We start from the raw sequence: 143,090 nt of genomic DNA on the forward strand, positions 1-143,090 counted from the left end.
CTCACTCTGGTGGTACTCCATAGAGAACAGGGGCCCGGTGAGCTTCCCTGCACTAGCCTCTCCTCCCCTGCCACATGCCAAGCCCCTGAAGTTAAATCCACTCTCCCTTGCAAACAAGGGTTCGCTCAGTTGAAGGGAGCCCCCCTAGCTCAGTAAAAGGTGGTGAGCCTGGCAAGCCCAGTACCAGAAACCACGCTTTCAGAAGCATCAGCAAGACATCTCCCTCACGATCCTCCCGCATAAGTCATTGCTTGCTCCCCCCTGCCCACAACACTGAATGCAGATTTCTAAAATGAAACTCTCTGCCTCCTTGGACAGAAGGCGAGCCTGGCAAGCTCAGAAACCCAACCCAACAGGATCAGTATCAAGAATTCACCCTTCTCCTGCACAACTCTCACCCCTCCCATCTCCAGAATACTGACTTTCTGAGATAAAAAATCTTATCCCTTCAATAAGTCAAGATTCCTCTAAAGGAGGAACAAGAAGTTAGACTGAGTTGACCTGTAGGCTCTATTGTTTTACATTGTCTTATTTTTGAGTGTAAAACTGTAAAATAATAATAATTCTACATTTGTATGTTCAACTTTCATGATAAAGAGATTGCACTACAGTACTTGTATGAGGTGAATTGAAATACTCTTTCTTTTTATCTTTTTACAGTGCAAATATCTGTAATCAACAATAATAATATAAAGTGAGCACTGTACACTTTGTATTGTGTTGTAGTTGAAATCAATATATTTGAAAATGTAGAAAACATCCAAAATATTTAAATAAATGATATTCTATTATTAACAGTACAATTAAAACTGTGATTAATCATGATTAATTTTTGTAATCACTTCACAGCCCTAGTTCAAACCCTTTCAAGAGTATCACAAGCAAACCCAAATTAATGTAAATGATTCTTCTGCATCCTTGGGCTACTGAAGAAAACTTCTACTTGAAAAACCCTGTCTCAGGGCTTTGCCCTACAGTAGTGTGCTGCCCCTGTTATATGTCATCTGTTACCCTAGCGCTCAGCTTCTCTCTGCCAGAGAGATCTGCCCCCTCTGCAGTCTCTCCTGCAGGAGAGCTCCTTCAATCTACTTATGTCTTAGCTCCGCCCTATCTGGCCAGGAGACAATTAGCTGCTCACCACTGCAGGAGCAGAGCATGACTAGTTGGGTTCACTCTCTAGTCTTGCAGCCAGATGATAAACCCATCAAAGTCCCCTACTCCTCTTATTTACCAGTCTGCATCTTAACACAGTCCTTGGGTAGTATCAGTAGATACGCTCTGTTTAAATTAATTCAATATTTTGGCCTCCTCCTTAAATCGTTTCTTAAACAATTTTATATAACAGGTCATTGTAACAATTCATGAACTGTTACCCATTGCATCTGGTTAGGCTCACAGTTAAAGTAGACTTCTTAAGTTTCAATTATTACAACAGATCTTTCCTAGTGGTGCCACATAAACATTCGACTGGAGAGATGATAAGATTGCCTTAGAAATTATAAGGGGTGGACTGGATAAGACAGTCTGTTTGGGTCAAAATCACTTTGGAAAAGAAAGCTACTAGAGGTTCCTGTGGATAGTGCTTGGAGTATGCTATAGACCCCCAGCATCCAATCTGGGTATGGATAGAGACCTCTTTAATATTTTTAATTAAATAAATTCTACTGGGAATTGTGTGATTATAGGATACTTTAACTTCCCACATACAGATTGGAGGACAAGTGCTACTAATAATAGTAGGGCCCAGATTTTCCGGGATGTGATAGCTGACAGATTTCTTCACCAAATACTTGCTGAACCAACAACAGGTGATGCCATTTTAGATTTGGTATTGATGAGTAGTGAGTGTGATGTTGCACCCCATAATGTTTTATGGAAATATGCTTATTAAAGGTGCTTAGGAAATATGCTTATGAAATATGACATAACTAGAATATATTTTATGTTAGATATGCCATGTAACATATTGCTGCAAAGGTTATGATCTACTGGATATATTCATCCTATTTGTATGCATGTATAATTTTTGTATTCAAAGTTATGAATATGGGCTATGTACTAGTTCAATTTTAAGTAGCCTCACTGAAGCAGTTGGTCAGCTTCCTGAGAAAAGCAGTTGGTCAGCTTCTCAGTAAGTGCCCAATCAAGAAACACTTAAGCTAACAATGAACTTGGAGACGCCAATCCACATCTGAGCGTTCCCGGGAACGTGGCCTGGCTGGTAAGGAACTCAGTCAAGCATGGACATGTGACTTGCCCATGTGACTCCAAAAGTCCATCTTGGAGCTGGATTCTGCATAGGAGAGAGGAGGGGGTCTCCACCCACAAGAGGAAGTCTATTTAAGCCCCTGGGAGACCCCTCCATTTTGTTTTCAGCTGGCTCAAGAGGTAGCCTCTCCACCCCCAATGGATACCTGAAAGAAACTGGAACAAAGGACAGTAACCACAGGAGTGTGAATGATTGCTGGACCCAGACTAGAAGGAGACTAGTCTGTAAAAGAAGCTTACTAGAACATCTCTGAGGGTGAGATTTCATCTGTAATCATAGAATCATAGAATATCAGGGTTGGAAGGGACCTCAGGAGGTCATCTAGTCCAACCCCCTGCTCAAAGCAGGACCAATCCCCAATCAAATCATCCCAGCCAAGGCTTTGTCAAGCCTGACCTTAAAAACTTCCAAGGAAGGAGATTCAACCACCTCCCTAGGTAACGCATTCCAGTGTTTCACCACCCTCCTAGTGAAAAAGTTTTTCCTAATATCCAAACTAAACCTCCCCCACTGCAACTTGAGACCATTACTCCTTGTCCTGTCCTCTTCTACCACTGAGAATAGTCTAGAACCATCCTCTCTGGAACCACCTCTCAGGTAGTTGAAAGCAGCTATCAAATCCCCCCTCATTCTTCTCTTCTGCAGACTAAACAATCCCAGTTCCCTCAGCCTCTCCTCATAACTCATGTGTTCCAGACCCCTAATCATTTTTGTTGCCCTTCGCTGGACTCTCTCCAATTTATCCACATCCTTCTTGTAGTGTGGGGCCCAAAACTGGACACAGTACTCCAGATGAGGCCTCACCAATGTCGAATAGAGGGGAACGATCACGTCCCTCAATCTGCTCGCTATGCCCCTACTTATACATCCCAAAATGCCATTGGCCTTCTTGGCAACAAGGGCACACTGCTGACTCATATCCAGCTTCTCATCCACTGTAACCCCTAGGTCCTTTTCCGCAGAACTGCTGCCTCGCCATTCGGTCCCTAGTCTGTAGCTGTGCATTGGGTTCTTCCGTCCTAAGTGCAGGACCCTGCACTTATCCTTATTGAACCGCATCAGGTTTCTTTTGGCCCAATCCTCCAATTTGTCTAGGTCCCTCTGTATCCTATCCCTGCCCTCCAGCGTATCTACCACTCCTCCCAGTTTAGTATCATCATCGCTTTCTTACTGTATTAGACATGGACTTGCGTGTTTTATTTTATTTTGCTTGGTAATTCACTTTGTTCTGTCTGTCATTACTTGGAACCACTTAAGTCCTACTTTTTGTATTTAATAAAACCACTTTTTACTTATTAATTAACCCAGAGTATGTATTAACAACTGGGGTGGAGGGGGCAAACAGTTGTGCATACCTCTCTATCAGTGTTATAGAGGGCAAACAATTTATGAGTTTACCCTGTATAAGCTTTACACAGGGTAAAACGGATTTATTTGGGGTCTGGACCCCATTGGGAGCTGGGCATCTGAGTGTTGGAGACAGGCACACTTTTTAAGCTGTTTTCAGTTAAGCGTGCAGCTTGTGTGGAATGTGGTTCAGACCTGGGGTTGTGGTTGTAGCAGGCAAGCATGTCTGGCACAACCAAGCAGGGTTCTGAAGTCCCAAGCTGCCAAGGAAAATGGGCTCAGAGGTAGTCTTGGCACATCAGATGGCAGTTCCAAGTGGGTTTCTGTGATCCAACATGTCACAGTGAGGACCTCATAGAAGAACTGGTTGTAAAGGACAACCATGGTTTGAGTGATTATGAGCTAATTCAGTTTAAACTAAATGGAAGGATAAATAAAAACAGATCTGCATTCTTCCTGTTTATATTGGTATTTGATGCTTCCAGCTCTCATGCCCACACCTCTGAAAATCTCTGCCAATGTAAACCCAGTTTATTTGTTGGCAAAGGCCGTATTTGAATATCTTCCTTTTCCGAAGGCTGTAATGCCTGTCTCTTAGCCAGCAATATGAACCAAGTAAGACTCTCATGATTGCCTCTGATGGTGTAATTCAGTTGTCAGATGTGCATGTGCAACACCCCCTAGAGTTAATAGGAACTGCACCCATATCTCTGAAGGCAGAATGTGGCCCCCCAGGAAACAACTGTCTTCCTTGCTTCCAGAGGTCCCAAAATCTTATTCATTTCATTGGCAATGGGACTCATATGATGATTCCCTCCCTCCCCGCAAAAAGACTGAAGCATGAAGATGGACAAAAGAAAAACTTGGAACTATTCAATACAAGGAAATATATAAACATACTTTCACAATATTCATTAACTAAATAGGCCGAGTTTGTTCTACACTGAATATACCTTCCCAGTTAAGACACACATGTATTAAAAGGGGATACTAATTTACATTTGATGGCAAAAAGAAGTATCAGCTCTATTTCTGAGTGATCAGTGTTTACTATAATTCATACAAACAACTATAACGATGCTTAGGTTGAATGTTGTTAGAGCTCCCTCAATTGCTTTATAGAAGAACTACAAGAAAACATGTTCCATTATCTTTGCATCATCATCAAATGGGGAAATCTGAACCACTCCTTCCTGTGAGGTAAGGATCGAGAGGATTTCTTGAGACAATTTTTCATGCTTATTTTCTGCACATGTATCTGCGATCTTCTTCCAACCTTCCAAGGTACAGACTGTATCATTTAAAATAACTTGTTCCAGCGCATCTGATGAAGAAAAAAATATCATGTAGTGGCACAGTATTTGCCCTCAATCAGTTTCTGCTTTGCTCATATTAAAACAAAGAACAAAAAGAGGCATGATCTTAGGGGATAATATGACTACAGATCAATAATTCTTTTTCCAGTTGGATAAATTCTAAGGGTAAGGACCAAATAAAGAGATAACTGATCAAAAATCCAATAGAAAAGTAGTGTTTACTTTATTTATAAAGATTAAAAGCCACATCCTCCCACAGCACTCAAAATCATGTCTGAAACCCCATGAACTGCAGAAAAACTGGAGAATGTGTAGCCCAATTCTGCCTTTTATTTTTATATAAAGTTAATGGATGTTTTGCTATTGACTTCAGTGGGAGTAGGATAAGGCCATCATTTGGGGGTAATCATCACTGCAAGTGGAAAAACCAAATGCGCCAAGTTGCCAAATTACATGGCCAAGAAAGGTCCTTAACTCTAGAAGAAAGTACAGGAATTTGCAGCAGATGCTACCAAAAGTGCTAATTTGAACACAGGACTGAGCAAGGCAGGCTGTAGCAGATGGCAAAAGTAACTTTTTTGATCTCAAAGGGAGTACCATGAATACTGAGATTGCAGAATTGGTCCCATTGTAAACAGAAGGTGCTTAGTTATTTTAATCACCCTCCAGTATAGAGTAAGGATAATAGGAGCATCAACGACACAATAATTTATGGATTTGGGGTTTGTTTTTTGGAAAGTATCAATGGAAAGGGAAAAGGGAAAAGATTAACTATGTGTTTTTAAATTAGCTGAATTAAATTTGTTAACACAATTAAATGATTGTGACCTCAATAACTTTGTTTTTATTCATTTTATTGCCATTTACAATGGAATTGCTTTGTAACTTCCCAGATACTGCAATGAAAATAGAGAAATGTGACATTTACATAACTTCACTATAAATGTCTGTTAATTACATCTTATCGTACTTACTCTTCTCACCCATGTTTATTTCCTCTAACAGTTGTAAACCATGCTCTTTGTGATCAGTATCAATGAGTGAGAGGATCGTAGCCCCAATGGATAATAATGCTGGTTTCTCATTCCACTCTTGAGTTAGACAATGAATTAGCTCAATACTAGGACAGTTTTTCAGTAGGAATAAGTAATCATCTGAAAACAATCATCCAGGTCATTATACAGTTGTGGGTGTTCACACAAACACACAAGCATGATAACTCCAATTCTGATCTCACTGACCACGGTAAATCAGGTGAAAGTTCAAATAAGTTAGTGTAAAACTAGTTTATGTGAGATCAGAATTTGGTCTCATTTATCTGGAAGAAAAGATAAACAGCACAATAATTAAATTCACAGATGATACTAACTAGGAAAGTGTTGCAAATATCAAAGAGGATAGAAATAATAAGAGAGACCTTGAAGTTGTTAGAAATATGGGCAAGAAATAAATTCAGACTGGAAAATGCAACCTAACAGAAGAGAGGAATAATAATCTGAAGAAAGATATTAAATGAGAGAGAGATACTTGGAAAGCAGCACTGTTGAAAAGGGGCTTAGGGAATTGCAGAGTGCAAAAGTGATATGAACTTGCATTGCTATATGGCCACAGAGAGAAGCTAATGTGATTTTAGTTTGCTTACACAGAGGTGTCACATCCCAGAACAGTGAAGTGACAGCCCCTCTCTCTGTATAGCACTGGTGAGACAGCACCTATATTAGAATGCTGCAACAGTTATAGGCACCACAGCAGCAGATGCAGGTTGACATAACGGAGAGAAATCATTTAAAGAAAAGTGACTGAGTGGATGGAGGAAATGGCATGAAGAAAAAATAAGAACCAAGTAGCACAATCCTGCAGCATGCTAAACATCTTCAGTATCTACTGCCTTTCCTGCATGACTGGGCCCTAAATATGCATAGTTTGGCTAAATGACCGGACAGGATATGAATACTGTTGACAAGTATCTGAGGTTGTAAACACGGAGGGTGAAATTCTGGCCTCATTAAAGTCAATGATAAAATTTCCAGGACAAAGAAAAAATATTTACAGTGAGGCCTAATAGCCTAATTTTGATGGATCTATGATTCTGCTTAATCTGTGTATCTATTTTTTTGGAGAATTCACACTGACCAGTCCCGGGTACTATAAACATTAACTGCTGATGGTATGGTATCTGAGCAAATACATAATGTGTTCTGAAGTAAGAAGAGTTGACCAGATGGGATTTTTACATTTCTCTATACAAGGTCTTGGGACAAGCTCAAAAGAACAACCAAGAGAGTTTAAATAGATAATTTTGCTCTTTATTGAGGAACAGAATGTGCCCCAGATTCTTGTCTGTGTTAGGGCTGCTATTTTGCTGCTCTACTGTCTAAAGCAGTCCTAAAGCCACCTAGCCACCTGCAAGAGGATCACCGCAGTGCAATGGATGCTTTGTTGCTGTAGAACTGGCCTAACTCCTCATACACTATCCCCATTCATGACTGTCAGTGTAAGGGACATACCTGGGGAAAGGGGGCATGACCAGGTCTTCCCTGCAGTTCAGCAATCCTTGACTGCCATGATGGCAGCATGGGGCTATTGCCAGCTAGTGTAAATTAGAACAGCATATAGGCTGCTCTAACTCACTCCAGGGAACCAGCCCAGTACAACCAGTTTAGGAATGGGGGGAGCACAAAGGTGCCATAAAGCCACCTTTGCACCCCTTTCCCCCCCACAAGTTGTGTTGTATACCCCTTGTGTGCAGCTGAGAATCAGGATCTATGCATCCAGTATGTGATGTAGTCTTTATGCTGCCTACTTCTTCAGCTAACATAATTAGACTAATCAACAGGACAAGATAATTTGAGGGTGCATCTGCATCTTGTTTACAAGGTAATAACTCTGAAGCTGAACGATCCACACTTCCAATACAAAGAAAACCCAATTTTAACTTTCAAATGATGTAATCACTAATACAGAAAATAAATAGATGCCTTAATTTATTTTAGGCCAGTAGCTTAACTTTTTAATTCTGTGGAACAACTTACAAAAGAGATCACCTCTGCTGAACCACATCCCTTTCTATAACCCACTCCTTCACCTTTCCTGCAGCATTCACTATCTCTTCTGAATGTGCCCATAGAACATATTTTCAGGATCAGTGCTCTGCAATATTACACCCTCTTTAGGGACATAAATATGGAACAATATGCCACTGCCTATCAACATCCATGAATGATACTCAACTCAAAAATAAATAGTGAACAGCATTTTATCAGTATTAGCCACAATAAATTGGTTTGTTCAAGACAAAAAAAAAGAGGTGGACCAAATATACATGCATGCCTGATGCTGAAGGAAATCCTATTTTAATGTCATACGCTGACAAAATTATTGACAAGATTAGCATCATCTTGAGGTTTTGACAACTTTCAATTTGAATTTGTGCAACCAACATTTAAAAATCTATCAACATTTTCATTAGTTTGCATTCACAAATCAGCATTCTTTGATCTTTCAGAACATATCTTCACTTCTTCCATCGTCTTTGTTTTTCCCACCCATTTGCAATATACAGAGGATGAATGTTCCGCTATACAGCCATGTTGACAAAAAACAATTTTTGTGAAAGCTACACTGGAAAGTCACACTATAGGACTGTCCCATGTATTTTTCAAAAACATAATATCTGGATTACACACGGGCAAAGTGGTTTTTGAAAAAGTCTCTAGGCCAGATCCATAGCTGGTGTAAATCAACATAGTTTCATCTATAATCAGTGGAGCTATGCTGATTTACACTGGCTGAGAATCTGGAGTATAAACTTAAATATTTTGAGCTATCAGTTAGAAATAAAAGCATTAAATTAAGTGCTGCATAATCCATAGATGCATCTTTTTTGTAAAGGTAAAAAACAGCAAGTGTACATCTAAATAGGCATGCAACTCCATGCGCTTTCAATACAAAGCTATAAGGAAATGTGATTGCATGAGAGCAGAAACATATGGATCGAAATCCTGGCTCCCCTGGCAAAACCCTTATTGACTTCACTGGGGCAAGGATTTCACCCCAGTGGGTATTGGACATGATTGTCTAGTTGTGTGTTCAACTGTGCTTTCTATCATAACTGATCAAGTGTCTTCACTTCCAAATATAGGCCCTAATCCTGCTAAAATTTAGGCTCATGCTTAGTTTTACTCGTTCTGTGTGTCTAAGTGCCTGCAGAATCAGGACTTCAGTCAATATATTTGGATGCAGAATTAATCCAATTATGGTTTGACAAAAGAGAAAAGTACTTACTTCTAAAATGTAGTTATCTAAAATACAGAGCTGTAGTAATACCCATGTTCCTAGCATGAGAGCGGTGAGGGGGTTTTCTATAGTTTAACTGCTCAATATTGGCGCCAGTGCAGAGCTTCCAAATTGGAAATGTACATAATCTAGAAACATCAGATGCATATATTCTCATAGAGTCATAGACTATAAGGTCAGAAGGGACCATTATGATTGTCTAGTCTGACCTCCTGCACAACGCAGGCCACAGAATCTCACCCACCCACTCCTGTAATAAACCCCTAACCTATGTCTGAGCTACTGAAGTCCTCAATTCAAGGTGCAGAGAATCCTCCAGCAAGTGACCCATGCCCCACACTGCAGAGGAAGGCAAAAAACCCCCAGGGCCTCTGCCAATCTGCCCTGGAGAAAAATTCCTTCCCAACCCCAAATATGGCTATCAGCTAAAAACCCTGAGCATGTGGGCAAAACTCACCAGCCAGACACCCAGGAAAGAATTATCTGTAGTCACTCAGATCCCATCCCATCACAGGCCATTGGGCATATTTACCGCTAATAGTCAAAGATCAATTAATTGCCAAAATTAGGCTATTCCATCATACCATCCCCTCCATAAACTTATCAAGCTTAGTCCTGAAGCCAGATATGTCTTTTGCCCCCACTGCTTCCCTTGGAAGGCTATTCCAGAACTTCACTCCTCTAATGGTTAGAAAACTTTGTCTAATTTCAAGTCTAAACTTCCTGATGGCCAGTTTATATCCATTTGTTCTTGTGTCAACATTGGTACTGAGCTTAAATAATTCCTCTCCCTCCCTAGTATTTATCCCTCTGATATATTTATAGAGAGCAATCATATCTCCCCTCAGCCTTCTTTTGGTTAGGCTAAACAAGCCAAGCTCTTTGAGTCTCCTTTCATTAGACAGGTTTTCCGTTCCTCAGATCATTCTAGTAGCCCTTCTCTGTACCTGTTCCAGTTTGAACTCATCCTCCTCCACTAGAGGAGGTTTTGGAATTAATTGAGAAATTTAACAAGTCACCGGGACCAGATGGCATTCACCCAAGAGTTGCGAAAGAACTCAAATGTGAAATTGCGGAACTATTAACTATGGTTTGTAACCTGTCCTTTAAATCAGCTGTTGTACCCAATGACTGGAAGATAGCTAATGTAACACCAATATTTAAGAAGGGCTCTAGAGGTGATCCTGGCAATTACAGACCGGTAAGTCTAATGTCAGTACCAGGCAAATTAGTTGAAACAATAGAAAAGAATAAAATTGTCAGACACATAGAAGAACATAAATTGTTGCACAAAAGTCAACATGGTTTCTGTAAAGGGAGATCATGTCTTACTAATCCATTAGAGTTCTTTGAGGGGGTCAACAAACATGTGGACAAGGGGGATCCAGTGGACATAGTATACTTAGATTTCCAGAAAGCCTTTGACAAGGTCCCTCACTAAAGGCTCTTATGTAAATTAAGTTGTCATGGGATGAGAGGGAAGATCCTTTCATAGACTGAGAACTGGTTAAAAGAGAGGGAACAAAGGGTAGGAATAAATGGTAAATTTTCAGAATGGAGAGGGGTAACTAGTGGTGTTCCCCAAGGGTCAGTCCTAGGACCAATCCTATTCAACTTATTCATAAATGATCTGGAGAAAGGGGTAAACAGTGAGGTGGCAAAGTTTGCAGATGATACTAAACTGCTCAAGACAGTTAAGACCAAAACAGACTGTGAAGAACTTCAAAAAGATCTCACAAATCTAAGTGATTGGGCAACAAAATGGCAAATGAAATTTAATGTGGATAAATGTAAAGTAATGCACATTGGAAAAAATAACCCCAACTCTCCATACAATATGATGGGGGCTAATTTAGCTACAATTAATCAGGAGAAAGATCTTGGAGTCATCGTGGATAGTTCTCTGAAGATGTCCACGCAGCGTGCAGCGGCAGTCAAAAAAGCAAATGGGATGTTAAGAATAATTTTAAAAGGCACAGAGAATAAGATGGAGAATATCTTATTGCCCTTATATAAATCCATGGTATGCCCACATCTTGAATACTGCGTACAGATGTGGTCCCCTCATCTCAAAAAAGATATATTGGCATTAGAAAAGGTTCAGAAAAGGGCAACTAAAATGATTAGGGGTTTGGAACAGGTCCTGTATGAGGAGAGATTAAAGAGACTAGGACTTTTCAGCTTGGAAAAGAGGAGACTAAAGGGGGATATGATAGAGGTATATAAAATCATGAGTGGTGTGGAAAAAGTGAATAAGGAAAAGTTATTTACTTGTTCCCATAATATAAGAACTAGGGGCCACCAAATGAAATTAATGGGTAGCAGGTTTAAAACAAATAAAAGGAAGTTCTTCTTCATTCAGCGAACAGTCAACCTGTGGAACTCCTTGCCTGAGGAGGTTGTGAAAGCTAGGACTATAACAGGGTTTAAAAGAGAACTGGATAAATTCATGGAGGTTAAGTCCATTAATGGCTATTAGCCAGGATAGGTAAGGAATGGTGTCCCTAGCCTCTGTTTGTCAGAGGGTGGAGGTGGATGGCAGGAAAGAGGTCACTTGATCATTACCTGTTAGGTTCACCCCCTCTGGGGCACCTGGCATTGGCTACTGTCAGTAGACAGGATACTGGGCTAGATGGACCTTTGGTCTGACCCAGTGTGGTCATTGTTATGTTCTTAAATATGGGAGACCAGAACTGCACACAGTATTCCAGATTAGGTCTCACCAGTGCCTTGTATAATGGTACTACCACCTCCTTACTTTACTGGAAATACCTCGCCTGATGCACCCCAAGACCGCATTAGCTTTTTTCACGGCCATATCACATTGGCGGCTCACAGTCATCCTGTGATCAACCAATACTCCAAGGTCCTTCTCCTCCTCTGTTACTTCCAACTGATGAGTCCCCAGCTTATAACAAAAATTCTTGTTATTAATCCCTAAATGCATGAAGAAGCCTCGCCTCAGATGGGTAGTGGTTGTGGGTTGATCTATTATACCTAACTAAAACTTAAAAGAATAATTATTACAGCTAAATTATTTTCTCTTCTCCAAAGATACAAGCTGCAACAGACCCCCCTGCTCACAGGGGCTCTGACATCAGGGATGTTGCTATAAAAATATACACCATTATCTATTTATAAAAGATACTGAAATGCTACAAAATGTGTGTTCATAAATTATTAAATTAAATATTTATATACAAATAAATTAAACATATATACAAACATACATAAAAAGTTGGGAAGGATGGCAAGAGAACGCAAGAAATAAAATACTTTATGAGAAATGTGAATAATAACTAGCAGAGAAATCCAAAAATAAATTAAAGGGGTTAGTGAATTAAAACACTCCTAGTTTGGCCAATATTCCTTAGGCTTTAAAAGACCTTGAACTTGCAGGTCTGCTATACAATGACAATGCCATATGCAGTCAGACAGCTTTTAAACATGATTCTTTTGGAGACAACAGAATCTAATGTACTGGTGTCAAAAGAAATAAACGATGGATATTTTAAGGATTTTAGCCCATCAGATAAAAACCTGAGGACATTTTCATGTCAAACTAGACAGAGGAACTCACTCACGACATTCTATGTCAAGTTTGGAGAGAAGGGCTGTCAAGGTTCCTTCCCCACTCTGAATTCTCGGGTACAGATGTGGGGACCTGCATGAAAGACCCCCTAAGCTTATTCTTACCAGCTTAGGTTAAAAACTTCCCCAAGGTACAAACTTTGCCTTGTCCTCGAACAGTATGCTGCTACCACCAAGCGTTTTAAACAAAGAACAGGAAAAGAGACCACTTGGAGACATCTTCCCCCAAAATATCCCCCCAAGCCCTACACCCACTTTCCTGGGGAAGGCTTGATAATAATCATCACCAATTGGTACAGGTGAACACAGACCCAAATCCTTGGATCTTAAGAACAATGAAAAATCAATCAGGTTCTTAAAAGAAGAATTTTAACTAAAGAAAAGGTAAAAGAATCACCTCTGTAAAATCAGGATGGTAAATACCTTACAGGGTAATCAGATTCAAAACAGAGAGAATCCCTCTAGGCAAAGCCTTAAGTTACAAAAAGACACAAAAACAGGAAAACACATTCCCTCCAGCACAGCTTATTTTACAAGCCATTAAACAAAAGAAAATCTAACATATTTTCTAGCTAGATTACTTACTAACTTTACAGGAGTTGTAAGGCTTGCATTCCTGATCTGTTCCCAGCAAAATCATCACACAGACAGCCCAAATCCTTTGTCCCCCCCCTCCAGATTTGAAAGAATCTTGTCCCCTCACTGGCCATTTTAGGTCAGGTGCCAGCAGGGTTACCTTAGCTTCTTAACCCTTTACAGGTGAAAGGATTTTGCCTCTGGCCAGGAGGGATTTTATAGCACTGTATACAGAAAGGTGGTTACCCTTCCCTTTATATTTATGACAAGGGCTTTGCCAAGACAGAGGCTGGGAATGATTAACTATCAGAATCTGCTTTATAGACATATTCTCAGAGGGCCTGATTCTACACTTCAGTGCAGTTTATGTACCGAGTGTAAAATGGTGCCATTATGATTTGCCAGGGTTTTATAACCACTTTGCACAGGTGCAAATGATGCTAAGAACTCATTAGGCAATTACCTCAGTTTCCATTATCATATTTAAAGAATTTCTCTGCAGCCTCTAGTTATCAGATTAATGAATCTATGATTAAACTACAGATGGGCCAAACTAGCCTCTTAGATTTTGAAACTTTAGGCTATGGAGTCCTCTACCAATCTCACACTAGTCTCTACGGCAGATCAATCGGGAGCTACTGAAGCATGGTTCTCTGAAGAAATTCCCTATTTCCAACTGAACTAGTCACTTTAGTTGCTTTTAGGGTAACATATCTAGTTATTTATATTATTTACATATGCAGTGGCATCTTAAGAGCCAAATACTGCTTCCATTATACTCAATGAGAACAGAATTGGATTTTTACTGTGAATTTAAAATGTACAATTTAAAAATTTAGTCCAAAATGTTACCATGATAAGATTTAATTTTTAACCCTGAGATAAACATTTGGTAGAAAAATGATGAAAGACAATATAATAAATGCCCTGTTATTTACCGAAAGTGAGGTGTTTGAATTGCTGTATATAATCCATTGCTCCACAAATTTGGCCCTGTTTACACAAGCACAGAGCAGCTTTCTTGTGCACGCCACACTGACTGTAGGCAATCTGAGCCAAAGCCAAACACTTGGACTTGTTGAATGGTTCCACCTCCCCATAGTCATAAATCACATCCCCTGCTGCCTCACAAAACGTCAGCCTGAAGAAAACAAGGTAATAAAACAAACCAGATAGTCATTTGTGTGTTTTCATAACTCTGGAGCACTTCAGAATCAGTTACACTGGAAATGGATTGTGTGTGAAAATACCAGACTGACTGCTCCCCTTCAGCTCTTGTGCCCCTCTGCCCTTGTCCCCAACTCTGCTTTTGAGTTGGGTTGTTTCCTCCTTCCCCTTCCACGTGCTTGCGCCACAGCAGGCAGAGATCTAGGAGCACGGAACAGACAGCCTCTTCATCAGTGCCTGTGCCATGTTAGCCATTGGTGGTTGGAACGGGCAACTGCAGCCCTTGCAGCTCTCCTGTATATGTGTGATTCCAGTTGGGGTGCAAGGACGTGTATGGGGAAGGGAAATGTGTGTTCTGCCCACTTTGTGACACCTGGTAAGTCAGGCAAAGAGTCTGCTGCTGTTGAGTTGGGAACCTACTCAGTGCATTCGTGGGGTAGACACATAAGAACCTCAGAGGATAATCAGTGCAGCTGGCATAAAGGAACTGCGTGAGGCTATAGCAAGTTCAGTGCAGACAAAATGTCTGGAGATTTCAGATGCTTATAACTTGGCCAAATTTGGATGGACTGCCTCAGAGGCAGGAAAAAACACCTCCCTGACTCCAATGCTACTCTAACAAATTTCAAGTTCCTACTCCAATGCATGGAGTCTCCAGAACTCTTCAAAGAAAGAAACTTTTTTAACATTGGCAAAACAACCTACTTTTCTCTAATATCATTCTCAGAAATGGTTTTGTTTAAACTTTGCGAAGAAATTCAGACTGAGGAAGACATCTGGCATGGAAAATTTCAGCCTGAACAGGTAAAGCTTTGCAAAGTACAAGCAACTGAAAATGGGGGCTTATGATGGAAAGTGTTAGGCACCCTTAACTTTGGTATCACTACCAGCTCTACCTATAATTCAAGTAATTTTAGAATTTTTTAATATTTGTACTGTTCCATTCTAAAGTCATAATAAAGCACTTCAGAGTGTGCGTCAGGCTGAGACATCTTTACTAACCTTATAGTTATGACAAAAGGATGTAGACCTCCTGTCCTCCTCCACATACGAGGCCTGGCTTGATATTTCAACATAATTTCCAGTGTCCTATTGATTTAGCAATTACTATAATTCTAGTGATATAATATGCTCTAATGGCTCTTTTGGAAAGATTACTGCATGAGGTAGGAAAAGCCATAAAGAGAAATGCCCCATGTCAGAATTCTAATTAGATTAATGTCATGCTGAACAGTGGAAATCTCCCAAACTGTTCTTGTGGGATTTCCACTCTTTTAAAATGCATCTGAAATGGATCTGGAAAACAGGTTCCTTCCAGTTTAGGATTTGATCCAAAAGCAAAATTGCAGAGGCGCTATTAGTTCTGGAAATTCAAATTTGAATACTTCAGTCCCCACAAATGAAATACAGGGGGTGGAAGATAGTTTTGAGTTTCCAATTCAGGTCTGTCTCTTGAAGTAACTGTATTAAATACTCTATAGATACTGCTGTTATTATAGAAACAGTCACATATAAGAGTAAAAACAAAACTTCTAGCTTTTCCAATAACTGCAGGTTTTTAATTTTTAAAAAATGGTACCAGAACAAAAAACAGTCTCACGATCTGATTTTCATATAACTTTTTACTAGAGTATAGGAGAAAAGGGGCCTGAAACAAAATTTTGTTCTGCAGTGATCTAACAAAGGCTGATATCTTAAATGAAATGTTGCATTCTGCAAACATAGCTTTTCATGCTCTTCATTTTTCTTGGTTTATGCCACGGTGAATTTAATAAATAGCATTGAAGAACTGTATCTGCGAGATTGCCATTTTGTGATATTGTGTTTGCATGGTTCTAATTCACAAGAAAAGGAGAGTGATCTTTTTTAACAGGCAAGGCCTGATCACTTAGAAAAAGCATGAATGCAACTTTTACAGGGGAAGGGTACATACCCATATGAATCCAAGTACACTACAGGCCTACTTACCTTTGCTGTGTGACCCAGTGCATAACTAGATTTAACTGTTTTTCAAACAATGCACATTTGATTGCTTCCAGAGTCATGGCTGCACACAGAGGGTGTCTAACTGCAGCACTTGAGCTTATGAGGGCCTCAAAATATCTCAGCAAAGGGAGAATCCTCCCTTTAACAGCACCAAGAGCTAGAAGGAGGAAAAGGAAAGTCACTGAGCAAAATATTTTGGAAAATAGCATTTTCCAATAGTTGGGGTGGTTTTTTTTTTGCTTTGCTGATGTCCCCAGAATCTCCTGGACAAATCTGAACTAAAGGCTCAATCCTGCAAGATGCTGAGCCCCCTCTGCTGCCATGCTAGTCAATGAGAATTGAGGCTGCTCAGTACAGAAGATGGTGGGCACATCACATCACATGATTGGACATTATCTGTGGAAACCTAAAGGCAAATTTTCATAGCAAAATGTGTGGATTTAAACCACTGAGGCTACATAGAGTTGCCTAGTGAAATGCCTGCATATCACTTTGAAAATGCACCTCCTAGTGGTAAGGCTACAGACACTTCACTATAAAACTTTCTGCATAGGATGTCGGTTTTATAGTTAAGAGTAAAGGCAACTTTAACCCAGTTTCCTTGCTTTGATCCTTCTTTTATTATTGATATATTATTACTTATTATTTGTATTGCAATAGCACCAATCATAATTGTGCCCTGTTGTGCTGTGTACTGTAAAACCCATAGGAAGACTCAGTCTGTATTCCCAAAGATTTATATCTAAGGCCCCAATCCTGAAAACATGTATGCATACACTTATCTCTGCTCACATGAGGAGTGCCACTGAAGTCAATGGAACATAATTTTCAGCAAGTGAGTAAATTTTTGCCAGATCGGGCCCTAACATAAAGCTTACTGTCTAATTTGTAATTCAGATTCTGAATATTAATTTAACATAGTTCTTTTGTACTTCTTTACTTTTGGTCTTTAACAATTGCCTATAAAGTGAAAAGAGGAAGAAGAAGAAAAGATAGTAATAAAATAAAGTTCAGTGGTATTCTCAGCATTCCCTCCAGCACCTGCAGGGGAAAGACCAAGTTGCAACTGCCTCATCACTGACACCAGTGATGCTCACTGCATGTTGTGTCCTCAAATTCAAAGGAAGACAGAGTATGGAGGACTAAAAACAACCAAGGAACATGTCTGTATTTATCTCAGGCATGTAAACAGCATTACTGATCCTTACTGGACTGATAATGATCCATATTTCAGACCTTAATTATAAGCTGAATGGAACATTGTCAGGTGATTCAAGCAACTTTTCTAGCTAATGCACAGGGCATGAAGGGCCAGATTTTCAAAGTTATATGAGCACGGTTGTGCACACCTATTTGCATACACTTAATTTATAAGTGGAAATAAGACAGTTTAAGTACAAGTATAGACAACTTCAAACTGGACCTTAAGGTCCACCACAGCTGCACCACATAGGGAGGCAAAGTTGGTTTTATGCCTCCCCAGATTCTCAGCCTGACCAATGACTGAAATGGCCACCAGCGTAACTTAGAGAAGTCTAATGGCTTATCTACATTTTGCTAGCTGCGGTGGGCTGTGGCCAAGAATTGAATGGAACTCTTTGTGTTCCGAGCTGCCCCGTCACCCAGAGCCTGCCACACCCCTGACACACAGGAGGAAGAGCAGGTGGCAAAGTCAGCTATGCTGCCTTTATGCCACTCAAAGATTCCTTTGTGCAAGGAGAATCCAGTTGTCTGGCACCTTTGCATTGCCTGAGTGCAAAGTGACCAGACACGGCACCAAGAATCTGGACCCTTAGTCTACCCGACAATAAGAGACCTGTGGCACACCTGCAGCTGGCCCAGGTCAGCTGACTTGAGCTCATGCTGCAGGGTTATAAAATTGCAATGTAGATGTTCAGGCTCAGACTGGAGCCCAGGCTCTGAGACCTGTGAAGAGAGTGAGTCTGTGAAGAGAGTGAGTCTCAGAGGCTGGTCTCCAACCTGAGCATAAACATCTACACTACTATTATTAGCCATGCAGCCTGAGCCCCATGAGCCCAAGTCAGCTAACCTGGGCTCTGATACCTTGTGCCATGGGTTTTTTATCGCAGCACACCTTAGGTTATTTTTATATTTACTTTGAAGTGTTAAATTTAAAATCCAAACACACAAGTAATTCACTTTTGTCCCTTCAAGGCTCCTTTCAACATGAGTAATAGAGCCAGATTCTCAGCAGGCGTAAGTCAGTGTCGCACTATTTGAATCAACAGTGATGTCAATTTATACCAGCTTAGAATGTGACCAACAGTATTTCCATCTAAATTCCATACCCTTAAATTTCATCATGGTTTCTTCATTGCGGAGAATTCCTCTAGGACAGTTTGCAGCATAAACTGCTGCAGCCTCATACTGACCATATGAAAATAATTCATTGAATCTAGGACAGATGAAGGAAAAGACAATGTAATATAGCACTGACACAAAAACAAAAAAGAAATGATCGGTTGATGATGTGGTGAACTAGCCAAGGAAGGAATTCCAGAAAGCCTAGAATCAAATGTCAAAGACATGGGCAATACCACGGCTTTAATACAAAGAATATATTAAAATATCTAGTACTTCTGTATGAAAGCAAACCTGGTGACAGCAAGTGGCAGTCTTGAGTGGCTCTCAGTTCCCCAAATTACCTTTTTCCTCACCTTCATCTTTTAGTATTGTTTTGGTACACATCATCAGTATAGGCACTACACACTGGATCATAGAATGCTGACCACACTGACTACCAACTTATACAGTGTCCACAGTGGTGTTCAGGAACTGGATCATCAATGGAAAGCGGACCAAAAGAAAGGAGGCCTGACAAGGCATTTAAATGAGGAAATCATGTTGCAAAGCACACAATACCAGCTGCGCAAGAGGGTAACCCAGAAAGTTGTCTACATCTGCATTAACTATTCAATGGTGAGATTCTGCCCATATTATGTTCTGCATGGGCTCCTAAGGGAGGGAGGGTGCAAGAAGTTTCCCCTTTGTGCTAAGAATGGCTGTTGGATAGTGTCATCCCTGATCCCCCTCAGTGCTGCTAGCAGGCAGGGAGGACAGGAGAAGCTGGTGCCGTGGTTTCCACACTGGCTTTTATCGCCAGCTGGGCATGGAGGACAGAGTGCACTGCACTTGCTCAAAGGGTGGCCAAGTTGCTGCTAAGGCACGTGCTCCCAGCCAGAATTCCTCCTCAGGGCTCCATCAAAGACATGGTCTCTCTGCATCCCCTTCCAGTGTACCGGAGGGCAATAGGAGTGAAATCTTGTCCCAAATTACTCCATTAAGGGGAACCATATCTAGACTGGGAGTCCAGTTATCTGAACTCAGAGCCTATAATAATGATAGCCTATGATTAACCCCCTGAAATGTCCCTACTAAAACTGGCTATGCCTCTATTATCAGTCACCTCCTGACTGTGTCAATTAGATTTTCTCCTGAAAGACTGACTTGCTGCACTGCTGTTGGGTTAACAAATATTGATCTCCAGAAAGAAGCTGTTGCAGTTAGATTTCAATGAATGTTATATTTAAGATGCTGATTTGGGAGGCACTGGTATAGTGGAATATGGCCTTTCAGCTCACGGATCAAACTGAGGTCAAATCCAGTCTAGATTGGTAGTACCTGGAAGCTGTTACCATTTAATGGCTGTTCAGTGGACAGTGTAAAATGAGTTTATGATCTCACTCCAGTTCTTAGTTGCAAGAGTTTTAAAGATATTTAGGCACCTAAAGATGAAGACAGGCACTCAGTGGGATTTTTAAAAGCACCTAACTCTCAACAGGCACCTAGTGCTTTTGAAAATCGTACTTGGTACCTACTGGTATCTTTAGGAAAAAATCTAGACCAAAGTAATCTCCTCAGAGGTGTTCATATCACCAAAAAACAAACAAACCCACCTCCACTGCTGGTACCTTTGTTGGCAGTTTCAGCAAACAGGCCAAGGATGGAATGGACTGTAAAGTTAAAACTACCCTTTACTCCCCAAAAGTGATCTCCCAGGACAGGGCTGACTCACATGAGTAGAGCAGTGTGGAGAAGCTGCTTTTGCTGCATCTGGTCTGTGAATAACCAACTGTTGTTTAGATATTTTTTAGGTCAGGCTTGACAAAGCCCTGGCTGGAATGATTTAGTTGGGGATTGGTCCTGCTTTGAGCAGGGGGTTGGACTAGATGACCTCCTGAGGTCCCTTCCAACCCTGATATTCTATGTAGGTCCGCAGGGCTGTCAGGCTAGCAAGCACATTTTACAAACACCAGACATTCACAAAAAGAAGAAAAGAGTGCTCTTTTTACAAAATCCTAATTTGCCCTGGAGGGACTGCATTAAACATGATATGTTATCCAAACTCTGTAATGCTGTAAACTGCTTACACAGAGTAGAGTATAAGAGTTGCATTCTATTTACCTTTCAATATATTCAAGCAAATCTTCAGCCTCTTTACTCTTGCTGGGGTCATGTTCAAATATATGAGAGATGCTAAAGGCAGCGGCAGCTGAAAGTTAGACACATCGATGGGAGGTAAATGTGTTATTATTTCAATAGACAAAATCAGCCTTAACATTGCAAGAGTACAAGAAGAAAATAGATTTTGATCCATAGAAATGTGTCTTTCAAGAAAGATGGGTTTACAGTTTTAGCCAGGCTATTTTGCATTAGCAAGCAGGACAGGGACCTTCTATAAACTAATGCATGTTTCATGCGTTGAAAAGACGGAAGAAGTCTCCCACACGTGGAAATGTAATTAGGAAATGATTTCAATGAGGGCAGGTAAATTCTAGGACAAAGTTTCCCTGTCTATGTCCCCAGACACATACTCTAAGGCTGCCAGAGATTAGGAATGAGAGGTGACACCCTAACGACCAAATTCTACTCATTGAAACATCCTACAGTTCCACCTGAAACCAATGCAGCTGCACAGAATGTCACTCAGGGTAGAGTTTGGCCCTTAGCTCTGGGACAAGAGTGGAGACCACACTTTAAAGTCCAATTAGCAGCAAACAACATACATAGGGACAAATTCTGATTTCAGTTACACCCATGTAACGCCACTGAATTCAGTGCATAGATTTACAGGGATGTAAATGGGAGCAGAATTTGACCCACAATCTAAAAGCAGAGTGGAGGAACATAAGAGGTATCTCCCTTGATCTGTCTAACAATACAAGTTGAAAGCAACAAGTAAGATTCAATTTGATGCCAAGCGCATCACTGCACTCTACTCATGCAGCACCTGAGAGGATCTTGACAGTGTCTGGAGTGTGCTTAATGCTCATAAAAAGGCTGAACATGTCAGAAGGCCTATGGCAACCGGCTGGAAAACATTTTAAAGATCCTTCACCATCACTACATCACTTGCCTAAATAACCTGGATGATTTGAAGTACGAGTAGCAGGAGACCTCTGTGACTCTGGAAAAAAACCTGAGGGATTTGGGTAGCACATGAGAGGTGGAGACTGTATAAACCACCTCAGGACACCTCAACTTCATCTTAACTGTAGTAAAACATCATAGACCAAATTCACCCCTGTATAACTCTGGCGAATATTTTCTATACCTTTATCAGATTTCTGGGCAAAAATCTTATTTTCCTAAAAGCTAGACACATGCAGCATCATGCATAGGGGAAATGGATGACCCAAGATCATTAGGGATGGGACTTTCAAAGGGACCTAAAGGAATTAGGGGCCCAACTTCCACTGACTCTAAATGGAATTTGGACACCTAATTCTTTCAGGCACCTTTGAAAATCTCAACCCACATTTAAAAAAATAAAATAAAAATGTATAGGCCAGATTCTCAACTGGTATAAGATCGCATGGCTCCATTGATATCAATGGAAATAGACTAATTTACATGAGCTGAGAATCTGGTCCCATATTTTCCATGCTTCATAATATTGTCCGCCTATTTTTACTGGTTTTACCTTTTACAACTTCCTTCTTTTCCATGACTTGAGAGAGGAGTTCTTGCAAGGAGGTGCTCCTGTCAGATTTTGCCCAGGCAGAGACAGCATTTGCAACCAATGTAATTCTATTATAACTATAAACAGTTTAAGAGGGAATCGAACATTTCATTAGGATCAGTGTAACTTCTCAGTAGTTCCCTATGAAGGATCAAGTTCATGCTAACCCTTAACTTCAAGGTTCTATAAAGCTCGAACTCTGCCCACATCTCTTCTCATTCTAATCCCTCCTTCCCTCCCTTCCACCAAACCTTCCTCCCCAACTGCTTCCCTTTTATCCTTCTCCTACTCTCATCTTTGTGCTTTCCTCTTTGCTGCCCATCACAGATGGGAGTCTTTGTCTATCCTAATGTAAAAGGTACTGCCTCCTTTGAAACCCTTTGAAAATGCACTTCTTCCAAGCATCATTAATCCACCAAACATAGGAAGGCTGTCATATTTATGTCATTAAAAGCCTTATTCTGATTTGTACTGAAAGCATCTTCAAATCACCAGCATACTATGAGCTAGATTTCCAGATCGCAGCAAGCTGCACTCAATTTATCTAAGGCACCTTTCATCTCTCACAATCTAAGAACTGATGGAGAGGGAGGGAGAAGGGGACAAAATTGCCCCTAGCGTAACTTAAAGCAGTCTAAGGGCTACTCTAGATTATACCACTTAGAGTGGTCCCCTCAGTGCCACTTTGCCAACAGAGGATCTTCATCACCTGTCATCCAAGTATTCCCCCTACATCAGGGAAATCCCTGGCTGCACACTTGAGGCAGCTCTCTCTCTCTTTTGTGCTGCTGGAGCAATAGACAGAACAGGGGGCCAGGACCTAACCCTAAATGATCACACTGCATGCTTTGTCAGTTGACTATAAGCTCTTAGGGGCAAGGAATTTTGCAAAGTACTGAGCACAATTAATACTGATATTGTTAATACCTCTATAACAATTAATAACATACCAAAGCTAAATCCATGTGACAGACAGAACACTGTAGAGAACATCCCTAACATAAAAAAAATATGTTGTAGGACGAACACTTGTACCTCAGTCTCAGTTTCTCATTCACTGCCTCTGCCTTATCTCGTAGTTCCAATGAGTGCTTGAGTTCCTGCTCTAGGCCAGCCTTGTTCTCCAGAGGGATGTATTTTGATATCATGTCAGCTTTCAGTTCCCGCACTCTCCCTTCCAGCTGAGCAAGGTGTCTAGAAAGAGCATCTAAGCTGAGAGATTCTTTTACAGTCAGACCTGTTGAAGAAGGAAATGTGTTTAATGAGCTCTTAATTGTGACAAACACATGTGGATACAGAAACTGTGGGACATGTAATTTGCTAGGGTTCTCTAATCTGAAAATCAACACTGAACTTTGCAGCTCAGACATAATTCAAGTCTTCCTTTACTTTAGAGCCCATCTCTATTAATAAGTGAAAACGAATAATGTATAGAAGGTGATAAAAGTTTAGGGTTCAATAATATTCCAGAGCCGTAATTGAATCTGTTAGTTTTTGGTGTAATGTTCCAGCAGTGAGGACTTAGAAATAAATGTACAAATGCTGTGTTATATACTATACATGCACATCTAGTTATTTAGATTCCATTTCCTGAGTACTGACCAAACATTACTGGCCAGATTGTGACCATCTTCTGAGCAATGTGAGAGAAAGATACTATCTCCCCTGGCACTGCCACACACAAGCTGGTCACAATCAACCCTTGTTCGCAGTGGGGGAATTCATCTCTGCTCTACAAGCCCTTCATGCTGGCCAGGCTGCACTGACTCTGAATGGGATGTTCCCCATCCTAAGAAAACCCCCTGGTGCAAGAGGGTCTGTGCAGCAGCCCCAGAGATGGCTCTGCAACCCCTTGCAGAACGCCCTGCCATAACGAACATCCTAATGTAGGCCAGGGACAGACACAGGAATAGAAGGGGGGGCAGGGGAGGGGAGAGAAGAAGTGGTTGAGGCTTTCCTGTGCTCTAATGATTCTGCACTCCTGCAATTGCCAGTAGGGTCCATTGCAGCAGTAACAAGTTAGAACAGACCTCAGGGATGCCCCAGGTTGCACAAATGGGTTTAACTGGTCCCCAGCTGCTCCAGAATCAAGGAGACAAGTTCTGTAACAGTCAGCATGCTCCCCATGACTACCAAAGAGCTCTGGAAGGCATTATGCTCCCTGAAGCATGAATCCTTCCAGAGCTTCCCCTGGGCCAGCGAGGTTCCATACCAGCCAAACATGGGCTAGTGCCTTACAGGATCACTGCAGCCCTTTGAGTATGTGGCTTCTCTTTAGTTAAGAGTAAAGCTTTAATCCAAAAGAAATGCTCAGGCTGCCTAACAAAATATTGGTCTTTACCTGGTATAGGCTTAGCAGGGTTTCTCTTTTTTCTTGGAGTCAAAGCTTCTGTAGAGGGCACTTTATTAATATTTCTTATTTTCAATATCAGATTTTGAATTCTAGCAGAATTTCTCTCAATAACTTTTACCCTGCAAAAAAGAAAAGATTCTCCATTTTCTTTTCTACATTTTAGAATCCTAGATCATCAGGGCAAGCAGATGCTATACTAAGTTTGTCACGCCACTGTTCTGTCATTCTGTTACTTGTGTTCCCTAACATGCCATATTAATTGTATTTGATTCTGTTTGTGGCTAGGCAGCATTTCTCAAATGCAGCCACCAGGGGCTTTTCTTGCGACTACACCCTCCTGGGCTGTGATGGGATGGGGGTGAGTGGCAAAATAGCAGCCTGTCCCCGTCCTTGTTGCTCCTGGATGCCCCACCTTAGTGTTGATTGCTGGGGCTGTCAGCAGAAAGGCTCTGCCCCCCTCTGGAGACATCTGGGGCACAATGCTGGAGGATCAGGCAGCCAGTGAATTCCCCACCTTCCCAGGGCAGTGGGGCTCAGGCTTTGGGCTTCAGCCCTGGGGTGGCAGGGCAGAAGGTTCTGACTGAGGGACTTTGGACTCCAGCCCTGGGCTCTGGCTATGAGGCGGTAGACCCCAGGCTCCCGGGCTTCAGACTCCAGCCCCCTGCTGCCTCTCCCAGCTCCCCATCCAGGGCTTAATTTGTCCCCAGGCTTGGCAGGGCTGAGGACATCTGCTGTGAAAAGTGATACTCACATGTTTGTTAATAGTCTGTTCTGAAAAGTGATTTCTAGCTAGCAATCAATAAATAATGTTTTGGACATGTCTATGTGCATATTTATTTGTTTTTCCTAAAGCTAATTAAGTATTTTAGGGAAAAGTGTGAGAGTGGCTGCCAGCAAGAGTTGGTGGCCGTACTCTAGGGCCACCAAAAAAGTTGTCCTGAGAACCCCTGGACTAGAGGCATAGATTCATAGATATTTAGGTCAGAAGGGACCATTATGATCATCTAGTCTGACCTCCTGCACAACGCAGGCCACAGAATTTCACCCACCACACCTGCGAAAACCTCTCATCTATGTCTGAGCTACTGAAGTCCTCAAATCATGGTTTAAAGACTTCGAGGAGCAGAGAATCCTCCAGCAAGTGATCCGTGCCCCATGCTACAGAGGAAGGCGAAAAACCTCCAGGGCCTCTTCCAATCTGCCCTGGAGGAAAATCCTTCCCGACCCCAAATATGGCGATCAGCTAAACCCTGAGCATATGGGCATGTACCTTCTGATAATCTTATCACATACATACAACTATATGACACGAGTAAAGTATAGGACAGTAAAGAAAGCCACATAGCAGACTGAGGGAAAGTGAATAATTCTTCCTCTGTTTTATACTTCTCATATTAAACAAAGTATCCTAATATAATACATTTTGACAATGAACCTTCACTTTGAAGTTATACTGTCTTTATTTTACAAATGGGGAAACTGTATGTGTTTAACTCAAGTGCCTGATCCTGCAGTACTTATGGGGGCCAAATCTCCACAAGAATTGCAGAATCAGGCCTGGAAATACAAAAGTGAAACTATTCTTTTAACAATTACACAGCCATTTTGGAACTTCTACCTAATGAATAATAAAAGAATAAAACTAGTTTTTAAAAATCACAACTGTGATAAACTAGCTACATTTTAAATTATTTACACACCAGAGTTAGTATCACACATTTTGCTTTACACAATATATTAGAGGTGGCCTTACTTGTCTTCAAGTTGGATTGTTCTTTTTCTATAACATATTAGAGTTGTAGGCTCAAATGCCAGAACTTTCAATTTTCCATGAAGATAAAATGCATTCCTTTGGCCCTTTTTTATCGCTTCAATAAACGCATCATACTCCTGTTTGATTGAAGTCAGAATGTTCTTGTACACAGTAACATGCTCTATTATCTGTGAAGACATGTTTTTCCATCTGCAATGCGTTATACTGACGTGGTTAACAGAACACCCCTCCTGACTCCCAGCAAATCTCCAAACAACACAACAGTCAGAGTAAATAGAAACAACTGGACACAGTGCATACTTCAAACTGCAGCACTGTGCTAATGCATGAGAAGCAGAACATAAAACTGACAAAGTCTGTTTTCATTGCCCAAGCTGATGAAAGTGCACAAACTATAAATGGTGACAAATGAACTCCACACTTCTTTCAGTTTAAATAATCTCAGATATTATTAAAGTTAAGGGATAATTTTCAGGACATGTGAACACCATTCTTTATGCAGCTAGAAGAACCACTTTCCAGCAACATGAGATGCTTTCTTCAATAGGTACTAAGCCTGATGCCGTCAGAGCACTTATAGTTCTGGAAAGACTAAGGAGGAAGGGACCAGGCCACGCCAATGTTTTTTTAAATGGCATAAAGCATTAGCTCAAACTCACAATTTGTGGACGGGGGCTTAATCCTGCAGCCCTTACTCATGCATGCAAAGGATGCAAAAACTGATTTTACATGCATGTAAAATTAGGTATGCAGAAGTCCCAGTTTTGATTCCTGTACATTACATCTCTCTTGGCAGCTGAAAAAAGCAAAGCACAATACAGAGAGAATCCCTTAGGACACAGTGGAAGGCTTTCAGGATCCTCAACCTTATTAAAGAGCAGCATTGATGGGCTCCAAAAGGTGTTATATCCAGTCCTCCTCAGCTAGAAGAGTCCCCATAACTGTGAGCATGACATATGAGAGATATGAAAGTGGAGAAAAAATGGGAGAGCTCCTCACTGACAGAGCAGAGGACTCTTCAAGAAACAAGTTTCAGAGTGGTAGCCGTGTTAGCCTGTATCAGCAAAAACAAAGAGGAATCCTTATGGCACCTTAGAGACCAACAAATTTATTTGGGAATAAGCTTTTGTGCGCTAAAACCTACTTCATCAGATGCATGGAGTGAAAAATACAGTAAGCAGTGTGTATGTATATATACACTGCACATGGAACAGATGGGAGTGGCCTTACCAAGTGGGGGGTTAATGCTAACGAGGCCAATCTAATTAAGGTGGAAGATAGGAAACAAGTTAGTTCTGTTTACATGAGAAAATGGAATTAGGAGTCTAACACCAGACCTTTATTTCTCAGACATTTACTGTACGTTATTAAGATCTTGCAGTTTGAAAGTTTGCAAGAGGGGAAAAAATATCAACCCTTCTGAGACTTTACGTCTCAGGTTCTGTCTGCAATTAAAATGGCCAAGTTCAAGAAGGGAGTATATAATGGAACCAACAAACTAAATTTTCAGTGTAGCCAATCAGCTGGGTACCACTATAGATTTTGATTTATAAAATCAATATGGATATTGACAGGAACAAAGCAGAGCCCAAGATTTTTCCTGTGAATACTAAGTCAATTTATGCAGTATTAATGGACATCAGATCAACTGGTTTAATGCATTCTAAATACCTTTAAAATGGAATATAGCCATAGAATATCAGGGTTGGAAGGGACCTCAGGAGGTCATCTAGTCCAATCCCCTGCTCAAAGCAGGAAGAACCCCCAACTTCCTGTTGGGGATTGGTCAATGGGGAGTATCAGCTGGTTTTAAATTGCCAGCTCACTGAGTAGCTCCCTCACAGAGCAGTCAAACTCCATTTACTTGAGGGGAGAACTATTCAATACAAAAACATCAAAGTAAAAAGCCTTCAGAAATAAGGAATGGAACCCCTGATGAAGAAATGTTAAAAAGTAGAAGCGTTTGTGTGAAGCTCTGAGGAAATTCATTATCTTGCCACATCTTGACATAAGGGACAACGTTCAGGGCAAAAGAAGGAGCATACCCGTGCTGGTGTTTAAAGACTTTCTATGAGTGTCATTGCCCCAGATTGTTCTAATGCTAGGTTATTCCAATTCTAATGTATTTTATAATGGCTGTGCAGTGAAGTGACTTGGACATCTAGGAACTAGAGTGAGACCACCACATCACAAAACCACCAACAAAAGGAGAGCATTTGTTATGGGTCTCCGATAAAAGGCCAGACATTATAGCCTGATCCTGGGCTCCAGTCAGAGTACTCAATGCAACTAGAGGGATGGAAGTGCAAAGTCGCATTAATCCTAAAACAAGTAAGCAACAGTCTGATCTCCCACCAAAAGTTAGAGCTGCTTTAACTTACACCAGCTGCCAACAGTCCCAAGGGGTATTATGGCAGCCAGAGATCACAGACACCCCCTATCCAGGGTGGATTTGATTTAAATCACTCGTCAGGAAGACTCCATTTAATCATGGATTTCTACATAAAAGTGCATTCTCATTGGTTGTTATAACCTTAATACATATTCTTTATAACTCAGAGAATGGTGGAGGTTTCATTTTTAGAAGGTACACACTATACATTTTAAAGTGATTTATTTTGAAAACTTTTCAGATTAGTTTTATAGCTACACCAGAAAAGGAATGATTGTTTGGTTATTTCATTTACCAAAAATAACTGAAGCAGATATTTATGAAGTCACTGGGAGGTGAACTATCCCCAATTCAACAGGTTAATCATTAATATTTGGAGGATTTTCTTGCCATGCTGTATTAGGAGGAGAACATCACCAGACAGACATTTAAATTGTTTTATTTAACTAAAAACATTATGTATTCTGGATTTTTTTCTTCAACGCCAAACATATTTTAACAAAACAAGCATATTAATTCTTTAATTTAGTTAGACATTCAAGTTTTTTCAAATCAGGTTTGTTTTTGTTTAAATTGTTTTTAACTAAAATAGTTAGTTTTGTTTTTTTTTCTTTTCGAGATTATGAACAAACAGGAAAATGAAGGTGAAGATGACTGAGTTAGCTGCAGATGCCAATATTTTAAGTTTCTCATGTTGACCTGGCTGACATAAATGAATTAAAAAAAATCAGCTTTCCTGCTTTTTCAGGTCCCAAACGATTTCTCAATTTGGAATGAATTAGTCCAAAGGAAGAAAATAATATTTCTACACCGGCAGAAGCTACTACGGTTAAAAGTGAGATCCTCACTTCAACAGTCTCTGAATCCAAGTGCTTAAAGTGACCTCCACCAGTTCACTGGAGAGACTTTCTTTAAAACATCATCAAACTTATATTTCTTGAATATAAGAATATAATACCCTTAGCTCTGAAGTTTATTACAGTTGGCATCATGGAGGGATGATTGCTGGATGTCCATGTCATAGCCAACTACTCTTCTTCAGCAGTTAAGGTTTGACCCTAGTAACGAGTATTGAGAATATTTCCAAGAAAATGAGCTGGAGATAGTGCTTGTCCCATTTGTTTTTTTAATGCCTGTAATTTAAACTCTGTCATTGCACTTTTCTCTTTTTCAGATCTCACTCAGTTCCTTCCAAATTTCAATGGCACCAGCAATAAAACAGTTATTTCCCTGCATTTTGTTCAAGGCTACAGAAACAGGCTTCAGGGTACTCAGCATGTGTTCAACATTTCTCTTAAGCCCAATGTTGAGAACTTTGGCTGTGACAGTGCCATCTATTTTTTCATGATTTTGTTCACAAACTGTCATCAGTTCTTGATATACTGCTCAAGACAGTCCACTACTGAGTTCCATCGCACATCTTGTGGGAGTTAGCTTGGTTCCTCCCACTTTTTTCAGAGCAGCTGCTGCAAAGTGGTGCTTAGGGAAATATTTTGCAATTTCAACAACATTAGCCTTTATTTCTGGAACACTGAAATCTTTGGCTAGGAGGTGCATCAAATGAGCACTGCAACCATATGTTATTAGCTTGGGATTCTCTTCACTCTCTTCTAAATCATTTCTTCTCATTTTGGATACATTTGCAGCATTAGTATGCAGCTTGGTCACAGACAGACATTTGAATTTTTTTTTCCAGTTTGTTATAGCTTTTACTTCTACTTCTTGTAAGTATTCTGCTGTGTGCGTGTATTTCCTGAAGACATTCCCTTCTTCTCGTCACACAAGTACATACAACAGGATTATTGTGGACATTGCTCCACCCATCAAGACTCAGGTTAACAATTCTAACCTCTAGACCTTTTGCACACTGCTCGATTTCTTTGATACACTTTACCCAGCAATTTGCCTGCGACATCTGCTCTGTTGGTTGGACTGAATGACTGAACCATGCTAATGAAGTGTGGGTTCTCAATCATACGGCAAGGAGAGTTTGTTGCATATACAAACCGAGCAATTTTTCCATCAATTACCTCTTTTTGTAATCTGCTGGTTCTTATCACAAAAGATATCTATGGTTGTTTCTGGATTATAGAGTTTTTTTTTTTTGCTACAGGTGATATACTGTGGCTATGTGACATACATGATGTGACTGAAACATTATCATTGGCAGATAACTCTGAAACTATAGAACATAATGGTGATCTTGAAGGTAGATAATCTGCAGAATCCTGTATGTTGAGGATGGATTCTCCTAAAAAAATAAGTCAATGCAGTTATTACCACCATACTGCTCATTTCATATTATTAATTTCATTCACTGACACTAAGTACTACTTTAAAGGTGAAATTGTAAAAGGAAGATCTGCCTATTTCAGCTATTTTTAATCACATTTATTTTTTATCACAACTGCATCTAAAATAATAGTACCAGAGAGTAACTAACAACTATATTTTTTGCTCAAACATGAGAATTCAAGAATAGTCCAGAAGGAAGACAGACAGTCCTTAAAAAAGTAGCATGAAATAAAAAAGTTTACCAACCTGAAGATCCTGCATGTTCGGACATGTTCCTTTCATAATCTTCAATGCAGCTTCCTCCTGAGAAGGAACACTTCTCATGATGTTGTTTCATTTGAGCAACTAGGCCTTGCATTTCTTTGTTGCACTGTTTACATTTTGCATACCTGCCTGTCTTACCCACAGGCAGAGGAACTTCATTAAAATATTCCCAAACTGGGTCTCTTTTACGGCCTGCTGCCATGATAGGTTTTCCCTTCTAGTGAGAGAATGGAATTGGTAGATCTCAAATCAATGAAGGCTACACTCAGAAAGACCTCAAGACTTCTGGAATATGCTGCTCAAACAGTTTCACTTTTGTTTCTATTGTCTGTCCCTCCCTTCTCACATTTATCTCCAGACTTCTTCTCCTTGTGCAGATCTATTCCACCCCCAACAATCTTCTATTCGTAGAACTTTCTGAAACTTTGCACTTTTAGAGAGAGGTAAGGGATTGACTCTGTGTACACAAATTTGCAGAGGGACAATAGGGTTGAGGTCTGTTATTTCTCACCTCTATATATTATTTATTTTAAAACATTTTTTGCTGTTAACAAATATGTTATCTCTGGAGACACAAATCAAGAACTGCAAAACTAAGCATCTCTGATGGTATCATATAGACTGAGCACTAAGTCCCATTGGGTATATAGAAAGATTACCTAAATAATCTATACAGAAGCCCATGGAGGCCCATAAGATTGGGTCCCTAATCCATGAACTATTGGAACTTACTTACAAAACTTTTCTTAAACATTACATGAATATATTGTCTCATACTATAGAATTAATAATCCCTATTTCATGATGAGATATCTTTGAGCTACAGTGTATCTTAATCAAAACTATCTTTAGATGATTTTTGAGGAAAAAATCTATTTTATCAAAAAAATCTGATTTAAATATAAAAAATTGGATTTTTATTTTTTAAATCATTGATTTTTATCCACCCTGATATTTGGGGACTTGCTGTAGATATTTTTTTTTTTTTTAATCTTCAGTCTATATAACTGACTTTTTCAAACTAGTAAATTCATTGTATAGTTCTCTAGAAGTGTGATTGGATGACAATTTATTCAATTTGGAATGACATAAGACAAGTTTTATGTAATGTCAAAAAGCAGGGTGGATAAATATCAATGATTTTTTTTAAAAAAAAATCAGATTATTTTTTATTTAAAATCGGATTTTTTAAATCAAATTGACTTATAATCTTTTTTATTCACAGTGAAGAAATGAACCGAGGGATGATGCTGAAATTGGAAAACCTGGTCCAGTTACATTGTGCTTGCAGACAGCTGCACAGTCTTTCTTACAGGAAAATTCACAGAACACAGTAGAAGCCTGTGAAGTCATCCACATACCCCATGCGGCCAATTCAGCCGCACCCACAGCTTTGGCAAACAGACACATTCATCAGTGCTGTGCTCTCACAATATAGGCTTTTAGCTACAAAGGAGGTAATGAACAAGTTCCAACAACTACTTTATCCCTGTCTGAAAGTACAAAGTGCAAAAAAAGCAATTTTTGAGCATTTTCATTATACAAATAGAAACTTTGTTAGTGATGAATTTACTGTGTATAAGATGGTTACTCAACTGTATAGAGAATGTACTTTAGATTTACAAGACATGTTAATATGTATGTAGATGTATTGCAGCTCTCTCCCAAACATTCATTTCAAGTTTTTTAAATCCAAATGTTGCAACACCAAAAATCTGAAAGAAAAACTGACTATAAACAAAAGTGAAAATGATTTTCATTATTCAAAATGAGTGAGATACAAAAAACAGTAAAAATGCTGCGAAGTGATTTTTAAATATTCACTATTTTAAGTTCTTTTAGTAATTTGTTTGTAATGGTAGGTAAAGAAATTTGTTTACAATTTACCATTTTTGTTTTCATTGGCCCTTTTTGATTTTTTTTTTTTTTAAATCATTGATTTTTATCCACCCTTCCCTAACCCCATCCTCTTCCCTCAGTGATACCCCTTGGGCCAATGGCAAGGAAGGATGTGGTATAGAAGCCACTATAAAGACTCTATAGCATAGAGAAATCATACAATGTAATCCATGCATAATTGTAGTCTATGCTGGTTTTAGCACAGCTCTGAAATACCAGAGCAGCACAAAATTGCCCTAACATGGGGGAGAATCTGGCCTTGTATACCCATGGAGACAGTGCTACCCTTTCACCCCTAAACCCAGTATTTCCAGGTCAGAGATGAAGTACATTGGTGAGGAAGTTTATACTGCTGCTTCCAGTGCTGTACCTGTCTTATGGATGAAAACACGTATTCAGTCTTCAGGGCTGTCAAGCCAACCTCTTGTGAGCACTAAGGCCCAGCTTCTCAAAGGTATTTAGAATCCTAACTTCTATTGATTTCATCGACTAGGCCAAATACCTTTGAGAATTTGAATCTAAAGTCTCATTTTAAAAAAAATGAGACACATCACTTCCTGTTTATCAGTGCATCTAAGATTGACAGCCCTTTCCACTGCTTGTTTACAAAGAAAATATTTTCCTATAGTGCTTTGTTACCTTGTCAAAAACATTTCTGTATATAATGTAATACTCCTCAGCTGGTCCTTGTTCTGTACAACCCACTTTTTCAATCTCTGTAATGATGTATCTTTGTATACTGTCCAAAAATTTCTTATCACTGTCAGGAACAATGGGAGGGAGAACTGAATGTCTGCTCCCTCCAATATTATGGGTGGACATGGTTGAAAAGCAACACTTTCATTTCTTATAGAAAATTTAAGCCCGGTTCCCTCTTTTCTTCAACAGAAGTAAATGCTTCAGTGTAAACCTAAACAAAACATGAGACTGTTAAAATAATGTAGTATAAATGAGACACCAACTCATATTCACATGTCAAGAGATGCTATTCTTCATCTACTATGGCACTTTATTAATGCTTACCATCAAATGTTTCATTATTAAAAAAGACAAAATTTTCTTACCATTTCCACATAAACTATTGCATCTTGTGAACATCTGTTCTAGGTTTCTTTCCTATGTGATCTGTAACCATTTCCCTATCATCACTGCCAAATCTAGCCATTTTTCACTAATCAGAGGGGTGGTTGGAAGTCATCTCTGTTGTGCTACAAAAGACCCTGAGTCTGCAAGTTGCTCCACACTGGCGGCTCTCCAGACCCATGGAGCCCCAGTGTCTTCTGAGACTGCACCTGGCAACATGTGTCTGTCCAACTAGACTAGTCTGCATGGTTGATATCTACATGTGGAGTGGTGGAAGGAAAGAGGGAACTGGAGAAAATAAGCATTTTCTGAATTTATACATTAATTTTACTTGACCAAACAAATCAAGTGAAGCAATGACTAAAAGAACACATTATCCAAGTACTCTGCAAGAGAGCTCCTAAGTCAACCAGTCCAATCCCCTGCATCTATTTCCGAACGCCTCTATGTAGTTTCCCAGAAGTCCCGCATTAGCCGAACTGACTGTGCTCTAGGCCAGCCATGTTTTCCTGCTACTCCCGTTGAGGGCCCCAGGTTTGCCCGAGCGCAGCAACCCCACTTCTGTTCTGCTGACGGGTAGTGCCCGCATCACCCCACAACCCGACCTCGCTGCTCCTTCCTGCTTTACCCCCAGCCCCTGCACAGGAGCAGGGCTCAGTGGGGCGCAGCTAAGGGCTCCCGGGCACGGGCCCGCCGCCGTGGAAACCAAAGGGGAGCCCGCGACCAACGCTGGCGGGGAGAAGAGGAGTCGGGCCCACACCAGGTTTTTGGATCAGGGCACAGAGCCAGAGCCGGAGCCGGAGCCGGAGCCGGAGCCGGAGCCGGTCCGCTACAGCAGGGCGCACCACTCCGCTGCAGACGCCACTCAGGCCGCGGCAGCACTTCATCCGGCTCACACCCCGACCAGCCGCAGCGGCCGTTACTGGTCACTGCGCTCTAATAGAGCGGGGGGAGGGAGGAGTTCAGTCAGGTGCATTGTGGAAAATGTAGTTTCGTCCCCTCTTACGCACCCAACTTCCATCAGCCCGTTCATACGTCCCCCTTCATGCCAACATGGAAACCACAATCCCCAGGAGGTCCTGGTGTGGCTTGTACCGGCGGTGCATGCTGGGAGTTGTAGTCCCGCCCCAACGCATGCGCGGAGCGGCGCGCCGGCCTGGAGGCCCCTCCTCTCCCTAGGCTGGAAACCCCGTGCGGGCCGAACAGGGTTCTCTTTCCGGCATCCGCCATTCCGCGAGCAGGTCGGTGGTGAGTGTTCGCTTCTCCCCCACCTATTCCGGTCCCCTCACCGCGTGCTCCTCTCACCGCATTCTCTTTGCCCGCAGGTGCCGGCCGCGCCATGCAGATCTTTGTGAAGACCCTGACCGGGAAAACCATCACCCTCGAGGTGAGTGCGCCAGGGGCCGCACCCTCGCCTAGAAGTAGGCGCCGTACGTGTGGGGCGGTATGCACCCTTGCTCCGCATCTATAGGCGCCCTGTGCGGGGGTCGGAGGGACCATGCGCCCTCCCCATCTGTAGGCGCCCTGTGTGCGGATGGGGGCCCCTGGGCGCACACGGCCAGTGTCTGTCTGTAGGGGACGCGGATACTGGGTGGGGGCAGAGGGCCGAGTTCTCCCCACCGAACGCTGCCACGCGCGGCCCGGGCGCCTCTCGCCGCTGCCAGCCAAGGCGCGGCTCAGTCCTCGGGCAAGGGTGGCTTTGTTTTTTCAAACTTCTTGTGAGGCGGCCTCTCCTTTGGGACAGTTCGAAGCAGGATGCACAAGGAGGCGCAGAATGGGAAAGCTCACCAGGAACCCCCTAAATATCTCCCGCGGGGAGGGGGCGTTATATATAATCCGCCTCCTCTATAGTTGGTGGGTAAAGAGTACTGTTGAAATGGAAACATTCAAGATCCAGCCAATGCATAAAAATGACTTCACTGTTTAAGACACTAAGCCTGCCCTTGATTACCTGTTTTTGTGGTTCTGTAATCCCACTTCCATGTTCTGCCAAATGCTTCCCTTCTTTGCTTTCTGAAAGACCTACACAAATAGGAGACATTGATTAGGCACAGAGTCAAATGTATAAACTAGATGCACTGAAAATATAATAAAGCCCCATTAATTTAGAGACTTGTAAGGCGTTGTTGTAATCTTCTTCCCCAACATGCAGAGCTCTCCTCCAGGTGGTTTCATGCAAGTAGGAAGGAGAATTTCAGACTCATGAGTGATCTTGAAAGTATAATTTTTTTCTTAAGCATCTTGTAACCAGAAGTTATGGGGTTGATAAGTGCATGTCGAAAACTCTTTTACTGTCAGTTGAAATAGACTATACAAATTACATTTCTTATGTTTCTGCTAAATCTCTAAGATATTTTTATCTGTTGCTTGAAAGACTTAAAATTTGAGTCCACAATTTGAATTTGGTGTCTGTTTTTGTACATCACTGTGTGCAAATGACAATATTACTGCAAAGAAATAAGATTGGTTTGATGCCCCTTAGAAAATCTGGCCTGTAGCTTTCACTGAAAAAATTTCATAGACCTATATAGCTAATATAATTCTACTTCAGAGTTTTAACAGTGGTTTTCCACTTTTTTTAATAATAGGTTGAGCCTTCTGATACTATAGAAAATGTGAAGGCCAAGATCCAGGATAAGGAAGGTAAGTTCAATACTCTTTGGACTCCTGTGTTCCCTACTCTGATCATTCTCCTTTAGATAAAGAGTAACTTACCTCAAATATCGTTTCCCAAAAATCGGAGAGTATTTTCTATGACAGAGGTGGGCAAACTACGGCCTGTGGGACTGTCCTGCCCAGCCCCTGAGCTCCTGGCTAAGGAGGCTAGTCCCCGGCCCCTCCCTTACTGTTCCCCCTCCCCCGCAGCCTCAGTGTGCCACGCCACCAGCGCTCTGGGCCACTGCTCCTGCCGGGCGGTGGGGCTGCGAGCTCCTGCTGCTCTGAGCAGCATGGGAGGTGTGGGGGTTGGATGAGGGGCAAGGGGTCCCGGGGGGCAGACAGGGAGCAGGGGCTGGTTGGATGGGGCGGAGGTTCGGGGGGGACGACAGTCAAGGGATGGAGAACAGGGGGGCGATGGATAAGTGTGGGAGCCCGGGGGGGGGGCTGTCAGGGGGCGGGGGTGTGGATAGGGAGCGGGGTTGGATGGGGGTGTGGTCCCAGGGGATGTGGATGTGGAGCGGGGGGGGGTTGGATAGGCATAGGAGTCCTGGGGGGCCCATCTGGGGGCGGGGCAGTCGGAGCAGGGGGGGTTGGATGGGGGTGAGGTCCTGGGGGGTGGTTAGGGGCAGGGGGCCTGGGAGGGGGCAGTCGGGGGACAAGGAGCGGCGGGGTTGGATGGTTCGGAGGGGGCGGGGGCCAGGCTGTTTTGGGAGGCACAGCCTTCCCTACCCAGCCTTCCACACAGTTTCGCAACGCCGATGTGGCCCTCGGGCCAAAAAGTTTGCCCACCCCTGTTCTATGATCACTAGTATCAAAATTAAATTTCACTTACAGAAAAGTTTTGTAAGTGTATCTTCATGTCCTGCTGTCTGTGTTCTGTAAATTTTATTTCTGTAGTGAGCATTGCTTTTGACTCTACTCTTATAGGAAATTTGAGTAGATTTTTTTTATTTAATCTTGATTCACTTTTCCTTAGGAATTCCTCCTGATCAGCAACGACTTATTTTTGCTGGCAAGCAGTTGGAAGATGGACGCACGCTGTCTGACTACAATATTCAAAAGGTGTGTATCTTTCAGAGACTGCATATGGTATAATTATGGCCCTACCAAATTCATGGTCCATTTTGGTCAATTTCAGTCATAGAATTTTTTAAATCATAAATTTCATGATTTCAGCTATTTGAATCGGAAATGTCACAGTGTTGTAATTGTCACAGTGTTGTAATTGTAGTGGTCCTGACCGAAAAAGGAGTAGTTGGGGTGGGGAGTCACAAGGCTATTGTGGGGGTGGGGTTTGCTGTACTGCCACCCTTACTTCTGTGCTGCTGGCGGCAATGCTGCCTTCACTGCTGGGCAGCTGGAGAGCGGTGGGTGCTGGCCAGGAGCCCAGCTCTGAAGTCGGAGCTGCTGCCTGCAGAGCTGGGCACTCAGTCAGCCTCCGCCACTCTCCGGCCACCCTGCTCTGAAGGCAGCAGTGCATTTTGGATCAGGACCCTCAATTTGAGAAATGCTAGTTTCCTCCATAAAATTGGTGTAGTATGGGTGTAAAAGCACACACAAGACCAGATTTTGTGTTCAATGACACATTTTTCATGGCCATGAATTTGGTAGGGCCCTAAGTATAATGGAGAATTGCAGAAGCTCCAAGGGTGTGCAACCCTATTGTGACGGGTTTGGTCACAAAGACCTCCTTGGGACTGTCACCTGACATGCTGAAACTACCTCTAAGCCTGTTTTCTTTGTCAGCTTGGGACTCCAGAACCCTGTCTTGTTGAGCCAGACACGCTAGCCTGCTGCAACACAGACCCAGGGTCTGAACCATGCCCCCAAAGCTGCAGACTTAACTGAAAACAGCTCAGCAAGTACTCCTGTCTCCAGCACCCAGACACCCAGTTCCCAATGGGATCCAAATCCCCAAATAAATCCGTTTTACTCTGTATAAAGCTTATACGGGGTAAACGCAAATTGTCCGCCCTCTGTAACACTGATAGAGAGAGATGCACAGCTGTTTGCTTCCCCCAGGTACTAATCACTTATTCAGGGTTACATAATAAACAAAAGTGATTTTATTAATTATAAAAAGTAGGGTTTAAGTGGTTTCAAGTAATAACAGACAGAACAAAGTAAGTTACCAAGTAAAATAAAACAAAATACGCATGTCTAAACCTAATACATTAAGAAAGAAAGTCAATACAGGTAAGTCTCGCCCTCAGAGATGTTCCAATAAGCTTCTTTCATAGAATATCAGGGTTGGAAGGGACCTCAGGAGGTCCAACCCCCTGCTCAAAGCAGGACCAATCCCCAGTTTTTGCCCCAGAACCCTAAATGGCCCCCTCAAGGATTGAATTCACAACCCTGGGTTTAGCAGGCCAATGCTCAAACCACTGAGCTATCCCTCCCCGCTTCTTTCACAGTCTAGACTCCTCCTTAGTCTGGGCCCAATCCTTTCCCCTAGTACAGTTCTTGTTAGTTCCAACTCAGGCGGTAACTAGGGGATTTCTCATGACTGCAGCCCCCTTTGTTCTGTTCCACCCCCTTTTATGGCTTTGGCACAAAGTGGGAATCTTTTGTCTTTCTGGGTTTCCACCCCTCCTCCTAAATGGAAAAGCACCAGGTTTAAGATGGATTCCAGTACCAGGTGACATGGTCACATGTCTTGTGAGACTCCAAGCCTCCATTCTTTCCGGCCTGACTCACAGGAAGGCTTACAAGTAAACAGAGCCATTTACAGCCAATTGTCAAGATTCTAAACCACCATTAATGGCCCACACTTTGCCATAGGACCTCGGAGTTAACTTCATATTTCTAGTTTTAGATACAAGAATAATACTGAGTAGATTATAAGCTTTGTAATGATACCTTACAAGAGACCTTTTGTATAAAGCATATTCCAGTTACATTATACTCGCGCTCCAAGCATATTTTCATGAAGCATATGGAGTGCAACGTCACACCTATTTCCTGAGAGCATGGTAAGACTGCAATGATGTGGTGAAGAACCATGGCATATGAGCCAACTGCTGCTATAGGAAGGGGAAGCTTACGAGTGCAAAGATGAGCACAGTATTATCCCAGAGAAGCTGGAAGACATTAGTTAAGCTTAGTAACTTGATCTAAACACAGAAGTATGGGCATATTGTAACAGATCTATGGCAGCATTTCCAGATGAGTGTATTGACAATTGGTTTTTTAGGAATTAAGTCACTGAATAAGTGAAACAAAACACTGCAATCATCTAGTCTCTTATGAGAGCATGTGCAAGAGGACTTCTGCAGCTTGTTCAACTGCAAACTCATTGCTCACTTGACACTGCTCAGAATTTCTCTATACTAAGCACTAGTACTTAGTGATTGGACTTGAGATGTGCTGGTAATACAGATCACTGTATGTGTAGTGTTTAAAAAAAAAAAAAAAAAAGTCTCTGCTTGAAGGCTGCTACTGTTTACTAGCCTGCATGTTTGGAACCAAGTTGTCTCATTTGGCCCACGGAACCGTCTTGCCCGGCTCCTGAGCACCCAGCCCCTCCCCCGCTATCCCCTCTCCCCCGCAGCCTCAGCTCACCTCACCATGCGGCCAGCACCCTGGGTGGCATGACTGGCTCCGGCTGGGACATGCGGCTGCCACCTCCTTCCACTCTGATTTCATGGTATGGGAGCGGCGGGGTTGGATAAGGGGCAGACAGGGAGCAGGGGGTGGTTGGATGAGGCAGAGGTTTGGGGGGGGGGAGGCGGTCAGGGAGCAGGGGCTGTTGGATAGGTGGGGGGGCTGTCAGGGAGCGGGGGTGTGGCTGGGGGTCAGGGCAGTTGGGGACAGAGAGCAGGGGGGGAGGGTCGGGGGGGGCAGTTAGGAGCGTGGGGTCCCAGAAGGGAGCAGTTAAGGGACAAGGAGCAGGGGGGGTTGCATGGGTTGGGGGTTCTGAGGGGGTGTGGGAAGTGGGAGGGGGCCAGGCTGTTTGGGGAGGCACAGCCTTCCCTACCCAGCCCTGCATATAGTTTTGCATCCCCAATGTGGCCCTCAGGCCAAAAAGTTTGCCCACCCCTGTACTATATTATCTTTGTTTTTCTAACAGGAGTCGACTCTTCACCTTGTGCTGAGACTTCGTGGTGGTGCTAAGAAAAGAAAGAAGAAGTCTTACACTACCCCCAAGAAGAACAAGCATAAGAGAAAGAAGGTTAAGCTTGCTGTACTTAAATATTACAAGGTAAGAGTAACTAAAAGAATTGAGTAAACTTGACTCCTTGATAGAAGGGGGAGTTTGAGCTATAGCATCACCAGTAATAAGCATGTAGGTATTTAGTACATCCCTTGATCTTTGTTTATTGAATCCATAAGCTCTAGTTTCCAGGTGATTTTCTTTACATCTGCATATTTGAGTAACTGGAGAAAACGCAGAACTTGTAAGAGCAATAAACTTCCTCAAAGCTTTTTTTGGGGCTGCTTTATGAACCTGTTCCTATTCGCAAACATAAATTTTGTAAATATGAAGAGAAAGTGGCTAGTGTAATCAAATGCTTCTAATTTTGGTCAGAAAAGTTTGAGTTTGTAAACTTGCAGCCTCACCTGGAAGTTGATTGCACTGGCGAAAACTGATGCCTGGAATGGTAAATCATATGTCTACAACAGACTTAGTTGTGATCTCTCTAATTAATAAACCATTCTTCTGTGGCTTCCCATTGAGGGATTAGTGGCACTTTTGAGGCAAGGTGTGTCTAGAAAGATATAAGATTACTTATGGAGCCTTTCCTTTTACAGGTGGATGAGAATGGTAAAATCAGTCGCCTGCGCCGAGAGTGCCCCTCTGAGGAATGTGGGGCTGGAGTCTTCATGGCCAGTCACTTTGACAGACATTACTGTGGCAAGTGCTGCCTGACATACTGCTTCAACAAACCAGAAGACAAGTAAATGTATCTGTGTTAATAAAAAAAACCCTCAGATTTTGCAGCGCTGTACATTTATTTTCCTTCTGGTGACCTACCTCATCCCTCCTTCTTCAGGAGCACTATTTCAGGAGATATATTCCCTCAAATCAGTGTACTGAGGTCCTATTGGGTTGTGCCTGCCCCTTGCTAAAGGACCCTCCCCCAGGGTCCTTAGGGGAGGATCCACAGGGTCCAGGAACTCAAATAATTACAGTGGACAGTGTTAAAGGGTCAAACAAAGGGAATCCGAAGGGGACACCGAGCAGAGAACCCTGGACAGTGCCCACTGCTTTTCGAAGGTGTCAAGGGAGCCAGCTGACGCTGCCCAGAGGAACTTTGCCCAGATGTGTGAAAGGAGGGAGGACTGGAAATAGGCCCCACAGTCACAAAGAACCCCCCCCCAGCCAACATCCTCTCCCTGGTATTGTAGGTGGCCACTTTGGTCATCGCCAGGAGGAGGTCAACGAGGAGGTCCCGCGACTTTGTGGGGCCATGGCTAGGGTGTGAGTATAGGAAAAGGTGAGGGGAAAAGTGCAGCCAAAAACGTAAAAGGATGTTCAGGAGGAGTGGGAACAGAGGCTGCAACCTGGTGCACTCCAGGTACACTGCACCAGAGTCTCCCTCACGCCGCAATAGGGGCAGGCGTCCGGGATGAGGGTGAACCGCACCAAGTACACGCCTGTGCTCACGGCTCCATGGACGAGCTCCCAACTAATATCCCAGGCGGGCCTTGGGACTAGGGTGGAATATAGGCTGGCCCACCACAATTCCTCACCCTTAGCAGGTGTCAGTGGGTCCCACCATTTCATATCAGGGCAGGACACGAGAGTTAGGAAATGAAGGATGTGAAGCATGAGCATGTACAGGTGTTTCCTTGGCGTGGTCCGGAAGTGAACCGGCTGCAAATTGTTCCGCTGGCTCGCGGTGTACGGGTGGGATGGGAGGGCGGATGACTGGGCAGGGGAGCCCAGGGGTGCAGGGTGGGCAAGGATTACCATCTGCAGCCGGTCGAGGTAAACCTGAGCAGTGGGCAGTAAGGCTGCAATTACCTCCTGAAGTATGCACCAGTAGTATGAAGGGTGGAGAACCCCATGTGCTGAGCAAGCGTCAGGGGATCCAAGCAGTCTCTGGTCATAGTCCAGGAACCGTATTGCTCTGACTCTGTTGAGATAGAGGAGGGGTAAAATAGGTGTAAGGAGTAGAGAGAAGAGCAAGGAACAAAGTTTTAATCTCAGCTGTATTGAGGCTGTCATCTTGGGCAACCCCTGAACTGCCCCCTCTATTTCCCACCTTTAAAATGGGGATAATACCTACTTTGCTGGAACTAAGTTTGGGGAACAGGATTAATTTGTATAGTGTTTAATAAGGAAAGTACTATAACTGAATTGAAGTTGCCTTCTTACTGGGACACTGTTTCTGGGATGTTACCTTGCAGTGAGTGTAAAATGACTTCAGTTTTTCATAGGCCATGTATAAATTAACATCCTGTTTTAATGATTACTTTCTGCTGCTTCCCAACTTAATGAAGTCAGTATAACACTGCAGTTCTCAGTGCTGCAGAGGAATGGTTACTTCTAAAAATAAACTGTAAGACTTCATAGAATTACTATTGACCATAACAGCTTTATTACAAAACCTACCTTTAAGGCTATTTTAGAGTTTGATAGCCTTTTGAATTGAGTATTTAGTTCAGTCCTAGCACTGTACAAGTGAAATAAAGGGGAGTGTTTCTACAAAATACTCAGCAGGGATTGTGCTTATCTAATGGAAAAGGTTTGATTGCCAGAATTCCTCTTTTGCTAGCAACAGTGAGGAAGCCCTGAATAGCCTCCCAGGCCCCTGTGAGATAGTCACACATGGGGAAGCAGGGCCAATAAGGGAGCTGAGGATAAAATTTAAAAAGGAACTAATAGTTAAAATTGGAAGTTAAGGATGGTCTAAATGTTTAGGATTAAAATGAATAATGGGTGGCAATCTAAGGCTTGCTTTTTGTTTGGGGCAGATAAGCTAAAGGAGATATGATCTAGTGGCATTCTACAAAAATGTTATTTGGAATCAAGTTGTACTGCATTAGCCTGTAACTGCATGATAATTGCCACCATGTGTTCCCTTCCTCTTTGGTTATAAGCTTATTACCTTCAATTTAACCGATGCTTCTGGCTCGTGCTGTCTCCTGGATGCAGTGAAGAGAAGCCCTATTCATTGTGTAAAAGCATCAGTAAAGAACTTTTAAAACAACCCATCTTCCATGTAAAGAATATCTTTCTTCTTTGTAGTTATGAGCTGCAGATCTAAGAATGAGTTACTTGCCCTGATTAGGTTCAGTTCACACCATGCAGAACTGAGGTGCGCATTTTGCTGTACAATTGGGATGGGTAGAACTCTACATTGTTAACTTTCATTGGCGTTGATGCTACTTCACATATGCTTGGGCTTGCCCTAATTATGCACATTATCATCACTACTGTCTTTGCAGGATGGCAGATGTGTGTAAGTGTCAAAGTTTAAGATGGATTCAGCTTTGCATTTCAGAGCTAAATTCTGTCCCCATGGTAGACAATGAATGAGGTTACATGTTTTCTGTATAGATTATTTAGGTTAATCTTTCTATCTACCCAGTGGGACTCAGTGCACAGTCTAGATCAGTGCTACTCAAGCTATCTGATGTGGGGGACCAGCAATTTTTTTTTCCAATGTGCGCGAAGACCGGCAGCTGATGGCTCGTGGACCGGCACCGGTCCGCGGAGCACCACTTTGAGTAGCACTGGTCTAGATACCATCAAAGATGCTTAGTTTTGCAGTTCTCAAACTGGATTTGTGTCTCCAGAGATAACATGCTTGTTAACCGCAAACATGTTTTTAAATAAATAAATAATATATAGAGGTGAGAAATAACAGACCTCAACCCTATTGTCCCTCTGCAGATTTGTGTATACAGAGTCAATCCCTTACCTCTCTCTAAAAGTGCAAAGTTTCAAAAAGTTAAATGAATAGAAGATTGTTGGGAGCGGAATAGATCTGGACAAGGAGAAGAAATCTGGAGATAAATATGAGAAGGGAGGGACGGGCAATAGAAACAAAAGTGAAACTGTTTGAGCAGCATATTCCAGAAGTCTTGAGGTCTTTCTGAGTGTAGCCTTCATTGGTTTGAGATCTACCAATACTATTCTCTCACTAGAAGGGAAAGCCTATCATGGCAGCAGGCCGTAAAAGAGACCCAGTTTGGGAATATTTTAATGAAGTTCCTTTGCCTGTGGGTAAGACAGGCATGCGTGCAAAATGCAAACAGTGCAACAAAGAAATGGAAGGCCTGGTAGCCCGAATGAAACAGCATCATGAGAAGTGTTCCTTCTCAGGTGGAAGCTGCATTGAAGATTATGAAAGGAACATGTCTGAACATGCAGGATCTTCAGGTTGGTAAACTTTTTTATTTCATGCTACTTTCTTAAGGACTGTCTGTCTTCCTTCTGGACTATTCTTGAATTCTCATGTTTGAGCAAAAAATATAGTTGTTAGTTACTCTCTGGTACTATCATTTTAGATTCAGTTGTGATAAAAAATAAATAGCTGAAATAGGCAGATCTTCCTTTTACAATTTTGTGACAGACTTATGTTACCAACCTGCCTGAGGCGGCAGGTGATCAGGCTGAGGCCGCAGGATGGTTAGGGGAGGAGATGAAGGAGCATACCAAGTGACTAACTTTAAAACTTTATTAATCAAATAAAGTAAAATAACAGCAAAGAGTGCTGGGGGTTCCCCACATCACTCAGAGGAAGGAAGAAAGCGTTAGTGCCCCAAGCCCTAACCCGCTTTCATACTCACATCATGTATGTCACATAGCCACATTATATCACCTGTAGCAAAAAGAAAAAAAAATCTCCATCATGCAGAAACAACCATCTATAAGTTTGTGATAAGAACCAGCAGATTACAAAAAGAGGTCATTGAAGAAAAGATTGCCCGGTTTGTTTATGCAACAAACTCTCCTTGCCAAATGATTGAGAACCCACACTTCATTAGCATGGTTCAGTCATTTTGACCAGGATAAAGTCCAACCAACAGAGCAGATGTCTCAGGCAAATTGCTGGATAAAGTGTATAAAAGAGAAATTGAGCAGTGTGCAAAATGTCTAGAGGGTAGAATTGTTAACCTGAGTCTTGATGGGTGGAGCAATGTCCACAATGATCCTGTTGTATGTACTTGTGTGACAAGAGAAGAAGGGAATGTCTTCCTTACAGAAACAACTGATACATCAGGAAATGCACACATAGCAGAATGCTTACAAGAAGTAGCAGTAAAAGCTATAACAAACTGTGGGAAAAAAATTCAAATGTTTAGTACGCAGCTTGGTCACAGACAATGCTGCAAATGTATCCAAGATGAGAAGAAATGATTTAGAAGAGAGTAAAGGGAGTCCCAAGCTAATAACATATGGTTGCAGTGCTCATTTGATGCACCTCCTAGCCAAAGACTTCAATGTTCCAGAAATAAAGGCTAATGTTGTTGGAATTGCAAAATACTTCCCTAACCACCACTTTGCAGCAGCTGCTCTGAAAAAAGTGGGAGGAACCAAGCTAACTCTCCCACAAGACATGTGATGGAACTCAGTAGTGAACTGTTTTGAGCAGTATATCAAGAACTGGCTTAACCTGATGACAGTTTGTGAACTAAATCATGAAAAAATAGATGGCACTGTCACAGCCAAAGTTCTCAACATTGGGCTTGAGAAAATGTTGAACACATGCTGAGTACCCTAAAGCCTATTTCTGTAGCCTTGAACAAAATGCAGGGAAATAGTTGTTTTATTGCTGATGCTGTTGAAATTTGGAAGGAACTGAGTGAGATCTTAAAAAGAGAAAAATGCAATGACAGAGTTAAATGACAAGCATTAAAAAAACAAATGGGACAAGCACTATCTCCAGTTCATTTTCTTGCAAATATTCTTAATACTGTACTTGGTACCAGGGTCAGACCTTAACTGCTGAACGAAGAGGAGTTGGCTATTACATGGACATCCAGCAATCATCCCTCCATAATGCCAACTATAATAAACTTCAGAGCTAAGGGTGAACCATTCAAGAAATATGTTTGCTGCTGATGTTTTAAAGAAAGTCACACCAGTGAATTGGTGGAAGTCACTTAAGCAGTTGGATTCAGAGACTGTTGAAGTGATAATCTCACTTTTAACAGCAGTAACTTCTTCTGCTGGTGTGGAAAGAATATTTTCTTCATTTGGTACCTGAAAAAGCAGGAAAGCTTGTTTTTTTCTTTTCCAGATTATGAACAAACAGGAAAATGAAGATGACGATGAATGAGTTAGCTGCAGAAGCCAGTATTTTAAGTTTCTCATGTTGACATGGCTGCCACAGTTGATTTAATTTTGGGTTTTTTTTTTAATATTTCATAACTATTTTAGTTAAAAACAATTTAAACAAAAACAAACCTGATTTTAAAAAACTTGAATGTCTAAATTCAAAAATTCATGCTTGTTTTGTTCAAATATATTTGCTGTTAAAGAAAAAAATCCAGAATACATAATGTTGTTGATTTAGTTTAATAAAACAATTTAAATGTCTGTCTGGTGATGTTCTTTTCCTAATACAGCAGGGCAAGAAAATCCTCCAAATATTAATGATTAACCTGTTGAATTAGAGAGAGTTCACCTCCCAATGACTTCATAAATATTTGTTTCAATTACCTCTGGTAAATGAAATAACCAAACCATCATTCATTTTCTGATACAGCTGTAAACCTAATCTGAAAAGTTTTCAAAATAAATCACTTTAAAAATGTATAGTGTGTACCTTCTAAAACTGAAACCTACATCTATCTCTGATTTGTGAAGAATATGTATTAAGGTCACAACCAACAAGAATGAATTTTTATGTAGAAATCCATGATTAAATTGAGTCTTCTTGACTAGTGATTTAAATCAAATCCACCCTGCCTATTGCACTGTCCCCTCCCATTTAGGAGCAACTCTACCTGGGGCCCAGGATGCAGCTGTGAGGGCTGCAGAGGAAAAATACGGAGGGAGGTCTTCCACTGCTGCTGCTCACCAACCCTACATGTGAGGAGGAAAGAGTTTAACTTAAAATATGGTGATAGCTAATTAGGTCAATTTTATAGAAGTCTATCTTTAGAAATAGATTTTATACAGTCAATTGTGTATGTCCCCACTAAGTGCATTATGTCAGCAGAGTGTGTCCTCAATACCATGGCTAGCATCAACTCACAGAGCGGTGCACTGTGGGTAGCTATCCCACAGTTCCTGCAGTTTCTGCTGCCCATTGGAATTCTGGGTTAACCTCCCAATGCCTGATGTGGCAAAAACATTGTTGTGCGTGGTTTTGGGTACATGTTGTCAGTCTCCCCTCTCTCCATGAAAGCAAGGGCAGACAATAGTTTTGCGCCTTTTTCCCTGGGTTACCCATGCAGATGCCATAGTATGGAGCCCGCTCAACTCACTGCTGCTGTTGTGAGCATTGTGAACACCTGCAGTATGTGCAGAACCTGGCTAAGAGATGCCAGCACGAGGACGATTGTGATGAGGATGTGGACACAGATGTTCCTGAAAGCATGGGCTGTGGCAACTGGGACATCATGGCGGCAGTGGGGCTGGTTGATACAGTGGAATGCAGATTCTGGACCCGGCCAACAAGCACAGACTGGTGGGACCGCATAGTATTGCGGGTATGGGACGCTTAACAGTGGCTGCAAAACTTTAGCATGTGTAAGGGCACTTTCCTTGAACTTGGTGAGTTGCTTTCCCTCACCCTGAAGCACAGGAATACCAAGATGAGAGCTGCCTTGACAGCTGAGAAGCAAGTGGCAATCGCCTTGTGAAAGCTTGCAACACCTGACTGCTACCGGTCAGTCGGGAATCAATTTGGAGTGGGAAAATCTACTGAGGGGACTGTTGTGATCTAAGTAGCCAATGCAATCACTGACGTTCTGCTATCAAGGGTAGTGACTCTGGGAAATGTGTGGTCACAGTGGATGGCTTTGCTGCAATGGGGTTCTCTAACTGTGGTGGGGCAATAGATGGAACACTTATCCCTATCTTGGCACCAGACCACCTTGCCAACCAGTACATAAACTGCAAGGGGTACTTCTCAATGGTGCTGCAAGCACTGGTGGATCATAAGGGACATTTCACCGACATCAATGTGGGATGGCTGAGAAAAGATGCGAGCGTCATGCACCTTAGGAACTCCAGGGTGTTTGCAAGAAGGGACTTACTTCCCAGACCAAAAAATTACCGTTGAAATGCCAATAGTTATCCTTGAGGATCCAGCCTACCCCTTGCTCCTATGGCTCATGAAGCCATACACAGGCAGTCTGGACAGCAGTAAGGAGCAGTTCAACTATAGGCTGAGCAAGTGCAGAATGGTGGTAGAATGTGCATTTGGACATTTAAAAGCTCACTGGTGCTGTTTGCTAACTAGGTTAGACCTCAGCGCAACCAACATTCCCATTGTTATTGCTGCTTGCTGTGAGAGTAAGGGGGAGATGTTTATGGCCGGGTGGGAGGTTGAGGCAAATCACCTGGTGGCTGATTTTGAGCAGCCAGACACCAAGGCGATTAGAAGAGCACAGCAAGGCGCGCTGCACATCAGAGAGGCTTTGAAAACCAGTTTCATGACTGGCCAGGCTACGGTGTGACAGTTGTGTGTGTTTCTCCTTGCTGCAAACCCGCCCCCTTTGTTGATTTTAATTCCCTGTAAACCAACCACCCGCCCCCATTCGATCACAGCTGGCAAAGGAAAGTAACTATGGTTTTGAAACCATGCATTCTTTATTAATTTAAAAAAAAGTGAGAACTGACAAGGTAGCCTGGGTGGGGTGTGGGAGGAGGGAAGGACAAGGACACTACAAATCAAAAAACTGTTAGAATGACAGCCTTCTGTTGCTTGGGCCATCCTCTGGAGTGGAGTGGCTGGATGCCCGGAGCCTCCCCCTCCGCATTCTTGGGCGTCTGGGTGAGGAGGATATGGAACTTGGGGAGGAGGGCAGGCGGTTGTACAATGGATGCAGCGGGGGTCTGTGCTCATACAGCTCCACCAGATGCCTCATCATGTCCGTTTGCTCCCCAATTAGTCTCAGCATTGCCTCCTGTCTCTGCTCATCACAGTCACTTAATGCTTTCCTGGCCTCTGCCACTGAGTGCCTCAAGCTGTGCAGGAGGACTGCATGAGCTCGGAAAATATGTCATCGCGAGTGCATTTTTTCACCTTCTAATCTGCGATAACCTCAGGGACGGAGATGATAGGGGGAGCATAGAAACATTTGCACCTGTGGGGGGATAAAAAGGGAGAGTAGACTTTTAAGAAGATACATTTCTGAGAACAAAAGGGAGACTCTTTCACAGTGAATCAAGCAATTCACAGCAGACAGCACATGTGCTTTAGGTACAAGGTTGCATTTTGCCTTTTATATTGAGCACCTGCCGGTATGGTGACTCATCACACACGGCTGGGCAACAGAATCTGGTTTCCAGGCAGCCATGGTAAGCCTTTTGGTACATGGAGTTGGCTTCTTACAGCTTCAAAACATGTGGGAATGGTTTCAAACTGCAGCGCCCTCCTTTCCCATAGCAAGCAATGCCGGTTCGGTTTCACATTTAAAAGGAGGGCTGCGGTTTTTGGGTGGATGTGCAGCACAGACCTCCCTCCACCCCATTGCGTGGCTATTCTCTGGGATGATCCCTTCAACTGTCCCCCCGCTACATGACTATTCTCCGGGATGATCCCTTTTAGCCAAGTGCAAACAGCCCAGCATGAACGGGGTCCTTTTACTGTTCCCTTACAAAAATTCCCCTATTTCAACCAGGTGACCATGAATGATATCACTCTCCTGAAGCTAACACAGAAAAATATAGACCAAATGTTACTTGAATGCGACCAAAACCCAGGACCATTCGCTGCCATACTTTGTGCCGCAATGATTCCAGACTATTTGCTACTGGCTTGGTGTGGTAAAGTGTCCTATTGTGGAGGACGAAATAAGGCAGCCCTCCCCAGAAACCTTCTGCAAAGGCTTTCAGAGTACCTCCAGGAGAGCTTCATGGAGATGTCCCTGGAGGACTCCCGCTCCATCCCCAGACACGTTAACAGACTTTTCCAGTAGCTGTACTGGCTGTGAATGCATCCCAATTCTTTTAAACCCTGTACTGTAGTTACAAATGTGTACTCACCAGAGGTGCCTTCTCTGGCTTCAGGGTCGGGGATCCCACCTTGGGAGAGTATTGGCTCCAGGGTGATGAAAAGGTCCTGGCTGCCAGGGAGAACGGATTCACCGCTTGCCTGCTGCACATTCTCCTCTTCCTCATCCACAAAATCCTCCTCCCTGTTGCGTGAGACTCCCCCGTTGTAGGTGTCCACAGACAGTGGTGGGGTAGTGGTAGGGTTCCCCCCCCAGAATGCCAGGCAGCTGATCATACAAGCAACAAGTATGGGGCTCTGACCCGGAGCGACCGTTTGCCTCCTTTGTCTTTTGGTAGGCTTGCCTGAGCTCCTTAACTTTCACGCGGCACTGCTGTGTGTCCCTTTTGTATACTCTCTCCTCCATGCCCTGTGTGATTTTGGCATATATATTAGCATTTCTTCTTTTTGATTGGAGTTCGGCCTGCACAGATTCTTCTCCCCATACAGCAATCAGATCCAGCGTCTCCCTTTCGGTCCATGCTGGAGCTCGTTTGCGATTCTGGGGGGACTGCATGGTCACCTGTGCTGCTGAGCTTGCCAAACAAATAGGCAATGAAATTCAAAATTTCCCAGGACTTTTCCTGTGTACCTGGCTAGTGCATTGGAGTTCAAAGTGCTGTCCAGAGTGGTCACATTGGAGCACTCTGGGATAGCTCCCATGGGCCAATACCGTTGAATTGTGTCTGCACTACCCCAAATTTGACCCAGCAAGGTCGATTTTAGCGCTACTTCCCTCGCCGGGGAGGAATACAGAAGTCAACAGAACGGGGTTGGTTGTGTAGACGCAGTTATTTTAAAATCAACCCTAACGCGGCTAAATTCAACCTAACCCCGTTGTGTAGACCAGAGCTATGCAACATTCATTTTAAAGTACAGGTCAATTCCATTATTTTATATACAAGACAAGGTTATTCAAGTGACTGGGTTTTTCTTTAAATTTGCCACAGTTTGCACATTAAATATGGTCTTATCTGTCATCATACAAACTAGACTCTTACAGAAGCTTGCTATACTGCTCATGGAATATCACTAAATTAGACACCATGAAGATTGTATTTATTTTAAAAAAAAGTCACATCACACAACCCCTAAGGAAAAAAAATTAAGTTGTTTTGTCTGATAGGATTTTGAGCCTCAGTTTTGGTGATAGTTGCTTGTACCTGGCTTGTTTACTGCTGTGGGGCAAGCTTTTAGGCATGCTCTGCACTGGCCCTGCAAAGGGAGGGGTGGAGGGGGAGTCAGCAGCAATTTTGCTGTTTAACTTTGGCATGAGGGCAGTATCTCCTCTTTTTTGCATTGCTGTGCAGGGTACAGGAGATCAGTAACAGGAGCGTCCCCTTCCCACACAAAGGAACCAGCAGCTGGGATCTTCACTTTCTTGTCCACGGAGCATGGAGGGGGTGGGGAACCAGGGGAGTTCCCTTGTCTTTTCTCTAGACTCCTATAGTTGAGCTAGGGGTCACCTGGAAATAAGAGCCCTGCTCCATCCCCCTGCATGGCACTCAGGTGACTGGCTAGGGGCTAGTCAAGACAAAACACAAATCCCTTTAAGATGACATAGAGCAGGCCACTGCCCCCCCATGCTTGCCAGCAGATGCCTGCATCTAAACTAACTAGGAGCAGCAAAAGGCCAGGAGGAGCTAGATGAACTCTTTCCATGGTAATACAATAGTAAAATGAATATCCATAGACAGCAACACAGTTCTGGGTACAAGTCTAACGTTCTGAGACAGTTTTAGGAGGGAACTGCAGAAAGAGCTCTAGCAGCAACCACAGAACAGCATTAAATATATACACTACAATAATGCAAACAGTGGCAGAAATCACTAATATAATTACTTGGCATTTAAGTACCACAAAGCACATTTAAGGGCCACAAAGCATATCACAAACATTAACATCACAACATCTGAGATAAAACAAGGAGTGGATAAAACCCTCATTTCAGATGGAAGTGAGGTTTTTACCCAAGAAAGCTTATGCTCAAATAAATCTGTTAGTCTTTAAGGTGCCACCAGACTCCTTGTTGTTTTTGTGGATACAGACTAACACTGCTACCCCCTGATACTTAACATCTGAGATGTAGCTGCTATTATCCTAATTTTACAGAGGGGAAATAGCATAACATGGTTAAGGCAGAGGCACTTCAAATGCAGATATCTAACTTCAGGCATTCAAAATATGCAAGTCTACCAAAGCAGGGATAGAACCTTGCCCTCGCTCTAATAATTAGACCACCTTATGCCAGGCAAACATGAGTCACAAATCTTAGATGAAATCATCTGGTGGATCAGCCTGTATTGAAATGAAGGCCAAACCTTTCATATAAAGTCACTTGTTTTCTCAAAGGCTGTAGTGACAGTACACTAATGGTTCCTTCTGTGTTTGTCTAGCCATTTTATTCTTTTCAGATAATATTTTAACAGGTGAATTATTTCTATCAGCCAAACGATGTTACCAATACAAACAGTATTACAGTGACCTGAAATAGTCCTTTCCTTCCTAGAAAGGTACTTTTTAGTCATATCTGAAACATGCTAGGAGTCATTCTAGCACATTCTCTTCTGTCCCCAAGGAGTTAACACTGCCATGCTGGCTCCCATGCTTTCCTGAGTCGTGTGATCTCATGGGTCTACAAAGCTGGCACAATCCTGCAGCAGTGAGGAAGCCACCCCTGTCATTCATAGCCCCTAAAACAAATCCTTTTACTTTTGAAATATCAGCTGTTGACACCCCCATTAAGAACCCAATAAATTCTTACAATACAAGCCTCTTTGTAAGTGTCTTTAACATAAGAACATTCTATAAAGGTGATCAGGAATAATGCAAGGCCTTTTTTCCATTACATTCAAGTGAAGTAAAATTATTTAAAATCCTGGATCCCATGAAATTGTCTGTTCAACTTCCTTTTCTTCATAGCAGATAATTTCATCTCCAATATTGAACTCTATGTTCTTATCCAAACTGAGGCCACAATCCATGCCAGTTTTTATTACCTGGACATCATCTTTATGGTTCTTCAGTGAGGTTAAAAATCCTAGAGAGAATGAATGTCAATGCAGGAAAAAAATAGATTGAATATAAAGACTAATGTGGACTTCAAACAACCCCTGTCCTCCGACCCCCCAGAAAAGCAAAACACTACATGGCAAGGCCAATGCAAGAAGGTTGTGATTTTTAGTGATGCTGAACCTCCATAAATTTACACAGGTTCTGAAAATCAGGTGCTACGCCTTTCAAAGTTTAATTGATCTATCTCCTTCCTACACGGACTGCTGTCAGGGGTTCAGAGCATGTGGAAGTTTCTTAAGGGGAGGGAACACCAGGATGATTAGTCAAGAAAATGTCTGTCCAAAACCAATTCTGCATGCATTGCTTAAGCAAGAAAACAAGCTTTGCAGGAACTAGACATGTCCTTTTTAGGTGAAGTCCACTGTAAATAGTGTATTAAGTTGATTGAACAACTTTTTAAGGAAAAAATTCCACCTTCAGATATACCAAAACATTTTCATTGACTTCCACTGCCTGTATAGATCAGAGGACCTGATCTGGGCCTAAGAATCTAACTCCAATGGTGAGCATGTATGTGTAGTAGAATATTAGTGTGGATAAATGTTTTGATAGCCGTTTTACTTACCTTTCCAAACAACATCTCTGTTACGAATTAGTTTAAACTTCATCTTTCTGTCTAACTGCCCCTTTTGTACTCGGCAGCCAGCCACTGGAACCTTGCTTTTTCCTACTGTGACACAGAAGGTAGCGAGAACAGAGGCTTCCCCTATGGAAAGATATGGAAGGACTAAGTGCAAGGGAACAGAATACAAACTCCACCAGTAATGAATGCTATGCTTTGCTGTGCTATCAAAACTTTAAAGTCTTCTGGACATTCTGCTACTGTGTATTGAGGAGAATAACTGCAGAAGAATTCTACACAATCCAGTATAGTGGGAAAACTATCCTGGAGAATGAGCTTTGTGTATTTCCTCAACATACCATTTTAAATCAAGGACTACCCCACAAGAAAGGTCTAGTTTTTCAAGGCAATATTTACCATCCAGTGAAAACTTACCTATTACATGCTCTACTACAGATGGGGGCAATTTGCTGCTCAACTCATCTTTCAAGTCTTCAATAAGATGGTAGATAATATTGTGAAGTTTAATTTTTATTCCCTTTTTCGCAGCCAGCTGCTGAATAGATTTGTTTGCATTCACACTGAATCCATATATGATACCTGACAGATAAAACCACCACAGCTAATTATTAAATACAAACGCTCCAAGTAGAGGAACTTCTTTGTTTTTCAAGCAGTAAGTGAAAACGTTTGGAAATGAGCTTGCAAAGGCTATCCTGAAATATTAATGTAATATTTTATTCTTAGCACAGTCTGTACTTAACTAAAAATTGTTTGTTTTACTTGGGTTGAGATTTTCACACTTACTAATTTGAATTACAATCCTCTTTTCTCTTCCTTTTGGAATCAGGAGTCAAGATATCCTGAAATTGAGCGCTAGTAAAAGCAACATTACTGATTATAAAATTTCATTTTGCAGTTTCCTTATTTTAGCTTTTCCATCCATTTTTAAAATCAGAGATCAGATACTGGGTCACTGCATGTACACTAAGCACCATGTACACAACAATGCTATCTTACTTTAAGAAGAGTTGCTTCAATGGAAACCTCCACAAAATACTGTCCCTAGATCAGTGTAGTTTTAGCCATGTCAGTCCCAGGATATTAGAGAGACAAGATGGATGAGGTAATATCTTAAATTGGACCATCTTCTGTTGCGGAGAGACAAACTTTCAAGCCACACAGAGCTCTTCTTCAGGTTGAAAAAAAGAGCTCTGTGTGGCTCAAAAGCTTCTCTCTCTCTCTCCAACGGAAGATGGTCCAATTAAAGATATACCTCACCCACTTTGTCTCTCTAAATTCCTAGATGATACAATTAAATGTAACAAAGCAGATAGATAGCCAGTCAGATCCTGTGATCTGGCTGAGCAATATGGTACATGAAGGAGCAGGATTGAAAGGGAGCTACTTATCTTGGGTCCAGAAAAGGCCAGCTCCTTATCTTGGTCTCCAGCATAAATCAGAGCAGCCTGAAGGAGGTTCTAATTTAGTCCCAGCTATGGCCCAGGGCAGTTCCAGCAACTGGGGATTAAATCAGGCATAGGGGCACTGGGAGGAGGTTACAACAGGAACCACTATGTTGGCCAACCCCCTCCCCCACCAAGACTTCCCTGCACAAAAGAATCCTCTGGGATCTGGTTAAGCCAGTTGTCTGGCTGCTTTGCACTGCTGAAGCAGCGTAAGGCAACAAGAATAAGGGTTAAAATCTAGAGCACTGTCTCCAACGCACAAGTTTGCAGGTATTGTCTGCCACATTATAGACAATACAGTATAGTGTGTACCCTTGTCTACATTACTTGCACTTTCACTAGAGTTCTAGCAGGATACCTGTTTGCACAGGTACAAGTATTTATTTTCTGTGAAAGAAAACTAATATTTTTATGTTTCATACAAATTTACATTGATTGTATTGCTAATTAATTATTACACAGGAGAAACAAAAACTGAAAGCATAGCTACCCTGTTCATTTAATAAAATATGAAGGATTTCATACTGATTGTAAGATAACTGTCTAAATTTATACTTTACCCTGAAATGTTTCAGCAAGATTTATGTCATTTTCACTGATATCACCTACTCCAAAATGGATCACATCCAATTCACATTCATCGTTGGCTTTATAGCTGTCCAGAATGTTTAGAATGGCCTCAGTGGAACCATCTACATCACCTAAATAGATCAAATGTTCTATTACTAGGCATTGTAAAATCAGAATAAACCAATACCAAAATTAACAAACAAAAGACAAATGCTTCTACATGGGAATTCTAGATTGTACAATGTCATAAAAAAAGATGTAATATCTGGTGCATTATTCTTTTTGGCATACATAAGAGACTGCTGAACATATTGCACAAACTTGAAAGTGTGGTGTTCTATTCTGAAAAGTGACTGAATGCAACATCATTGGGGGGAGGAAGGTCAATGGTTGTTGTGTCTCAATGATTTTCAGATCAAGTTTGCTTAGTTTTGCAAATACCGTCAGCCCTGCACATTCAGCCTGGGATACTAAAGTCAAGCCGGGTTCTTCCTGGCTCTTGCATCATCAATAAAGATTCTGCATGGCCTCAGTTCTACCAATGGAACACTATTGCCAATGGAGTTGAGCCAATATAATTGATGGCATACTTGCAGACTATGAGTCTGCACAGATAACCCTGCAACTGGAATTTAGGGCCCGATCCTGCAAATACTTGAGCATGTGAGTTATGTGTTTACACACATGAGTTTCAACAGGATTGCTCAAAGTTACTCACCTGCTTAAGTCTTTGCAGGATTAGTGCTTTAGTTGAGCAATGCTGTTGCTAAGGTAAGAACCAGAAGAGAAGCCCATAGTTGCTGGTTCGCCCAGGGCTGACAGTAGTAAAAAATACATTTCTTAACAAAGTAAGCAGATATGTCTCTGAATAGACCCAGGAAGCAGTTCTGTTGAGTAAGAATATACCATACCTACATAGTAACTTTTCAGAGTAAAACCGTACTTTAATGTTATTGTAGTCATTAAGTTATGCTTACATTAATTTTCATAAAGAAAAACATTTCCTTCAGGAAGTTCTTTCTCAAAAGATTACAAGCCAGTGCTTAATTTTAGGACTGGAACAGAGTGTTTTCTTACTGTGGTTATTTAAGACATTTTCACACAGATTCCACTCTAGGGGTGCATGCAGCCCACATGCACAAGATTGGATTCTTTTGAATAGCAATGTCTGTTGAGGCTGCCCCTGTGCCTTGAATACTCGCTTACTCCCTGAAGCCAAGTGTATGAAAAGCGGGGTGCACATCTCAGTTCCTTCACCAACAAGAATCTCTTGGGAGCAGGTCTCCAATTAGCAGGGATGAAATGGGGGTCATGGAATCTGTGGATAACACATCTAAAAAAAAAAAAAAAAAAACACAGGTACTGTAGGGTCAGTAACTGTTCAAGTGATTGTCCACAGATTCCACTTTTGGTGACTAACAAACAGTTGCCTATTTACCAGTAACTAGGCAGAAGGAGTTCTACTTTAATACAGATTGCAGGACTGCCATGCCAAAGCTAGCATCCAATCTGGACGCTTGTGCCAGGGAATAGCAAGTGTAGATGTTTGGATTGAGTTCCATGTTGCTTCCTATGCAGATGTTAATCAAACATGCTGCAGAGGCCGCTTCAGTGTTAATATGTCCAGGGGGATCTTTCTTAGCCAAATCAGAAGTCCTGAAGTAGTCCGAGACTCACTCAATATAATCCTTTCAGTGAATGCCAAAAAGAGAGTCCAAGACAGGTGTGCACAGGAATGGATTGGTCCAAATAAAAGGGCAATGCTCTGATGACTTCAAACATATGGAAGTTTATTTCACCCGGAATAGACAAGGGAAGAACACAGAGAGATGAATCAACTGATTGATGTGAAAGTTGGAAACTCCTTTAGGGAGAAACTTTGGGTGAACTCTGAGAGGAAAAGAAATATGTCTTTTCCAGCAGAGGGGAAGTTCTGTCAGCTGTGCCTTGTCTTGGGATCACCACTGAGGTTGATCTAGCAATGACCTCCCATAGCCTCTCTGTAAGGAGAATCTGACATCTGCCCCACTGAAAGATGTCTCCATGCCATGCATCAGTGCTGATATGGAGTCCTACATCTCCTGTAGTCAATACCTCAGTCAGTGCCAAGGAGGTGAGTAGTGCATACCACAGTGGTGGGTCTCAATATGGGCATACCCTGTGCCAAGATGGACCATACCGAAGTACTTTGTGCCAGGGGCTTCAGTTGTTACCTTGGTTTTCTTACTGTGGTTATTTAAGACATTTTTACACAGATTCCACTCTAGGGGTGCTGTGGTTGTTATCTTGCTGTAGGTAGCAGAGGCAGTACAGTCGTTGGTGAAGGAAGAGATCCAATATGGTCCACTGCTTGGATAAAATCAGCTCATGCATGAAGAACATGCATGACTGACTGAAGCTGAACCTGAGCAAGACAGGTAATACTAGTGGGCAGAGGAAAGCGTTTTGAATAGTTTGCAGTCACGGTACAGTTTCCTTTGGTTAAAGGCACACATCCACAACTGATCAATTTGGTCTGTAGTTTAGGAGTACACTTGGATTCCCTGATGACAGGTATGCACCTGAATGGATTGGTCCTATCCAGATAAAGGGCAATGCCCAGATGACTTCAAACACATGGAGGTTTATTTCACCCGGAATAGACAAGGAAGAACACAGGGAGATTAATGTGATTAATGCTTTTATCATCTCTAGTTGGCTAGGAGGCCCAGTCCCATCCTCTTGGATGACAACCGGACCTCAGTTACTTATGCCTTCATCAGTGCTCCGCTGAACTACAGCAAGGCAACATACCTGAAGCCTTCAGCACTTAGGAACTCCAAATAGAACAGAATGCTGCAGCATGTCTCCTCAGCAGCACAGGCTACTGAGAGCACATCAGATCTGTCCTCCGCTCTCTACGTTGCCTTCCCATAGAACAAAGCATCAAGTTCAAGGTTTTGATCCTTATCTTCAAAGTGCTGCATGGCCTGGGCTCAGGATATCAGAAACATTGCCTAAAGCTCCAGGATAAAGAGTGTGCTCAACAACTTTCCTTCTCTGGCACAATAGAACTCTCTACAATAAGGGTAAAACTCATCTGTGTAGGAGACAGAACTTTTCCTGGGGTTAGTCCCAGACTGGAATGAACTCCCCGCAAAATTAAGGACCATCACAAACCTCACCACCTTCTGTTCCAAAAGCAAGGTGCATTTCTTTAACCTGCATTAAATACAAATACATAGCAACATTTAATTTTTTTTTTTTTTTTTAAAGAAAAAAAAATATATCTACCAGTACAAGACATACGCTTCACCCCCTGGGAAGAGGATCTCTAACACAGTTGTTTTAAAACTTTTTTTCTGGGGACCAAGTTGAAGAAAATTGTTGATGCCCATGACCCAACGGAACTGGGGATGAGGGGTTTGGGTGTGGGAGGGGCTCAGGGCTGGGGTGCGGGGGGTGAGAATAAAGGCTCTGGGATGGGGCTCTGGGTTTGGGGGGGGGCTCAGGGCTGGGGTGTTGGAGGAGGTCAGGGCTCTGGGCTGGGGCTGCAGGCTCTGGGGTGGAGCCGGGGCTGCGGGGTTTGGGGTGCAGGAAGGGGTTCTGGGTTTGGGGGGGCGGTGCAGGCTCTGGGATGGGGCCAGGGATGAGGGGTTTGGGGTGCAGGAAGGGGTTCCAGGTTTGGGGGGGCTCAGGGCTGGGGCAGAGGATTGGGGTGCGGACTTACCTCCAGCAGCTCCCGGTCAGTAGCACAGCCGGGATGCAGAGGCAGGCTTCCCGCCTGTCCTGGCGCCACAGACTGCGCTGCACCCCGGAAGCGGCCAGCAACAGGTCCAGCTCCTAGGCAGAAGCGCGCGCAAGCAGCTTCACACAACTCTCACCCACAGGCACCGCACCGCCCACCCTCCAACTCCCTTTGGCTGGTTTCTGGCCAATGGGAGTGCAGAGCTGGTGCTCGGGCAGCGCGCAGAACCCCGTTGCACCCCTGCCTAGAAGCTGGACCCACTGCTGGCTGCTTCCAGGGCAGCTGTGCGGTGTCGGAAAAGGTAGGCACTAGCCTGCCTTAGCTGGGCAGCACTGCTGTCGGGACTTTAAAGTCCCGGTCGGCAGTGCTGACCAGAGCAAGGCGACCCAATGCCTTAAATGCCACGACCCAGTACTGAGTCACGACCCATGGTTTGAAAAACACTGCTCTAACTGACAACAGCTGACAGACTTTAATCACACTGCTTAATGCACTACTGAAGGCACTTAGATACTACAGTGATGAGTGCGGTGTAAGAATCTACATATGAAGAGAATAGACTGTTGGTGTTGGCTTGGGTTTTGGTGTAGGTGCACTGAAATGGGACTCCACCGTTAGGCTTTTAGAATAGTGAGCCTTACAGGAGACTTTCCATCCTGTTTGGAAAGGGGGATAAGTATCTGGGAGAACTCCTTAAAAGCCTTTTCCGAAAATATTGCCAATATGGTTGGCAAGTAGGGCTTACGCGTGACAGGTTGCCCTGGAGCTTGGAGTGGCATCTCAGCTCACTGGGGCACTCAATGCATGGGATAGGCCCCATATCAGGAGTGTCTTAAAAAGTCTGCCAAAATCTGATAAGGCTTGCATGGACCTTTCCAAGAGGATGTATTTCTGTTTTGCCTCCTTCACTATTTGAGTCCTTTTGGAGAAGGACTCGGCAATCAAGAAGCACTCTGGAGCAAGGTCCTCTCCCAGGCACAGCAGCATCTGTGACTGGCATCCCTGTGTCACAGGAGGAAGAGACCTTAAAACCTAGTGACCCGCAGTCAGTCATTTTAAGTTCTTATTTGGGGGGTGAGAGTAGAAGGGCCATTATACAAGGCAGAGGGGTGTGTACAAGGAGTAAGACCCTTGTACAAAGGGAGAGAAAACCTAACGGTTTTTTGGTTTTTAGAAGTCAATGGGCAAAGAAAACTTATCTAAGCAAAAAATAAACAAATAGACCTGTGTCAGCTAACTTGCTCAGGGCAAGAGATGTGAACACTAAAGGGTGGCATCTCACAGCCACAGGCAGTAGGGAACAAAATGTGCATTGTGGCCACCCCATCCTTTATACCCTCAGCTACAGGAAGCAAGAAGGGTACAGGTGAAACCCCAACAGTGTTATTCACAAGAATCAGATCTCATGCACCAGGAGTGGAATCTGCGTGGATACTCACTCAAAGAAAAACCTATAATTACAATAGGTTTACATTTAGACTTGGAAAATATGCACTAAAACAACTGCAAAGTCAACTGAACATAACAGCACCTTTAACAATTACAGGTAGCACGTTTCTGTCACTCTCCGCTCTCTCTTTAGACCTCATAGCTATTAGATGTTTGTTGGTTTTATATAATGCTGCTTTTCTCTGTCTCCAGGTCAGATTGGCTAGGCTCTCTCGCTCTTTCCTGTATGCATCTTTGTGTTCCTTTTGCTTTGCTTCAATAACTTCCATATCCTGTTTGATCTTCTCCTGTTGTTCAGCATAGTTTCTCCAGTCAACAACTTCACGTGCCCTTTGCTTGGCAGAAGAGACAGCACTGTTACTTATCAATATATAGTACTGGGCAGCTTGGTCTTAAACGCTTTTCTAGATGATTATCTAATGGACACCATTCAAGCGCTTTCTTGATTTTAACTTTGTTTAGCTAGACTGTAAAATAATACTTAAAATTAAAAGCAAAACAATCTAATTTTACACAGAAGACAACAGGAGAGGTGCCCAAGATAGACAAGTTCTCAAGCCAACATACAAGGGCATGGCAACCATTTCATAAACTACTGTGGAATAAACTGCATTATTTTGCTCCTAGGTATCTCTCACCTCACTCCATGGCACCAAAAAACTGACACCAGAACCATTTATCCAAAGCAACAAACAGAATCCTAAATGGATTTAGAAAACATACAATGGCCAATTCATAAGAGATTGTTGTAGCCTCTCTTCAGATTATTTGATATCAAAAAGTCACTGGAAAGGTATATCTAAGGGACTCCAAGGTCACAAGGAGAACGCTGAGGTGAGAAACCTGATATCAGAAGTGGGCTTCTGACATTTGGTCTTACAAAAGGGTCAGGGAAAAACACAGGAAGCTTTGGAGAGGCTGGAGTCTTAAATGATACTGCTTGTTCCCTCTAATGACACAAACAGTACCTACCTCCATTAGCTTTGGCAGAGTTTAAGTTAAAACAAGTTATGCACACCAATTTGTTTTATTTTGAGTCTCATTAATTCTAAGATTAAGAATAATGAGCCCATTAATTCTTGGTTTATTTTATATCATGTTTTAAAGTAATTATTATTATAGGCTACTGAAGAGGAGACAACCTAAGTCCTTTGAGAGGCATGGGGGAAGAAATTAGTAATTATTCCTGGACACTCAGCCAAGGCAATACTGAAAGAGAAGCCACCCAGACACCAGCTAGTCAAACAGAAGTAAAGGGAAATAGGAGACCACAGGTTACACTTCCATCCCACTGATAGATTGCTTTCTTTGTCTAAATGTGGAGCAGATCAACGTGAAAGTGCTGGAGGAGGGGAGGGAATAAGGGTTGTGTGTTTCAGTGGGTTCTTCAATCCTTTTGTGGAAAACCTATTCCAGACCACATTTAGTACCCAGGTTTTGTCTTCAAGCCTTAGTTACCATGGCTCATTTTGAATGAACGTTACCTTTTTTGTATTTAATTCCATCTACATTACATACTGCAATACAAGTGTATTAGCTACGCATTAAGTTATTCTTGCTATACCTCAGATTCTATTTCAAGGATTTCAGCTCCGGCTGAAGGGATTTCCTTCCAGCCCACAATTTCCACCGGCATGCTGGGAGTGGCTTCATCTACTGTTTTGCCGTTCTCATCAAACATCAGGCGCACTTTTGCCCAGCTTTTACCTGCAACCAGAATACATCCTTTTCTCAGAGTTCCTCTCTGAATTATGGCCGTGGTTACTGGACTAGGAGGAGGAGAAAGGGGAAGACAGACAAAGATAAGTTTGCTATCATATTTACAGTTACATGCATTTAAGAAAAGACGAAAAAAGCATATATAGAACAGTATGGGCTATGATCTCAGAACACAGCTATTAAACATTTCACCACCTTACAGAGGGAGTTTTAAAGGAGACTTGCAAAGAAAAAAAAAATGGGCTGTATCCTTTTTAGTATCTTTAGTTGTATAAAGATGTTAAAAATTCAGCAACCTCCTCCTCTTCAATTAGGCACTGAGAAAAATCACAAAATATGGGACACCAAACAGTCCTCCAGAAAATCCAGGAAGTACCAGACACATTGCTTATATTTCTAAGGTAATAAACATCAAGCAGAATTTGTTGAAAAGAAACCTTCCAGGTCTCCCTTTATATTATATATATATAAAAATTGATTTCTTTCTTTTGCAGGTACCCTATAAATATCACCATTTTAAAGAACAAAGACACTTTTTAGTGGATTGTTCATAAAAAGTTCTCTTTTATAGTAAATAAACTACGTAGGTTAAAAAACTGTCAGATTAATATTCTTTAATTTTTAAAAAAATCTGCGTTGTTAATATTTTATTTAAACAAATTTAGTTTATGTTTTACCATATATGCTGTCTGCTTATACAACACTTTGTTCCACTGGAAAATAAAATAGCCCAGTCAGTTCCTAACTGTTCATTTTCTGATTCCCATGCAATAAAGCAATAAATACTGCAACGTTTGGATTGCAAACATTGCTGACGAATTGTTAAACCCAAACAATCTTTTTTTCATTTAAAAATGAAGTTTTATTGAAACATACTAAGAATACTAGAGTTTTATATATATATTTTTTCAATTAAAACCTTAATTTTGGAAACCACCTGGACAATGACTCTTTAACCAAGTCAACTGGAATAAACTTAACAGAAACATTAATTAAAATTGGAAGGAAGACAGACAATTAGCTGACCTACCCTCTTCCTTGATCTGTGCGAGACTCTATTATGGTTCCCTCTACTAGGCCTGTGGAGTCTGCCTTCAGTTCCAAAACCTCTGCTAGAGCAACAGTTGCCTCTGCTAAAGCCATCAGGTTCTCACCCTGTACCAAAAAACAGTTAAGAATTAAGGAGGCAGCTAATTACAATAGGATCAGAAGATGAATTTTGAGTACCAGCATCTGTCCCAATACACATGATCCATAGTTCCCAATTCCACAATGCAATCCAATAGACCAGAGGGGTCACTGAAGTAATACATGATCAAGGCCTAAGACTGCAGTGCTAGCAGTCCTGAATGCAAGTAACAAAGATCAGGAAGCATGAAGGGGAGAGAGGGGGCCTTGCATGTCATGAGCAATAGCAGCCTGGTTAGTGCTGGAAATAGGAAGGGAGTTTAATCTTCCTATTAGTAAAACAATTCTTTTAAAAATATTTTCCACACTTGACTTTTTTTTTTTTTTTTGAGGAGTGGAGAGAGGTGGATGTGGGGACAAGGAGCAAATTGGGCAGGAGGAGGAAACTGGTGTGGTATTTAGGGTGCACCCTTTTCCCATTTCAGAACTAATTTTGCCCTCTCTCTTCTGACTCTAAGCAGCTGTCCCCAGCTTCCTCAGCGCTCCCATTAATAGGTTCAATTCAGAAAGACAGCAATAAAGTAATTGCAATGTTCCAGATTTAATTTCTGGCAAGATAATTTTGGTCACCACAGAATCAAGTACCAGTAGCAAAGCTAGGATTTCAGATTATAGTAATTAACTACCAGTTGTCTACAGGAAGTAGATTTATGAGACTTACTCTCTCCTGCCAGCTGTGTCCAAACTTTATTATGAAGGTTTATACTTGGTTTTGAATTATTTCTTTCTGCCTAACTTCAGCACTAACTCCTCTGGATGCCTTTTACTTAAAGCACAAATATGAGTCAATGACAAAAGTCTGGAACAAATACCCACTAACAAAAATCAGAGGCAACTGGAAGTCTGTAATTCTACTGATAGTCTCTTGCAAGTTCAGGCCTTTAGTGAACAAGAAACTGAGAGCTCTTGGTTCCAACTGACTCCATTGGGAGCTCAGGGCACTCAGCATACTCTAGGAGTAGGCCCCAAGTCAAAACTCATTTTCCAAGTGCCAAATCAAAGTATTCCACATGGCAGAATTCCCCGAACATGACCGAATCCATCAAAATTTTACCTTAAGTGCAGACATATGTACAGCCTGAACATCACCCCCATACTCTTCACAAACCACATCATGAGCCAGCAATTCTTTCTTCACTCTTTCAGGATCAGCTTCAGGTTTGTCACATTTGTTTATGGCAAGGATGATAGGAACTGAGAAAGAAATAAGTATCTCTCTCTCATACCAGTATCACAAGATTACCTTAATTTAGAGCTTAGGTAAATGTGCCTTTTCTTCAGTTATTACTGTTTCTACATGAAACACGAGTGAATCCTGTTTATACACTCAACAAGCACGTTTGTTTGCTAGGCTTAAAACAATGCTCATAAACTGTCCAAACGTTGAAAATTACATTAATAAAATGATACCATTGCTGTTTTGGGTTGCAAAATTATGGGAAAACACAAGAAGTATTTTTTATTCTGTTTGTATTAAAACTGGTGCTAGTAACACTACAATAAAGCCACGAACACTAGCTCCAGAGTGACATTTTGTAAATAGACAGTAGTGTTAAAGTATCTCTAGTAACATATCCAAGTATCTTTTTCTTATTGTGTCCTTACCCAATATAATAGAATGTTACTAATGTGTGTTATGCAAGAGGTCAGAGTAGATTATTATAATTAGGGTCCTACCAAATTCACAGCAACGAAAAATGCATCACAGATGGTGAAATCTGGTCTTTTGTGTGCTTTTACCTGACACTATACAGATTTCACAGGGAAGACCAGCGTTTCTCAAATTGGCGGTCCTGACCCCAAAAGAGAGTTGTGGGGGGGGAGGGTTCGCAAGGTTATTGGGGGGGTCACAGTATTGCCACCCTTACTTCTGCACTGCTGCCTTCAGAGCTGGGCAGTCACAGAGTGGCGGGTGCTGACTGAGGGCCCAGGTTTGCAGGCAGCAGCCTAGAAATAAGGGTGGCAATACCATACTATGCCATCCTTACTTCTGCACTGCTGCTGGTGGTGGCTTTGCCTTCAGAGCTGGGCAGCTGGAAAGCAGCTGCTGCTGGCCGGGAGACCAGCTCTGACGGCAGAGCCACTGTCAGCAGCAGCGCAGAAGTAAGGATGGCATGATATAGTATTGCCACCCTTACTTCTAGGATGCTGCTCGCAGAGCTGGGGCCTAAGTCAGCAGCCGCCACGCTCTGGCTGCCCAGCTCTGAAGGCAGCAGCGCAGAAGTAAGGGTGGCAATACCGCGACTGCCCTAAAATAACCTTGCAACCCCCCTGCAACTCCCTTTTGGGTCAGGACCCCCAATTTGAGAAATGCTGGTCTTCCCCATGAAATCTGCATATTATAGGGTAAAAGCACACAAGAGACCAGATTTCACGGTCCATGACATGTTTTTCATGGCCTTGAATTTGGTAGGACCCTACTTATAATCTATGAACCTATAATACTCAGTACTATCTATCCTAGCTGTTTCTAAGATGCCTGTTACCAATATCTATATGAAGGAACCGCACAATATGTATCAGTCAACAAAGAGAATCAACACTAATGTTCATTTGTATTCACTAGCAAAATTAAAGTAGTAAGGAATAATTCTATTCACAAAAGCTAGAGGTGTAGTTATGCAGGTGTAACTATGGTAGAATTCTGCAAGTGCAAAGTTAGCTTCTCTCTGTCCACCACAAATAAAGTTTTTTGATGTCCCATTCTGGGCTTTAAAACATATGCTTTAGCATGTGAACTGGAAATCTGGAAGGATTCTCATGCCTGGTGGGCTGTAACCAATGGTGTAGAAGCATCAGGAAAGGAAACTCTTCATGCCTCCCTCTGTAGTGATCCATATAGCCTAGCTACATGCAGCATTAATGGGTGTCAAAGGGGTTGCCACCTACCCCTCCCACGCCCTCAGTCAAGGAAGATTATTATAACAGAGACCCTTCGGCAGCTGGGGATCCACCCTCTGAGAACTGTAGAGGAAAAAAAGCACCTTTTTCTCTTCTCTGTGCATCACATTCCTCTCAATTTCATCAAAAGTCAGAACAGTTTTGTGGTGGTGCATTTGCCAAAACTACTTTAGAACATTTAATCTTCTCTCCACTCAAAGTGATTCTGCAAACTCCTGCCTAACCTATACACTGTGAAAAAAAATGGGAATTTAAGCCCTGGTCAATTTGATGTAAAAGAGAGTTAATTACAATGCAACCTAGCTAAGGCTGCTGAGATCATGTGAGTGGCCCAAGATGGAAAATGTCTTTTCATAGCATTGTTTAGATCCATTTTTCTTTTGGTGGTAGAAGAGCTAAAACTTTACAAGAAGCTCAAGAAGAAAATCCTGAGATAGCAAAAGAACCATCAGCATATTTCAAAAAGGTCTATTTAGCAAGGAGCCCATATTTGAATATCAAAGACTTTACTGTCGTTCACTGGCACAGATCTAACCCACAAAACAACTTTAGAGCTATTTAAAAAAAACACTTCGCAAAATCATCACTGAAATTTACCTTTCTATGCCTAAAAGTTGACTAGTTCCACCTTAACTATAGTGATAATGATAAAGAAAAAAAAAATCTTCCTCACATGTCAAGAAAAATCAGTTGCCTTGAGTTAGTAATAATACAGAAAGCTTTTTAAAGAGTTACACGCAGATATATTTGTAAGTAATGTGTTAATATCTAGGCTACGATAAAAAATTTAATATTAAGCCTATAGAAATCAAGAAAAAAATACTGACGATACTGAAAAATCCCAGTGATGGCCATGTCACTGTTCTATGTGAAAAAACTAAGGATTATAAGACCCTGAAAAGTTGAAAGTGATTTGGAAACAAGTTTAGACCATAGAATGACAAGCTGACAAAGACCTCTGAAATTGCAAAGACATTTTCAAAATGGAATTACGAAACTGCTAGACCTGAATAATTCTGATTTCTCTGTAAAATAAGTAGCAGGAACTAGCCTTATGATTCTAGAGAGATGCTATTGAAATCCCTCCACTCTGCAGATTGGGGTTAAAAAGCAATCAGTGAGATCAGGCGTAGGTAGTACATTCCTCCAAGACCACATATGATCTGGAAAGCACTGAACAGGTACAATTCCCAGTGGGGTCCTTTAGCAGTTAGTTCTTGGCCGTATGCTACTCAATATTTCTATCAATAACCTGGAAGAAAACATAAAATCATCACTGATAAAGTTTACAAAAGTTGGGGAAGTCGTAAACAACTAAGAGGACAGACCACTGATTCAGAAAGATCTGGATCGGTTGGTAAACTGGGCTCAACCAAAGAATATGCATTTTAAATTCAGATGTAAATGTACATATCTAGGAACAAAGAGGGTAGGCCATACTTACAGGATGGGGGACTCTATGTTGGGAAGCAGTGACTTTGAAAAAGATTTGGGGGTTGTGGTCGATAATCAGCTGAACAAGAGCTCCCAATGAGATGCTGTGGCCAAGAAAATTAACGTGATCCTGGGATGCATAAACAGGGAAATCTCAAGTAGGAGTAGAAAGGTTTATTTTAGCTCAGTATTTGGCACTCGTACACCTGCTGCTGTAATACTGTGTCCAGTTCTGTTGCCCACAATTGAAAAAGGATGTTGATAAATTGGAGCGAGTTCAGAGAAGAGCCATGGGAATGATTAAAAGAGTAGAAAACATGACTTATAGTGATAGATTGAACTCTTTGAGTATATTTATCTTAACAAGGAGAAAGTTAAGGGTGACTTGATTACAGTATATAAGAATCTAGATGGTGAACAAGTATTTAATAATGGGCTCTTCAGGTCTAGCAGAGAAAGGTACAACCTTATCCAATGGCCAGAAGTTGAGAGTAACCAACCACTGGAACAATTTACCACGGGTGGTGGTGGATTCTCCATCACTGACAATTTTAAAATCAAGATTGGATGTTTTTCTACAAGATGTTTTCTATTAAATTATTTTGGGGAAGTTTTATGGGCTGTGCTATACAGGCCAGATTAGATGATTACAACGGTGCCTTCTGGCCTCAGAATGTATTAGACATTTATATTGATACACAAGGGTCTCAGAATAGCAGCTGTGTTAGTCTGTATTCGCAAAAAGAAAAGGAGGACTTGTGGCACCTTAGAGACTAACAAATTTATTTGAGCATAAGCTTTTGTGAGCTACAGCTCACTTCATTGGATACATTCAGTGGAAAAACAAGGGTCTCAGTTATTCCATAGGATTGTTTTAAGGAGAAAAACATCCCCAACCTGAATGGACTTGGATTTGGTTCGAGGATTATGTTTTGTGGGAGAGGACAGGCTGGTATTTGTTTTGTACGTGTGTTTATTCTTTGAATTGTTACTACAGCATGTCTTGGTTTATAGTGCTGGATATTAACACACCACAAATGTAAAAAAAATGAAATGTTAAAAGGTCAAATATACCGTACCTTTGGCATTTTTAGCATGTTGAATAGATTCTACTGTTTGTTTCATTACTCCATCTTCTGCGGCTACAACCAATATGACAATATCAGTGATGTGTGTACCCCTTGCCCTCATTGCTGAAAAGGCAGCATGTCCTGGAGTATCAAGAAAAGTTACCTTTTCCCCAGAAGGCAAATATACTGTGAAAACATAATTTAAAACACAATACACTTCAAGCATGATCTTTCCCATAGTTTTGTTTGAACTAATACACCTTCCTCTATGAACAATTTGTATATCATCTATGAAAGTTAACACACTGTTTCTGTCATAGCAGATATCAAAAACGTGAAAAAAGCAGTGCTACTAATGAGCATAACCCTAGAGACAAACTCAGTGGTTAAAGGATAATGACGAGTTTAATTTATAAAGACTGGGGCTTCCAAGGGGATCTATAGCAGATCTACAATCGGAACTGGATGCTTATCGAAAGGGAGTTGGATGCCTGACTGCCTCAGTCCCCTCTGAAAATCTATCACAGGGCCTTTTATCCATAAACATCCTAAAGTACATACATCACCTCACCCATCACTGAAATGCAGAGAGAGTTTTGAGGTGAAGCACAGCAAGTCTTCAGTTTAAAAAAGCAACACTATCCAACACTTTAATTTATATAAAACTATATGTAACACTTTTAATCTATGTATTTCTAAGAGTTTTATAAAAGAAGGGAAGTATAATTATTTTACAGGCAGGGAAACTGAAGCACAAATATGAAATGACTTGCCCACAGCAAGGTCAGTAGCAGAGCTGTGAACAAAACAAAAGACTGCGGAATCCAAACCCAAGGTACTCTCCACTAGACCATGCTACCTCTCTCTAGGACAGGAAGGAAGAACAATATATGCAATTGTAACTACAAGAAGAATGGCAGGTAGGCACACTACAATTACCAAAATTGGAATTGGGCTAGGATGCAGGGTTTTTTTAAATCCTTACTCTTGCAAAAAGTGCCACGGGATCTTTAATGTCCCCAAATGACCGAGACCTTATAGTATTATTTCAACATTGCAAATGGTATGCTTAATGCTTTTAAGTTCCATCCAAGCAGTATGTTCACGTTTTTTTCTGCTATATAGCAAAAAAACCTTGCATATAATTGTATTCTGTTCAAGTAAACTGTAAGCAAAGCTGACTACTATATATAGTGTATAACAAACTGTTATATATATGGTTAAATCATACCAAGAAAGGCACCAATATGCTGGGTGATGCCTCCTGCTTCCATTGCTGCCACTTGAGTTTTTCGCAGACTGTCAAGTAAAGTTGTTTTCCCATGATCAACATGGCCCAATATAGTAACAACTGGAGGCCTTGGGGTTAATAAAGCTGGATCAGCAGGAGGCCTACAAATAATAGCAAAACATTCGTTTTGTCAAACACTCTGTGTAATATCGATGGGCAATAACGACCTCTATGCATAATTAGTAGCCATGTATCATAGCTCAGTGTTTAATAGAACAGTCAAGTTCTTCCCCAGTCTTCACAAAGAAATAAATGTAATAAAAAATCATCGCTAACTAAAGCATCTTCCCCCTCTTTATAGCAAACAATCTTACTTAAATCAGCATCAATTAATACAGCAATCCCAATTAGATGAAGCAAGAAGCAACATTTTTAGACAGTTTCACAAAAATCAACATAAACTAAAACAGAAAACGTCTTAACATTGATGTAGCAATTACATGGGCAAAGGAATCAAACCAGAAGTTAAAATTTATCTTTTAAATATTATCAGCTGTGTATCCCAAATGAGCTGTTTTAATAGTAGTAGGAAAAAATCAAAAGAACAATCACAATTTTACCTTCTCGCAGCATCTTTATTTTCTCTGACTTTTTCTTGTTTTAATTTTGCCCATTTGTACTTCATCCCTGATTTTTTAACAACTTCCTTGATCCAGACTTCTTCCAAAACAGAATCTGGTTCTAGTGAGTCTAGGTCAATGCCTGTGAGTAGCAGGGCTTCAAACACATGATCTGATTAAAGAAATAGTAAAAACATTTAACACTTGATCCTCCAGAAGATACCTGGGATAGAGGTACCCATTAATACAGTATGTGCTTTCATCCAATGCTCCATTCAAGGAAGTGCAGGGCAGTGAAGGAAAAGTAGCAGTTTTCCTTCCTTTTCTCGGTATGTTGTACGTGAATAAATAGTATAAATAAATTATTTACACACACAGTAGTTAATGTACATCTTCCCAAAATATTCTATTAATATAAAACTTTCCTATAATATTGTATATTTATATGGGCCAATCATCTTCAATAAGCTGTTCTGAAACAGGACCATCTAATTAGATGATTTAATTATTTTATTAATATGCATAATTTTCAATTTTTTTGATTCATAGATATTAAGGTCAGAAGGGACCATTATGATCATCTAGTCTGACCTCCTGCACAATGGAGGCCACAGAATCTCACCCACCCACTCCTGCCATAAACCTCTCACCTATGTCTGAGCTATTGAAGTCCTCAAATCGTGGTTTAAAGACTTCAAGGAGCAGAGAATCCTCCAGCAAGTGACCTGTGCCCCATGCTACAGAGGAAGGAGAAAAACCTCCAGGGCCTCTTCCAATCTGCCCTGGAGGAAAATTCCTTCCCAACCCCAAATATGGCGATCAGCTAAACCCTGAGCATATGGGCAAGATTCACCAGCCAGATACCCAGGAAAGAATTCTCTGTAGTAACTCAGATCCCACCCCATCTAACATCCCATCGGGCCTATTTATCATGAATATTTAAAGGTTAATTAATTGCCAAAATCATGTTATCCCATCATATCACCTCCTCCATAAACTTATCGAGTTTAATCTTAAAGCCAGATAGGTCTTTTGTCCCCACTGCTTCCCTTGGAAGGCTATTCCAGAACTTCACTCCTCTGATGGTTAGAAACCTTCGTCTAATTTCAAGTCTAAACTTCCCAATGACCAGTTTATATCCATTTGTTCTTGTGTCCACATTGGTACTGAGCTTAAATAATTCCTCTCCCTCTCCGGTATTTATCCCTCTGATATATTTATAGAGAGCAATCATATCTCCCCTCAACCTTCTTTTAGTTAGGCTAAACAAGCCAAGCTCCTTGAGTCTCCTTTCATAAGACAGGTTTTCCATTCCTCAGATCATCCTAGTAGCCCTTCTCTGTACCTGTTCCAGTTTGAACTCATCCTTCTTAAACATGGGAGACCAGAACTGCACACAGTATTCCAGGTGAGGTCTCACCAGTGCCTTGTATAACGGTATACAATGATATATTTTCATCCTATGCACAGGATAAATGACTAGTAATAGAACTGAAATTTCATGTACATGTGGTGATGCAAAACCCGGACAATTGGTGATGCAAAAAAAGTATTTACTGGTGGTCCATGGGAATAGGCTGGTCACATGGCGCTGGTTCCTCTTATTTCCAGGTGTTAAACTGCATTAGGGATTGCTGAAAACACTTTCCTTTATCACTTTCCCATTTAGTTCTATAGCAGCAGTTGCCAGAGGTATATTATGCAACTGCGAAGGGGGGGGGAGGGGGGGCACCGTACAATTGCAAATAGGAACCAGCCGAAATTAACAGCCAAATTCTGCCCTCTAACGCATGCACAACCAAGGGTAAGACTCCCCTCCCCCACCAGGTTTCTGAGAAAGTGAGCAAATGGGTTTATTTTGCAGACTTACCTCCTCTATTATCCCAACGTATCCCATTATAATTCATACTGAGTGTGCTAGAGCACCAACATATAAGAGGACACTTTCTCCTATCACCTGGGGGGCATTTTTTAAAAATGTCTAGGTTGGTCCAATTGTTTTATTTACTTATTTCAACGGTTACCAGATCAAAGGAACTCAACTCATCTGAATTTGATGGTAGAGAACTGCCACAGAGGATGACAAAAATCTCAGGCAAATCGGTTCATTCCCCCTTTTGTAGTAGCATTTCCTGGAAATGCAGGAAACATTGGAACAATTAAGAGTTGCTAATGAGTGACATGAGCACTATTGGAAAACTTAGTGAGTAAGCAGACATCTCAGACATTCACAAAGAGACATGGCAGATTTTCTTTATTCTCAGCACAGTGCTGAGAAAGGCTGTTAAGGTGGGCATTTACATGAGTACAGAATTAGGTATAAAAAAACCCCTGAAAATTAATATGATTCTGATAAACGATTTCAGGCATCAATTGTATAATATTTGCTGAAAGTGTGAAAATGTAGCACTATGCCCCTAAAACTTTATTAGTTTATATTAGTAAGTAAAACTTTGTCTGCGCTGGGGAAATAGCCCAATTACAGCCATCACTGCAGCTGCACCACTGCAAACCTCTAATGTAAATAAGGGAAGTTGCAATTTGCATGGACGGAGGTTACTCCTGTTTCAAACAGATGTAGGCAGAGAAAGCTGGGATTTACACCAGTAGAGCTTACATTTGGGTTTTGCACTAGTACAGCTACAGCAATGGTTGCAATTGAGGCTAATTTCCAATGCAGACAAGGCCCACATTGTTCTAGATGAGAAAATATTTTAAAAGAGTGGAATTATAATTTGCTTGCTTGCTAGTGAAAAGTCAAGAACTAAATACGCTGCTCAAAACATACACTAATATGGCAACACCACTGCGATTTGTTTGGTCTTTTACCATCAGTTTTCAGCTTGGGGACCTCAACACACCAAGCCTTTCCTGACTGATGTCTGGTGGAAAGCTGTGCTAAAGATGTAGTGTTAGAGTGGTACTATGCTTCTGTACTGAAACATTTGCTAAAAACAGTGGCATAATCCTAGTCAATTTCACTCACAATTTATCTCATATGTAAAGCATTTCACCATAGGAAGATGGTGCTATTCTAATTCTCTACCTGTTGGCTAGAAAATGAAGAACAAGGGGTGTGTGGGGGGGGGAAATCACATACAGAAGATGTAGGTGACAGAGACATATATACAAAAAAAAATCACCTCAATTAAGGCAAAAATATTTCTTATCTAACGGTGGTGTTCCACAAAATGTCCATAATCAGGATTATATGGCTACTAACATTTTCTTTTCATTTTGTTAAAACTCTGATATAAGAAGTTTGTCTGGCAATGGACAGGGGATTATTGTGGATCCTGATGAGACAAGGTGTGTTAATCCAACTATAATATAGATAATTCCAGCATGACATTTCCTATAGCATTCTTCAAAACTCCATTATTGTCTTAAATAGAACATTGCTGGATCTTCTTTCAAAAGAATAAATTGGCTCACCTATGTCTTTATCCATAGCTCTTGCAAGATCTTCAACTGTCATCCTCTGCTGTATCTCTACCTCCTGCCTTTCTATTTTAGGTTTTATAGGTGGTAATTTCTGTTTCCCTGGTCTTTTCCCCTACAAAGGAGTAAGACACGTGCATAAGGATACATGGGTGGCATAAATTAAGGAATGACTAATAAACAATATTTAAAGGGCCAATGAAAACAAAAATTGTAAGTTGTAAACAAATTTCTTTACCTACACTACAAAAAAATTACTGAAAGAACTGTTAAAATAGTGAATATTTAAAAATCACTTCACAGCATTTTTACTGTTTTTTGCATCTCACTCATTTTGAGCAATGAAAATCATTTTCACTTTTGTTTATAGTTAGTTTTTCTTTCAGATTTTTGGTGTTGCAACATTTGGATTTAAAAAACTTGAAATGAATGTTCGGGAGAGAGATGCAATGCATCTACATATATATTAATAAGTCTTGTAAATCTAAAGTAAATTCTCTATACAGTGGAGTAACAATCTTATACACAATAGATTCATCACTAACAGAGTTTCTATTTATATAATGAAAATGCTCAAAAATTGCTTTTTTTGCACTTTGTACTTTCAGACAGGGATAAAGTAGTTGCTGGAACTTGTTCATTACCTCCTTTGTAGCTAAAAGCCTGTATTGTGAGAGCACAACACTGATGAATGTGTCTGTTTGCCAGAGCTGTGGGTGCAGCTGAATTGGCCGCATGGGGTATGTGGATGACTTCACAGGCTTCCACTGTGTTCTGTGAATTTTCCTGTAAGAAAGACTGTGCAGCTGTCTGCAAGCACAATGTAACTGGACCAGGTTTTCCAATTTCAGCATCATCCCTCGGTTCATTTCTTCACTGTGAATAAAAAAGATACAATGAAATCAGGGTGGATTTGATTTAAATCAAATTGATTTAAAAAATCCAATTTTAAATAAAAATAATCTGATTTTTTTTTAAAAAAATCATTGGTATTTATCCACCCTGCTTTTTGACATTTCACAAAACTTGTCTTATGTCATTCCAAATTGAATCAATTATCATCCAATCGCACTATACAATGAATTTACTAGTTTGAAAAATGTCAGTTATATAGACTGAAGATTAAAAAAAAAAAAAATACAACAAGTCCCCAAATATCAGGGTGGATAAAAATCAATGATTTTTTTTTAAAAATTGGATTTTTTTGAGAAAATGCTTTTTGAGGAAAAAACCTATCTAAAGATAGTTTTAATTAAGATACATTATACCTCAAAGATGTCTCATCAAGGAATAGGGATTATAAATTCTAATTCTATAGTATGAGACAATATATTCATGTAATGTTTAAGAAAATTTTTGTAAATAAATTCCAATAGTTCATGGATTAGGGACCCAATTTTATGGGGTTCCAGGGGTTTCTGTATAGATTATTTAGGTTAATTTTTCTATCTACCCAATGGGACTCAGTGCTCAGTCTAGATGATACCATCAGAGATGCTTAGTTTTGCAGTTCTCAAACTCTGGATTTGTGTCTCCAGAGATAACATGCTTGTTAACAGCAAAAATGTTTTTAAATAAATAAATATATAGAGGTGAGAAATAACCCTCAGAGAAATAACCCCGAGACCTCAACAAATTTGTCTCTCTGCAAATTTGTGAAACACAGAGTCAATCCCTTACCTCTCTCTAAAAATGAAGAGAGTTTCAAAAAGTTCAACGAATAGAAGATTGTTGGGGGCAGAATAGATCTGGACAAGGAGAAGAAGTCTGGAGATAAATGTGAGAAGGGAGGGACAGACAATAGAAACAAAAGTGAAACTGTTTGAGCAGCATATTCCAGAAGTCTTGAGGTCTTTCTGAGTGTAGCCTTCATTGGTTTGAGATCTACCAATACCATTCTCTCACTATAAGGGAAAGCCTATCATGGCAGCAGGCCGTAAAAGAGACCCAGTTTGGGAATATTTTAATGAAGTTCCTCTGCCTGTGGGTAAGACAGGCAGGTATGCAAAATACAAACAGTGCAACAAAGAAATGCAAGGCCTAGTTGCTCAAATGAAACAACATCATGAAAAGTGTTCCTTCTCAGGTGGAAGCTGCATTGAAGAGTATGAAAGGAACATGTCTGAACATGCAGGATCTTCAGGTTGGTAAACTTTTTTATTTCATGCTACTTTCTTAAGGACTGTCTGTCTTCCTTCTGGACTATTCTTGAATTCTCATGTTTGAGCAAAAAATATAGTTGTTAGTTACTCTCTGGTACCATCATTTTAAATTCAGTTGTATGTGCTTATATGACAACAGAAGGGAATGTCTTCCTTACAGAAACAATTGATACATCAGGAAATGCACACACAGCAGAATACTTACAAGAAGTAGCAGTAAAAACTATAACAAAACTTGATTTAAATCAAACCCACCCTGCCAAATATAACAAAAATCTTAATTCTAATCTGTGGGATTGTTCAGCAAAATGTTTTTTGCTACTGAACAAATCATAGAAGATTAGGGTTGGAAGAGACCTCAGGTCATCTAGTCCAGCCACCTATTCAAAGCAGGACCAACACCAACTAAATCATCCCAGCCAGGGCTTTATCAAGCCGGGCCTTAAAACTTCTAAGGATGGAGATTCCACCACCTCTCTAGGTAACCCATTCCAGTGCTATACCACCCTCCTAGTGGAATAGTGTTTCCAAATATCCAACCCAGACCTCCCCCACTGCAACTTGATACCATTGCACCTTGTTCTGTCATCTGCCACCATTGAGAACAAATAGGCTCCATCCTCTTTGGAACCGCCCTTCAAGTAGTTGAAGGCTGCTATCAAATCCCCCCTGACTCTTCTCTTCTGCAGACTAAACAAGCCCAGTTCCCTCAGCCTCTCCTCATAAGTCATAAGCTCCAACCCCCTTGATATATCGCACATCTATTGAAAACTAAGGATACATAGATATGAAGAAACCTGTGATTTTTTTTTACCCTTGGCAATAAAGTTTCATGTCTAAGTTTTGGACAGAAACTGCACTGGCTGTATTGGTCAATCGTCTCCTCCTGGCAATAGATGAGGGTTAAGCATCCATTCTAATTTTACACAGTCTGCCTTTGCAATTCTTTATCATGTGCAACTGTTGACAACTTGTAGCTTTTAGAATGGCTCGCCTTTATCTTTGAACCCCAAAGGTGCCCTTACATGGGGTTCTACATCATCATCCCACCTATTATGTTAGTAAGAGGGGACATGGGCTGTAGTGTTTTTGTTATGATGACAATACCCATTTCTACAGCAGCTGCTCACATCCATAACACTATGGTTTGGAAGAGGGGCTAACCTCACTAGACAAAGATAGAAACTGTGGTATCTATATCTAGATTTTAAGGCTGGCAGGGTCCATTATAATAATCTAATCTAATATGCTGCCTAACACACACCATAAGTACTTATATGGCCCCTAGCACTGTAGTATCTAGGCAGTCTGGATGAAAGCATGTGAACATTACACTGGCACCCTTGATGATGGAGTGCAGTTGAGTTGTCTTTTGTAACACAGGTCCACAATCTGGGAATTTATTAGATTACAGGCTGCTTCTAGATGCCTAGATAACAGCTGTAGCCAAGAGCACTTTTTTCATCTTGAGCCTGTCATCAGAACAAACTGATTTTCTGAATGTCAGTCTTGTTATTCTTATCACATCTGTGTCACTCTGAAACCAGGCCACCACAAGGCACACTCTCCCCAGCCTATTACTGATTGCAGACACAGGGAAACGGAGACTAGTGCTGACTGTGGCAGCCCACTTGTGAGGTGGTGCTTCTTGTCCTCAGAACCTCAGACCCGTGCTCCGCCTGCCACGCGAGCTGCCGCTTAGTTCCCACCTGGCGTTCAAGCTGACAGCTTTCAGCCAGAGCTCGACACGGCTCGGGAGCCGGCTGAGAAGTGGGGTCTCCTCAAGCGACACCAGCTCCGCTCAACCAGCGGCGCTGCTCCGAGTCAGGCCCCTTCGGTTGAACAGGGAGCAATCGGCGAGCAGGGCGTGTTCCCCGTGGCGGGGGGCGCACACCGAGGCCTTTCTCAACACCCCTAGCGCCGGGGCTGTCTGGGAGGGACGGGTGCGAGACGGTGACTACTCAGCCCCTGCCCCCAGAGGGGCCCAGCCCTGAGGCCAGCTCCGTGCCCCTCAAACACCGCGCGCCCTCAGGTAAGCCTTAGCGGTCAGCGTCGCCTTACCTGCCAGGAGCCGCAAGCGAGCCGGAAACGCAGCGGAGCGGGCCGGGACACGTGACCCGTCGACAGGCGGGACAGAGGGACAGGCGGGAAGAGGGCGTTGACAGCGGAGCTGGCGGGTTCGCTGGGGCCCGTGCAGGGCGGGGCGGAGGCTGCAGGCCGTCGGGTTCGCGCGCGGAGCCCTGGGAGTGGGGGCTGGAGGGAGGCAGGGCTGGTCTGTGTAACGCGGCGGCACAGCGGGGTCCGCGCTACCGGTGGCTGAGCTGTTAGCTAAAATAGCGCGCCAGGCTGGGCTCCGCGCAGGGCCTGAGCCAACCGCTCTGGTGCTAGCGCTGGGTGTTCTGCTGCGAGTCTCTGGGGCTTGGTATTGTTCTTAGCGCCTGGAGCCCACAGACTGGTGAGACTCTCCGCTGGGCTGTTTCATTGTTACAAGCAGTAAATGTCTGGCCTCCTGCTCGAGGCGACAAAACCGGAAGTCAAATATAAAGAACCCTACAGTTCTTATTTTTAAAATCTCAGGATTTTTAAGGCAATCTCATAATGTCAGGAGTGTGACTCATTAATGTTAACACTTAGGGCTGGCAGCTCTGCAAGTATCAGCAGTGTATAACCATTCTGATCCCTGGGGAATACACAGATAAGGTACCAAATCTTGCTCCCAATGAAGATCCTCCCTGCCACGGAAGCTTTTGGTGTCCGTATGATCGCTGTCTATGTAGCAGCATTTCTTGGTAAATACACTTCGGAATTTGTTGGTCTTCCATTCTAATAATATGTCCATACTATGAAAGCTGCCAAAATTGAGCCAATACTAATGGATCGGTTATATCAATGAGAAGATAGTTTCAATACGTTCCTGAGTTATCTGCCACCCGAGTGCAGTCTCTTCCATTTGAAGACGGGTAGGAAGTTCCAACACAGCCACCTTCCTTCTTTCAAGAAGAGAACCAAATCAGTCCTAAACTACATATGATATAGACTTAATATAAATAATAACACTGATCACTTGTAGAGAGCTTTTTGCTTAAAATGCGTATCAGGATATTTGTCAAAAGTACAAGTTGCTTAATTTCTCAGCAGTCTTAACTTCATGTCTGTAATTTAAGTATTTAAATGTTGGTCTCTCTTGCATACCAGGAAATACTTTATTCTATTTTTAGTTTTAGTATTTTATGATCATAAGCCAACGCCTTAAAATGGCTGGACAGATTTTTTTAAAATCAAATGCTTTCTAAATTTGGCACACACATGACATCAGTGTAATAGATTAGAAGAAATTCCAAGAGGAAGCTACCACCTTTTAATAGCCTTTGAAAAATCTTTAATCTTTCTTTCCATTAATATTGCCTAAAAACCCACAGATAATCCCAAATGACATAATGTAATGCATCCTTTAGCCTGGGGGTGCTCTTGGGAGAATACTGGACTCACAGTGACCTGCTGTATGACCTGCAGCAGGTTATTGCAATTTGCAATTTCTTGGGAGGGTGATTCAGATTGTAGCTGTGATGTGGAAAGTAAGATAGCTGTACACTTGTGTACAAGTGTTTAAACTCTGTATTTTACATATCAGCATTGGATATAATGGCAGCCTCCTGATGCTTTAAGCAAACTGGCAAATGAACACCTTACTGTCACTTTCACAGTAAACAAGTACTGCATGTTTTGCTGTCCCTAATACCTTCCTGTGCTAAGCAACTGCCTGTTTTGATTACATGGTATAGCCATCCTTCATTGCATTATGTAATGACTAGAAACACATTCACATGTTAGCCGTCACCATCTGCTGATGAATTTCCTAGGTGCCTTTTGAACATTTATAATGCATAATGCCCTTTTTGGCACATGTGTCTGTGAAGACTCTCAAAGGGAATTTAAAATAAATCAAATCATAATCCTCTAGTCTACACTCAGGCAGAAAGATCCTCAGCTGGTTTAAATTGTCATAGCATCATTGAAGTCAATGGTTTAATTGAAGTAGTGTTTAATTTGTCAACTTGCTGCATCAGTTATGAATGTAAAATAATTGCTTGAGCCCCTGCATCTCTTTCATTACAAATTAAGCACTGAATTGAAGTCAATGGAGCTATGATAATTTATGCCATTTGAGAGTCTGCCCATCTTAGTCCAGTTGAAAATAGTTTGTAACACTAGAACTGCTGTGAATCAAGTATTTAACTTCTTTGTGCCCCAGTTTCTCCTAGGGATGTAAACAGGGTTTAAAAATAGTAACCATGTAACCTATTAAAATTCTATCGGTTAAACGGTTAACCGTTAAGGCAGGGAACTAGGGCTGTGGGGGTGCTGCAGCACCCCCATGTGTTACTCGGGGCTCCCGGCTGCTGCTGCCCAGGATCCGGGCTCCCGGCTGCTGGCCTAGCAGCCAGGACTCCACTGCCTGCCCTGCGCCTGGGCCGGCAGTGGATCCCTGGGTGCAGGCCAGCAGCCAGGACCCTGGGCGGGGCCAGCAGCAGAGTTTAATTGTTAACCAAAACCAATAAGACTGATGCTTATTGGTTAACCAGTTAAACTTTTACATCCCTAGTTTCTCCATCTGTAAAATGGGGAAATAATAATACTTATCTATCTCATATGATTGTTGTGAAACTTAAGCAACTGTGGACAAAACCTTATAAAAAGGCACTCAATAAATGCAAAGTATTACAAGAAGATACATGAAAGTGACATTTAAGTTGTGTTCCTATAATAGAAAGGGACATGTACAATTGCAATGTATGTTGCAACTGCAGGATACCAAATCAGATCACTTGATTGCTATGTCAGATGCACAGGGTGTGGAGGTGGTGTCTGTGAAAAAATTAATTCAGAGAATTTTGGATTTACCAGAATGTTCTGGATCCGATGAAGTGAGCTGTAGCTCACGAAAGCTTATGCTCAAATAAATTGGTTAGTCTCTAAGGTGCCACAAGTACTCCTTTTCTTTTTGCGAATACAGACTAACATGGCTGTTACTCTGAAACCTTCTTTTTGAAGGACTTTTAACAAAATATCAAACAGTCACTAGAGTTTCCTACAAATCTGTTTTGTGACTAAGCTTCTTTTTGGTGATGTCTGGAAACAGTTCCATGTACTGTCAGAATGTTCTTCTAAGTAGCATTAGATCATATTTTGTCCATGTCTTGTAACCACAGATACATACTGTTTCAAATTAAGGCTTTATTATAGTTTCCCTGGCTCTAGACTGTTCTCAATGGTAGCAGATGACAGAACGAGGAGTAATGGTCTCAAGTTGCAATGGGGGAGGTTTAGATTGGATATTAGGAAAAACTTTTTCACTAAGAGGGTGGTGAAACACTGGAATGCGTTACCTAGGGAGGTGGTAGAATCTCCTTCCTTAGAGGTTTTTAAGGTCAGGCTTGACAAAGCCCTGGCTGGGATGATTTAACTGGGAATTGGTCCTGCTTCGAGCAGGGGGTTGGACTAGATGACCTTCTGGGGTCCCTTCCAACCCTGATATTCTATGATTCTATGATTCTATTCTAGAACAAAGTGGGAATAGCTGGTGAATTATTTCACATGTTGTAAGCCTGTATAATGGATTGACATTTATAAACACTTTCCCTTGAATTATATGCTAGTTAATTCTTGGCTTTGTTCTTTCATCAGAAGTTTTAATTATTATTGGTTGCACTTTTAGTAATACATTTATATATTTCTTATTATAGTTTATTAGGCAGGTACACAGTCTAATTGCATGCTATTTTACTTGTTCTAATTTTTCTTTACTTTGAATTTCTCTTAATTCTTCATCAGCTAATGACCACTTTTTCAGTGGGTTGAAGCCCACTTGCATGAACAGAACTGTGTGTACAATTGTGTGCCTACATTAGCATGTGAAATTACTGTAGCTGCACATATAAATGGATAGTTAAATGTCTAACTACCCATTTACAGTATTTAACTACCCATTTACACAGTTATGGTAATTAGTCATATAATTAGGTTTCTTTTTAAAAATCTGTTCTTTGTTAATTGTATACAAATTCATATTTAATCAAGAATATATTGTGACAAAGTTCCTCCTCTACCTTGGTGGGTCTTGCGCTTATTGGCGGATTTCCTCATCTCGGAGATTCACGTCAGCCCTCAGTTTGGCCACTTTCGTGGCTCAAATCTGCCATTCGCTCAGTTAGCCTCATCACTGGCTAGCATGGGGAAAAGGGAGAAGAACAATCCCCGCAGTCTCTGCTGATCCACCTAGCGGATTGGGGAACAGGCCAGAGACCTTCCCCTCTGGTGGAACCCACAGTCCAGGACAACTCCTCCAGTATCAAGTAGGGAGTTGGGGGGGGGGGGAATAGAGGGATGGGGGGAACCCAGGCCTCTACTCTGGGGGCCTGCTGACCCGCTCCCCAGAGGGGGGGGAATGGAGGGACCCAGCCCCCAGACCCAGCCGCTTGCTGTTTGTTTGTGGACCCGTATTTGGCCGAGAGGAATTTTTATCATCTGCTCTGGCATCCCTGGAATTTTGCAGCTGCGGACAAAGTCCGGAACAAAGAGAAAGAGAAACAGCCATCTACCAGAGGAACACTGCCCGGGGAACTTACAAATCGCTGTGGAGGGGGCCCAAGACTGAGTAACTTTTGAACTGTGCTCTCGTGTGGGGGGAGGCCTTGACTGTGTCGTGACTGTGTTTGTAGGGACATAGGGGATGTGGCACGGAGCTGCCCCCCGATCCATCTGTGTCCTCCCAACCCCCACACTACCATCTTCACAACTGCCTCCTCCACCGTCATTGCTGGCTGTTTAATATCTGCCTCTGGACTTAGCTGCTCGCCCTGATTCCATCGGCGAGCAGCTAAGTCCAGAGCACCAGCCAACCAAACAGGACTGTCTGGACAAACGTACGGTGGTTCATGTGCCAGCCCCACCCCAAACTGCCCATCCCACAGCCTGTCCCTTTTTACCTGACCCCAACTCCTGTTAACCACCTGCCATTGCCCCCGCTGGGGCATCGGCAATGGAGGGCACCAGGGTGACCTCCGCCGCTGCCATGCCCACCACCTCCCCAGACTCTAGGGGAGCCCCTCCAGCTGGCAGGAAAGGCCAGGGCAAGAAGAAGGGGAAGGTCCCAGCTAAAACCACCAGGCCCTCCGTGGCAGGGGCCACCCCCACTGCTGCGGCCCCGCCACCGACCACGGCGTCCCTCCCCACTGCCCCCTCCACCAGCTCTGCGGGTGTCCCTCTCTCACCCCCCACGATGTATGCCCGGGCGGCGGCAGCCCCCCCGCCTGCCGCCTCGTCATCTCTCCCACCCACCGCCTCCGCCACCATCAACAGCAGCCGGGGCCCCTTCCCCACCATGACAAGTGAAGCACGGTGTCCGATGCCTCCTGGTGCCCGCCTCGCCCCACGTGGGACCTACGTGCGGGCGTTGGCGAGGGTAGTGGGGCTCTCAGCCATTGTGGCGGCCTCCAAAATGTATGGGAAGGTCGTCTTCTTCTTAGCATCGGAGGCTGCCACCCAGGAGGCGGTGGAGAGGGGCCTGGTGGTGGTGGTGGTGGGGTGTTTGTTGTCCTAGAGCCACTAGAGGACCTGGGCGTCCGCCTGGTCCTGACCTCTGTCCCTCCTTTTCTCCCCAATGCTGCCCTGTTACCCGCCCTTTCCACCCTGGGGAAACCTGTTTCTGTCATCAGCCCTCTCCCGTTGGGCTGCAAGGACCCCACCCTCCGTCACATCTTTTCCTTCCGCCAGCAAGTACAGCTTCTACTGCCGTCGGCGGTGCATGATGGAGAGGCGCTCGAGGGGTCCTTCCTAGATCCCCACCAGGGGGCCCGTTACCGGGTGTATTTCTCCACGGGGGAAGCCCGGTGCTACCTCTGCCGGGCATCAGGGCATGTCCGGAGGGACTGCCCCTTAGCCTGGCAAGGAGGGGCATCTGGGATCCCCGAGACCCGGGGACATCGGCCCCATCATTGCCGATGCCCCTGGCTGCCCAATACCCGAACCCGCCCCCGCTCCTCTTCGGACCACCACTTCTCCCGCTCAGGCCCAAGGGGCACCTCCCCTACAACGCCCAGATGAGCGGGAGAGCCCCGCCCTCGCTGCTGACAATCCGGCGGGGCCTATGGAGGAGGGTGTGGCAGAGATACCACCAGTCATGGGAGAGAGCCTGCCCCAGGGAGAATCCTCCCTCCCTTATGCCGCCCCACTGTCCCCCCCCGCAAGTCCCTGAGCCATCGCCTTTACCCCCTGACATGACCCCTGCTAACCAGCCCCCAGATGATGCCATAAAGGGCTGGGTCCTAGTCCAGGGGAAGCGAGGCAAGCAGAAGGCTCGAGCTCCGCCTCATCTACCCGAGGCGGAGGCCCCCCGGAAGACCAGAAGGGGGGCACCGATGCCGAACCTTCCGCTTTGCCCACGAGTGTATCCCATCCACCGGTGTCAGCCGGGAAAGACGTGGTAGCACCGGATGGTAGTGTCTCCCCTCCACGGAGACCCTCTCCTCCGAGACCTTCAAGGAAGCCCCTTCTGTCCTGACACTACCCGAAGCCCCTGTGAACCCCGAGGCAACCATGGCGGGTGCCAGCAGGGAGAACCCCGGGGCGACGGAAAGTGTCCTTTCCTCCGTGTTTGAGGAGATCGAGGCCCTAGATCTGACCCTGGTCGCCCAGGGGGAGGACCACCTTTTGCCAGCAAACCTCGATTTGGGCGACCTCACTCCACCCCTCTTTTCCCCATGCTCCCTCCCCCTAACTGCTGCTTCTGCTCCCACCTCCGAGGAGCCCCTGGACTCCTCCATCGACCCGGCCGCTGATGGCACCCCACTGACGACCACCGAGCCTGCTCAGGTGACAGCCGGCACCATGCAGCCGGGACACGAGTCGCCAGGGGCACCCCCCGTTGGTGCGGAGCAATTGATTTCCTTCCCGGGCGGGGGCCCAACAGAAGTTAATCCACCTCCTGATGCTGTAGCCGCTAAATCCACCATAGAGCCTGTGCCCGGTATCACTGAGAGCTCCCTCCCCACCCCCTTAACCCTCGAGTCTGATTGGGAGGCGCCACCATCCAGCTGCTTGCCTCCCGAAACCCAGAACCTCGCCTCTGCCCCTGCCCCTGCCCCAACCCCTATCCAATTTACCTCCTGCAATGTTTTTGCCGCCACCAGGGCTGTCTCCTTCCCCTTCCCAACTGATGACCACCATCGAGCGGCCTTTGTGTTCTCCTGCCCCGACCCATTAGGAGCTGCTGTCTTCCCTCCACCGCCCCCTATCGCCCCAGAGCTTGAGGCAGGCCTAGAAGCTCCAGCCCATCAGGCACCCCGTCGGGGGTCCACACCCTGCTTGTCCGTTTTAGTGGACCACGGGGCTGCACCAAGGGCCCCGCCGGGGAACAACCGGGAAACCATAACCCCACCCCCACATGAGCTGCGAGGAGAGCTGCGGAAGTTTTTAGAGGATGTCCATGGCTCCCGCAACAAGGTACAGCTTGCTCTCCAGCGATGGGGGGATTTTTTTCAAATCCTCCGGGCCACAAGGGCCCTCATGGGGGAAGGTAAAGGGACAGGGAAGCAGGATGCTGCGGCCTACTGGTGGGTCCGCGTCTTCCGTGACCAATTACTCACCTACGGGATGAGTCAAGGACTGTTGCGTGGCCCGCTGGGGGATGGGAGCGTCCCTGCCAGTGAGGATCCCTCCTGGCCCCCCCCATGACACCTCTCACCATCGCAACGTTGAACACCCAGGGTTGTAGGATGGCTCTCCGCAGGTCCCAGATGCTCTCCTTCCTTCGGGAGGGAGGGTACTCTGTGATTTTCGTGCAGGAGACCATACGGATCCGACCGCCAAAGACAGTTGGCGGCTGGAGTGGGGGGACAGGGTCTACTTTAGCCATTCCACGATTCGGCAGGCTGGAGTGGCGACCCTGTTCTCCCCCGACCTACGGCCCGAGGTGCTAGGGGTTGCTGAGGCCATGCCGCATCACGTGCTGCATCTCCGGATCCATATAGAGGGGCTCGTGGTTAACCTCGTTAACGTCTATGCCCTGACATCGGGCCCGGAGCAGTTGCAATTCTATCAGCAGGCGTCCGCCTTCCTCGGCACCTTAGATTCTCATGAGTGCCTGGTCCTGGGAGGGGATTTTAATACCACCCTCGAGGAGCGAGACCGCTCGGGGACTGAGCAGAGCCCGGCCACCACGGACACCCTCCGGGAGATGGTTGAACATCACTCCCTAGTGGACATCTGGCGTGACCACCACCCGGATGACACTTCCACGTTCACCTTTGTCCGGGTGGAAGCCCATCGGTCAAGCCACTCCCGGTTGGACCGCATTTATTTATCACACTTCCATCTCTCACAAGCCCACTCCTCCAGCATTCGGCTGGCTCCATTTTCTGACCATCACCTAGCCACCGTGACAGCCTCCCTCTGTGCGGAGAGGCCGGGGCCGGCCTATTGGCATTTTAACAACAGCCTGTTGGAGGATGAAGGCTTCGTGACGTCCTTCCAGGAATTCTGGCAGGCCTGGCGAGGGCAGCGGCGTGCCTTTCCCTCGGTGCGGCGATGGTGGGACCTGGGGAAGGTGCGCGCCCGGCTTTTCTGCCGCGACTACACCCGGGGAACCAGCCGATGGAGAAACGCGGCGATAGAGCTGTTGGAATGGGAGGGCTTAGAGCTGGAGAGGCGTTTGGCCGCCAGCCCCGAAGACCCGCTCCTCTGCAGAGCGTACCGGGAGAAGCGGCAGGAGCTCCAGGCCCTCAAAGACCACCGGGCCCGGGGCACCTTTTTTCGATCCCGCATCCGCTCCCGCTTCTTCTATGCCCTGGAGAAAACGAGGAATGCCCTGGGTCCCTGTAGGGGTTCTTCATCTACCCCTGAAGGAAGGAGGACAGGGCCTGAAGTGTCTACACACTCAGGTCCGTGTCTTCCGCCTCCAGGCCCTACAGAGGCTCCTCTATGGTGCAGGCAGTTCGGCGTGGAGCACACTGGCGCACACCATCCTGCGCCGCATCTGAGGGCTCCGATATGACCGGCAGCTCTTTTATCTCCGTCTGGGAGGTCTTCTGCAAGACCTCTCGGGGCTGCCGGTCTTCTACCAGGACCTCCTCCGGACTTGGAAACTGTTTTTAACAACCAGGTCCGTGGTGGCCACCGAGGGGGTAGATCTCCTTGCGGAGCCCCTGCTACACAACCCCCAGCTCCGTGTTCAGGTGGTGGAGTCCCGCTCGGTGCGCCAGAGCTTGATCCTGGCAGAAGTCACGAGAGTCGGAGACCTCCTGGACTACGACCGGGGAGACTGGCTGGATCCCCTGACGCTCGCCCGGCGCATGGAGCTCTCCAGACCTCGCACCCCCCGGCGTGTACTTCAGGAGGCGAAGGCCGCTTTGCCGCCTGCTGCTCAAGCTTATCTCGACCGGGTCCTGCTCGAGGGCACGCCCCGCCCACCCTCTACCCCAGGCCCGCTGGACCTTTTAATTGGACCCCTGCCCCGCAGACTCAATTGACCCCCTCACCCCTTCACTGTGAGCCGGCTGCATGAACTGCAGCCAGTACACTTCCAAACCGCGCCAAGGAAACATCTATACATGCTTGTGCTCCACACCCTTCACGCCCTCACCCTAGTGTCCCGCCCCGACACAAAGTGGCAAGACCTTCTGCCACCTTTGGAGGGTGAGCAGCCCTGGTGGGCCAGCCTATATTCTGCCTTGGTTCCGAGGCCCGTCGGGGACATCAGTTGGCGGCTCCTTCATGGAGCTGTGAGCACGGGCACGTACTTGGCGCGGTTCACCCCTGTCCCAGATACTTGTCTCTTTTGTGGCGTGAGGGAAACCCTGGCACACGTATATTTGGAGTGCGCCAGGCTGCAGCCCCTGTTCCAGCTCCTTGCAAATCTCCTATTACGTTTTTGGTTGCATTTTTCCCCTCACCTTTTTATTTATGCACTCCCCATCCGTGGCCTCACAAAGTCTCAGGATCTCCTAGTTAACCTCCTCCTGGCCCTGGCTAAAACGGCCATCTATAAAACCAGAGAGAGGAGGTTGGCCGATGGAGTTTCCTGTGACTGTGGGGCCCTTTTCTGATCCTCGGTCCGTTTACGTATCCGGGCGGAGTTCCTCTGGGCGGCGACCACCGACTCCCTTGATGCTTTTGAGGAGCGGTGGGCGCTGTCCAAGGTTCTCTGCTCGGTGTCCCCATCCGGGTCCCTTTGTCTGACCCATTGATTGGGGGAGAGAGTAAGGGACCCCAGCCCCAGCCATTGCTGCTACGGACACCACCACCTTAGAGGGGTCCTTTCACACGTGGGTGCACGTGCCCCCCCCCCGATTGTCCACCCCACAGCCTGCCCCTCTTGTTGGGTGCTTTCAGAGGAGGGAATTGGTCCTGCTTTGAGCAGGGGGTTGGACTAGATGACCTTCTGGGGTCCCTTCCAACCCTGATATTCTATGATTCTATGATTCTATGAATTGTTGGTGACACTCGGGCGTGGCACCAGGTAACTCGAGGGGGTGGAAGACCACGAGAGTCGATGAAACCCCCTTGTTCTGGGCCACCAGGTAACTCGGAAGGGTGGAAGACCATGAGAGTCGAGGAAGCCCCCCGCTCTGGGCCCAGGCAAGCTTGAACACTTCCCTCCCCTGAAGCTAATGAGAAAACAGTTGTGATTGGTTGCTGTTTACACATTGCATATGCTCCTGTTTTTACTTTGGAAGTGCATTATGCAAATAAAAAACATCTTTTGCTTCAAAAAAAAAATCACTCTCCTGTAGCCCTCTGGCCTGGAGGGAAAAGGAGGGAGAGGACTGTTGCTCCTGTTGCTGTTAGGCCCTGAGCTCTCCCTGCTGCTTCAGCTACTCCCCTGGCTGGGCCAGATTCCATCACCCTTCTCTGCTACCTGGTTGCTGGCTGGCTGCTGGACCCCACACCCTCGGGTGCTGCTACTGTTCCAACTGCAGCCCCTTGGGGGCGGGGCCTGCTAGCCCACTCCCCAGAGGGGGGAGTGAGGGACCCCAGCCCCAGCCGTTGGTGCTGTGGACACCACCACCACCTGAGAGGGGTCCTTTCTGTCTACCCGAACCACCACCTGGAGCTGCTGCTGCGCAGTCTGCTGCCTGGAGCTGCTGAAGCCCTGAGGAGGAGAAGAAGAGGACCATCTACCAGTGGGGGAGCAACTAAAGACTTTGCAGACTACCGTGGAGGGGGCCTTTCGAACTGAGTAACTTTCAAACTGTGCTCTTGTGGTGGGGGTTTTGACTGTGTTTGTAGGGACACAGGGGGTGTGGTGTGGAGCTGCCCCCCCCATTCCACCTGCGTCCCCCTCAACCCCCACCACTGTTGCCCCCTCCACCACCCCCACTGGCTGTTTACCATCTGCCTCAGCTCTTGCCTCTGGACTCAGCTGCTTGCTTGGTTTGCTATGCCCTATTTCCACCCTTTGGGCCAGAAGCAGCAGCCAGCCTAAACAGATTTTGTGCAAGCGCACGTGGGGGCACATTGCCTCCCCCGGACTGCCCGCCCCACAGCTTTGCCCTTTGCTACCTGCCCCATTGCCCCTTGCAGCCTTCCCCCCCTTTTACCCCAGCTCCCCTTACTAGTTTCAGTTTGTTTGCCTGCCCCACCCATTTCCCTCTGCAGCCTTTGTTCTGTTTGCCCCGCCCCAGCCTCTGAAGCTAGCCCCTTGGTTTCCCTGCCCTAACTCCAGCCTGCTTAGCCCCTTGCTCTGTGCGCCCATGCCCCCTCCCATGCGCTTGTGCCACTCCCCCCTTTTTTAGTTTAAACCTTCTTCACTGCACCCCCAATGCTGTTGTATTCCCCCCTCCCCTAGTGCAGCTAGAGGAGCCAGAATTCCACCCCGTGTCGGCAACTCACCCCTAGCCCCTGGTTTGTCCCCTCATCCAGCCCACCCCTTTTGGCGCGCTCCTCCCCTGCCTGCAGCCTAGCGGGGAGGAGTGATCGACCTGCTTCCCCTTTCCCCTCCTCCTTCTGGTGTCTCCCCTTCCCTCCCTGCTCACAATGGCAGGAGACGAGATGGGTGGGACCCCTCCAGAAAACCCCACCGTCCCTCCCCGACCTGCCACCCCGTTGCCCCTCCCGAGCCACTACCTCCCCTGCCACGGCCGAACCACCTGCTACTGCCCCCGCTGAAGCACCGGCAGCAGTGGACACCGGGGTGACCTCCGCTGCTTCCACGTCCCTCGCCCCCTCCGACCCTGGGGAAGCCCCCCCAGCCGGCGGGAAGGGCCAGGATAAAAAGAAGGGTAAGGGCCCTGCAAAAAAGACCAAGCCCTCCATGGCAGGAGCTACCTCCACTGCCACAGCCCTGCCACTGGCCGCGGCGTCCCTCCCCGCTGTTCCCTCCACCAGCACTGCAGGTGTCTGGCCCCCAGGGCGTACGCCCAGGTGGTGGCAGCCCCCCCGCCTATTGCTACATCATCTCTCCTGCCCACCACCTCTGATACCCCCTGTAGCAGCCGGGGCCCCTTCCCGACCTTGACCAGGAAGCACGGCGTCCGTTGCCTCCTGGTGCCCGCCTCGCCCCACGTGGAGACCTACATGCGGGCGTTGGCGAGGGTGGTGGGGCCCACGGCCATTGTGGCGGCCTCCAAAATGTACGGAAAGGTCGTCGTCTTCTTAGTATCGGAGGCCGCCGCCCAGGAGGCGGTGGAGAAGGGCCTGGCGGTGGGGGGGGGGGTTTGTCCCCCTAGAGTCGCGAGAGGACCTGGGCATCCGTCTGGTCCTGACCTCTGTCCCTCCCTTTCTTCCCAATGCCACCCTGTTACCCACCCTCTCTACCCTGGGGAAACCCATCTCCGTTGTCAGCCCTCTCCCACTGGGCTGCAAAGACCCCGCCCTCCGTCATGTCCTCTCATTCCACCGGCAGGTGCAGCTTCAACTGCCGCGAGCGACGCGTGACGGAGAGGCGCTCGAGGGGTCATTCCTGGTCCCCTACCAGGGGGCCCATTACCGGGTGCACTACTCCATGGGGGAGGCCCAGTGCTACCTCTGCCGGGCGATGGGGCACGTCCAGAAGGACTGCCCCTTGGCCCGGCAAGGAGAGGCATCTGGGACCCCCGAGCCATGGCAGGGCACCGGCCCCTTCATTGCTGGCGCCCCTGGCTGCCCGGCGCCCAAAGCCACCCCTCCTACTTCCCAGTTCACCACTGCTCCCGCTCGGACCCAAGGGGCACCTCCCCCACTATGCCCAGACGAGCGGGAGAGCCCCGCCTCCGCTGCTTGCAATCTGGCGGGGCCTGTGGAGGAGGGTGCGGCAGGGACACCGCCGGGCATGGGAGAGAGCTCCCCCCCTAGGGGGAATCCTCCCTCCCTCGTGCTGCCCCACCATTACCCCCCCGAGTTCCTGAGCCATCGCCTCTGCCCCCGACACGACCCCTGCTAGCCAGCCCCCGGATGATGCCATGGAGGGCTGAACCCTAGTTCAGGGGAAGCGGGGCAAGCGGAAGGCTCGAGCTCCGCTTCTTCCATCCGTTGTGGAGGCCCCCTAGAAGACCAGGAAGGGGGCACCAATGCCGAGCCTTCCGCTTTGCCCACGGGTGTATTCCATCCACCAGTGCTGGCTGGGGAAGACATGGCAGCACCAGAGGGCAGTATCTCCCCTCCACGGGAGTCCCTCCCCTCTGAGGCCCCTGAGGGAGCCCTTCCTGCCCCAGTACCATCTGAAGCCCCTGTGAGCCCCAAGGCGACCATCGCTTCGGGTGCCAGCGGGGAGAACCCCGGAGTGGTGGAAAGTGATCTCCCATCCATAATGAGGAGATCGAGGCCTTGGGTCTGACCCTGGTCACCCAGGGGGAGAACAACCCTTTGCCAGCGGGCCTCGATCTGAGCTACCTCACTCCAGCCCCCCTTTCCCCATGCTCCCTTCCCCTAACCGTTGCTTCCACTCCCACCTCCGAGGAGACCCTGGACTCCTCTATCAACCCAGCCGCAGAAGGCACCCTTCAGACGGCCGCCGAGCCTGTTGAGGCGACGGCCAGTGCCACGCGGCTGGGACCTGAGCCACCAGGGGCACCCCTCATTGGTGTGGAGCAATCAATTTCCTTCCCAGGCGGGGGCCCTACAGAAGATAGTCCACCTCCTGATACCGTGGCTGCCAAACCCACCATAGAGCCTGCTCCTGGCATTGCTGAGAGCCACCTCCCCACCCCTCCAACCCTTGAGCCTGACCGGGAGGTGCCACCATCCAGCTGCTTGGCTTCTGAAGCCCGGAATCTCGCCCCTGCCCCTGCCCTTGATGCTGACCCTGTCCCTATCCCATCCACCTCCCGTGATGTTATTGCCACCCCGGGCCTGTCTCCTTCCCTTTTCTGACAAACGACCCCCAGGGAGCGGCCTTCGTGGTTCCCTGTCCTGACCCACTAGGGGCTGCTATCTTCTCTCTGCCGCCCCCTATTGCCCCAGGATTCGAGGCGGGCCACGTGGCGCCAGCCCATTGGGCGCCCCGTCGGGGGTCCACACCTTGCCTGCCCGTCTCGGTGGGCCATGGGGCTGTGCCGGGGCCCCGTCAGGGGATGACCAGGAGACAGTAACCCTACCCCCCCATGCGCTGTGAGAGGAGCTGCGGGAGTTTTTAGAAGACGTCCGTGTCTCCCGCAACAAGGTACAGCTTGCTCTCCAGCGATGGGGGGACTTTCATCAGATCCTCCGGACCGCAAGGGCCCTTATGGGGGAGGGTAAAAGGACTGGGAAGCAGGCCGCCGCGGCCTATCAGCAAGTCCATAGCTTCCGTGACTCATTGCTCACCTACGGGATAGGTCACAGTTTGCTGCGTGGCCCAATGGGGGCCGCGAGCATCCCTGCCAGCGAGGATCTCCCCCAGCCCTCCTCATGGCACCTCTCAGCATTGCAACCTTGAACACCAGGGGCTGTAGGATGGGTCTCCGCAGGTCCCAGGTGCTCTCCCTCCTTCGGGAGGGGGGTACTCTGTGTTTTTCCTGCAGGAGACCCATATGGATCCAGCCACCAAAGACAGCTGGCGGCTGGACTGGGGGGACAGGGTCTACTTTAGCCATCTCACCGTTCGTATGGCTGGAGTGGCGACCCTGTTCTCCCCCAACCTACGGCCCAAGGTGCTGGGGATCGCCGAGGCTGTGCCGGGCCGCCTGCTGCACCTCCGGGTCCGTATGGAGGGGCTCGTGGTCAACCTCGTTAACGTCTATGCCCCAACATCGGGCCCAGAGCGGCTGCAATTCTATCAGCAGGCGTCCACCTTCCTCGGCACCTTGGATCCTCACGAGTGCCTGGTCCTGGGCGGGGACTTCAACACCACCCTCGAAGAGCAGGACCGCTCGGAGACCGAGCAGTGCCTGGCTGCCGTGGACGTCCTCCGGGAGATAGTCTAACACCACTCCCTGGTAGACGTCTGGCGCGACCACCACCCGGATGACATTTCCACGTTCGCCTTTGTCCGGGTGGAGGCCCATCGATCGCGCCACTCCTGGTTGGACCGCATTTATTTATCACACTTCCACCTTTCACGAGCACACTCCTCCAGCATCCGGCCGGCCCCATTTTCTGACCATCATTTAGCCACTGTGAAGGCCTCCCTCTGCATGGAGAGGCTGGGACCGGCCTATTGGCATTTCAACAACAGCTTGTTGGAGGATGTGGGCTTTGTGACATCCTTCTGGGAGTTCTGGCTGGCCTGGGGAGGGCAGCGGTGTGCCTTTCCCTCGGCACGGCGGTGGTGGGACCTGGGGAAGGTGCGCGCCCGGCTCTTCTGCCGTGATTACACCCGGAGCACCAGCCAACGGAGGGATGCGGCGATAGAGCACTTGGAACGGGAGGTCTTAGAGGTGGAGAGGTGTCTGGCCGCCAGCCCTGAGGATCCGCCCCTCTGCAGAGCGTGCCAGGAGAAGCGGGAGGAGCTCCGGGCCTTCGAGGACCATCGGGCCCGGGGTGCCTTTGTTAGATCCCACCTCCGCCTCCTTCTGGAGATGGATCACGGCTCCCGCTTCTTCTACTCCCTGGAGAAAAAGAGGGGGGCCAAGAAACACATCACCTGCTTTCTGGCAGAAGACGGCACCCCCCTCATGGATCCGGTGGAGGTGTGCGGGAGGGCGAGAGCCTTCTACGCAAGCCTTTTCTCCCCGGATCCGACCGATCCTAACGCTTGCAGAGTGCTCTGGGAGGAGCTCCCTACGGTCAACGTGAGCGACCAAGACCGGCTAGAGCTGCCTCTCACTCTGGCCGAGTTCTCGGAAGCCCTCCGTCGCATGCCCACCAATAAATCTCCAGGCATGGATGGGCTGACCGTGGAGTTCCACCGCGTATTCTGGGACATCCTCGGCCCAGACCTAGTCACCGTCTGGGCCGAGTCTTTGCAGAGCGGGGTCCTCCCTCTTTCGTGCAGGCAAGCTGTGCTCGCCTTATTGCCGAAGAAGGGGGACCTCCATGATTTACGAAATTGGCGTCCTGTCTCGCTCCTCAGCATGGACTACAAAGTCGTGGCAAAAGCCATCTCACTGTGGGTAGGGTCCATGCTGGCAGACATGATCCACCCAGACAAGACCTACACCGTTCCGGGCCACAGCATCTTTGTCAACCTATATCTGGTCTGGGACCTTTTGGAACTCGGGTGTAGGGATGGTCTGTCATTCGCCCTCTTGTCCTTGGATCAGGAGAAGGCGTTCGACAGGGTGGACCATGGGTATCTCCTAAGCACTCTGCAAGCGTTTGGCTTCGGACCCCAGTTTGTGGGTTTTCTCCTGGTGCTGTACGCCTCCGCAGAGTGTCTGGTCAGGCTCAACTGGACCCTGACTGAACTGGTCAGCTTCGGGCAAGGAGTACGGCAGAGGTGCCCCCTCTTGGGCCAGCTGTACGCTCTGGCGATCGAACCCTTCCTCTGTCTCCTCTGCAGGAGATTGATGGGGTTGGTGCTGCAGGAGCCAGAGCTGAGGCTGGTCCTGTCGGCGTACGCCGACGACGTGCTCCTCGTGGTCCAGGACCCGGGTGACTTGGCGCAGGTGGAGGCTTGCCAGGCCATCTATTCGGCAGCCTCCTCCGCCCTGGTCAACTGGGTCAAGAGCTCTGGCCTGGTGGTCGGGGACGGCTGGCAGGCGAGCTCCCTCCCACCCGCGCTTCAGGCCATCCAGTGGAGCGTGGGTCCACTGCTCCATCTCGGCGTTTACCTTTCTGCCATGCATCCCTCTCCACCGGAGAACTGGCACAATTTAGAGGGCGGGGTGATAGAGCGGCTCCGGAAATGGACAGAACTACTCCGGTGTCTCTCCCTTCGAGGGAGAGCGCTGGTGCTTCATCAGCTAGTCCTGTCCATGCTTTGGTACCAGCTCAACACCCTGGTCCCGGCCCTGGGTTTCCTGGCCAACCTCCAGACATCGATTCTGGAGTTCTTTTGGTCAGGACTGCACTGGGTCCCTGCAGAGGTTCTCCATCTACCCCTGGAGGAGGGAGGGCAGGGCCTGAAGTGTCTGCACACTCAGGTCCATGTCTTCCGTCTCCAGGCCCTGCAGAGGCTCCTTATTTTGCAGGTAGTCTGGCATGGAGCATACTAGCGCACGCCGTCCTGTGCCGCTACCAAGGGCTCCGATACGACCGGCAGCTCCTTTATCTCCATCCGAGAGGTCTTCCGCGAGACCTCTCCAGGCTGCCAGTCTTCTACCAGGACCTCTTCCGAACCTGGAAACTGCTTTCAATGACCAGGTCCATGGCGGCCACCGAGGGGGCAGATCTCCTCGTGGAGCCCCTGCTACAAAACCCCCAGCTTCGCGTGCAGGTGGCGGAGTCCCCCTCGGTGTGCCAGAGGTTGGTCCTGGCAGAAGTCACAAGAGTCAGAGACCTCCTGGACTATGACCGGGGAGACTGGCTGGATCCCCTGACTCTCGCTCAGTGCATGGGGCTCTCCAGACCTCATACTCCCTGGCGCGTACTTCAGGAGGTGAAGGCCGCTTTGCTGCCTGCTGCTTGGGTTTACCTCGACCGGGTCCTGCATGAGGATGCTCCCCCCCAACCCTCCACCCCAGGCCCGCTGGACCTTTTAATTGGACCCCTACCCCGTGGACCCAACCGACCCCCCCCCCCATCCATTCACCATGAGCTGCAGCCGGTATGCTTCCAAACCGCGCCAAGGAAACATTTATACATGCTCATGCTCCACACCCTTCACGCCCTCACCCTCGTGTCCCGCCCCGATACAAAATGGCAGGACCTCCTGCCACCTTTGGAGGGTGAGGACCCCTGGTGGGCCAGCCTATATTCCACCTTGGTCCCGAGGCCCGCCGGGGATATCAGTTGGCGGCTCCTTCACGGAGCCGTGAGCACGGGCGTGTACTTGGCGCAGTTCACCCCTATCCCGGATACCCGCTCCTTTTGCAGCGTGAGGGAAACCTTGGCACACATATATTTGGAGTGTTCCAGGCTGCAGCCCCTATTCCGGCTCCTCACCAATATTTTATTACATTTTTGGTTGCACTTTTCCCCTCACCTTCTTATTTATGCACTCCCTATCCGAGGCCCCACAAAGTCACGGAATCTCCTGGTCAGCCTCCTCCTAGCCCTAGCTAAAATGGCCACCTATAAAACCAGAGTGAGGAGGTTGGCCGATGGAGTCTCCTGTGACTGTGGGGCCTATTTCCGATCCTCGGTCCATTCACGTATCCGGGCAGAGTTCCTCTGGGCGGCATCCACTGACTCCCTTGATGCCTTTGAGGAGCAGTGGGCGCTGTCCGGGGTTCTCTGCTTGGTGTCCCCATCCGGTTCCCTTCGTTTGACCCTGTCAAGGTTCCTTCCCCACTCTGAACTCTAGGGTACAGATGTGGGGACCTGCATGAAAACCCCCTAAGCTTATTTTTACCAGCTTAGGTTAAAACTTCCCCAAGATGCAAACTATTTTCCTTTTTCCCTTGGACTTGATTGCTGCCACCACCAAGCGTCTAACAGATATATAACTGGGAAAGAGCCCACTTGGAAACGTCTTTCCCCCCCCCCAAATCCTCCTCAAACCCTACACACCCTTTCCTGGGGAAGGCTTGATAAAAATCCTCACCAATTTGCATAGGTGAACCCGGACCCAAACCCTTGGATTTTAAGAACAATGAAAAAGCAATCAGGTTCTTAAAAGAAGAATTTTAATAGAAGAAAAAGTAAAAGAATCACCTCTGTAAAATCAGGATGGCAAATACCTTACAGGGTAATCAGATTCAAAACACAGAGAATCCCTCTAGGCAAAACCTTAAGTTACAAAAAGACACAAAAACAGGAATCTACATTCCATTCAGCACAGCTTATTTTCTGAGCCATTTAAAGAAAACAGAATCTAACGCATATCTAGCTAGATTACTTACTAAGTTCTAAGACTCCATTCCTGTTCTGTCCCCAGCTAAAGCATCACACAGACAGAGAGAGCCTTTGTTTCTCCCCCCCTCCAGCTTTTGAAAGTGTCTTGTCTTCTCATTGGTCAATTTGGTCAGGTGCCAGCGAGGTTATCCTAGCTTCTTAAGCGTTTACAGCTGAAAGGGTTTTTCCTCTGGCCAGGAGGGATTTTAAAGGTGTTTACCCTTCCCTTTATATTTATGACAGACCCTTTGACCACACTCCTGTCCCTGTTATTTCATTAGTTGTACCCCATATTTATTTGGTGTCCAGGTCCTGTGGATCCCCCTCTTAGACTGGGGGGGAGATCCTTTAGCAGTGGGTGGGTTTTGCCCGCCCACTTCCCGGATCCCAATAGGATCACTCTCCTGTAGCCATCTGGCCTGACCCTGTCACATATCCCCCCCACTCTGCTCAACACCACGGGGTTGGGCAACTTGGGACGTCAGGCAGTGTACCCATGACAAACCATCTGCATTGCCATGTGGCTTCCCACCCGGTGTTTTATGGTGAATTGGAAAGGTTGTAGGGACAGAAACCATCTGGTCACCATTGCGTTCTTCTCTTTATTTCGCTGCGTCCACTGGAGGGGTGCGTGGTCGGTCACAGGGTAAACCGTCATCCCAATAGGTAATAACACAGAGTTTCCATGGCCCATTTCACAGCAAGGCACTCTCTCTCAACCATGGTATACTTCTGCTCGCTCGGGAGGAGTTTCCTGCTGAGATAGAGGACTGGGTGTTCTTCGTCTCCGACCATCTGCAATAGGACCACTCCCAATCCTACTTCAGATGCATCTGTTTGTAAAATGAATTCTTTGTTGAAGTCTGGGGCTATAAGCACAGGGTTACTGCAGAGGTCTGTTGGTAGATCCATGAATGCATTTTCAGCAGCGTCAGCCCATTTCACCATGTTGGGACCCCGGGCTTTTATCAGGTCTGTCAGGGACTCGCTCTGATAGTGAAATGGGGAATAAATCTCTGGCAGTACCCTACCATGCCCAGGAATGCCTGGACTTGCTTTTTCCAATTTGGCCGGGGCCAATTTTGGATAGCTTCCAGTTTGTTCAGTTGGCGCTTGACCATGCCCCTTCCTACAATGTAGCCAAGGTATTTAGCCTCAGCTAGCCCTATAGCACACTTGGCTGGATTGGCTGTAAGGCCAGCCCATCTTAGCGTGTCCAGAACTGCTTCCACCTTTTCCAAGTGGGGGTATGGATAACTCCATCATCCAGGTGTGCAGCTGCATAACTGGTATGGGGCCACAGGAGCTTGTCCATAGGACGCTGGAAGGTGGCAGGTGCCCCATGCAGTCCAAAAGGAAGAACACTATATTGAAAGAGACTCACTGGTGTCGAGAATGCCGTCTTTTCTTTTGCATCTTTGACAAGGGGAATCTGCCAGTATCCCTTTGTTAAATCAAGGGTGGTCAAAAATCGGGCATTGCCCAGGTGGTCAACTAACTCATCAATACAGGGTATGGAGTATGTATCAAATTGGGATCTCTCGTTCAGCCGGCGAAAGTCATTACAAAACCTAGTGGTGCCATTCGGTTTGGGCACCAACACAATCGGGCTTGACCACTGACTGTGGGACTCTTCTATGACTCCCAGTTCCAACATCCTTTTTACCTCCGCCTTGATCTCCTCCCTTTTTGCCGTGGGGACCCAGTAGGGCCTTAAAGTTACCTTTGCCCCAGGGTCTGTGACAATGTGGTGATACGCTTCGGTGGTCCAGCCTGGTGTGGTTGAAAACATGTCCTGGTACCGGTTGATCATCTCAGTTACCTCCTTATTCTGGTTCTGTGTCAGATCAGGGGATATCCTGATCTGCTCATGTGGGTTATTTCCCTGGATCAGGGCCTCTTGGGCCAGAAGCTTGCTTTCTGCCACGGGTACCAACACCATCACCTGATCCCCTGGTTGGAACTGTCAGACTTTTGCCTGGTGATTGTAATGGATTCGCTGGGCTTCCTGCGCCTTTTCCAAATATTCCCGTACAATAGGGGTGACCTGGGCTATCTGTTCTCACATCTGCAACACATGGTCAATTATATTTCTCCCCTCATTGGGTTCCTCTTCCCAGATTTCTTTTGCGATATCTAGTATGCCACGGGGGTGGTGTCCATATAATAACTCAAAGGGGGAAAACCTAGTTGAGGCCTGAGGTACCTCCCGGATGGCGAACATAAGGTAAGGTATTAGGGTGTCCCAATCCTTCCTATCCCGACTTACCACCTTCCTTATCATAGCCTTGAGGGTTCAGTTAAACCTTTCTACCAGCCCATTGGTCTGTGGATGATAGACCGAAGACTTCAGGGTACGTATATGGAGCAATGTACAGAGATCCTTCATTAGCTTCAACATAAACGGGGTTCCTTGGTCTGTTAATATCTTCTGTGGTAGCCCCACTCGGGCAAAGATCCCCACCAGCTCTTTAGCTCTCATTTTAGAGGCCGTGTTCTACCAGGGGGACAGCTTCTGGGTAGCGAGTAGCATAGTCCAAAACAACAAGTATGTAACGGTGGCCCCGTGCCGTCTTCTCCAGGGGTCCCACCAGGTCCATGGCTGTTCGCTCGAAGGGGACCTCTATGATGGGAAGGGGTCCTAAACTTGCCCTCAAGTGGGGACGGGGACTGTGCAGCCGACACTCTGGGCAGGACGCACAGTACATCCGTACTTCTTCATGTACTCCGGGCCAGAAGAATGGTCATAGGACCCATGCCAGGGTCTTCTCTACCCCCAAATGCCCCCCAAAAAGATGACTATGGGCAAGACTTAATACAGTGTTCTGGTGTTTTTGAGGTACTAGGATCTGCTGTACCTTCTGTCCTTGTACTGGTGCAACCCGGTATAAGAGATCCTTCATTATGAAGTAGGGTCCTTGTCCCTGGGTTTTCCCTTCCAAGGGAACCCCATCTATTTCTGTCACCTCCTTCCTAATGTTGTCGTACCTTGGGTCTTCAGCCTGGTCCCACCCAAAATTTCCTCTCCTGGGGCTAATCTGCCCGAGTTCTAGGGTGCCAGTCTCTGTTGCCTCTACTGGTTCAGAGGCATTAGGATGGGGGTCAGACTCAGGTGCTTCTCCCTCCTGGGCGGCCTCCTGTTCAGCTGCTTGGGTCCACCTACCCTCTGGCTTTGGGTCAGTATTCGGGTTCCCAAGACCTTAGCTGCCCTTCTTTCCCTTTTTGTCTTTCTACCCCATCTGGGAGGGGAGAACAAATCTGGGGATATTTCAGAGAAGATTGGGGGTTGACAGTCTACTGTGGATGCCTCACTAATTTCAGGGTCCCCCTCTCTCTCCAAACCCCCTACTGGGAGTAAGTCTCCAACCCCTGGGAAGTCCCTTCCTATGAGCACTGGGTGTGGGAGTTTAGGGACTACACCTGCTGCTACCTCAGAAGTGTTCCCCTGGATTTCAATTTTTACTGCAATGGTGGGGTAGTAACTAACTGTCCCATGGACGCATGTTATCCCCATATGTTTAGCCTGCAGCAGCTGACTACGCTTCACGAGCCTCCCTGCAATAAGCATGATAGCACTCCCTGAATCAACCAGTGCTGTGGTCTCTACCCCATTTAGCTTCACTGGTCTGGTGTACATATGTGGGTTTAGTGAGACCCACACAAGGTGGATTAAGGAACATGGGTCTGCCCAGTTCCCCAGGTTACACTGCATAGGCTCCTTGGCACTGGGACACTGTGCAGCTATGTGTCCCCACTCCCTGCAGGCATAACATCTGTATGGAGCCCTAGGCGTTCCCCGGTCTCTTGGTTTGGGCCTTCTAACATCACGATCTTCTTCTCCCTCAGTGTTCCGACTCTTTGTGGCTTCTGGTGGGCCTTCAGCCCCTCTCTTTTTCCACCTGGGCTCTCCTGGTGGCCCAGTCACCTGAGCTCTAGGGCTTGGTGCTGCTAGTTTAACCTGGGGTGCTTCTTCCTTAACTTGACGGGTCAGCTCCCTTGCCGTCCTTCGCCTCTCTACCAGTGCAACAACCTTGCCATAGGTGGAGGCTTCGTTCTGGCTTATCAAGGTGTGAAGGTCTGGTGGTAGTCCTCTCATGTATAAGTCTATGACAAGAACCCCTTGTATCTCCTCCAGACTCTGGGACTCAGTTCGTAACCACTTTCGTGCGAGATGGATGAGGTCATATAATTGGGACCACGGGGTTTTGTTTTCCTGGTTCCTCCACTCATGATATCACTGGGCCCACACTGCGGTCGTTACCCCAGATGTGGCCAGGATTTCTGCTTTCAGCTGGGGGTAGTCTGCCGCAGCCTCTTCAGGCAAATCATAGTAGGCCTTCTGGGCCTCCCCACACAGGAATGGAGCGAGGATGCCAGACCACTGTTCTTGGGGCCAGGCCTCCCGTAGGGCTGTCCTCTCAAAGGCCAGGAGGTACGCCTCTACATTATCCTCCCATGTCATTTTCTGCAGCCAATTGCTGGCCCACATGACCCCCATCCCATCATGGCCGCGGTTCAGCTCTGTAAGGGCCTTTACCTGGTTTACCAGTTCCCGCAACATAGCACAGTCTTGAGCAGCCTGGTATATCAGCAGCTGATTAGTCTCTTGCTGCAGCCGCACTGCCTTCCATTGGGCGGCTGGCTGGACACTGGTAGCCTCCTGCTGGGCAGCCATGGCTTGTATCAGTGCCTGCACTACCTCCTCCATTGTGGAGAGGAAAAAAAATAAACCCTCTCCTCTTTTTATTTTTTTTTTAAGTCCCCCTCCTTCTTCCACCGTGCTGTGCACACCAAATCCCACTTCTCACACCAGTTGTGACAAAGTTCCTCCTCCTCTACCTTGGTGGGTCTTGCGCTTATTGGCGGATTTCCTCATCTCGGAGATTCACGTCAGCCCTCAGTTTGGCCACTTTCGTGGCTCAAATCTGCCATTCACTCAGTTAGCCTCATCACTGGCTAGCATGGGGAAAAGGGAGAAGAACAATCCCCGCAGTCTCTGCTGATCCACCTAGCGGATTGGGGAACAGGCCAGAGACCTTCCCCTCTGGTGGAACCCACAGTCCAGGTCAACTCCTCTGGTATCAAGTAGGGAGTTGGGGGGGATGGAGGGATGCGGGGAACCCAGGCCCGCCCTCTACTCCGGGTTCCAGCCCAGGTCCCTGTGCATTGCAGCTGTCTACAATGGCTCCTGTAACAGCTGCGTGACAGCTACAATTCCCTGGGCTACTTCCCCATGGCCTCCTCCCAACACCTTCTTTATTCTCACCACAGGACCTTCCTCCTGATGTCTGGTAATGCTTGTACTTCTCAGTATTCCAGTAGTACTCCTTTTCACTCTCAGCTTCTTGCTCTTCTTGCTCCCAGCTCCTCACACACACACCACAAACTGAAGTGAGCTCCTTTTTAAACCCAGGTGCCCTGGTTAGCCAGCCTGTCTTAATTGATTCTGGCAGCTTCTTGATTGGCTGCAGGTGTTCTAATCAGCCTGTCTGCCTTAATTGTTTCCAGAAAGTTCCTGATTGTTCTGGAACCTTCCCTGTTGGAGGACGGACCGTCCCTAGCTAGCTCCTTAGCTATCTGCTTTCTTTTCTTTCCTAAAGCCCCCTGGCCCGGATTTTTCTTACTTTTGGACCCTGCCTTAGTCCCCCCCCCGGACCGGGCTGGACGCTTTGCTGATTTAGTTTGATTCTCCGCCGCTTTCTTGCTTTTTCCTTGGATTGCTGACAAGTCGCCATCTTGCAGTCAACACTACCCCCCCTCGCCTGCTTTCGGGCGCAGCTATTTGTCTCAGCTGAACCCCCGGAGGAGGGGGGAGAAGATTGCCGATTTTGCTGTTTGGAGGGGGAGTGAAAGCCCCCAGACCCAGCCGCTTTGCTGGCAGCTCGGACTATCTTTACAACATTCTTAGCATGCCGGAAGCCTTGGAACACAGCCAACACGGCCGGAGAAGAAGGATTTCAGAAGACAGGAGACATAATTTAAACAGCTACGAATCATCGTGAAGGGGTCGTAAGACTGAGGTTTTTTTTTTTGTTTTTTTTTTTCGAATTCTACTCTCGTTGGGGGGAGTTTGACTGTGTTTTAATTGCATTTGTGGCGGCACAGGGGGTGTGGCAATAAGCTGCCCCCCTGATCCATCGGTGCCCGCTCCACCCCCCCCCACCATTACTACAACTGTCACGACCCCCCCGCCGCTTCGTCCCTGCTGGCAATTTGCCATCCGCCTTCGGATCCAGCTGTTTGCTTTGAACTTTGCCTTTCGGACCGGACATAACAGCTGACCAAACGAGACTCTTTGGACAAACATGCGTGGGTTTACACCCCCCCCGGATTGCTTAGCTTATAGCTTGCCCCTATTATTGGATTTTCCCTCCCCCCCTTGATCACCCCATTTGGTATTCCTCTCCCCTCCTGTAGCTTAGTAGGGAGGAGTGGTTCCCCCCTCCCCCTTTTTCCTTCCGGTGTCTCTCCGTCCCTCCCTGCTTACAATGGCGGGGAATGAGGAAGGCGAGGCCCCTTTAAAAAATTTAGCTGTTTCTCCCCCACCCCCCCCCGCCCAACCCCCAATCTTGCCCCCCCCACCACGATTGCCAAAATACCTGCCACCGCCCCTGCAGGGGCACCGGCAGCAGGAGGCACCGGAGTGATTACTGCTGCTGCTATGCCCCCTCCCACCTCAGGTTCTAGGAACCCTCTGCCAGCTGGCCGCAAAAGCCAGGACGGGCAGAAAAGAAAGGGCCCCGCCAAAACATCTGGGCCCTCCATGGCAGGGGCGGCCCCCACAGCCGTGGCCTCGTCATCGACCGCGGCGCCCCTCCCTGCAATTCCCTCCACCAGCGCTACATATGTCCCACCCCCCGGCCCCCAGGACGTATGCCCGGGCGGTGGCAGGCTCCCCACTGCCTGCCGCCTCGTCATCTCGCCCACCCACTGCCTCCGCTACAATCACCAGCAGTCGGGGCCCTTTTTCCGCCCTGACCAGGAAGCACGGTGTCCGTTGCCTCCTGGTGCCCGCCTCGCCCCACGTGGAGACATACGTGCAGGCGTTGGCGAAGGTGGTAGGACCCACGGCTATTGTGGCGGCCTCCAAGATGTATGGGAAGGTCATTTTTTTCTTAGCTACGGAGGCTGCCGCCCAAGAGGCGGTGGAGAGGGGCCTGGTGGTAGGGGGGGTGTTTGTCCCCCTAGAGCCGCTAGAAGACCTGGGTGTTCGCCTCGTCCTTACCTCCGTTCCCCCATTTTTACCCAATGCTGCCCTGTTACCCGCTCTCTCCGCCTTGGGGAAGCTTACCTCTGTCATCAGCCCTCTCCCGTTGGTTTGCAGGGACCCCACCCTCCGTCACGTCCTTTCTTTCCGCCGGCAAATGCAGCTTTTACCGCCGGCGGGGGTGCGTGACGGGGAGGCGCTCGAGGGGTCCTTCTTAGTCCCCTACCAGGGAGCCGGCTATCGGGTCTTCTACTCCACCGGAGAGGCCCGGTGCTACCTCTGCCGCTCGGCCAGGCATGTCCGCAGAGACTGCCCTTTGGCCCGGAGGGGAGGGGCACCTGAGACCCCCGAGACCCGGCAGGATATCGGCCCCGTTGTTGCCGACGCCCCTGGCTGCCCATCACCTGAAACCAACCCTCCTCCTACTCAATCCACTGCTGCTCCCGCCCGGGCCCAGGAGACTCCTTCCCTACTACGCCCGGGCAAGCAAGGGAGTCCCACCCTTGCTACTACCACCTCAGTAGAGCCTATGGAGGAGGGCGCGACAAAGATATTATCGGGCATAGGAGAGGGCCCACCCCAAGGAGAACCCCCCCCCCTCATGCTGCCTCACCGCTCCCCCCCCGAACCCCTGAACCATCACCTCCGCCCCCTGACACGACCCCTGCTAACCAGCCCCCGGACGACGCTATGGAGGACTGGAACTTAGTCCAGGGGAAACGGAGCAAGCGGAAGGCTCGAGCTCCGCTGCATCCATCCGACGCGGAAGCCCCCCGGAAGACCAGGAAGGGAGGCACTGACATCGAGCCCTCCGCTACGACCACGAGTGAGGTCCATCCGCTGGTGTCGGGAGGAGAAGACAGACTGGCTTTGGAGGGCAGAACTCCCCCTCCACGGGAGACCCTCCCCTCCGAGACCCCTGAGGACGCCCTTTCTGCTCGGATACCATCCGAACCCCCCGCGAACCCCGAGGCGACCGCTGAGGCGGGCCCTAGAGGAGAGGCCCCCGGGGTAGCAGGCGTTGGCCTCTCCTCCGTGTACGCGGAGATTGAGGCCCTAGATTTGACCCCGGTCACCCAGGGAGAGGATGATCTACTCCCGGCTGGCCTCAGACTGGGCAACCTCACCCCAGCCCCTTTTTCCCCATACTCCCTCCCCCTGATTGCCTTCCCGGGCGAGCACCCTGCAGCAGGTGGTCCACCACCAGATGCCACGGCCGCCAAGACCAACGCGGGGCCAGCGCCTAGCATTACTGGGAGCCCCCTCCCTTACCCCTTGACCCTCGACTCTGCTCAGGAGGCACCTTCCTTCAGTTGCTTGCCTCCTGAATCTCAGAGCCTTACCTTTGCCCCTGCCCCCTCCCCTAGCCCCACCCAGTTTATCCCCTCCTGCGATGCTCCTGCTGCCCCTGGGGTCGTTTCTTTTCCGCCTTCTGCAGATTCCCCCCAAGGAGCAGTTTTTGCACTTTCTAGTCGCGACCCATTAGGAGTTGCAATTTTTTCCCCGCCATTCCCTTCCACCTCAAGGCATGAAATGGATTTTATAACCCCAGCCTGTCAGACCCCCCGTCGGTGGTCCGCACCCTGCCTACCCGCCTTAGCGGACCTCGAGGCTGTATTAAGAGTCCCACCGGGGAATACCCCGGGAACCGTAACCCCATCCCCCCATGAGCTGCGGCATGCACTACGGAAGTTCTTAGAACACACCCGTGGTGCCCGCAATAAGGTACAGCTAGCTCTTCAGCTCTGGGGGGACTTTGAGCAAATTTTTCGGACCACAAGGGCCCTTATAAAGGAGGGCAAAGGGCAAGGCAGGCGCGGTGCTGCGGCCTACGAGCGGGCCCGCAACTTCCAAAACGATCTACTCATCTATGAGATGGGTCACGGGTTGGTGCGCAACCCGCCGGGGGCCACAAACACCCCCGCCACCGAGAAACCTCCACCCCACCAGCCCTCCGCATGATGCCTACTCTTATTGCAACCTTGAATACCAGGGGCTGTAGGATGGCTCTCCGCAGGTCCCAGGTGCTCTCTTACCTTCGGGAAGGAGGGTACTCTGTAGTTTTCCTGCAGGAGACCCATACGGACCCGATCTTTGAGGACAGGTGGCGGCTGGAGTGGGGGGACGGGGTCTACTTTAGCCACTTCACGACTTGGCAAGCTGGAGTGGCGACCCTGTTCTCCCCCACCCTACGGCCCGAGGTGCTAGGGGTCACTGAGGTCGTGCCGGGCCACCTGCTGCACCTTCGAGTCCGTATGGAGGGGCTCGTGGTAAATCTTGTTAATATTTATGCCCCACAAATGAGCCCAAAGCGGCCACAATTTTACCAGCGGGTGTCCGACTTTCTCGGCACCCTAGATTCGCACGAGTGCCTGATCCTGGGAGGAGACTTTAACACCACCCTCGAGGAACAGGACCGCTCAGGCGCCGAGCCGAGCCCGGCTGCCGCGAATATTCTTCGGGGAATAGTTGAATATCACTCCCTAGTGGACGTCTGGCGTGACCATCACCCAGATGACACCTCCACGTTCACTTTTGTCCGGGTGGAGGCCCATCGGTCACACCACTCTCGGTTGGACCGTATTTATTTATCCCCTTTCCATCTTTCACAGGCCCACTCCTCTACCATTCGGCCGGCCCCTTTTTCCGACCATCATTTAGTTACTATAACGGTCTCCCTCCGTGCGGAGAGACCGGGGCCGGCCTATTGGCACTTTAATAATAGCCTGTTGGAGGACGAGAGCTTCGTGACGTCCTTCCGGGAGTTTTGGCTCGCCTGGTGAGAGCAATGGCGTGCCTTTCCCTCGGTGCGGCGATGGTGGGATCTAGGGAAGGTCCGCGCCAAGCTCTTCTGCCGTGACTACACTCGGGGCACCAGCCGACGGAGAAATGCGGCGATAGAGCAGTTGGAACGGGAGGTCTTGGAGCTGGAGAGGCGCCTGGCCGCCGACCCCGAGGACCCGTCCCTCTGCGGAGCGTGCCGGGAGAAGCGGGAGGAGCTTCGGGCCCTCGAGGACCACCGGGCCCGAGGTGCCTTCGTCCGGTCCCGCATCCGCCTCCTTCGGGAGATGGACCGCGGCTCCCGCTTCTTCTATGCCCTGGAGAAAACGAGGGGGGCCAAGAAGCACGTCACCTGCCTTCTAGCAGAAGACGGCACCCCCCTCACGGATCCGGAGGAGATGTGTGGGAGAGCCCGCGACTTCTACACAAGCCTTTTCTCCCTGGATTCGACCGATCCTGGCGCCTGCGGGGTGCTCTGGGAGGACCTCCCCACGGTCAGCGTGGGCGACCGAGAGCGGCTAGAGCTGCCTCTCACCCTGGCCGAGTTCTCGGAAGCCCTCCGCCGCATGCCCACCAATAAATCTCCGGGCATGGATGGACTGACCGTGGAGTTTTACCGCGCGTTCTGGGACATCCTCGGCCCAGACCTAGTTACTGTCTGGGCTGAGTCCTTGCAGGGCGGGATCCTCCCTCTGTCGTGCAGGCGAGCGGTGCTCGCCTTGCTGCCGAAGAAGGGGGACCTCCGCGATTTACGAAACTGGCGTCCCGTCTGACTCCTTAGCACGGATTACAAAATCGTAGCGAAAGCAATTTCGCTGCGGCTAGGGTCCGTGATGGCGGACGTGATCCACCCAGACCAGATCTATACTGTCCCAGGTCGCAGCATTTTTGACAACCTATTTCTAGTCCGAGACCTTTTGGAACTCGGGCGGAGAGATGGTCTGTCGTTCGCCCTCCTGTCCCTTGATCAGGAGAAGGCGTTCGACAGAGTAGACCATGGGTACCTCCTGAGCACTCTGCAGGCGTTTGGATTCGGACCTCAGTTTGTGAGTTTTCTCCGGGTGCTGTATGCCTCCGCGGAGTGTTTGGTTAGGCTCAACTGGACCCTGACCGAACCGGTCAGCTTCGGGCGAGGAGTGCGACAAGGGTGCCCCCTCTCGGGCCAGCTGTACGCTCTTGCGATCGAGCCTTTCCTCTGTCTCCTCCGCAGGAGGTTGACAGGGTTGGTGCTGCGGGAGCCGGAGCTGCAGCTGGTCCTGTCGGCGTACGCCGATGACGTACTTCTCGTGGTCCAGGACCCGGGCGACCTGGCGCGAGTGGAGGCATGCCAAGCCATCTATTCGGCAGCCTCCTCCGCCCGAGTCAACTGGGTCAAGAGCTCTGGCTTGGTGGTGGGGGACTGGCGGCGGGTAAGCTCCCTCCCACCCGCGCTTCAGACCATCCGGTGGAGCGCAGGTCCTCTGCTCTATCTCGGCGTTTACCTTTCCGTCACGCACCCTTCCCCGCCGGAGAACTGGCAAAATGTGGAGGGCGGGGTGATAGAGCGGATCCGGAAATGGACAGGGCTACTCCGATGTCTCTCCCTCTGAGGGAGAGCACTGGTGCTTAACCAACTAGTCCTGTCCACGCCCTGGTACCGGCTCAACACCCTGGCCCCGGCCCCGGGTTTCCTGACCCACCTCCGGAGATTGATTCTAGAGTTCTTTTGGTCGGGAATGCACTGGGCCCCTGTTGGAGTTCTTCATTTACCTCTGAAGGAAGGAGGACAGGGCTTGAAGTGTCTGTACACTCAGGTCCGCGTTTTCCGCCTCCAGGCCCTGCAGAGGCTCCTTTACAGTGCAGGTAGTTCGACGTGGAGCATACTGGTGCACGCCTTCCTGCGCCGCTTCCAGGGGCTCCGATACGACCGGCAGCTCTTTTACCTTTGTTCGAGAGGTTTTCCGCGAGACCTCTCCGGGCTGCCGGTCTTCTACCAGGACCTCCTCCGGACCTGGAAACTGTTTCTAACGACCAGGTCCGTGGCGGCCACCGCGGGAGCAGATCTCCTCACGGAGCCCCTGCTACACAACCCCCAACTCCGTGTGCAGGTGGCGGAGTCCCGCTCGGTGCGCCAGAGGTTGGTCTTGGCGGAAGTCACGAAGGTCGGAGACCTCCTGGACTATGAGCGGAGAGACTGGCTGGATCCCCTGACGCTCGCTCGGCGCATGGGGCTCTCCAGCCCCCGTACTCCCCGGCGCATACTTCAGGAGGTGAAGGCCGCCTTGACCCCTGCAGCTCGGGCTTATGTCAACCGAGCCTTGCGCGAGGGCGCACCACGCCCATCCTCTACCCCGGGCCTGCCGGACCTTTCCATTGGGCCCCTATCCTGCCAATCCCGACAAACCCCTCACCCTTTCACTGTGAGCCGGCTGCATGAACTGCAACCAGTCAGTTTTCAATTTGCATCACGGAAATATTTGTATACACTCACGCTTCACACCCTTCACGCCCACACCCTGGTGTCCCGCCCCGACACAAAGTGGCGGGAACTCCTGCCACCTTTGGAGGGTGAGCAACCTCGATGGGCCAGCTTGTATTCCACCTTGGTCCCGAGGCCCGTCGGAGACATCAGTTGGCGGCTCCTTCACGGAGCTGTGAGCACGGGCGTGTTTTTGACACGGTTTACTTCCATCCCGGATATTTGCCCTTTTTGTAATGTGAGGGAAACCCTGGCACACGTCTATTTAGAGCGCACCAGATTGCAGCCCCTTTTTCGGCTCCTCACAAATATTCTGTTGCGCTTTTGGCTTCATTTTTCTCCCCACCTTTTTATCTATACACTCCCCATCCACGGCCCCACAAAGTCGCGGGATCTCCTGGTTAACCTCCTCCTAGCTTTGGCAAAAACAGCCATTTATAAAACCAGAGAGAGGAGGTTGGCCCATGAAACGTCCTGCGATTGTAGGGCCTTTTTCCTATCCTCAGTACATTCACGTATCCGGGCGGAGTTTCTTTGGGCGGCGACCACCGACTCCCTTGACACCTTTGAAGAGCGGTGGGCGCTGTCCAGGGTTCTTTGCTCGGTGACCCCATCCGGTTCCCTCCGTCTAACCCTTTGCTAGGAGGGCCCTATAATACGTGGGTGTCTACCCCCCCACCCCCAAACTGCCCACCCCGCAGCCGTGCCCATCTTGCCGGGCACTCTCGGGGGGGGATAATCGGTGACACTGGGCGTGGCACTAGGTAACTCGAGGGGGTGGAAGACCACGAGTGTCGAGGAAACCCCCCCGCTCTAGGCCACCAGGTAACTCAGGAGGGTGGAAGACCAAGCCCCCCACTCTGGGCCCAGGCTAGCCTGAACACTTCTCCCTCCTGAAAGCTGCTGTGTTATACCTTCTGTTTGCGTTGTTTTGTTGCATACTTTGATTTGGTTCTTGATAATTCTTGTAATTGTCACAATAAAATTTTTTTTTTCTGTTTCAAAAAAAAAAAAAAAAGCCTTCCCTGTTGGAGGACGGGACCGTCCCTCGCTTGCTCCTCAGCTATCTGCTTTCTATTCTTTCCTAAAGCCCCCTGGCCTGGATTTTTCTTACTTTTGGACCCTGCCTTAGTCCCCCCCCCCGACCGGGCCGGACGCTTTGCTGATTTGGTTTGATTTTCTGTCGTTTTTTTGCTTTTTTTTGATTGTTGATAAGCTGCCATCTTGCAGCCAGCACCACCCCCCACCCCGCCTGCTTTCGGGCGCAGCTATTTGTCTCAGCTGAACCCCCGGAGGAGGGGGGGGAAGATTGCCGATTTTGCTATCCGGAGGGGGGAGTGAAAGCCCCCAGACCCAGCCGCTTTGCTGGCAGCTCGGACTATCTCTACAACATTCTTAGCATGCCGGAAGCCTTGGAACACAGCCAACACGGCCGGAGAAGAAGGATTCAGAAGACAGGAGAAATAATTTAAGAAGCTACGAATCATCGTGAAGGGGGCCATAAGACTGAGTAATTTTTCGAATTCTACTCTCGTGGAGGGGAGTTTGACTGTGTTTTAATTGCATTTGTGGCGGCACAGGGGGCGTGGCAATAAGCTGCCCCCCAGATCCATTAGTGCCCCCCCACCCCCCCCACCATTACTACAACTGTCACGGCCCCCCCGCCGCTTCGTCCCTGCTGGCAATCTGCCATCCGCCTTCGGATCCAGCTGTTTGCTTTGAACTTTGCCTTTCGGACCGGACATAACAGCCGACCAAACGAGACTCTTTGGACAAACGTGTGTGGGTTTGCACACCCCCCCCCCCCGGATTGCTTAGTTTATAGCCTGCCCCTATTATTGGATTTCCCCCCCCCTTGTCCACCCCATTTGGTATTCCCCCCCCTCCCCCCTCCTGCAATCTAGTAGGGAGGAGTGGTTAATGTGCTTCCCCCCCCCCTTCTCCTTCCGGTGTCTCCCCGTCCCTCCCTGCTTACAATGGCGGGGAATGAGAGAGGCGAGGCCCCTTTCATAAATTTAGCTGTTTCTCCCCCACCCACCCGCTGCCCAACCCCCAACCTTGCCCCCCCCACCACGATTGTTAAAATACTTGCCACCGCCGCTGCTGGGGCACCGGCAGCAGGAGGTACCGGAGTGATTACTGCTGCTGCTACGCCCCCTGCCCCCTCAGGTTCTAGGAATCCCCTGCCAGTTGGCCGCAAAAGCCAGGGCGGGCAGAAAGGAAAGGGCCCCGCCAAAACATCTGGGCCCTCCATGGCAGGGGCGGCCCCCACAACCGTGGCCTCGTCATCGACCGCGGCGCCCCTCCCCGCAATTCCCTCCACCAGCTCTGCATATGTTCCCCCCCGGCCCCCAGGACGTATGCTCGGGCGGTGGCAGGCTCCCCCCTGCCTGCCGCCTCGTCATCTCGCCCACCCACTGCCTCCGCTACCATCACCAGCAGTCGGGGCCCTTTTCCCGCCTTGACCAGGAAGCACGGTGTCCGTTGCCTCCTGGTGCCCGCCTCGCCCCACGTGGAGGCATACGTGCAGGCGTTGGCGAAGGTGGTGGGACCCACGGCTATTGTGGCGGCCTCCAAGATGTATGGGAAGGTCGTTTTTTTCTTAGCTACGGAGACTGCCGCCCAAGAGGTGGTGGAGAGGGGCCTGGCGGTGGGGGGGGTGTTTGTCCCCCTAGAGCCGCTAGAAGACCTGGGCGTTCGCCTCGTCCTTACCTCCGTTCCCCCATTTTTACCCAATGCTGCCCTGTTACCCGCTCTCTCCGCCCTGGGGAAACTTACCTCTGTCATCAGCCCTCTCCCGTTAGGCTGCAAGGACCCCACCCTCCGTCACGTCCTTTCTTTCCGCCGGCAAGTGCAGCTTCTACCGCCGGCGGGGGTGCGTGACGGGGAGGCGATCGAGGGGTCCTTCCTAGTCCCCTACCAGGGAGCCCGCTATCGGGTCTTTTACTCCACTGGAGAGGCCCGGTGCTACCTCTGCCGCTCAGCCGGGCATGTCCGCAGAGACTGCCCTTTGGCCTGGAGGGGAGGGGCACCCGAGACCCCCGAGACCCGGCAGGACATCGGCCCCGTTGTTGCCGACGCCCCTGGCTGCCCGGCACCTGAAACCAACCCTCCTCCTACTCAATCCATCGCTGCTCCCATCCGGGCCCAGGATACTTCTTCCCTACAATGCCCGGGCGAGCAAGGGAGTCTCACCCTTGCTATTTCCACTTCGGCAGAGCCTATGGAGGAGGGTGCGACAAAGATATTATCGGGCATAGGAGAGGGCCCGCCCCAAGGAGAACCCCCCCCCATGCTGCCTCACCGCTACCCCCCCGAACCCCTGAACCATCGCCTCTGCCCCCCGACATGGCCCCTGCTAACCAACCCCCAGATGATGCTATGGAGGACTGGACCCTAGTCCAGGGGAAGCGAGGCAAGTGGAAGGCTCGAGCTCCGCTGCATCCATCCGACGCGGAAGCCCCCCGGAAGACCAGGAAGGGAGGCACTGATATTGAGCCCTCCGCTACGACCACGAGTGAGGTCCATCCGCTGGTGTCGGGAGGGGAAGACAGACTGGCTTTGGAGGGCAGAATCCCCCCTCCACGGGAGACCCTCCCCTCCGAGACTCCTGAGGACGCCCCTTCTGCCCGGATACCATCCGAACCCCCCGCGAACCCCGAGGCGACCGCTGAGGCGGGCCCTAGAGGAGAGGCCCCCGGGGTAGCAGGCGTTGGCCTCTCCTCCGTGTACGCGGAGATTGAGGCCCTAGATTTGACCCCGGTCACCCAGGGAGAGGATGATCTACTCCCGGCTGGCCTCGGGCTGGGCAACCTCACCCCAGCCCCCCTTTCCCCATGCTCCCTCCCCCTGATTGCCTTCCCGGGCGAGCACCCTGCAGAAGGTGGTCCACCACCTGATGCCATGGCTGCCAAGACCACCACGGAGCCAGCGCCTAGCACTACTGGGAGCCCCCTCCCTTACCCCTTAACCCTTGACTCTGCTCAGGAGGCACCTTCCTTTAGCTGCTTGCCTCCTGAACCCCAGAGCCTTACCTGTACCCCTGCCCCCTCCCCTGTCCCCGCCCAGTTTACCTCCTCCTGCAATGCTATTGCCGCCCCTGGGGTTGTTTTTTTCCTGCCTTTTGCAGATTCCCCCCAGGGAGCAGTTTTTGCATTTTCTAGTTGCGACCCATTAGGAGTTGCAATTTTTCCCCCGCCATCCCCTTCCACCCCAAGGCGCGAAATGGATTCAATAACCCCAGCCTGTCAGACGCCCCGTCGGTGGTCCGCACCTTGCCTACTCGCCTTAACGGACCACGAGGCTGTATTAAGAGCCCCACCAGGGAATACCTCGGAAATCGTAACCCCACCCCCCCATGAGCTGCAGCATGCACTACGGAAGTTCTTAGAACACACCCGTGGCGCCCGCAATAAGGTACAGCTGGCTCTTCAGCTATGGGGGGACTTTGATCAAATTTTTCAGGCCACAAGAGCCCTTATAAAGGAGGGCAGAGGGCAAGGAAGGCGCGGTGCTGCGGCCTACGAGCGGGCCTGCAGCTTCCGAAACGATCTACTCACCTACGGGATGGGTCACGGGTTGCTGCGCAACCCGCCGGGGGCCACGAACACCCCTGCCAATGAGAAACCCCCACCCCCCCAGCCCTCCTCATGATGCGTCTTATTATTGCAACCTTGAATACCAGGGGCTGTAGGATGGCTCTCCGCAGGTCCCAGGTGCTCTCTTACCTTCGGGAAGGGGGGTACTCTGTAGTTTTCCTGCAGGAGACCCATACGGACCCGACCGTCGAGGACAGGTGGCGGCTGGAGTGGGGGGACAGGGTCTACTTTAGCCACTTCACGACTTGGCAAGCTGGAGTGGTGACCCTGTTCTCCCCCACCCTATGACCCGAGGTGCTAGGGGTCACTGAGGTCGTCCCGGGCCACCTCTTGCACCTTCGAGTCCGTATGGAGGGGCTCGTGGTCAATCTTGTTAATATTTATGCCCCGCAAATGAGCCCAAAGCGGCCACAATTTTACCAGCGGGTGTCCGACTTTCTCGGCACCCTAGATTCGCACGAGTGCCTGGTCCTGGGAGGAGACTTTAACACCACCCTTGAGGAACATGACCGCTCAGGGGCCGAGCCGAGCCCGGCCGCCGCAAACATCCTCCGAGGAATAGTCGAACACCACTCCTTAGTGGATGTCTGGCGTGACCATCACCCAGATGACACCTCCACGTTCACTTTTGTCCGGGTGGAGGCCCATCGGTCACACCACTCTCGGTTGGACCGTATTTACTTATCCCGTCTCCATCTTTCACAGGCTCACTCCTCCACCATTCAGCCGGCCCCTTTCTCCGACCATCATTTAGTTACTATAACGGTCTCCCTCCGTGCAGAGAGACTGGGGCCGGCCTATTGGCACTTTAACAATAGCCTCTTGGAGGACGAGAGCTTTGTGACGTCCTTCCGGGAGTTTTGGCTGGCCTGGCGAGAGCAGTGGCATGCCTTTCCCTCGGTGCGGCGATGGTGGGATCTAGGGAAGGTCCGCGCCAAGCTCTTCTGCCGTGACTACACTCGGGGCACCAGCCGACGGAGAAATGCGGCGATAGAGCAGTTGGAACGGGAGGTCTTAGAGATGGAGAGGCGCCTGGCCTCCAACCCTGAGGACCCGTCCCTCTGCGGAGCATGCCGGGAGAAGCGGGAGGAGCTTCGGGCCCTCGAGGACCACTGGGCCCGAGGTGCCTTCGTCCGGTCCCGCATCCGCCTCCTTCGGGAGATGGATCGCGGCTCCCGCTTCTTCTATGCCCTGGAGAAAACAAGGGGGGCCAAGAAGCACGTCACCTGCCTTCTAGTGGAAGACGGCACCCCCCTCACAGATCCGGAGGAGATGTGTGGGAGGGCCCGCGACTTCTACACAAGCCTTTTCTCCCCGGATCCGACGGATCCTGGCGCTTGCAGGGTGCTCTGGGAGGAACTCCCCACGGTCAGCGTGGGCGACCGAGAGCGGCTAGAGCTGCCTCTCACCCTGGCCGAGTTCTCGGAAGCCCTCCGCCGCATGCCCACCAATAAATCTCCGGGCATGGACGGGCTGACCGTGGAGTTTTACCGCGCGTTCTGGGACATCCTCGGCCCAGACCTAGTCACTGTCTGGGCTGAGTCCTTGCTGGGCGGGGTCCTCCCTCTGTCGTGCAGGCGAGCGGTGCTCGCCTTGTTGCCGAAGAAGGGGGACCTCCGCGATTTACGAAACTGGCGTCCCGTCTCACTCCTTAGCATGGATTACAAAATCGTAGCGAAAGCAATCTCGCTGCGGCTAGGGTCCGTGATGGTGGATGTGATCCACCCAGACCAGACCTATACTGTCCCGGGTTGCAGCATTTTTGACAACCTCTTTCTAGTCCGAGACCTTTTGGAACTCGGGCGGAGAGATGGTCTGTCGTTCGCCCTCCTGTCTCTTGATCAGGAGAAGGCGTTCGATAGAGTAGACCATGGGTACCTCCGGAGCACTCTGCAGGCGTTTGGATTCGGACCTCAGTTTGTGAGTTTTCTCCGGGTGCTGTATGCCTCTGCGGAGTGTTTGGTTAGGCTCAACTGGACCCTGACCGAACCGGTCAGCTTCGGGCGAGGAGTGTGGCAGGGGTGCCCCCCCTTGGGCCAGCTGTACGCTCTGGCGATCGAGCCTTTCCTCTGTCTCCTCCGCAGGAGGTTGATGGGGTTAGTGCTGCGGGAGCCGGAGCTGCGGCTGGTCCTGTCGGCGTACGCCGATGACGTACTCCTCATGGTCGAGGACCCGGGCGACTTGGCGCGAGTGGAGGCATGCCAGGCCATCTATTCGGCAGCCTCGTCCGCCCGAGTCAACTGGGTCAAGAGCTCTGGCTTGGCGGTGGGGGACTGGCGGCAGGTGAACTACCTCCCACCCGCGCTTCAGACCATCCGGTGGAGCGCGGGTCCGCTGCTCTACCTTGGCATTTACCTTTCTGCCACGCACCCTTCCCCGCCGGAGAACTGGCAAAATTTAGAGGGCGGGGTGATAGAGCGGCTCCAGAAATGGACGAGGCTACTCCGATGTCTCTCCCTCCGAGGGAGAGCACTGGTGCTTAACCAACTAGTCCTGTCCACACTCTGGTACCAGCTCAACACTCTGGTCCCGGCCCCGGGTTTCCTGACCAACCTCAGGAGATTGATTCTAGATTTCTTTTGGTCAGGAATGCACTGGGCCCCTGTTGGGGTTCTTCATCTACCCCTGAAGGAAGGAGGACAGGGCCTGAAGGATCTGCACACCCAGGTCCGTGTCTTCCGCCTCCAGGCCCTGCAGAGGCTCCTCTATAGTGCAGGTAGTTCAACGTGGAGCATACTGGTGCATGCCTTACTGCACCGCTTCCAAGGGCTCCGATATGACCGGCAGCTCTTTTATCTCTGTCTGAGAGGTTTTCCACGAGACCTCTCCGGGCTGCCGGTCCTCTACCAGGACCTCCTCCGGACCTGGAAACTGTTTTCAACTACCAGGTCCGTGGCGGTCACCGTGGGAGCAGATCTCCTCACGGAGCCCCGCTACACAATCCCCAGCTCCATGTGCAGGTGGCGGAGTCCCGCTCAGTGCACCAGAGTTTGGTCCTGGTGGAAGTCACGAGAGTCAGAGACCTCCTGGACTATGACCGGGGAGACTGGCTGGATCCCCTGATGCTCACTTGGCACATGGGGCTCTCCAGACCTCATACCCCCCGGCGCGTACTTCAGGAGGTGAAGACCACTTTGATGCCCCCTGCTCAGGCTTATCTCAACCAAGCCCTACGCAAGGGCGCACCCCGCCCACCCTCTACCCTAGTCCTGCCGGATCTTTCAATTGGGCCCCTACCCCGTAGATCCCAACAAACCCCTCACCCTTTCACTGTGAGCCGGCTGCACGAATTGCAGCCGGTCATCTTTCAAACCGCGCCAAGGAAACATCTATACACACTCACGCTTCACACCCTTCACGCCCTCACCCTGGTATACCACCCCGATACAAAGTGGCGGGACCTCCTGCCACCTTTGGCGGGTGAGCAGCCCCGGTGGGCCAGCCTGTATTCCACCTTGGTCCCAAGGCCCGTCGGGGACATTAGTTGGCGGATCCTTCACGGAGCTGTGAGCATGGGCGTGTTTTTGATGCGGTTCACCCCCATCCCGGATACTTGCCCTTTTTGCAACGTGAGGGAAACCCTGGCACATGTATATTTAGAGTGTGCCAGGCTGCAGCCCCTTTTTCGGCTCCTCACGAATATTTTATTACGTTTTTGGCTGCACTTTTCCCCTCACCTTTTTATTTACACATTCCCCATCCATGGCCCCACAAAGTCACGGGATCTCCTGGTTAACCTCCTCCTAGCCCTAGCTAAAACAGCCATTTATAAAACCAGAGAGAGGAGGTTGGCCAATGAAGTGTCCTGCGACTGTAAGGCCATTTTCCGATCCTCAGTACATTCATGTATCCTGGGCGGCGTCCCCCGACTCCCTTGATGCCTTCGAGGAGCGGTGGGCGCTGTCTGAGGTTCTCTGCTCGGTGACCCTGTCTGACCCTTTGATTGAGGGGAAGAGCGAGAGACCCCAGCCCCAGCCATTGCCGCTGTGGATACCATCATCACTGTTACCTAGGAAGGGTCCTATCACACCTGGGTGTACATCCCCGCCCCCACCCCCCCAAACTGCCCACCCCGCAGCCGTGCCCATCTTGTTGGGCACTCTCAGGAAAGGAATAATCGGTGACACTGGACATGGCACTAGGTAACTCGAGGGGGTGGAAGACCACGAGTGTCGAGGAAGCCCCCCCGCTCTAGGCCACCAGGTAACTCAGGAGGGTGGAAGACCATGAGTGTCGAGGAAGCCCCCCCAGCTCTGGGCCCAGGCTAGCCTGAACACTTCTCCCTCCTGAAGGCTGCTGTGTTATACCTTGCGTTTGCTTTTGTTTTGTTGCATAGTTTTGTTTTTTCCTTTTTGGTGATTCTTTGTAAGTGTTATGCAAATAAAACTCCTTTTCGCTTCAAAAAAAAAAATCACTCTCCTGTAGCCATCTGGCCTGACCCTGTCACAATACGTAAAATAATATTTTAAAAAGTAAGCTTTCATTGAGTTTTGTTTAATTCTACCTGGCATTGCTCACACGCTCATGACAGGAAACGTAGAGGCAGCTGCATACAGCAAAAGTTGGCTGGCCTATTTCTGTCTCCTCCACGAAGACTCAGAGAGATTGCTCCAGAGTTTTCCTACAACTGTCACAGCTAAGAATTGTAAAAGGGCATGGCCATGGGTAAAATGGGTGTAGTCTCATGTTTATGCTTTTACATACGTGTCCTCTCTGCCCAACAATGGTGCTTCAGCATTAAGCTCCCTGTGTGAGTTATTCCTGCTATTTGAGAAAAAGAATGCATGAAGGGCTGTGCATTGAACTGATTTTAGGCAGAATACAGCGCACAATGACACTACCTGCCTCAGTGTTGTAATCAGGAAACTAAGGCAAAATCTTTTTCTTAATAACACAATTTGTTTAAGAAAACAAATATATAATTTCATTCCCGAAGGAGGTTCCACCTTCTAGTAGAGGGGCGAGGGGGAAAGACAGTCTTTCAGAGGAAGACTCCAAGGAGAGCTCCTACATTAGGATAGAAGGGAGGTGGATGAGTAATGGAGGTGTGGGGCACAGGTAAGGGCCAGCTGCTGTTAGTGCTGGCATGGGCCATGGTATTTGAAAGTGGGCAGGAAGAGTACTACAAGTCTCGAACAAAGAAGCTTTGATGTCTCCAGGTGAAGTAGGGAACTGCTTTACAGGCAGCAGGAATATGCTTCCAACATCTCCCTCCTGCCCCCCCGATCTTGCTCTCTCTGAGTGGGTGGCAAGATCCCATCCTTATTAGCTTCCCCATCTACAGCAGTGCCTAGTGGCCCACCCATCCTCATGTGTATCTTGTAAATGATGTCCTGGCTTCTCTGATGTGGCCTAAACATTTAAACCAAACCAGCTCTCTTTCATTCTTCTGGTCGAATCTGCTAATTACATTTGTGCATCCAGTTTTACTAACAACACTGTTTGCATTACTGAGCACATTCTGAACAGATAAAACTGTTTTTCTTGTCATGCTTTTCTCTGTCTTTAAATAAGAAGAGCCAGTTCATGCTGCTGTTAACCGCTTCTGGGACTTGCCTCTTTTAATCTATTGGTGTAAAGATGTTTGGAGCATCAATTAGCATAATATCCTACAAGCCATTTTAAAGCCTTTCCAATTTATTGTTAAAGGGACATCATGATGCAACCCATATATCCAGAGATTCACGAAGGGGCTTCTTTGCTGGAACTTCTCAGTACTCAACACTTTTAAATAGCAGGTCACTTATTCAGGCATCTATATATGGTTTTAGGAGCCTAACTTTAGGCACTTAATTTTAAAATTTTGGTCTAAATAGTTAAGTGAAAAAAGTTTCCATTGGTGCTGTTATTACTGTTATCGTCATCTTCTGCCTTTTCTCTAGTCCTTTCTATGTGTGCTGCACCCGCCTGTTATACTTTGGCTCTAAGTAGATTGTAAACTCCTTGAACAGGGGTTTGTCTTTTACTATATGTTTTGTACAGAAATCAGCAAAATAGAAGTCCAATCCTTATTACAGCCTCTGAGTGCTAGCATAAGACATAATCATCACAATTGCCAATCTAGTATTTGAATTGTATTAACATATATAATCTCAAATTGATTTTTGTGAAAAAAATAAATACCAAAAATGAGTTTCATTAAATATTTGTTTAAAGGTTAGTTCTAGAGCAAAATTCTGAAGTAATGTGTCAGATTATGGAACTACAACCTAATTAAGACACACACCCCCATACACACACCTATATGAATACACAGACAGACATGTTTAATGGTTAGTGGGATTAGTTGTATGTCTCTTTTTAATTCTTCTTAAAGGAAGATTTATTATGTGGAATAAAATGTTTTGTCCATTAATGGCAACCGCTGTTACCTTACAGTTAAAATGTGACATATTTCATACAGTATGTTAACACATTTATTCAAATCAGATTTTTTTTTTTTTTTTGCAAAACAGCTACTCCCAAATCAGAGTGAACCCAGGGTTAATATTGACTTAATATCTGAACCATCAATTATTAGAATTAATGCAAATTTATTCCATTTGCAGCTAGCTTCCTGCTTGAAAATTGTTCACAAGACTTTTATATAAGCAAATACAGCCTACATACTAATGAAGAACATATCACAGACTTTCACAATAGCTTCTAAATACTTAATCCAGACTGGCAAATCATTCCGAAATGGTAAAACACAAAGGGAAATATGTCACACAGATTTGGTTCTGGCCTGCTTACAAGCAAAGCCCTGCACAAGTTACTTAAGATATAAAAATTGAGACTTTTTAATATGTAAAATGAGTTCTCTCAAGTGGCCTAGTGTTAATAACCCTGTATCACACCGCAAGGGAGCCAAAGGCTAAATTCCCAGAAATGAAGGAGCTGCAGCATGGTATTTAGGCTCAGTCTGTCAAAAACATAGAGATCCTTGATTATATTAAAAAAAGGATGTCAGTATTCCTTCTTTTAATTCGGGTAAAAGTCAGGCAAAGGAATGCAAAGCAATTTGTGGGTGCTGCAAGACCAAACTGTTTTTTTAAAATCAAAATATTTTGTAATTAATTGATAAAAAATTATTTTTCAGATAGATTTTTAGAGAATTCTGCTCAACATTGGGAACTACCACTAACTATAAGAGTGTATTTCAGCCTTGGGAAATCATCATGTAAATCAGCTACCAGTCCTTTCCCATGATATTCACTTATAAACCAAACCAAACATTCTTGCCCTAGATTTGGCTAAACTGGTTTAGATACAGTAGCAAATACACCCTCCACCCATAAATTAAAGGGAACCTGTGCTCTGTTACCCTCATTCACAGCCATACAGAACATAAAATTTGAGATTAACCCTCATTCCCATTCTGAATTCACACAGCAGTTAATCCTCCCAATACATCTTGGGGTGGGGGAGAGATTCAGATCTCCTCTCCTGTAAACCTGCCTGTCTTTGCAGTTGTGGTTTGTGTAAGACCAGCTGCTGTGGAACGTCTGGCTCGTGTGGGACTGAGCTTTCAGCAATGGCCGTCCAGCCGCAACAGCCTCTGTCGTCTCGTGGGCTTTGGGAGGCGCTGGACATCCTAGTGGTCAGTGTGGAGCACCCCAGAATGTCAGTAGCTATGCAGCCACCTATGATGCTGGATCAGTGCAGCAGGGAGGGAGGTGCCACGTGTCTGTTAGGGAGCAGGAAGGGTGTAGGGCAGGGGTAGCCAACCTGAGCCTGAGAAGGAGCCAGAATTTACCAATGTACATTGCCAAAGAGCCACAGTAATACGTTAGCAGCCCCCCATCAGCCTCCACCCCCACTCCCAGCGCCTCCCACCCAGTGGCAGCCCCGCCGATCAGCACCTTTCCCTCTCTCCCCGCACCTCCAAATCAGCTGTTTCGTGGTGTGCAGGAGGGGGAGGAGCGAGGGCATGGCAGGCTCAAGGGAGGGGGCGGGAAGGAGTGGAGTAGGGGCAGGCCCTGTGGCAGAGCCAGGGGTTGAGCAATGAGCATCCCCTGGCACATTGGAAAATTGGCACCTATAGCTCCAGCCCCAGAGTCGGTGCCTATATAAGGAGCCGCAAATTAACTTCTGAAGAGCCGCATGTGGCTCCAGAGCCACAGGTTGGCCACCCCTGCCTTAACCTTTTTGAATCCTGGTTGGCAATTCCTACATTTGATAGAATTACAAAAATAGTGGATGGCAGGAGGGCAGTAGATGTAATATATTTGGGGACATACTGTGCCACTAGTTTTTAAGCTGAACTCTACATTCAGTCCCCTGAAGAGTTTTGTTTAAAAAGATGGATGATGGATTTTAATAACTCTTTCAATACTATGTCTCAAAATCTTACTGGAAAAATTATTTTGTGTTGGCATGGTGTGGCAGATCCCTTCATAGAATTTGGTACCCTTAGCCTTGATAATAGTGCCTCTCCTGGTACTGGATGAGTGTGTATCTCATTTGCTATTGTCTGTGCTGATCCCCCATTCCTCTTCGGATCAATGCTGCCCTCATGTTGGGCTTCAGACAACTCTGACTCTTTGCCCCATTGGGGCTGGTTCCCCTGTTATCAGCAGAGAACCTCAGGAACTCCTGAATATCCAGTTCAGATTCATCTCCCCTTCATCGTCACCCAATAGGTTTTTCAGATCTTTCTCGGCTCACCATTGGTACTGAGATCACCATCTGTACTGGCTTGGGGACTCTTGGCCGGGGCATGCTGGCCACTAATGTCTTTACCCTGGTGCCCAGTGGCCTCCTTGAGACACTCTTCAGCCTCTGGGGTCACACATTTTGACCTGATGGTGGTGCCTGCTCCCAAACCACCCCATCTGGTAGTGACAGCTACCCCTGGTCCCTCTCGACTGTTGGGGTTATTCTGAGCAGATTCTGTGGTGCAAGAACAGAACTATTGTTGGCACAGCCAACCAAACCACCGCTTGGTCCTCTCTGGATGACTCTACTGGGCTGGAATCTTCTTCTCCATGCCTGAGGACTTTAAAGCATATCAGGACTTCCTAAGATGAACGGCCACTGCCTTGAGCATCCAGGCAGAATTCCTGTGGGAGAATACACACAAACTGCTAGATATTCTCCAATCAGCAGCTCTGGAGAGAAGAGCCCTCCCAATAAATGAGGCTCTCTTGGAGCCTGCAAAGGACTTCTGGAATAACTCCAGATTCATTGTAAAGCATTCAGAGAAGGGGCACTTCGTTCAGGGGTTTGAGGGTTTCTGCACCCACTTGTCCCCTAACTCTTGGCTGGTAACTGCAGCAAATGACACGGCATGACAAGGCAGGTATATGTCCACCCCTAAGGACAAAGAGTCCAAAAGGTTGGACTTTATGGGGGAAAAGATTTATACCTTTTCTTCCCTGCAGATGCACATTGTGAGCCAGTAGGCGTTGCTTTCCAAATATGACTTTGTTAATTGGGTGGCCATGTCACGCAGTCTGGAGTGGCTCATGATTGTGAGTGTCAACCTCAGGGCAGACTTGTCAAAAAGCAGGACAGAATCCCCAAACCAATTGTATGTTCTATAATCAGACTTCACCAACCTAGTAACAAGTGTGGACTCTTAAAGCACTAAAACAGTCTCACCATGGTGTCACAGACAGTCCCCTTGGGCATTCAAGTCTATCTTGCAATCCAGCAAGCTGGACTTACTGACAGATGGTTCCTTACACCAAAACACACAACAGTATTCAGGTTACTCCCAGTCCCAAAGGACCAGTCACTTATCCCAGGTCAGTTGTACTCATATTTCAAACCAAAGAAAACACTTATAGCCAATCCTGTAATAAACTAACTAAAGGTTTATTAACTAGGAAAAATAAAAGGAGGTTATTTAAAAAGGTTAAAACAGGAAACACACACACACAAATCAGTTACAGTCTTAGATGTAAAAAGGTAACGTAAATTTCTATAATATGCAGCTCTTTATGTTCTTCAGGGCTGACTCATGCCAAGCAGTAACTGGAAACAAGCCAGCAGCTTTGTTGACTTCCTCAGATTAATGACCACAGGAACCACTTCCACTTCTCCAAATAGGCTGCTCTGGTGGAGGGCTTCCTATTATTGAGCAAGACTTACCGGACTGCTTCCAGACATCATTCCTCCTCCTCATCTAACCATGCAGCATCCACCCTGTGAGATGCAGGCAGCTGAACACTGGATTCAAAACCTGACCATGTTGCTGAGTCAGGAGGTTGGGATGAAGAGGAAGGGATATGGGAGGCCAAATCAATAAAGCAAGGAGGTCGGAGAACCAATAGTGTCTCAGCTGTGATGGAGCAATGCCAATGAGCATGGCATGGTCCTGTTTCATTTTGAAAATGACCTGTGAGATTATTCGAATTAGTGGAAAAGCACATAGGAGTGCTTATTCTCAGCTTGGGTGAAAAGCATCAGCCAAGGAACCAGACAGAGACCCCCTCGGGAGTACAGCAGGCAGGATTGCTTGTTTTGTCTCATGGTGAAGGGGGGGGGTGCCCCAAACTGCAAAAATGGACTGTAGGATGCTGGGCTTCAGAGACCACTCGTTAATCAGAGAAATTTCTGCTGAGGTGATCAGCCAGGTGATTCTGGACCTCAGGTAAATCATTGACCTTGGGTGTAATGTTTCCCCTGATGCAAAACTACCAGACCCTGATCACCTCCTGACACAGCATGTTGGAGTGTACGTCTCCCTGTCTGTTTACATAATGCATCACAGTGGTGTTGGTGATTATGAGAACCACTGAGTCCCTGATGTGATTTTGAAAAATCTGACAGGAATCAGATGGCCCAAAGCTCCAGAATATCGACATGCAGAGAAGCTTCCTATTCTGACCATAGGCTTGAACTTTCAGTGACACCAGACGTGCTCCCCAACCTGTTTAGGAGGCATCTATGACAATAGTTTTGGTCGGTGGGCAACTGTCATAAATATAAAGGGAAGGGTAACTACCTTTCTGTATACAGTGCTATAAAATCCCTCCTGGCCAGAGGCAAAATCCTTTCACCTGTAAAGGGTTAAGAAGCTAAGGTCACCTCGCTGGCACCTGACCCAAAATGACCAATGAGGGGACAAGATACTTTCAAATCTGGAGGGGACGACGACAAAGGGTTTTGTCTGTCTGTGTGATACCTTTGCTGGGAACAGATCAAGGATGCAAGCCTTCCAACTCCTATAAAGTTAGTAAGTAATCTGTCTTGTGAAATTCGCTGTGCTGGAGGGAATGTGTATTCCTGTTTTTGTGTCTTTTTGTAACTTGAGGTTTTGCTAGAGGGATTCTCTATGTTTTGAATCTGATTATCCTGTAAAGTATTTACCATCCTGATTTTACAGAGGTGATTCTTTTACCTTTTCTTTAAATAAAATTCTTCTTTTAAGAACCTGATTGATTTTTCATTGTTCTTAAGATCCAAGGGTTTGGGTCTGTGTTCACCTGTACCAATTGGTGAGGATATTATCATCAAGCCTTCCCCAGAAAAGGGGGTGTAGGTCTTGGGGGGATATTTTGGGGGAAGACATCTCCAAGTGGTCTCTTTCCCTGTTCTTTGTTTAAATCGCTTGGTGGTGGTAGCGTATCAGGTTTTTAACCTAAGCTGATTCCCAAGGCAAGAAAGAAATCTGTGCCTTGGGGAAGTTTTAACCTAAGCTGGTAAGAATAAGCTTAGGGGGTCTTTCATGCAGGTCCCCACATCTGTACCCTAGAGTTCAGAGTGGGGAACACACCTTGACAGCAACACAGTTTATTGCACCCGTTGTAAGTCAGTGTCAGTATTGGGCATGATAGCTGGTGTATTGAGATCCTGCATGTTCCAGATGCCTTCCAGACACAAAGATATGTGATGATTTTAGATCTGTCTCAGATCCTGCCCCCAAGTATGGATTTACGATGACATTTGGAATCTGATCACACATGATTGGGATTGTTGCACATGACATTGTGATACACGTGGTAGTCTTTATTGCTGCTTGTTTTGCAAAACAGCAGAGAAGACCAGCTACCACTCCAAAGTAACTCCCAGGGCTGAGGAACAAAGAACAAGAGACAACTTCATCACTTTCTATGCAGATCTCTTTGCAGTGCTTGTATGAATTTACTCCAATTTTTCCCAGCTTACCTGGTGCCTCTGCTCTCTGAAACTAAAATATTTATGGGGTTGCTAGGCAGCAGATGCCTGTGTGCTGGTGATACCACAGTATTGTTCCATCATCTCCTTTGATAAGGTAAGATATGGACAGGAGAATCCCAGTTGCTCCCTAAACTGCCCAGCCAGCTCCATGTTGAATATCACCACACATTGATACATTATGGGTTTTTAGAACAAGAAATACAATAACCAAGGTAAGATGGGCTATCTTGTGGTTGGAGGAGGGGCCTGGAAGTTAGGACTCATGGGTTTTATTTCTTTTTCTGTTGCTAATTCACTATGGTTATGTCTACACTGGAAAAAAAAAGTTATGTTCTTAACTTGGGTTGGCTAACCCATGTTAACTAACTCAGGTTAAAGTAGCAATGGAAACTGGACATTCCAGATTTTAATTCAGGTTAATAACTCCAATTAAATCTCAGCCTCCCTTTATAGACTTTACTTGAGCTGTTAATGTGAGTTAAAAGCAGAGTTGTCATACCTTCATTGCTATTTTAACCCAAATTAGCTAACCAAACTTAAGAAGGCATTTGCGGGGGCGGGGGGGAGGGTGTTTGGCAGTGTAGATGTACCTTATGTGGCTTTTACTGAGCAGGTATGGTCATGATCCCCTACTGGTTTTACTTCTACAACATTTTCAAAATTCACTACTAGAAATCAGTGTACTTGAAGGAGTGAGGTGAAAAGCCATGGGGAAAAATGATAGATTGTAGAGGTAAAACTGGTGATTTTTTTTAATTGTACCTGCTCAATAACATTATCTATTTTGCTCTCATCACCTATGGGCATCCTAACCACACTCACGGGTCTCTTCTGTTTCCTGTAGCATGCGTGGGGTAAGGGCAACTATGTCCACACAAGGACTTAGGCTAGGTCTGTTATTAGCCCTGCCCCATACTGGGTGAACAGAGTTGGGAATGGAGGAAACATGCTAATGTCATTCGGTGTCATTAATGTATATAGTTTGTAAAATTCTTGGGGGAGAAGGGTTTGACACAAATAGTTTGTGCTTAATTAGTTGCTTTGCCTGAAGTTGTTTCTGAGTAGGAGCATAATTTTGAAAATGAAAACAGCGTTGGTATCTGCCCTGTATTGATCTTGGTAACTTCCCCATCACACCCTTAAGTTTATATTAGGACTGTCGATTAATCACAGTTAACTCACGCGATTAACTAAAAAAAATTAATCGCGATTAATCGCACTGTTAAGCAATAGAATACCAACTGAAATTTAGTAAATATTTTGGATGTTTTTCTACATTTTCAAATATATTGACTTCTATTACAACACAAGTTTACAAAGTGCACAGTGATCACTTTATATTATTTTTATTACAAATATTTGCACTGTAAAAATGATAAACAGAAGAAATAGTATTTTTCAATTCACCTCATATAAGAACTGTAGTACCATCTCTTTATCATAAAAGTGCAACTTACAAATGTAGACTTCCTGTTACATAACTGCACTCAAAACCAAAACAATGTAAAACTTTAGAGCCTACAAGTCCACTCAGTCCTACTTCTTGTTCAGCCAATTGCTAAGACGAACAAGTTTGTTTACGTTTACAGGAGATGCTGCTGCCTGCTTCTTATTTACGTCACCTGAAAGTGAAAACAGGCGTTCACATGGCACTTTTGTAGCTGGCGTTGCAAGGTATTTATGTGCCAGATATGCTAAACATTTGTGTGCCCCTCCATGCTTCGGCCACCATTCCAGAGGATATGCTTCATGCTGAAGATGCTCATTAAAAAATAATGTGTTAATTAAATTTGTCACTGAACTCCTTGGGGGAGAACTGTATGTCTTCAGCTCTGTTTTACCCGCATTCTGCCATATATTTCATGTTATAGCAGTCTCGGATGATGACCCAGCACATGTTTGCTTTAAGAACACTTTCACAGCAGATATGACAGAACGCAAAGACGATACCAATGTGAGCTTTCTAAAAACAGCTACAGCACTTGACCCAAGGTTTAAGAATCTGAAGTGCTGTCCAAAATCTGAGAGGGACGAGATGTGAAGCATGCTTTCAGAAGTCTTAAAAGAGCAACACTCAGATGCAGAAACTACAGAACCCAAACCACCAAAAAAGAAAATCAACCTTCTGCTGGTGGCATCTGACTCAGATGATGAAAATGAACATGCATTGGTCTGCTCTGCTTTGGATCGTTATCGAACAGAAGAACTCATCATGAGCATGAACACGTCCTATGGAATAGTGGTTGAAGATGAAGGGACATATGAATCTTTAGCGCATCTGGCACATAAATATCTTGTGACGCCAGCTGAAACAGTGCCATGCAAACGCCTGTTCTCACTTTCAGGTGATATTGTAAACAAGAAGTGGGCAGTTTCTCCTGCAAATTGTAACCAAGTTTGTTTGTCTGATCGACTGGCTGAAGTAGGACTGAGTGGACTTGTATGCTCTGAAGTTTTACATTGTTTTATTTTTCAATGCAGTTATTTTTTGTCCATAATTCTACATTTGTAAGTTCAACTTTCATGATAAAGAGATTGCACTACAGTACTTGTATGAGGTGAATTGAAAAATACTATTTCTTTTGTTTTTTACAGTGCAAATATTTTTAATAAAGTGAGCACTATATACTCTGTATTCTGTGTTGTAATTGAAATCAATATATTTGAAAATGTAGAAAACATCCAAAAATATTTAAATAAATGGTATTCCATTATTAACAACATGATTAATCACGATTAATTTTAAAAGAATTACAGAAGTGGTTGTAAGACTAATGTAACTATAGACAGATGTTATTTTTATCTTAGAATTTCTTTATGAAAAGGAACTTTTTTTATACAGAATGTAAAGTTTAGTACAGTCAAATAAAAGATACCTGCCACTAAGCAACCAAAAAATAACAGGGCATATTGATTCATACTGTATTAATTATATTTTCCAGGTGTTCACTGTTGAAGAAATGATGCCTCATGTCCAATGTATGAAAGGAGGTGTCATAAATATAAAGGGAAGGGTAAACCCCTTTAAAATCCCTCCTGGCCAGAGGAAAATTCCTCTCACCTGTAAAGGGTTAAGAAGCTAAAGGTAACTTCGCTGGCACCTGACCAAAATGACCAATGAGGAGACAAGATACTTTCAAAAGCTGGGAGGAGGGAGAGAAACAAAGGGTCTGTGTGTGTCTGTCTTTATGCTGCTTTGCCGGGGATAGACCAGGAATGGAGTCTTAGGACTTTTAGTAAGTAATCTAGCTAGGTACGTGTTAGATTATGATTTATTTAAATGGCTGAGAAAATAGCTGTGCTGAATAGAATAACTATTTCTGTCTGTGTATCTTTTTTGTAACTTAAGGTTTTGCCTAGAGGGATTCTCTATGTTTTGAATCTAATTACCCTGTAAGGTATCTACCATCCTGATTTTACAGAGGTGATTTCTTTACTTCTATTTCTATTAAAAGTCTTCTTGTAAGAAAACTGAATGCTTTTTCATTGTTATCAGATCCAAGGGTTTGGGTCTGTGGTCAACTATGCAAATTGGTGAGGCTTTTTATCCAACATTTCCCAGGAAAGGGGGGTGCAAGTGTTGGGAGGATTGTTCATTGTTCTTAAGATCCAAGGGTCTGGGTCTGTAGTCACCTAGGCAAACTGGTGAGGCTTTTTACCAAACCTTGTCCAGGAAGTGGGGTGCAAGGTTTTGGGAAGTATTTGGGGGGAACGACGTTTCCAAACAGCTCTTCCCCAGTAACCAGTATTTGTTTGGTGGTGGTAGCGGCCAGTCCAAGGACAAAGGGTGAAATATTTTGTACCTTGGGGAAGTTTTGACCTAAGCTGGTAAAGATAAGCTTAGGAGGTTTTTCATGCAGGTCCCCACATCTGTACCCTAGCGTTCAGAGTGGGGAAGGAACCTTGACAGGAGGTCACAGTAAAAATCTTTTTTTTAAAGACAAAAAGAAGAAAGGGTTCTGGCTAGTAACAGTTCTGCATGACAAGCAAATTAATTTAAATGACCTCGCTAAGAAATTGGTTGTTGGGAATGGAAATCTGAGGTTTGCAGATGAAAATGCCGTGTTAGAAAAACTAAAAGTAGGCCAAGGCCGTGCAACACCAAGTGGCCCTTTTCTGTGATCACAGAGATGTGAAATTTGTATTGTCCAATGACAAACTCAGCAACCCTGGGCTTAAAACCCGAAGACTTTCTAAAGTTTGTGAAATCAACAGGACATGACCCTCATCATCATGCATTTTGATGAAAATATTAAGTAGTTGAATCTCACAAAAATTTAATTATTTCACATTGGGCATCACTTGTTATAAAGAAAAACTGATGAAAGTTTAACTAGAAATACAAATTTTGAAGTTACAGGCACACACTTTAATATTAATTTTAGCTAAATTTGTATTTTATTATTTGGTGAAAAATACGTTGTCTTTGAATTATCCAAGGCTTAATAAAATATTCATTTCACCTTATGATAACGATAAGATTTAGAATTCTTTTGCAGCCTACCTGTATGTACACAGTGTGTAGAGTCGTGATACTCAGACTGGAGTTCGCGAGCCGCAAGTTGCTCCTTAGTGTGTCTCTTACTGCTCTTTGCAGCACAATATTAAAACACTGTGTGATTTAAATATTAACCAATCTAAGTTATTAACCAATCAGGATGTTTTTACTATGTTATTAACCAACTGTAGTTGATAAAATGATAATACAAGATCTGCCATTTTGCTGAGAAAAAAAATAAAAAATAGTAAATGAAACAATGAATGTACACTACTGTAGCTCTTTTGTGTAATGCTGATCACTAATTTGGCTCCTGAACCAGTGAGGTCTGGTGTAGAGGGATAATCTTTCTCTGAAATAACTTTACAGCCTCTCTTTTTTTAAAAAAATCGGCTAAAATGGAAATTTCTAATAACTCATACTGTGCTTGAATGCTGAGACTTGAAATACTGTCACTGTTGGGAAAAAACTGAATCAACCAAGTTCTAGTATTTGCAGTACATTTGAGACAGTGTTCTAAAATAATAGAGTAACTAACTTCATGAGAAGAATTGTCTATTTCTCCTATAGTGCACCTCCTCCCCACATTCCCCCCTCTCCCCCCCCCACATTGTTTCCACTTTAATGTTTTTTACCTAGAAAACCAACTTGGCTACATTAAAAGAAAACATATTTGATTATCTATTATCTTTGCTATATTTTTTCTCTCCCCCACAATTAGTATCATTTTACAGTCTCAGTGGAAACATGGTCCTTGCTGGGTGTCAGTCCTGTATTCAAGCCACTAGGTTTTTTGTAGACAACTTCTTTGGATAGATGATAAATTGGGTAATATAAGAGAGAGAAAGGAACTACATTCAAATTTCAGGGTCAGATTATCTCCCTTGTGAAATGCCAGAGAGGCCTTTTTATAAGGAAATTCCTGAAAGTAATTCCTTGCTGAGATTACTCCAGATTGTCCCATCAGGGAAGCAGTATTTGTCCCATCCATCTAAAGAAACACCACTCCAAACTTGGCAGATCCTGAAGGATCCATTGAGGCCAGGCTCATCTGCAAGGAGGCTCTGACAACTGGAAGAATCCTACTCTTTGGCAACATGGCTCCAGAGAAGCAGTGCTACTAGAGACTCCTCTCATCAGCAGCACCAGTCAGAAAGGCTAATGTAGCCTGAAGCTGTATTAACTTTTGCTTCTAACTTCTACTAAGCTGTGGGGACAATGTGCATGTTCCCTACCTCCACCCAGCCACCCTAGGAGGGCCCACTGCAGAACAATGCAGAAGCAGAGGCACCTAAATCTTTCATTTCTCCACTGAGGGGGTGGGAGCTGCACGTGGAGAAAACTTCCATGTGTGGATCCAGGAGGAAGAGGTGGGGGTTGATCTTAGGGATGTAAAAGTTTAACCAGTTAACCAATAAGCATCAGTTTCGGTTAATGATTAAACTCTGCTGCCGGCCCCACCCAGGACTCCGCTGCTGCCTCAGGCCCGGGGCCGGCAGCGGGGATCCTGGGCGCAGGCGGCAGCGGAGCCCCGTGTAAAATGTGGGGGTGCTGTAGCACCCCCCGCACTCCAAGTTCTCCGCCGTAATGGTTAACCATTTAACCAATAGAATTTTAATAGGTTACACGGTTGCTATTTTTAAACCCTATTTACATTCCTAGTTGATCTAGCCCTTAGTATTTATTATTTTAGTATTATCTGCCAACAAGAATGACTCATTCACAACACTAATAACCCCTGCTCTACCCATTGCTCCTGCTCCCTCCCTCTCAAAAAACCCACCCCTACTTCAATCAGATTTTCTGTTCCCACCAAAGAGAGAGGAGCCAGAGATTCCAGGAAGTCCACCAATCTATTTTACATGGAAGGGGCTCAGCTACTATGAGAGGCAATATAAAACCCAAAACTAAACAGAAGTTGGGTATTGAATAGTGAGGTGATACAATTTGCAGATAATCTCAATATAGTGAACATTAGACAAAACTAAGAAGAACTCTAGATAAACCAGATAAAGTTAGGTGACTGGGCAGAATGATAAACAGATGAAATTTATTATTAACTATGCAAAGTAATCTACACTGAAAAGAATAATCCGAACTATTCATGACCATGGCTGGGATCTAAATTAACTACAACCAGTTAGAAATAAGACCTGAAGACAGCTCAGTGGAAACATTTACTCAGTGTACAGCAATGTACAATACAAGCAAAAACATGACATGATATACACAGAATGAAACAGAAATAATAATTCATGTTTTCTGGCATTATATAAATCAATGGTACACCTGCACAGGGAGTTCTGTGTTCAATTCTGGTCATGCTTTCTCAGAAAAAGAGAAGGATGTCCAGGAAAAGATACTGAAAATGATCAAAGGAATGGAGAGACTTCTGGACAGAAATAAAAAAGACTGCTGCTCAGAGCTCAAGTATGAAACTGCAGAAAAACCTGAGAGTCTCTGGATTAAGTTTAGAAGTGTGAGCAACAAGGGTGATGTCGGGGTGGGAGTCTGCTGTAGACCACCGGACCAGGGGGATGAGGTGGATGAGGCTTTCTTCCGGCAACTCACGGAAGTTACTAGATCACAGGCCCTGGTTCTCATGGAGACTTCAATCACCCTGATATCTGCTGGGAGAGCAATACAGCGGTGCACAGACAGGAAGTTTTTGGAAAGTGTAGGGGACAATTTCCTGGTGCAAGTGCTGGAGGAACCAAGCAGGGGCAGAGCTCTTCTTGACTTGCTGCTCACAAACCGGGAAGAATTAGTAGGGGAAGCAAAAGTGGATGGGAACCTGCGAGGCAGTGATCATGAGATGGTCGAGTTCAGGATCCTGACACAGGGAAGAAAGGAGAGCAGCAGAATATGGACCCTGGACTTCAGAAAAGCAGACTTTGACTCCCTCAGGGAACTGATGGGCAGGATCCCCTGGGAGAATAACATGAAGGGGAAAGGAGTCATGAGGGGGAAAGGAGTCCAGGAGAGCTGGCTGTATTTTAAAGAATCCTTATTGAGGTTACAGGGACAAACCATCCCGATGTGTAGAAAGAATAGTAAATATGGCAGGCGACCAGCTTGGCTTCACAGTGAAATTCTTGCTGATCTTAAACACAGAAAAGAAGCTTACAAGAAGTGGAAGATTGGACAAATGACCAGGGAAGAGTATAAAAATATTGCTCGGGTATGCAGGAGTGAAATCAGGAAGGCCAAATCACACCTGGAGTTGCAGCTAGCAAGAGATGTTAAGAGTAACAAGAAGGGTTTCTTCAGGTATGTTAGCAACAAGAAGAAAGTTAAGGAAAGTGTGGGCCCCTTACTGAATGATGGAGGCAACCTAGTGACAGAGGATGTGGAAAAAGCTAATGTACTCAATGCTTTTTTTGCCTCTGTCTTCACGAACAAGGTCAGCTCCCAGACTACTGCACTGGGCAGCACAGCATGGGGAGGAGGTGACCAGCCCTCTGTGGAGAACGAAGTGGTACGGGACTATTTAGAAAAGCTGGACGAGCACAAGTCCATGGGGCCGGATGCGCTGCATCCGAGAGTGCTAAAGGAGTTGGCGGATGTGATTGCAGAACCATTGGCCATTATCTTTGAAAACTCATGGCGATCGGGGGAAGTCCTGGACGACTGGAAAAAGGGAAATGTAGTGCCCATCTTTAAAAAAAGGAAGGAGGAGGATCCTGGAAACTACAGGCCAGTCAGCCTCACCTCAGTCCCTGGAAAACTCATGGAGCAGTCCTCAAGGAATCAATTCTGAAGCACTTAGAGGAGAGGAAAGTGATCAGGAACAGTCAGCATGGATTCACCAAGGGCAAGTCATGCCTGACTAATCTAATTGCCTTCTATGATGAGATAACTGGCTTTGTGGATGAGGGGAAAGCAGTGGACGTGTTGTTCCTTGACTTTAGCAAAGCTTTTGACATGGTCTCCCACAGTATTCTTGCCAGTAAGTTAAAGAAGTATGGGCTGGATGAATGGACTATAAGGTGGATAGAAAGCTGGCTAGATTGTCGGGCTCAACGGGTAGTGATCAATGGCTCCATGTCTAGTTGGCAGCCGGTATCAAGTGGAGTGCCCCAAGGGGCAGTCCTCGGGCCAGTTTTGTTCAATATCTTCATAAATGATCTGGAGGATGGTGTGGATTGCACCCTCAGCAAGTTTGACACTAAACTGGGAGGAGAGGTAGATATGCTGGAGGGTAGGGATAGGATACAGAGGGCCCTAGACAAATTAGAGGATTGGGCCAAAAGAAATCTGATGAGGTTCAACAAGTACAAGTGCAGAGTCCTGCACTTAGGACGGAAGAATCCCATGCACCGCTGCAGACTAGGGACCAAATGGCTCGGCAGTTCTGCAGAAAAGGACCTAGGGATTACAGTGGACAAGAAGCTGGATATGAGTCAACAGTGTGCCGTTGTTGCCAAGAAGGCCAATGGCATTTTGGGCTGCATAAGTAGGGGCATTGCCAGCGGATCGAGGGACGTGATCGTTCCCCTCTATTTGACATTGGTGAGGTCTCATCTGGAGTACTGTGTCCAGTTTTGGGCCCCACACTACAAGAAGGATGTGGAAAAATTGGAAAGACTCCAGCGGAGGGCAACAAAAATGATTAGGGGACTGGAACACATGACTTATGAGGAGAGGCTGAGGGAACTGGGGATGTTTAGTCTACGGAAGAGAAGAATGAGGTGGGATTTGATAGCTGCTTTCAAGTACCTGAAAGGGGGTTCCAAAGAGGATGGATCTAGACTGTTCTCAGTGGTAACTGATTACAGAATAAGGAGCAATGGTCTCAAGTTGCAGTGGGGGAGGTTTAGGTTGGATTTTAGGAAATACTTTTTCACTAGGTGGTTGGTGAAACACTGGAAAGCGTTACCTAGGGAGGTGGTGAAATCTCCTTCCTTAGAAGTTTTTAAGGTCAGGCTTGACAAAGCCCTGGCTGGGATGATTTAGTTGGGGATTGGTCCTGCTTTGAGCAGGGGGTTGGACTAGATGACTTCCTGAATTCCCTTCCAACCCTTATAGTCTATGATTCTATGAATGTTGCATTATACTGAAAGGCAAAATGTTTAAAAGTTATAAAAAGAAACTTTAAAAACACAGTGCAGAATCAATCTGTGGGACTCACTATTACAATATATCAATGAAGCCAAGAGGTTAGTATGATTCCAAAAAGGAGACATTTGTATGGATAATGAAAACATTCACAGGAACACTGTATATTTTTTATAAGGAACATAAACCATCGTTCTTAGGGTTATAAGTGAAACTTCCCTGGGACAGGTTTTTCATATTTGTCTTTTACATGTTTTTTTGCACCTACCTCTGAAGCATCTGGCACTTGCTACTTTCAGAGACAGGATATTGGACAAGGTGGGACTGGTGACCTGACCTGATATGGCAACTCCTATTTTTTTGTCCACCACATAAAGGTGCATAGTCACCACGTTTTCCACATGTAAACTGGCACACGTCTCAAAAGGGATATAGTTTGACCAGACTGAATTAACAAAAAACTACATGGAAGAGTCAATAGGAAGTAGTTCAACTATACATGAGTTTACACATTTCAGTTAAAGAAAAGATCCAAATGCAACATCTTACACTTAGTAATGGCGGATGGGTTCAATGCACTGCCTAGAGAACTCTGTAGCCACAAACAAATACAGTGACATGTTAAAATACAGGATAACAAATTTGCAAAAGTGAAAGCACCCTTCTCTGAAAACTAACCTTTAAAGTACTCTCAGTTGGGCACCCAAAATCACTGATCACTTTTGAAAATGTAGGCCAGTGTTTTTAATTTGACATCTGTTAAGTGTTTTGAAGCTAATGAACAAATTAATGAAGTTAATAAACAGAAATTACTTAAATCACTGTGAATAAGGGTCTAGTTACTGTCTAGGTATTTCTGAGGTGCAGAGCTGCATTTGTGAAACTAATTTGATAAATTCTACAGCTCTTAATGTTCACAAAGCAGCCTAAATTTTCAAGTTAAGCATATTCTCACCTTCTCCTCAAAAAGTCCAGCATCTGACATTTGTTCTCAACAACAGTAACAGCCAAGATTAATCAATTTCAAATACTGCATAGCTATAACTTTTTGCAAGTTTGTGACAATATTTGTACTTATGAATTTCAGTAAAATGTGTTAGCAGTGTTTTATAATACTGTAGCAAAATATAGTTAAGAACTATTTCTTCACAAATAAACAGAAAGTGAAATAATAAAACAAAGCAAACCAGAGGAGCTCTGCTCCATTAGTATGACTCCCTTTCTGAACAAAGATCCACTATCATATTAAGAGGTTATTGAAATTAAGTGACCACAGAGTCATCTCTTATTTAACACCAGTTGACAGAAAAAAAAATGTGTGTGTATATAGACAATGTGAATAAAAGTTATTTGGCTTGGCATTTTACTAATGTTCTTAAGTGTACACAATGGCAAACATTAAAAAAAAAGTCCTTAACAAGTATGTAAAGAAAAACACCGTTTTAAATTCGAATTTTTATAAAATGCTGTTTAAGTTCTGTGTCACACCTAGACACATTCCTTTAAGACAATTCCATTATTACCAATGTAATATTACACACACAGCAGCATAGTCTACACTAAAAATTATACATGAGTTCTTTTGTTGGAGTTGCATGCTGTCTCAGACAGAGAAAGCTTCAAAGAAATAATACATTTAGGGAATGTTATAGTAGCCTCTGCAGATGAGAACTCAGAAGAAAATTAAATGGAAATTATATATCATGTAGTATTATATCATTTACTATAATCTTAAAATTAGGAGCAACAAATTTTCCACTTCTTCTTCTAAACTGATGTAGTGTTGTTGCATTCTGTTAAACAGCAGTTGTGTTCCACTCCAGAGGTGCCTGAATTTCAGTAGGGGTGTATGGGCTCTCATATTACATATACATAGACTGTTAAAAGCAGTGGCTCTCAAACTTTCCAGACTACTGTACCCCTTTCAGGAGTCTGATTTGTCTTGGGTATCCCAAGTTTCACCTCACTTAAAAATTACTTGCTTACAAAATCAGACATAAAAATATAAAAGTGCCATAGCACACTATTACTGAAAAATTGCTTACTTTCTCATTTTTATCATATAATTATAAAATAAATCAATTGGAATATAACTATTGTACTTACATTTCAGTGTATAGTATATAAAGCAGTATAAACAAATCATTGTATGAAATTTTAGTTTGTACTCACTTCGCTAATGCTTTTTATGTAGCCTGATACAAAACTAGGTGAATATCTAGATGAGTTGATGTACCCTGGAAGACCTCTGCGTAGCCCCAGGGGTATGCATACTCCTGGTTGAGAGCCACTGGTTTAAAGGATATAGAGATTGTAAAGGACATTTGTGGTGAAAGGGGTCATATAAATTTTTTTTTTAACTTATTCAGACAGGGTAAAAATCATAGGAGCAATAGAAGATCTGCTCATGTCCCTCTGCCCTGGGATGCGATCTGTATGAGAGAAGTACTGGGAAAGAAGTGACAAAGGGAACTTCTGCACACTTTCTGTGCTAAAATGAGCTCTGTGCTATTAAGAACATAAAAAAGGCCATGTGTAGGGTCAGACCAAAGGTCCATCTAGCCCAGTATCCTGTCTACTGACTGTGGCCAATGCCAGATGCCACAGAAAGCTGAAGCCTGAGCCCCACTGCCTGTGGCTGAAGCCAAAGCCCAAGCAACTTAGATTTGTGGGGCCCCCCATGGTGTGGGGCCCCGGGCAATTGCCCTCCTTGCTACTCCCTAATGTCAGCCCTGGCTTTTAATCTACTCAATATGCAGAAAAACAGTTATTGTGGCACAGGTGGGCCATGGAGTTTTTATACCATGGGGAAGAACTCAGAAAGAAAAAGGTTGAGAACCCTTGAGAGGGGACAATCTTGGGAGCTGTCAAGTGCCTGTGCTGAGTTGACTAGTGTCCTCAACTCCCAATAAACTCCATGGTACTTGAGGACTCTCAGCACCTCTGAGAATTGAGCACTATCTGCTGATAATATACTGCATGTCTAGGCCAGACTAAGGAGCAGCTTCTGGATCAGTGCTTAGGTAGATCAAGTGGCTCCAAACCTGCTCATAGGGATATGGAAGGGCAGTAATTAGCATTTCAGTCCACAAGTCAGGAACAGCACCTGAGTAGTTGTAGCACAGCCCCGTGGCCTGCTGTAGTTTGAAGGATGAATTGCTCCCAACTCCCTCCTTATTTTTTCCACACAAAGACTGACTGCCTAGGCATTGGGAAGGGGAAGAGTGAATTTCACCTTTAACACATTAATTTTTATCATTTAAATTATATATAATAAATGTACATTTCAGGCTAAAGCCTGCCTGGTGTCATAAATGTGCATTAGGAGACACAAAGGTGTAAAGAAAGACATAATGGGATGCAAAAGGCAGCATGTGTAGGAGGATCTGAAATGTAATATTAGCCAAACTCATGAGTGTATAAAAGAGCTAAATAAATGCAAAGCCAAGAAAGATGCTAATCTGAGAAAAAAGACGTGGCCAATCAGAAACCTGATAAGTGTATATGCAGCTTATACATCAGAAGCACAAGATAGCCACAATAGCTGTGCATAATGTGCTTCATGGAAAAGCAATAAAAGAAATACTGTGAAGCATGTTGGTCATGCCAATATATCACCCTGACCTACAATGGCAGGATTTTTCCTGGGCGGATACACTTTCTGGTATCCCTAGGTACATACTGTTGCCTAGCCTTTGTAGCGTATAACTAGGATTTAGCCACTAGCATGTATGCTTGTTAAATCATAAAGGAGTGCTTATTTATACTACTGATGTTGCTAATAATTCAGAACCTAATGACATGAGGCTGAGTGCCGCAATCCCCACTCTAATTTATGGACATTGAGGCCATGCAGCAACTCACAGGGGCAGACCCTTAACAAGAATTCAGAAGTTTGATCAAGACTGAACAGAGAGATGCTTTCAAAATATTTTATGTTTCGGGTGTCTCCTACTATAGGTAACTGCAAGTCCTTATGAATGTATTTAGCACAGCAGCACTGTACTTTCTGTCTGCCAAACAATGTAAGGGGAACTTTTGTCTCTATGGGCTAGATCCACAATGGGGACTTAGGCTCAGGCACTGCAATGCTTAATGTCTAGGCACCCTGCTGCCCAGTAAATTCACAGCCCCGAGTTAAACATCTAAGAACAGGATTCAGAGAAGCCAGCATGCTGTGTAGCTAAACTAGCTAGTAAGAAATGCTGGGGAGAGAGGTGTGCCTTAAGCCCCACTACACAAAGGGAATTAGACACCTACGTCGAGGCTGGAGGGAGGTGCCTCCCTCTAGTCACGATTCACAGCTGTGAACCCTCTTCTGGAGTTGGGCACCTAGGGAAAGACAGAGACCCACTGCAGAATATCCTACAGCCTGGTCATTATGGCACTCACTTGGGAGGTGGGAAACCTGAGTTCAAATCCCTGCTCTGAATCAGGCAGAGTGGGGATTTGAACTTGGGTCTTCTGAGGAAGCGCTCGAACTACTGAGCTATAGGGTATTTTGGGCTGGGACTCTCACAGTGTCAAATGTCAAAGTTGTTCCACTTTGTATAATCTACTTAAATATTCATTAGTGCAGAGCACCATGACCATCTCCACTGTGTTTTGGTCAGAACCTGATCTGGTAGGCATGTTCTTAGGTGGCTTATGAAAATGCCTACTGGATCATGCCCCGTAGGTGAGGTAGGCAGGATAATGGCTAGCATAAGGATCTGCCAGGGCTAAGGCGCTGAGCGTTTCATCACCAGCAGAAATTTAGGCACCTAGAGGACTTTACTGGCGGAAACTTCGGAACCTATGGACTTTAGGCATTTACAGATAATGGGACAGTTGAAGATTTTGAAGATCCAGATTTTGGGCTTAGGTGCCTAAACTCCTTTGTGGTTCAAGCCCTACGAGTCCAATCATGCCTCCATTAAAATCAGTGAGAGTTTGACACTGAAAATAACGGTAGCAGGATCGGGCCCTCTATTTGAGAGCATTAAATCAGTGATAAAATAATCTATCATTGTGACAAGCTATCAGAAATGTTTTTTGTGTGGAGAATGGAAATTCTGTTCTGTGG

General features: G+C 46.1%; 3 protein-coding genes across 5 annotated transcripts; 1 reads left to right on the forward strand and 2 right to left on the reverse strand.

Annotated features, from left to right (window-relative positions):
- Positions 1-4,442: 4,442 nt before the first annotated feature.
- On the reverse strand, positions 4,443-35,499 carry CLHC1 (clathrin heavy chain linker domain containing 1). The gene is made up of 12 exons (XM_074949459.1): positions 34,573-35,499; positions 34,148-34,418; positions 26,638-26,825; positions 24,873-25,003; positions 23,567-23,768; positions 22,493-22,608; positions 20,974-21,061; positions 18,858-18,964; positions 16,531-16,705; positions 14,334-14,536; positions 5,907-6,086; positions 4,443-4,940 (listed from the first exon to the last, which is right to left on the reverse strand). The coding sequence occupies exons 2-12, from the start codon at positions 34,328-34,330 to the stop codon at positions 4,744-4,746; spliced, it is 1,770 nt and encodes a 589-aa protein (XP_074805560.1). The 5' UTR covers positions 34,331-34,418; positions 34,573-35,499; the 3' UTR covers positions 4,443-4,743.
- Positions 35,500-35,740: 241 nt separating this feature from the next.
- RPS27A (ribosomal protein S27a) lies at positions 35,741-42,183 on the forward strand. Of its 2 annotated transcripts, none has more exons than XM_074949461.1 (6): positions 35,741-35,832; positions 35,917-35,978; positions 37,180-37,234; positions 38,226-38,311; positions 41,319-41,450; positions 42,002-42,183. In XM_074949461.1, exons 2-6 carry the CDS (start codon positions 35,931-35,933, stop codon positions 42,149-42,151), a joined length of 471 nt encoding a protein of 156 aa, XP_074805562.1. In that variant the 5' UTR covers positions 35,741-35,832; positions 35,917-35,930; the 3' UTR covers positions 42,152-42,183. The 2 variants fall into 2 exon arrangements, with proteins under 2 accessions (XP_074805562.1, XP_074805561.1); XM_074949460.1 differs by having other exon boundaries at positions 35,745-35,839.
- A 7,817-nt stretch (positions 42,184-50,000) lies between these two features.
- On the reverse strand, positions 50,001-80,185 carry MTIF2 (mitochondrial translational initiation factor 2). 2 transcript variants are annotated; one of them, XM_074949463.1, is made up of 15 exons: positions 80,052-80,185; positions 76,473-76,704; positions 75,823-75,943; positions 72,388-72,559; positions 71,768-71,928; positions 70,546-70,722; positions 66,186-66,325; positions 64,974-65,098; positions 63,789-63,993; positions 62,307-62,559; positions 57,039-57,179; positions 55,445-55,609; positions 55,013-55,153; positions 51,366-54,412; positions 50,001-50,464 (listed from the first exon to the last, which is right to left on the reverse strand). In XM_074949463.1, the coding sequence occupies exons 2-14, from the start codon at positions 76,695-76,697 to the stop codon at positions 54,243-54,245; spliced, it is 2,196 nt and encodes a 731-aa protein (XP_074805564.1). In that variant the 5' UTR covers positions 76,698-76,704; positions 80,052-80,185; the 3' UTR covers positions 50,001-50,464; positions 51,366-54,242. The 2 variants fall into 2 exon arrangements, with proteins under 2 accessions (XP_074805564.1, XP_074805563.1); XM_074949462.1 differs by having other exon boundaries at positions 70,546-70,677; positions 80,052-80,165.
- Positions 80,186-143,090: the final 62,905 nt, after the last annotated feature.

Source organism: Natator depressus, chromosome 3 (assembly GCF_965152275.1).
Source record: "Natator depressus isolate rNatDep1 chromosome 3, rNatDep2.hap1, whole genome shotgun sequence".
Classification (NCBI taxonomy): domain Eukaryota; kingdom Metazoa; phylum Chordata; order Testudines; family Cheloniidae; genus Natator; species Natator depressus.

Bases quoted from the DNA above. Each gene is read 5' to 3' on its own strand.
- CLHC1 (XM_074949459.1), bottom strand. From the start codon at position 34,330: ATGTCCACCCATAATATTGGAGGGAGCAGACATTCAGTTCTCCCTCCC. The intron at 18,965-20,973 runs GTAAATAGAATG...CATCTGTCCTAG, and splicing joins TTGCTTGAATATATTGAAAG to ATTCAATGAATTATTTTCAT. The intron at 6,087-14,333 runs GTAAATAACAGG...GATTGTTTTCAG, and splicing joins ATTCAAACACCTCACTTTCG to ATGATTACTTATTCCTACTG.
- RPS27A (XM_074949461.1), top strand. From the start codon at position 35,931: ATGCAGATCTTTGTGAAGACCCTGACCGGGAAAACCATCACCCTCGAG. The intron at 38,312-41,318 runs GTGTGTATCTTT...TTTTTCTAACAG, and splicing joins CTGACTACAATATTCAAAAG to GAGTCGACTCTTCACCTTGT. The intron at 41,451-42,001 runs GTAAGAGTAACT...TTCCTTTTACAG, and splicing joins CTGTACTTAAATATTACAAG to GTGGATGAGAATGGTAAAAT.
- MTIF2 (XM_074949463.1), bottom strand. From the start codon at position 76,697: ATGAACCGAGGGATGATGCTGAAATTGGAAAACCTGGTCCAGTTACAT. The intron at 75,944-76,472 runs GTAATGAACAAG...ACTCCTTTGTAG, and splicing joins GGCTTTTAGCTACAAAGGAG to GGGAAAAGACCAGGGAAACA. The intron at 72,560-75,822 runs GTGAGCCAATTT...TTCTTTAATCAG, and splicing joins AGCTATGGATAAAGACATAG to ATCATGTGTTTGAAGCCCTG.